We start from the raw sequence: 143,859 nt of genomic DNA, 5'->3' as shown, positions 1-143,859 counted from the left end.
GAGGTGGAGGCGTAGTCAAGGAAGTGGTCCAGCCCCAACCCGCTGGGAAAGTCTTCACCTGCGAGTTCTGCTCAAAAATGTTTGGCTTCCCCTCCAAGCTGCAGGAGCACATGCGGTCACACACCAAAGAGACTCCATTCCAGTGCCCCTTCTGCTCCAAGGGCTTCACACAGAAGGGAAACTACAAGAGACACGTGCAGTTACACAGTGAGCAGCAGAAAGATGGCTCGTAAAAGAAGATAACAAGATATATATACTGAATATATACTGAAGTACTTCTCAGGCAAGAAGTGTACATATACTAGAGTCACACTGAGGAATATATATATATATATATATATCAGGAAGAAGGCTTAGTTTGTCGAGGCACTGGCAACTGCCTACATCAGCATTCATGTCTTGTGAATCCAATTCTGTTTAGAAGACGTATACCCACCCCATTATGATTCTTTTCTCTTGTCTGATGAGGTTTAAATTTGTTACATTATGGAGAGATGCGGCTTTCAAAGGTGAATTTTTTTATATTTTGGAGTAGATAGATGAAATTTGGTATGCTTGTATAAATTTTCACTCGTATATCTTCAGTGGTTTGGACATCAAAAATTTTTGTGCTTCGCTGCTGTACCAACTAGCAGAGAGACTGGCGCCGCAACGAAGCGTGGTAGGAGCCTAGAGTAGCTTTTAAACTTTAGCCAAAGAAATGGTTCATGCTATGACGTTCTCCAAAAATTTTTATCGACGAGTTTTTTTCTACTCGGAACACTATATCCATGCTTGCATAATGCACTCATTAGTGTCACTTCAAATTAGTGACAGAGTCAAAAAAACAAAAAAGTAATTCAGAGATTTAGGAATGTAACTGCATAGAGAATTTATCAAGGAACAGAATGCAACAAATCACATGAAAATCCATGAAATCGGTCGGGTCAAAAACACTTCTTAGAAAATGGGAATTTTCTTGAATATCACAAGCTGCCTACGGTCTCAAAAAAAAAAAAAAATGTTTGCAGGTTCTCCTGGACTGTTTTCGGGAAAAATCTTTCTGTATATAAGTAGAAAGACCTCATAGATATGAAATCTGGTGTTCTCTAAAATTCGATTTCGTTTGAGATTTTCATGAGTTGAAAGCCGCGTCTCCCCTTAAGTACAGTAGTAATAATAATTAGCTGTTTCTCTGATTTTTTGCTGCTGAAACAAGTGGAAGCAGCTTACCATGTAGGCAGGAGTGCAAATAGCTGCATGATTCACTCACTGTAGCACTAACAGGCATAATATATATATATCAGGACATTCAGTTGTGAGTTGAGATAATGGAGAGAACCAAGCAGTCAGATATAGTGTGCCGGTGACTGCATTCATGTGACAGTTAAAAAAATTGGGAATCCAACTGCTTATTGGTAAGAAGTAAAGGACACAAGAAATTTATCAAGGCTGCAGCTGTACTTCTGGCACAGTCAACTGCCATCAAAGCAGTTGTGAATATACGGACATGTGGTCATTGAGGCACAAGCAGTAGCGGTTCAGTTAAACAGCCTGAGGCTCATACTTTTAAGTTCATTGCCTTCGTAGTACCTGTTGAAATTCTCTCCAAGTAACGCCATAGAGTGGCTTGCCCTTAAGCATTAAGTTGACAGCAACACTCTGCCACTAGTAAAGTTTTGTTGGGGAAATGGTCCACTAGGTGCAAGCTTGGCAAACTGGCTCTTTGTTGCCTCAAATCAAAGTTGACCTTTTTCTCCTTTTTTCTCATTGGGGTCAGTACAGAGAAACTGACATTTCCTCCTCAAGTGAAAGTTCAACACTGTTTGCCAAATGCATGTTTCAGCAACATGCCTTCCCTTTGCTTACATGTAGTTCTTCTGAACACTGAGAGGGAAGCTGTCCCAAGTTTTTTCACAAAAAGGCTCATAATCCTCGCATCAAGTTTTTTCCTGTGCATTCAGATGCAAAAAGGTGCATCATATTCATCATGTTATGCTACCTGTTAAGCACTACCACGGGCTTAAACTGTTTCTTCCTACCATTCCTTCGTGTCATCCTTTCATATGGCATTCAAAGTGTTCGTGGCCTGCGATGTTGATGAAACAGAGGTGGCAACAGGCTCTGTAGGTCCCATCTTGATGAGCATAGCAGCTTCCGGTACCCCCTTCAGGTGCACATGATGGCATACTTAAGTTGGTAAACATTCAGATGATGCGACAAAAGAACAGCAGTGGCAGACCAGTGTAATGTATCCTGGTGATTTTGAACTGTCTAGTGAGTATCCTTGTGTAGGCTAGAAGACAAGGTATTTCAGCATATGTGTAACATTGTAAATAACACTTCTGCTACACTTGCTTTGCTCCAAAGATTGGTTGGTGTGTTTGTTTGTTTGTCTGAATGAAAGATTGTGCGAGTGTGACATTTTTGGAGTAAAAGAAAGGTTGTGCAACCTTACTGGTTTGTCATGTTCATATTGTGGCAGTTGTTCGTATAAAAAAAAATGGTTTTCACTCTATCCCCCCAAGAGATTGCCATTCACTTTAGTTTTGACAGCCCCATCTTGAAATACAGCTTGTATGCTGCAGGTTTTGCTTGCATGCATGCTTTTTCAGAAGTTTCAAAGACCTCCATGCTCAAACTGACTTTTTTTTGTAGAGCACTGTATCATGCAATTAGTGGGTTCAGGGCAGATTTCTCATGCTCGGCTACAAGGTGTTGAGTTTTCATAGTATGTGTGTGCAAAGCATACTGTGAGCCAGCTTAGCAGACTAGATTTTGCAGGCACACGTGGAAAAATTGACAGTGGCTGTGTGCAAGTACAGGCCACAGCTACATGAAAGGGAAGGCTGTATTAGCCTGGACTTAATAACTTGAGCATCAGTGAGAGACATCTTTTTGCAAGTAGCTTTCCTGAGGAAGCATGATGCCTTAATGCTTTTATGCGATTTCAAGTTCATTGCAAAGGTAAGAATTACATTCATTAAGTGCACCCAAGGTGTTCCCTTTCACGGTGTTGTCATCTGTATGTGCCAAAATGGTATGCTTGTTCAGGTAATGCCCACAACACGTATACTTTGTTGGGCCGGAGCACCATGAATGTACTTCGAATAGCTTAGTGGTTAAAAGCAGGATGGTCTCAACTCAACACCGTGTTGTACTCTCTGAACAGCTCAGCTTAGAGTTGAGTTGAGAAGGGCACATTGCAACTACACATGTAAGGGCTAGAAATGCAGGTTGTGTCAGGTGCACATCACTTCATCCAGCCCATACACCAGTTGTTGCATTGAGCTCTTCATAGTAAAGCCAGAAATAATGAGGCTATGCGTCCAATGACTGATGAGCACACACCGGACACACCCCTTGTTGTGTTGTATGTACATGTGTACAGGCTGCTCACTGTATAGCTACTTGCACAACTGTGTGGCCGTCGTATTTCAGGAAAACTCTCTAAGTTGTTCTCCCCTAATCCACATAGCTCAAAAACAAAGCAGACCTGCATACAATTGAAAACTGTAGCTGCTTGTCCTTTTTAACTCCGCACTATGTTGCAAGGTTTCAAAAATAAAAATGACTATTGGCATTCACATGTGCTTTCTAAAATAACCATGAAAAAAAAAAATGCAGCTACGTTTACAGTGACTTGGCATGCTTTTTTTCATGTTCCATTTTTAGAACATAGGCGTTCGCCATACACAGAATACTAATATCATCTGAAGTAGCTCTTATGATCTGTGCAGCGCAAATTTGCTCTTTGTGGGCTGAAGACAACCTCGTAGCTGCCTTGAATGTCTTTGCAAATTATAGGGAAAATTACTATGCTAGTGTAATGTTTTCTTTCACCACGTGAGCTATATCGCATTCAGTGCTTCAGAAGCGGTGGCAGGACGGGAAAGCGTTTCCTAAGCAATGGCTTCATAGCATGGCTGTGATAAGCACCTTCCATGATGAACCATGACAGTTCTGTTCCGTGACAACCCTGTGCACGTGCGTCACACTGCCTTCGTCGTCCTCAGGTGCGGTTCGCGCTGGGCTGGGGTTGCGTGCCTCCACCCTGCATGCACCCCACCTCATTCCGTGCTGTTTTAGCTGTCATTGGGTGCGACGCATGGTCGCAAGCCGCAACTGCTTGAAAACACCTCACAGACGCTACACGTAGCCAGGAGACGAGAGCACAAAGACTTGCAGCAGTTCCAAGCACTGCTGGTCTGGAGTGCGCATCTAACATACATAGTAAGTGCTTGGGATGCTACCCCAGAATGCACTGTCTAGTAATATCTGCAAATTTGCATCCACACATGATTGACAGAATGGGACAGTGTTTATGCCCACTGTTGTAGTGCAGGCGACTCTTGAGGAGCATTGCCTCCTTGAATTTCGCTGCTGCTAAACACCAGTGTTCAAAAAAAAGAACATTTGCGTTAAACTCACTGCCACTGCAAGATGCACAAGCTGTAGTTCTTTATTTTCCTGTAATGAAATCGCCAGCTATTCATCGTTACATGTGTTCTGTTTTGTTCATTTCGACTTTTTTTTCCTTTCCTGTTCCTGCGAAAGGGTTCCCCAAACACTTGACTGTGGCAAGGCCCAAAATATGTTCCCTCTGAGGCAATAATCAATAATTCAGTGTTGAAATTTTTCTATCATAAATGTTACAGTTGCAATGTTTTCCACGACTATCATAAAGTGTGTGAAAACAAAAATTTTGAAGGGGGTATTTTCAAGAAAAATAAAAATTGACTTTCATATGTTCCAATTTTGGATTATTAGCAAGTAAAAGGTTAAAATCCCCCGAGTCCCATCCTGGTCAACAGTCGGTGGTAGTGAGGCATTGTCCAAAAAACATGCTTCCACAAAAATTGCTTGAATAGACTCATCAGAGGCAGTCGCAGTCGAGCAGTTTCTCGACAGTTGTCTTGGCCGTCAAGCGATGATTGAACTGGCCTCGACAAGCAAAATGCCTCTCCCCTCCTGTTTAAGAGAAATCATGAAACTGCTTCAGAAGTCTGTCTTGCATTCCATCTGTGCCATCGCCCGGATATGGCAGACCAGAATAGTATATACCACGTATTGCACAAGAACTGATTCCCATCCTTGCTCTTTAGCAGCAGAATGATTGCCATAATTCTGCTCCTGACACAATCATGCAGCTACGAAGATATTCAACTTTTTATCATTGTGGCAAAAAAAATATGCGAGTCGCTGTTTATATGTGGCCAACAGGTGCGCCCATAATGGCACAATGTAATCTGCCTTCTAGCAGTGGGTCACTGTGGTGGCTCAGTGGTTATGGCGCTCTGCTGCTGAGCCAAAAGATGTGGGTTCAACCACAGCCGCGGCGGTCGAATTTCGATGGAGGCGAAATTCGAGAGGCCCGTGTACTGTGCAATGTCGGTGCACGTTAATGAACCTCGGGTGGTCAAAATTTTCGAAGCCCTTCACTACGGTGTCCCTCATACCCTGAGTCGCTTTGGGACGTTAAACCAAACTTCTAGCTGTGCCACTGACACCGGCATAGGATATAAAGCTCTCTGCAAAGTATGGCTGACGCCAAAGTAACCAAACAACTATTTGAAAGAAGCATGCGTGAGAGCTGAAGGACTTCGCGTACCTGCCTGATACCTCGCAGCGTGAAGCACTCATGGTCACTGGGCTGAAAACTTTCCCAGTTTGCAACACCAAGTTGTTCTGAACTAATGATGGAGTACTGGGTACATTGTGTATCACTCCAACTTCAAGCAGGAACCAACTAGCCCAAGCAAGAGTTTTACTATCGCTCCGCAGTCTACTAGCCGCCGGTTGAGGCACCAAGGCCGCTTTTCGTGGGGTCAGTACGTTGGCAAAGGTGACAAGGCTGTGGTCACTCGGCAGTTATGTTCAGAATTGAAACGAATGACCACATGGACTGCAAAGCGTGCTCACCAAGTGGTACTCTGACCAAATGGTATGGCTTAACAAGGTCTAAATTGCTAACTCTGCCTGCGTTGCATCAGGCTTCCTGGTCCCTTACGACATCAGCAATGTTTAGAGTGCAGATAAATTCGCCTACAGAAATCTCATCATGGGCTACTGACCAGGGATCAAAGGCAGGATGGAATGAAAGCTTTATATGATGGTCATGCCGTGCTCACAGGCCCGATGCTAAGCAAGAGGACCTGTAAAAGGTTCTGTGAAAATTCCTGTTCTGCTCAAGGTGATGGACTGCTGCAAAACCAAAATATTGGACACTGACTTCCTCATATCGGATTCTGCTTGATTGGAGGAGGGAAAGCGAGATGGCTGGAAGAAACCATGCTTTGTAAAATGAAATGCCATTGTGAGGAAAGAGAAGACAGCTCCATGCAGCACATTCACGTGCAACAATTTTATTCACACGCAGTTCTTGTTCTTTCATGTTCAGTGCTATACTCTACAGCTATGGATGTGGTTTATGTGTCGAAAAAAGCGTGCCCCATCTGCCTCCTGACGTACGCATACAAAGTGTGTTTATCCTTCCTTTCTGATTTTTCACGTAGTTTCCATTTTTTTTGGAATGTATACTTGCCATTTTCCACACCATGTAATAAATGCTTTGTGCCTTCAGGCGCATACGACAGAGTAATGAGCTTTTTTGTTTGTCACCCGTAAGCATGTGTTTGAGTTCCCTTTGGGCACAAGATATATTTTAGTTGTCACAACGTCTGTTTAGAGGTGTCCTGACAATACAAACTACCCAATCCATGTATATTGCAAGAGGGAAAATGGGCCCTTTGGGGAATTGGTTTCTGAGCAAAGCAAAATGGTGCAGTATAATTGTCTTACATCTTAATGCACACCAATGGTGTACACCCAAGCCCCACCAAGGAAAGGGAGGAATTTGGGAGTGAAAGAAAAGAATATAGGTATTACGTGGTGGCGGGCTCCAGAATTGCGACAAGCTGGGTGTACATCGCAAAGCACACGGACGCCTTTTGCGTTTCGCCTCCATCGAAACGCGGCCGCCACAGCCGGGTTCGAACCCGGCTGACTCCTGCTCAGTGGCCGAGCGCTCTAACCACTGAGCCGCTGCGGCAGCTGGGGACCGAATGCGGTTTCTGCCAATGCATAAATTCGGTGGCCCTAAGGAGGGCCGTTTGGTCATTTATCCTAGCGGATACTGGCCCACCAAAACCATTCCAAATGGGACTGCAGCTGGACGCTGTTCCCACCGTTGCGCACCAGCCCTCGCTTGGCTTTTTGCTCGATGTGCTGGGTGCGCGCGCCGGTAGTAGGGTCAACAAAACTGTCTTGATGGCAGAACGTGCGGTACTCCAGGTTGCTGTATCCCAGCCACTCGTCCGTCGTCACTATCTTCGTTTCCGGCAGCACGTTTTGGGAAATAATCCCCGTTATCCCTTTCAAGGTAGAGCCGTCACGCTTGTAAACTCTGAAAGGCGGGTCTCCCCAGTGGACACCCAGTAGAGGCCGACGGCCCAGGGGCCCCGGTCTTCCACGTCATTAATGGTTTGGGCCCATGGTGGGCCATAGAACATAGGTCGGTTGGGTTTAGGCGCAGCGTGCAGCTCGCCAGCGCTACCTACGTTTCTCGCTTTTGCTCGGGGCAACTGCGTCAAATGACCGGCCTTGACCGCGTCGTTTCCCTGCTGTAGCTGTACAACCACGTATGCGCACCGCTGAAGACCACGGCGGTGCACAGTTACAGCGCCTTCTGCACAGTCAGCATTTTCTCACTGTTTTTACTGGTTCTTGCAGCTTTTGCCTTCCCGCCCTGGCTGCGGAGTTCATGCCGGTCGCGCCACTATAGCATCACTGGCGCTGCTAACGCCACCTATTCACTTCTTCAGTCAAGAACGTACCAGGCTTCAATATGTGTACACAGATGGCGCAGCATGTTCTCAACCTTTTCTATGGTTTGCACGCATGTAATCTAAGTCTTGAAACGTTAATTTGAAGTTTCTTCGCCTAAACTTTCCGCGTATAAACTAAAAGAGTCGCGCGTTATGACAATATTCATTGCTAAAAATTGTTACTGCGCATTACATTGAGTATGTAAAGAGAAATTTTAGCTTTTATTGGTTGAAGTAACGTGCGCATTTTTTGAGGTACAGTGGCACCGGGCCGCATCGCGATCCGTTTCCTCGTCAGCTTTGCGCAGAGGCGGTGTCGTACCCAATGAAGTGCAAACTGAGGGGCGACTATTGCTAGTTGAAAACTTTTCCCAATACCCCGCCGGGACGACGTGAAATACCGTCGGCCATGGCAATTTTTGGCAGGCCCTACGGGGCTTCTTTTCGAAATCAAAAGAAAGAATCTGGTACTTAGCTGTGATGCAGCGTAGTACCCATCTGGGTTATGGCGCTCGTCCATCGATCCGAAGAACCCGGGTTCATATCCGGCCGCATTCGGATTAACGCGGAACCCTAGAGGCGACTGTGTGGTATGTGATGCCAGAGCACGTTAATTGCCAGGTGGTCGATTGATTGGAAAACGTTTATTGTCAGCACTGAGCCCTAGTGGGCATTATACTAGGTGGCTTCGAGCCCATGGCTCTTGGCGACCTTGTGAGCCCACTCAGTGGCCCGGACTTGCGTCAACGGGTCTGAGCTGGCTCCCACCGCTCTAGAGAAGGGACTGGTAGTAGGTCCGCCGGTGGCGGCGCCTTTTTGCAGCTCCATAAAATGTGGTCGTATCCGGCTATCTCGCCGCATTGTTTGCAAGTAGCGTTGTATTGTGTTGGATACATGTGTGCTAGTCTCGACGGGCTAAAGAAGGCTCGCGTCTGGAGCCGACGCCACGTTACCTCCTGGCTTTTGTCGAGCTTTTTGTCTGGTGGCGGATCGAAATTATGCCGGAGACGATCCACTACGACACCTCTTTCTTCTTTCACTCCCACCTTCCTTCCCTTGCGGCGTGGGGTTCAGGTGTCCGCCGAGAAATGTGAGACAGATACTGCGCCATTTCCTTTCCTCAAAAACCAATTTATTTACGTTTATCATTGTTTTTCGGTACCGAAAAGTACCCACGTCGCGTAAAACTCATTAAACTGTTTCAATGATCTGATGTTTTCTGACGTCGCAACCGCTTCTCAACTGCTGAGTGTCCTTTATACATAGTTGTACAGTACGTCTTCGCGCTGAATCCAAGCTCTTGGAGACCGCCGAGTATCGCATCGGGCATGACGTTATCGAACGCGGTCAAGTGCGTCTTTGCCAGTCTTTAGTCATTGAGGCCCTGGCCCCCGTCCCCTGAGCCTCCGTCCGGGGGCGGGGAGTAGGAGGTTCCCTTCATTGGTAGTAAAATGGTTTTCGAGGAAAGGAAATAGCGCAGTATCTCTCACATATCTCGGTGGACACTACTGTGCGATGTCAGTGCACGTTAAAGAACCCCAGGTGGTCGAAATTTCCGGAGCCCTCCACTACGGCGTCGTTGGGACGTTAAACCCCATAAACCAACCAACCAACCACACCTGAACCGCGCCGTAGAGAAGTTTAGTTCCATGAACGTTGGTAGAGAAGGGAGGAAGGTGGGAGTGAAAGAGAAAGAGGTGTCGTACTGGTGAAACAATTAAGTTTTCACTCACTCACTAAATCAATCAATAAATCAATCAATCGACTGCTGAAACCGAAACGGCGCGGAAAAATAGATTACATTAAAATCGAGGTAGGGTAATTTAACGTGATGACTAATGTTTACAATTGGCCAAGTTTACCTCCATGGCCAAGTGAGGTATGGATATGGAGGAAAGGGAAGCTAATATATAGAGTACATAATAGAGTTTCGTTTTCACGGTAATGATGATAAGCGATCTCAGATCACGTGTCTTTTAACTTCTGCTAAATTATATGAAGCTGAATTTTTAATTGAAGTATCAAGGCGTTTTTCAGTCGCGTTGGTCATAAGAAGGCTTCACCTTTTTTTTTTCTCTCTGTTTAGTGATCAACTTAGTTCCGTACAGGGCATAGAGTTTCTTACTATTACCTAGAGGGAAAGCTGGCAAGCCGTCTATGGGAGTTTGCATGGAGACCCCACGTGACCACCTCAGCCACCATGGGCGCTCAAAGCATCATGGGGCGGTGAGCTACTTGTTGCGGAACTGCAACTTTTGGCCAAAAAATAATAAAAAAATAAAGCTGTTTGATAACTACAAACGTCCTAACATTGAAAATCTTGTCTAATGATTGCAACAAACGAGCAGAAAAGCATTTAAGTGCAAAGTTTGCCTAAAATAAGACATGACTAGCTTTCCTATTGGCCAAGTGATGAAAACTAAAAAAACTATTATTTCGTAATTAACAGGCGCACTTTTAAAAGGAAATATGTTTTCAAAAAAAATTTTGTTGCTTAAATACTTTAAGAGGTTTTTTAATGGCATTTCGGAAGAGTAAAACCTTTTATTGGCGTCGTGTGTCGTCGCGTCTTCACTACTATGGCTTTTGCACACTGCGTTCGCGCGAAAGTCGTCTGCGCACACACGAACTACGTTTTCGGAATGAAACGCCTTAGTACTGCCACTCTATGTTCCCGAAAAACTACGACTGTGCCGCAACAAGTAGCTCACCGCCCCATGATGCTTTGAGTGTCCATGTTGGCTGAAGTGCAGCGCCGCCAGCTTTCCCTCTAGGTAGTAGTAAGAAACTCTATGGTACAGGGTATGAAACAATGCGCGTATCAACAATGGCGACAGCGGGCAATAGCGAATATTTGCTAGCTGCAGCCTGCAAGTTCTGCGCCTGAAAGACCGGACTCTTGACAGGTTCGCGTTTATTGTTGTGTGTTGAAGGCTAAGCTTTGCAGAAACGAACGTGTGTGCTTACCGTGCAGGGGCGGCTTAGCGCTGCTGACTTGCAACGATTTGCTCCTCTTTAGTGCGCTCAGAAATGGCTCGCCAAGCCAAACGTCGGCTCGGTGACAGTGGTTTGAAGCTGCTTCCAGCGTTTGTGGCCTAATACAAGGCTCAGTGACGTGACGCGGCTGTTCGGTGAACCGCGGTTTAACAGTGACATGACGCGTGCACAAAATATTAACGGAACGCTTTGTGGCGTTTTTGCTTGGGCTGCGCGGTGCGGTCGTGAATGGGCCCCTTATGCCCCTAATCTATGCTCGGCCGCGCACGACTGGGGTCGCTGGATTGTTTACTTTCTACCTGAGGTGCTCGCGTTCGTTTGGTAGGTTACTATTTCCACGAGTAAGAGAGTTGTTGAGCTTGGCGCGCCGTTTGTCGGGCTTGGAGTACCGCGATGCGAGCGAGCTACTTACATCACCGACTCGTTAGGAGAAGTTCCACTTTGCAGTTTTAGGCGAAAAACGTGGTTCCCTGCTTTGCCTCGACCCTGTGCGTAAATTCGACCCATTACTGAGTTTTAAGCACCGCTGTTGAGCTGCCGAGAGATCGGACTCAGTCGCCGCACTTTACAAATCCGGTGGCCAAACGCACGAGGGGCTTTCAAAGTGTTGGTGTTTTAATACTCGTAATTCGTGCTGCCGTGCTCTCTTTTTCACTTTGCAGGATATTGGAGGGCATAGTAACCATTGGGAGGACAAAATTTGGCATTTGATGATGATTGCAGACCCAAACGCCTGAATTGCATGGACGGCAAAATGTGCGTTAATGTCTTTAGGCAGATTGATACCGATATCACGCCAAATATTTTGCTATGGTCGCCAAACTGTGCATGACAGGCTTCATGCCAGCTTTAGTGTGTAGCACTGTGCAGCACATGATATACCATGCTCGAACCAGTATTTATCTCTCACTTCATGTGTGTTACTATTTCTTGCCTTGAGCCGAATACTTTTGGTAGAAGCAGCATTTCTGAATAGCTGCTACTTGTGCTTCCTGTGCCTAAATATTTTGTGCCTGCATCATGAGCGCTGCCATTCATGCTGGCATCTTTCTCGTGCATTCAGTGTGTTTTCTGTGTTTTACCAAAATTCAACATTCTCTTAGTTTGCTTTCTGAAGCAAGCAGCATCATAGGAAATGTGGATACAATAAAGTGCCCTCGTGTTACAGGACAGTCGACACCTAGTTTTAGTTGCGTGTTCTCTTCTTTCAAATGATGCGTTAGACATGGATCACTTCATGGTATTCTCCTATGACTGCTAAATAATTTACAATAGAAGTTCTTCTGTAATGCTGTTTCGGTTTCATCAACCAGACGATGGCAGTGACGTGTAGTTGGCCTTTAACCACGTGAGGCACGAAAAAAACTGCAATGTAAATGCTGATGTAAATGATGAATGTAAATGCTAAAGGCAGAAAAAATTTGCAGTGTTAAAAAATAATTAGTCATCTTCCTGTGTATTTGTATGAAAATGGCATTGCACTTCTGTCTCTACTCTTCAAATTCTTGAATTTTCTGTGACTTTTGGATCACCCTGTGTTTAATAACAGGGGTCTCCCAAAGTGCTTGAGGTGGTTCTCTTTTTGTGTGTGTATGTCTTAATGTGATAAATAGCATAGTAAATATTCTAGGTGTAAAATACCCTGTATCTCTTGATGGATATATACAGCATTTGAATTGGTTTATTTTCTCAAAGCGATAACTCACGATATCTGTAGACATACGTTTTGCAGTTGTAATGTTAATTTATTGTGGTGACCATATTCTTCTGAACTGTGTGTGGTCTTGTAGTACAATGGCCTATGTCCATCAGCTGCGTTCTGAATGGAGCATTTGATATCTGGTAAAATGTTAGCTAATAAAAGAGACGTAGTTCATGCATCTTAATCGCTCTTTAATGCTCCATTCACCGTGTCTTCTCTAGCTTGTACTTGTGCACTGTTCTGTGTGCAGGATTCAGAAATGCATGCCTAATCACTAACAGTTGCTGTGCAAAGCCTGTGTTGTTAACTCTACTAATTGGCTTCTGCTTTGCAGGTCCCATCATGCACGAGCATGGCAGTCAGCGATACTCCGCAAGTTCATCTACTGGAAGGCAGCAGCGCCAACTAGGGTAGCAGTGCCCATGGTAGCAGGCTTGTCAACCATAGTAGCAATGCCTATGCTGCAATTGCGTGCACTGGCTTGGCCACTCTGATGGAAGTTTATTGTCCAAGGTTTTAATGTGATACCATTAAAAACCCCAAGAGTCCAGAATCCGTCAACTGTCATCTAGAGTGAAGTGGTGTTACTTCCAGTGGAGGCATCAACAGCTGGTAATGCTATCACATTGCCAACGCATAATGGAATTAGGGTTTCTAGTATGAATCGTACACTGCTGGAAATAATAGGAAAGTAGTGGACTCAATTAATTAAGGTGTTGCTTTGTTCTTGATGTTACATAGCGGCCTGCTTTCTCATTGGTGTGTGCGTCGTGCAGCTGCAGAACACTGCTGAAAACTTAAAAGAATGAACAAAAGCTGTGTGGGGCATAGGTTGTATATTACAGCCACAAGTTGGTGGCCATATTTTAAGGCGGACACAGCAATTAAAACTATTTTCGTTATTTATGCAGGAAATGTAACCAAATTTGGCACGAATATAACTCTTTGTGCTCATTTCAGAGCTGCATTTTTTAAAACTATCTGATATAGTTGAGCAATTGCAATTAACACCCTCGTAAAGTCATCTACAAAGGAAAAAAGCACACAAGTTTTGTAATGTCAGCATATTCGCGAAGTCCCTTTCTCTCTGGAAAACCTATTCGTTTTTTTTTGGATGCCCAGTACTCGTGGATATAAAAGTTTACCTCCAGCATGCATATTTACATGACAACTTATCTTAAAAGAAGTAACTCAAAATTTGTTGAACATGTGCATAGAAAAATCGAGAGCTGTATTGCACTCCTCAACATCTCAGGATTCACACGCAACAAATATAATCATTCTAATATTTGTTGCAAAATGTTTAAAGCGATAGCAATTGCGAAAAGCAAAAAAGGTTAGCGCTGAGAAAATAAACCTTAAAATTTATTTCCTTGTTTATCGCCTTGTATGTTTTTGTTCAGAGAAATGCAGCATTCAACTGGCGAAGGCTCTGATCTTCTAAGCCCCTCTTCATCGTGATACTAAGATGGTGATGCTCCTTTGTCGGAAATCCACGTAATTCACGATGCTTTAGGACCATCAGAAGCGCGATTCGCTGAGAATTTTCGATGACCACACATAAAAAAAAAAGCAAATTTTTACTGCATATTTTGCTACAATTTTTTTATCACAAGACAGATGAAGACCCCAGAGTTAGGGGAAAAATAAAATAAAATTGAGAAATAGAAAATTTTTATCGAATTGGGCCTCTTTGTTTGCTGCGTTGGTCAGACAAAATTGTTAAGAATAACCCTGTAGGAGAGCAGAAGGTTTGAGAACTGCAGAAACTTCATTGATTCTGCATGTATTAAAGTGCATTTTGTAACACTGGTAAGCTAATCTGTGCTGTTTGAACAGTTAAGGGCTGTCACAAGTGACGAACATTCTTTGTTCATCATGCTCATAAATGCCACTATTGTGTTATCAAGCTCTGGTGACAAGAGAGGAAGATTGCAGAATAACTTATCAGTTGGTTTGGTCAGTAAGGATGTGACCTGCTATACATTTAAAGGAAAGGCTAAGGGAAGAAATCGAAATAGGAGAGGTATTGATCATGAGGGTTGAAAGAAAGGTGGAGATGGAGTTAGACAAATGAGCATGTGGGCATTGGGGTAGTGAGTGTTATCCAGTGCCTTACCTAAGGATGTGGACTGTGATGTTTACAAACATAACAGGGCATTTATATCAAATGTTTTTGTGGTTATGGTAACTTTCTTTGGGTCATCTCTGCTTGGAAACGTGTGGCATACGCAAAAACATAATATGTTGGGCCATTTTAAAGACATGAGCACTGTTTGGTCACTGATAGCCAGAAACTCTATTCGTTTTCTCTTGCTTGGAAACTTAAAAGGGGAGCAGATATGATTTCATCCATCATTTCCTTAGTATTAATTACAGGGTGTCCACTTTTGAAATGTGTTCAACAGCAGGCTACTGTACCTGTTTATGAGATATGTGAAGAATGAGAGAGTTGACTTTACATTTGGTGTTGTGTGCCTGTGGTAAAATTAAAATTTTCAGAGTATGCTTATAAAAATGGATGTGTTGTGTGCGTCGTCTGTGTGCATATTTTTGTCACTGTCAACATAAAGTAAATCTACAGTCCACTAGGCTACATTTTGCCAATAGTATATTTCTTTCACTTCCATTTCTTGCTGCCTTTGTGTTATAGCATTACTGTTACTGTGGTTCTCCATCATCGGTGGTGATTTATGAAATGGATTTTACTTCTATCATGTCCGTTTCCTTCGCTTTTGCCTTTGTACTGCTGATGTCACCTTCCATTAGGTCTGCCTGTCTCGTTTGTTTTAGAGCACTTCGATTTTTTTTTTTTCTTGTGCACTTTTGTGCACTCTAATCTGCTTCCCCCTCATACTTTTTTCTTCCTTGCAGGTTTTTATTTCTTAGTTTTTTTCATGCGTTTTGCGGTATTTCTATTTTCAGTTTCATTTGTTACTTTTGTTTATTCAGCCAGCCTGTACTATTGTATGTTGTGTACTGTGCATTACTCGGTTTACCTCCATAATCCTGCGCTACATGCCTTATTTAATCGTGAAATTCCTGTGAGGTAAAATGTAACGAATTTATGTACATATGTAAATGGTTCCATAGGGAAAAAATTGCTTGGTAGATATAACTTGTTTTTCTGGTTGTGCTTACAGTTGTGCTTATTTCATATGGCTAAAAAAAAAATGACGAAACCTATATAAAGACTTGCATCACAAGTGCTGTTGCTGGCGTCACAATTTTTTTTTCCTTCATCCTTTCTTGTGCTATACATCCTTGTGCTGCGGTATTCTTGTTGTGTTTTTGCTAATATTGACCAATCGTTATGCCCTCATGAGGTAAAGTGAAGTTCATTTGGCACAACTTTCGACACGTGCGTGAACGTTAGTCTAACGGCGTCTCACAGTAACTATGACTTCGAACCTGATTACAAATTTCGCCAGCATTTTTCAATAACTAAGGACTCTAAGAACTTTTTTTTTCAGAACTCTGTTTCGACGCCACAGCAGATACCTTGCATTTCAAAAATTGTCTTGCTAAGCGCTTACTCAGTTTGACAATATGCAATCAACTTGCGGGTTTTATAACAGAGTCCTGAGCATTCACACAAGTTGTTTTTTAAGTGCTAAAGTTCAGTTAGATTTATGTGAGCAGATGTGTGCCATGAACCGCAGCGAAAATCTCCGTTCCGTGCTGCAGGTTTGCTGCCGCATGTCTCAAGCACCACATGGCAACCGGAGAAGACTCCCGTGACAAAGGGCGACTGCTTTGGTGCCCTCTGCGCAAATACAACACGGCACCCCACATGAACATGAAGGATCACCACAGGGCAGACACTGATGAGTGCCCACAGCATTGCATCATCCACTGTGGCATGAATGCCATGCGAAAGAAAGACTTGGTGGCCTACCTTCGCACCCACATGGCCACCTGAGCTCCGCTGCCTTCGCATTAAAGGCAACCCTTGATCAACATGTGCAAACCTGCACAGGTGGAAGACTGTTTCAGTATCGCTTTTGCTCAGCACCGTGTTCGCACACTTTCGACATGAAGTACCGCAAAGAAAGTGAACATACTAAACAGACTGTTGCTTTATAATGCTTTCACATCATTTGGCAGCGTTGAATAGGCTTTGTTTGGCCTGTGGTTCCCGTGCAAAGGGTGAATCAGCATGAGTTGAGTTTAGGATTTTGTTAGCTACTGGTGGGATTGGATTAGCCTTGTGATTCTGCCTGCAATTGTTCCACCGTAGTGACAGCCTGACCTCACTATTCCTATTTGAGGGGCTTGATGCCAAGGTGAACAAACAAGGAGCATTTTGATGAATGCCGTCCTTGTGTGTGGTCAGGCACTATTTAAGCCAAGGAGAAAGGCAAGATACATTAGGACTTCCCAAGTAGAGTTCAGTGCATACCTTTGTTGGGCAAAAAACGTGCCTGTTCAGTTACTGTCGTTTGCGTAAAATACATTAGTGCTGTTAATATCTGCTCTAGAAAACCCAACAAAAACCCCACACAGTCTGCTTCGAACGTTGTGTTTTTATTTCACCTTGTACTTGTGCATACTCGGACTGCAGCCCAGTGTTGTTGAAGTAATGACGCCATTGTTGCAGCCAGCATGTTTTTCTACAGCCATAGAACTTACTGTTGTGATGTGACCTCTTGATTGCCTTGGCACTAACAGATATGAGAAATCCAGTGCTTAATTGCTTGACAATGCTGTTTCACCTGCTGTTGCATGAACTTCATTGATTCCTATGTGAATATAATTGCATTTCACTTGATACAGGTCAAAATCTGTGTATTCTGACCATTTATCATGGGTCATGAATGGCACATGGCCACTTTATACGAGCATGTTTGCTTCTAGGTAATGCTGCCACAGTGGAAATGCAAACACTGGGATTTCCTTCAACAGAACTGGCTTCACTTCTGTGAAAATGTACAGAGTGTAATGGTGTTAGTGGCTTATCAGCAGTACATGTTGCTGTGTGATTAACGAGGCTAGTTGTCATCTCAAGCTCTGTCATTATTGTGGGAAATACACTGGGATGTCATGGATGGACTTTCTTTTTTTAGATATTTGCTTGTGTCACTGGCTTCATCATCTCATTAGTTGTATACTGTGTTTGCTCTAGAATATGCCATTAGAAAATCCATTCATTCTACATTGGGAGGAGTGTGTGCACAATGTGGTTACGAAAGTTTAAGCAGTTTTTTTTTTTTGGCATCCTCACAAGCCCTAAGTTATTTTTTATGCTCCTTGTGTATCTGGAATCGCCCTTGTGAGAGCTGCTGTTATGTGTGCGTGCTCACATTGATCTTCGTTTGTTGTCTGGGATGCCGACTGTTATTCGTGTTCTGCTTCACGGTACATTTTTATGCTTGTTTTTAGTGGAATTTGAGGTTTGTGCATGTGCAATTTTTTATTCAGCCAGGCTTCACATACTTGTGTGTGCTTAGTTTAATTTACCTGATAGGGCATTGAAAAAGAAATTGAAGAGGTCAGTCTTTCAGCAAGTTTCTGGCTATTGGGTATTTAACAGCTCTAAATGAGTAATAAGTGAATTGTCCTGTTTATATAATCTAAAGATAAGCATAACTCCCATCTTGGTTGCATGCTGTAGATTTAACTGCCTTTCAAAAAGACAGGGTTCAATATTGCCCATGATATGCTGCTTATTCTGGTGCAGACATTCTATGTGAAAAGTTTTGAGCTTGTTTGTGTGCTATCTCGTAATGTACCATGTCTGACGCTGTGTTGCTGCATGTACTTCTGAAGTGTCACCTGAACAACTAGCTTATTGGTAAGAATGATCCCGAAGTACTTCAGTGTTGTTTTACTATGCAGTAGATAGTAGGAAATGCTGGTTCTTTTATTTCTGGGTCATGCACATGAACTGGTTTTCTGTGTGTGTAGATTCATGTCTCAGCTCATAGGGCAGTTGTTAGCGGAAGCTACCTGTGACATCTCCATGTCAGCATCAAAGAAGCAAGAATTTAATTTCAAAGCTTAACTTTCTGGTTTACTTAACGAGCTTGGCAGTAATAATAAAAATAATACTGCTTATTCACTTAAGTGCACATATGTTGTCCATACACAAAAAAGCCACAGATGGGCTTGTAGGGCGATGACTGGCAGAAGGATTCATTTGTACAGGCGCGGACAAAAGTAAACGGAGCACGCAACTGTCTTTGAATGTTTTTCACGCGTCACCTAATCGAAATTTCCAGCAGTGGTACGTGCATGCTGGTAGCGGAGGCTGGTGGGCTTTCCTGTAGACAAACAACGCTTCTTCATTTCCATTGGAGAAGGCGTGATTGCACTTCGAACAGAATAGCGTGCTCCGTTTACTTATGGCCGCGCCTGTACATGACTTGGATATTGAGACGTGCCACAAATGCAGTAAAGCAGCCATACAATACAAACTAGGAGGCAAACTGAAATTAAATGCATATTCAGGACTTTTCTGTAGATATTGCAATTAGAACCACATCAGACTGGTGTCGGCAGGCCTCGAATTTCATTGAAGAATGGTCAATTTTCTCATGGTGCAGGCTTAGCTGCCAGACATCACAGACGAAGCCATGGAAAAGGACAGCGACTGTTACAGTGCGCTCTGTGCAACTACACCACGGTGCACTGCACCCACATGGAGGACCATCGGAGGGCACACACTGGTGAGCGGCCGCACCAGTGCAGCCACTGCAGCAAGCGCTTCGTGCAGAGGAGTCACCTGATGAAACACCTGAGCACCCACACGGGCGAGAAGCCGTTCCGCTGCCCTCTCTGCCCCTTGGCCTTCACCCAGAAGATGACCCTGGACGGACACATGCGAACCCATAAAGGTGAGGGGCTGCTTCATTGCCGCCTTCATTCAGTGAGAGTTGCATAAGGTACTTACCGAGATGATAATAGTGTAGCTGAGATGAAGAAGAGGAGCTGGACGTGGCCGGCACCTGTAATGTGGAGAAAAAAACAACTGAAGGTCTTTTGGGATAGCGAAGTGGATTTCAAGACAAGGAAAACATAGCAGGGTGCAGCAGAGTGTCGGGCAGAGAGATGAGAGTAGGAAAACTGCAGTGCCCCACAGTAGGCATAACGGCACTGAATACTGATGGTAATGTCTCATCGAGGTACCATTGAAAAAAAGTGCACCTTGAGGGCCACTGCTGAATCATCTGACGATGCCACTTTACGCAAGAAGGCCCACGATTTTTTGGACATGCTTGATTATTCGGATTTTTTCACAGCACTGCAACTTAGCCCCATAAGGCACCTGAAATTTCGGACACATCTCAACTGACTGCTTGATATTTTAGTCTTCATTCGCACTCGTCACCGATACCCAAGCTGCCATGTAATGCGTACTGTGGAACCTCATGAATTTAAACTTCAAGGGAGATCAAAAACATAACCAAACAAAACAAAATTCAAGCTAAAAGAGCGCCTCTTAAAAGACGGTGCTGATATTCTCTGCGAATCGGCACGTTATGCCTGCGTGGTTTCGAATTCGTACTGTTCTTGAACATCGTCCACCACACAAATTTGCAACAGTAGTCACAGCTCATGGAACTCATCCATGCCGACTCTTTTGTCCTGAATATGAGTAGCAGTGAAGTTCATAGGAGGCTTATGGCTTCACGGAGATGGCAAGCATGGAAGAAAATGGTGGTGCAAAATTTCAAAGTGAGGTCAGTGTACCCGCGGCAAAATGCATCGCAACCCCAAATTTTCTATCATAAAATCGTAAGCAGCTAGCATTTTAATGACAGGCAAGACACCTTTCACTGCACGCAAGCCACTGCAGAGTGCATATCACCGGTTACTACGCCAGTTTTGATCTAGCCTCTATTACGAAGGCCAACACCGACAGAGCGCTTTCTTTGGCCGTTTGTTGGCTCTTATTGCTTCGCATTTCCACCTTCTTGTTCCGGGCGTTCGTACTGCGGGCACGGCGCAGTTCTTACAGCAGCAGAAACTGCGCCATCTTCTCGTTCCCATCTAGACTTTGTCCCAACCCGTGTGTTCGTTAGTGGCACGTCAGAGGCACAGTGCAGCCATTGTACGCTGATCTCATGCAAGCAGTCGCCGCCCGTCGTCTGCGTACACAGCGTGCAGCGATATTCAGTGATGAGGAGCTTCAGAATGTGCACAAGACTACTGGCCACTTCCTCCAGCATATTGGCAATGAGTTAAAAATTGATTTTTTTTTTTTGAGAAATTCGAGTTTTCAGACATTTTCGTGGTCCCTTGATAGTCTGAAAAATAATTGCCTTGGAAGCTGTGCATTGCAGGTCATATTGAGCGCAAAAGTACATTGACAAAGCACGGAGAAAAGTTGGCGACTGTACTGGGAGATCAATAAATAAAATGTAGACATTAGTGAAGAACTGCATAGTGAGGAGGATGTTTCAGACATCATTCTTTGATCTTCTAGGTTTGTGGAGGATGGAGCAGGTGCATTGACTTTGTTTAGAGTCGAGATTTTCTTTTTCTTTAAAGGTGAGCGAGATCTCCAAGGTAGGTGTCAGTAGACTTAAATTTGGGGCGCCTGTAACGAAGCATGAACCAGCCTTTCAGCCTCCTGATTTGGTTCATTCCATCTGAACCTGTGTTGTTATAGAATCTGCAGTAAATTTAGTTAGCCAGTGGCAAAAGTAGGAAGATCAACCAAACAGGGCATGTTACATCTGAATATCCATTGAAACCGGATCTATCATAACAAGATTGTACTGCGATTGGGTGGAAGTTCTCTCCTTGCCCTCGTCGAAAGTGATAAGGGACACCAGCATTTGGAGTTGGTACATTGTGAGTTCATGTTGGGCTCGACACCTCTGCATGAACTCCGCGGCAGATAGTGGAATACTCCCTTTTCTGCTGCACTGTCCTGCATTTGCTCAGGGGAATGTAGACCCTGCACATTTTTCCCAGTATTGGAACTGTGAAAGTGTATAAAAAAAAAGGAAGGGTCACAAAGGGTAGACCTTTGAGCATTATCCTTTATGTGTGCATTCTCTTTTATTGTTATTCAGATCTAAAGACTTGGAATCATCTCATGCTTAGTAGTGAGACGTTATGGCAGTAGTGCCAGCATGTAGGTTACAAAACTGGAGTGAATGATTCTTCCATGATGCAAGGTTGAAACTGCATTGTGTCCATTTGGTGTATGTATCAGTACAGTCATCAAAGACCACAGGTCAACATTCCATAGTAGTAAGGTTTCAGGGGCCTCGAATGTTCATGAGAGCACTGTGGCAGTGTCGAAGCTCAAAATTCATCAGTCAGGACTAAACGTGATCAAAGGCTTCCTCGGCTAAGTCCTGGAAAGCTTTATTAGGGTATGAGAGCATCTTGAGCATTGGCATATGCCTCGCACGTCCGACACAGTAAACAACTCCATACAATTTTTGTTCTTAGTAAAAATTGATTCTCTTGCTCTTTGTAGCCTTGTTAATGTTTGTTTGGCAGCAAAGGAAGCATTTATTTCCGAGTTAAAATAGATTTAAAAGCAAAATTTTTTTTTTTGGCCGCTCGATTCAAACTTGTCATGCCAAGACTGAAAATGACGCTGTGATCACCATTTGAAAGTGAATCACATTGTAGTCTAGCCTCAGAGATCTGTATCAAAAAGAAATGCTGATGTCATCATCGCAGTTTGCTTGTGAAAACAATTGGTGGGGTCAGTACCAGTGTTTCTTTCTCAGGCGTTTTACAGGAGCAGCTGTTAAGTGCATGCTTCCTGGTTCTGCAGTGTCTTTGGTGTAACGCAAAGTACAGACTAGGTGCAAAGGGGTGTGGTGCCATCTGTGTGCAAAAGCGTGGACTAATGTTTAATTAGCACCTCTGCACGTGGGTACCACAGAGTGGCGGAGCAACTGCTGCACTCACCACAGCACACAGCTGTTTGCATTACACACGCATGGCCACTGGCGTTTAGGCTTTTTTTTTTTTTTAGCTTACAGAAGCTCCACATTCAATGAAAGTAGTGCCTTTATCATTTGAAAGCTGCAATGTATCAATGTTTGTTCTTGTCTTCAGCATCCCTTCAAAGTGTGCCCTCTACCATGGCGCAGGCTTTGCCTCTACACGTCGCAGAGGACAGGGTGCCCGTGGTAAAGGGAAGCATCTGTTTCGGTGCCCTCTCTGCGACTACACCACGGTGTACCACACCCACATGAGGGACCACCAGAGGGCGCACGCTGGTGAACGACCGCACCAGTGCAACATGTGTGGCAAGAGTTTCGTGCAGCGTAGCAACCTGGTGAAGCACCTCGGCACCCACGCGGGCAAGAAATTGTTTAACTGCCCCGTGTGTTCTATGGAGTTCACTAGTAAGGCAAGCCTCACCCGGCACATTCGGGCGCACGCCGAGTAGTAACCGTTCCCTGTGTGGGTTGTGTCCGGTGTCATTCGCACACAGGTTCCCATTGAAGAGAAAAAGACTGCACCGTCCAACATAGAGCCTCTGTACAACAAAGTCTTGGCACCCTCTTCTACCAGCATTTAGCAGGGTCTGCAAAGCCAGTGGCTCTGTCTATTCTCAGCATCCTTGTCTGAAAGGCTTCTTATTAAGGCGCTCAGGAGTGTGATGCTTGATAAAGGCACCTTTGTAACGTCTTGGTAGCATTTCACCGAAGAGCGAAAGTTATGGTGAGACTTTCCAAATGGTATGTATAAACGCATAAACTTGTAGTTCATGTACAACAGGCCATATATAGTAGAAGGGAAGGAACATTACTGGTGAATAGAAATGTTGAATGTTTACCGTATTTACTGTGCTATATTTGTACTCTATTTACTTTTACTTATATTTCATTGTTACCTACTGCCTCACTTTTGAGTGTATATAATGACATAGATGCGGCTAAAGGTGCATTGACGGACCGAGCACGAACCTAATGCTTTCTGCCTTGATTATTCTTGTGGTACTAGCTCATAGCATTTCTCTGTTGAAAGTACGAAGAAGCCTAACAATTCTTGCTCTCGGTGCTGGTCTTTTTTTTTTTTTGGCATCACTAAGCAAATTCTTATTTTGCTGCGCATATATGTTTCTTTGCAATTAGTCTGTATAACAGTATTGAAAGGAGGGGCATTATACTGGTGCAGTGAGGGCTTACTTGTAATGATGCTTTACGTTTGTTTGAGTTCGGAAAAATTTGGCTTCTGGAATTATATTTTAATTGTTTTTGAGGAGTGCACACCTAAACTTTTTAGTTAACCCTTTGAGGGTCGAATTATTTTGAAGAAAACTTTCCCAGGTGGTCAAATTACTTTATTGCGGATCTTGAATCTACAAAATGTATATAATCGAGAATAAATAGTAAAAAAAAAATTAGGAACAGTACTTTGGTGACAGCATCACTCACTACTGGAAAATGTTCAATAGAATTTCACGAGCGACGGTGATAAACAAGCTAAAAGCAGCACCAATAAAGACAGAAATCAACTTCCGCCGCCTCTGGAAGAGAGTGCCCAAAAAGAGAAAACACGTTTCGCACGACTCCGTTGTGATCCCGCGGCGGAATCAAAACCGCGTAGGCGCTTTGCCGCAGAGAGCGAGAATACCTCGCGAGCAACGGTGATAAGCAAGCTAAGAGCAGCGCCAATCAAGATAGAAATCAACTTCGGCAGCCCCTGCAAGATAGTGCTGACAAAAAGAAAACTCAAATTTCGCGCGACTCCGTTGCGATCGCGCGGCGAAACCAAAACTACAAAAGGGGTGTTGCCGCAGTCTGTGCCGCCGCGCTAAAGCTAGACATAAGTTCTGCTTATCTCCGTAAGAAGGCAGCACAAAATTCAAACACTTCTTGTAAGTCCTAAGAGGTGGCAGCACCCCCCAGTGAGCACGCATTGTTCTTTTGGCGCAAAATTTCAAACGGAAGATCGAAATCGTACCCGTACGGCAAAGACCTTGCGGGACAGAAAACCGCCGCCGTACATATACGGCAAAAACCTTCAAAGGGTTAAGCATGTGTATTTTTATGTTGGGGTTGAGGTTAGGGGTTGTCCTGCACCCATTGTATCTAACACACGTCTCTTCTTGATACTTCACTGGCACTTCATTGTCGTTCAAGTAAGAGTGCGCTTATTACAGTCCAAGTGTCTGCCTGCAGTCAAGCCACGTGTTATGGTGGCCAGAACTCGTGCGTCATGAGGTTCTTTTTTTTTTTTAGTTTATTCTTACTATAAATCCACCAAAGTGCTTGTGTCAGATGTGGATACATCTCAATACTAGAGGTTTAGTGATGTATTTTGATCAGCATTGTTTAACTGGTTCTTGCATAAGTTCTAGTGGTTGGTCAAAAGTTTTGCATGATTGTTATACATAAGTGCGCTTACTAATTTGCCATTACAGAAAAAGTCTTCGACTAATTGGGAAAGCGCATAGGATGTGATTGTTTGCCATTATAGAAGAAGATTCTTCCACTAAAGGGGAATGTGCACTTACTAATTTGACATTATAGAAAAGGTCTTCCACTAATTGGGAAAATGCATAGGATGTGATTGTTTGCCAGTATAGAAGAAGATTCTTCCACTAAATGGGAAGGTGCATAGGATGTGACTGTTAGTGATTTAAGAGTGAGACATGTTGCTGTGGAGTCGCAACTTTGTTACCTTGTCAGGTTATAGTGACCAGTATCACTGTTGTCTACAAGTAACTAAAAGGATGAATTAGGCTTTATTGTCACAGGCATCTTTGGGAAATTGTATCACAAATGGCTTTGGCCCCATCTCTTCGTGGGGTAGAGTATGCTGTGTTTGTGCACAGTTGCAATCGTAACACTGCACAAGCTGCACAGTAAGGATTAACATCTGGAACTGTTTCATAAATGCTAAAACTGTTTTCTTTCTAGTAGAAACGATTTTCTTCCATAGAGTTAGTTGCTGGGCTAGTTGGTGTTCTCGAATTAAGTTTCTAGTATTCAACGCAAAGGCCAAAGATAGAAAGCAGCGCTGACTGACAACTGTTTATCCATAGGCACCCAAATGCCCTCAGACCAGCGCAGGCACACGCCATACTGGGGGAAGCAAAGAAAAAGAAAGAAAGAACCCTGACATGTTTATCTCAGAAACCTAGAAAGAAACATCTTATCTGCATGATACAACACCTCTGAAGTGTCACACATTTCAAACCAGCTTTCGTGATATAATATGCCTCTATCGTTTCACATGTGGTTTGCAGTTTGCTCCTGCTAAGAATCTTCACGCTCGAAAACCTCGGAGTACAGTCCTTGCAAGTATTGTGTTCGTCTTCCTTCCCATCCTTCTTCCCCCTTTCTGTCTTCAGCCTGGTGCCTTTGCGCTGAATACTATGAACTTAATTCGATTTCCTTCCGTGCGCAGTAACCAACTGATTTTTTTTACCTCAATAATTCGTTCCTGCACACTATTTCGATTCGATATTTTGATTTTTTGGGATAGAATAGACACCAGTAATGCTGTAGAGATCATTTATTTTTACCCAATATAGATGTGAGCGGGCTTGGATTTAAACAGAGGCAGTCAGACGGGCTGGCTTGGATAGGCTTGGCTATTTGTTCCTCATTGTTGCTGCTCGAGTAGTGGCTTGAGTTGATGACATGCTCTTCATTGCCATTGGGGAGGCCTACAAGGAAAATTGTGCAGTCACGTTGAAAACAGGACAGCAGTAGTGTCTGCCACGGCTTAGACGACGACACCGCATTTGGTGTGGGGCATGTGGGGGACATAGGGGGGGGGGGGGGGTTGCAGCTGGAGACGCTCGCTTTGTTTCGCTTCTTCCAGTGGGTTTCCTCTCTCGGTCTTTGCAGTAGTCGTTGCCGGGTGGGTGTTGTATGTGGGATGGGGAATGTGGGGAATGTATCACGGTGTATTCATGGCATGCTCTGTGGCCACATCGTACGTAGAGTCTAGTATTGGTGACATCAAGCAATGCTGACGTGACGAAAGCTGGACTCTGGCTTGGTCTGGCTTGATTGCAGTCTAATATTATATCTTGCAAATGGAATGTGAAAAACAAATGAAGTTCACAGTTTCTGAAGCCGGTTTTCTCAGCAAAGAGTTTTTTTTAAGTTTGCGGGTTTTTCGGACCGTTTGATTATTCGGACCATTCTATGGGTCCCGCTGAATCCGAAAAATCAGTCGGTGACTGTATTCCTGCTGTATTCACCATTTGACAACAGTTCTCCTGGTGTGTGTGCTCTAAGTGAAGTACGGTATCATTGCATCTGTCATTTTTTTGTCGATGACCACATGTGGTGGCTTGGTGTGTTTTCTTCCTATTAAAGCTGTCTGTGATGGCAGGTTGTCACACATGCTGTGGTAAATAAAGAGTAAGGATTAACTCCACTTTAGTTTTCTTTTATGCTTGTGTTAGTGAAATTCCAAATTAGTTTTTACATGCGGACGTTTATCTTTTTGGTTTATGTATTCTTTTACAGTAGAATCTCGATGATACAAATCTCACGAGGTCATGAAAAATATTCTTTTCATGCAAAACGAACAAAACCTCTATTCAAAAGCACAGGAAATGCTTTCACGCAGACGTTTTTATTCGTTGATGAGAGTTATTTATGGCCGTGCCTCACTGCTTACCGTGCATGGTACATAGCACGCAACTTAGCAATTGTGTGTCGGCAATGTGCATGCAGTGCTCAATTCTTGAGAGTGTAGTCATGGCACATGTGTTCATATCATCCTAGTGGCCTGGGAGAGTGTTTGGAACGCCTGAAATTCTGTACATTGTACACAATGCACTCCGGCCAGAGAATTTCACGAATTCATATCAATCGTGATGGATGTATCATAGAGACTCTACTGTATCTGTTAATTTTACTGCATTCTGCCTATTCCTTGCATTATATCCTGTCTGAAACTTCGGGAGATAGGCATGCCTGCTCTTTGCCAATTATTTCTCAAATCCCGCAGGTTGTATCGTACAAGGCCCATTCCATTGCTTCGTAATCTCAGCAGTTATTTAAAAAGAAGACAAAAGCACTTGTCATGATGTCTTGTCTCCAGACAGATGATAGCAGTTACTGTTTACTGACCCGAAAGACGCGGATTCAATCCTGGCCGCGATGATTGAATTTCGATGGAGGTGAAATTCTAAAGGCCCGTGTACTTTGCGATGTCAGTGCGCGTTAAAGAACCCCAGGTGGTCGAAATTTCTGGAGCCCTTCAATCCTTTATAACCTGAATTGCTTTGGGACGTTAAACCCCCATATACCATACCGAAGCTAGGATAAAATTTATTTTTTCCAGTTTGTTCCATTTTCATTTTTTTTTTTTCATATTATTAGAGCACCTAGAATAGCTGCACACCTTTCTGTAGTTAGATTATTGGCACTCATAACTCGCAAACTATCATGAGACCACCGCTTCATCTTGTATGATACTTTGGCAGTTGTGAGCACTGAGACGTGCTTGCTGGCAAAATTTTTCTGCTGTTATAAGTACAAAGGGTGTAGGCTCCTTTGCCTCTTGCTTGCTAACTTGCTTAAAATTCAAGTTATTTATAATTACTGATGTAACTCGCTGATGTGTTTGAAGACTTGCGTCAGAGCAAGTAAATGGAGATTATTCATTGTTTTTCTTCCAGTGGCAACTTGTACTCCTGACTTCCTTCTCTGTTTCAACTTTCTAGTGTCACCATTTTAGCTCTCTGGAACTTTCCCTACTGTTCAAGAAGGAAGACCTATCTTTAACACGCTCTTAGCCTTAGCTCTGTGTTTGCTTTTGTGAGTCTTCGTTATTCCTTATGTGAGGAGACTGTCCTAAGGTATGACAATGTTCCTGTGATGTGGAGTCAAAAATTTCTTGTGCACACATTCTTATTTTTTACTGACATGTGCATTAGCAATACAGATCATAAACCAGGGTCCCTTGTAATAAGCTGTTCACTATTCCAGATGTTCGTGTGAACTCTATTCCAATTTCCTAGCTGAAAATATTTGATTTCACGGCTTAATTATTGTAAACCCTAAACTAGTTACGTCAGCACTGCGTGTACTGTACTCCGCGACAACTTTTTTTTTTTTTTTTTGGCAGTGGAGCGTAAGCTACGAAGTCTAAACATTCTCTCTTCCAATGCAACGAAACATAGTCCGTGGTTTCAGTTAATAGTTTTATGCGAAGCATATTAACGTAGGTTTCGGGTCTTCGCGCGACGCCCGGCGGTGGCCACCATTGACCTTGAAGTGAGGTCACGTGACGTGACGTCACGTGATGACGTCACACCGGCTGCAGATGGGGCCTCATATCGCGCCGTCGGTCGCCTCCCGGCGGTGGCCACCATTGACCTTGAAGTGAGATCACATGATGTGACGTCACGTGATGACGTCACACCGGCTGCAGATGGGGCCTCCACATATCGCGCCGTCGGACGTCGCCCGGCGGAGGCCTCCACGCTTTGGTTCGCGCCGTCGCGCGCGACGCGGCGGCGGCGCCATCATCGCTGCATCACGTGATATGTGACGTCACGCCAGGGATGAAGCGGCGCGCGCCCGCCGTCGCGTCAGTCTCTGTGCCCGCAACCGCGCCAGCGTCTTTGCGCCGGGCGTGTATGCGGTCAAGATGCCTCCAAACGCTAAGGACGTTAATAATAAGAATGCAAAACGAAGGTTGCTTCGCATCCACGGGGCTTAACCTTGATAAGCCTCCAACTTTTTTATCTGAAAAACATATAATATATTGGCAATATTCATTATCTAATGCATATTTCTAACATGACTGCCAACTGATTACATTTGAAATTCAAGGCAAGAACAGTTTTCTTGATTACAACCAGTTTGCTAGGCACGTCTTGTTACAAGAAGCTTACAGAGAAGTCGCCAGGCGCACTTGTCATGCGGCCGAACTATTTGATGGAATCACACAGCTACGAACACTCCACCCCTATAGCTCCCTTTATTGCCTAGAAAAGCTGTCGCCCAGTACAGCTAGCGTCATGACTGACTTGACTGAATATCAGAGCACCTTCAGCATTTTCTCTCCTATGTCGTTAGGGACGGGAGAGTTAAATCGTGCTGAGGGTGAGAGTTGTGCGCTTCATGTTCCTGCTAAAGTGTGCTATCTTTCACGATGCAGGCTTGGTTGTCACACAGTAGAGTTCGCATGGCGGAAGGCAGCTGCCATTATGCAGCCAAACCCTATGGAGTGTCACCAGTGGACACCCACTGCAAATGTCCCTGCCTGTACAACCATTGAGGGCAAGAGAGACCTGCTGAGTGGCAACCTGGTGGCACTACCCTGCACCTACATTGACAAGCTTTCGTTGTGCACAGTTCTTGACTAATGCTTGAGCACAATTTCAGTTCTACATTCCATGTGTGGTGCAGCAAACAAGATGCTCTGAAATTTCGCACGTGTGTTTAGAAACAAATCAGTGATTCCATTTTATTTGTACGGACATTTTGTCTTCTTTGTAATATTTCATAATCATACTGTCATGCTATGTGGATGATTTCATAATCATCCACGTTACCATAATGTGGAAGAGAGTGGGGGAGGAGGTATGGCATGCCCCACTGTTATCGACAGACAATTATGCCATCCGCTGGCACAGTCTGAACCTGTCGGCAGCATTGGCTTCTCCTTTTGGGGGACTACTAGTGCTAATGCATACTCTGCAGCATCAATTGCATTGATCATCTAAATTTTTTTTGCTTGATGGACCTTCACTTAAAGGTGCACTGAAGAGGAATCTGAACTTGTCTTTTTGCCGCGGGAACTCGATCTACACGTTCCTAGCATTCTTAGAAACTGCAACTTATTGCCCTGTGTGGCCGATTTCCCAAATTAAATCGAATTAACGGTCGGCTCCCGCCTTTTTTTTTAATTCTCCCTCGTACGGTGGGTGGAGTCGACCAACGTGTGGAGCGCCTTTCACCCAGTCCCGTGGCGGCTTGCCGCTCTGCCATCGGCGGAGTAATACGTAGTAGTCCATAGTAGCAAATAGTCCGCGCGTATTTTTATTTCTGCGGGCTTATTTTGTGGCTATATTACCTGCGAATGAAACTATTTATTCATGGAAACCTAAAAAACAAAATAAAGCGAAAGCAAAGCCTCCACGGGACTGGGTGAAAGGAACTTCACGCGTTGGTCGACTCCGCTCATCGTACGAGGCAGAATTAAAAAAAAAGGGCGGGAGCCGGACGTTAATTCGATTTAATTAGGGATATCGGCCATACAGGGCAATAAGTTGCAGTTTCTAGAATGCTAGGAACGTGTAGATCGAGTTCCCGCGGCAAAAAGACAAGTTCAGAATCCTCTTCAGTGCACCTTTAAATGGCAGTCTCGCAGTAAACAGTGGGTTGTTAGTCGACATTGTGGTCATCCAGTTTTTTTTCTTTGTCTGTGTTCATGTTTAGTGCTTTGCGCCTGTTGTTAAGTTAGCTGGAAGAGTGTCTCAGAACAGCTGCTTCAGTTTCACACCACAAAACACGTCTGGAGTGCATTGGTTCCCTTCACGCGTGTGCTTGCTGTGCCTGTAAACTCTGCAGACATGTGGGGCCGCCACTCATTCTTGCACCCTATATTTTGAATTAATTGGCCCACAATGAAGGTGCAAATACATTCACTTCTGGTGACGATTCAGTGCTGAGTGGACATATTTGTATGTTGACTTTGTGCATGCATATTTTGTGATTCTCTTTCTCAAGTAATCATTCTCACATGTCATTGTTTTTGAGGTGCAGTGACTTTTTGGAATGTTGGCCGGAAGTGTGGGATGTTGCATAGCTAGTATACTTTCAATTTCCTTTTATCTTTTTGAGTTGCGTGGCTTTTTGCGTTGCGTAGGTCCTCATGCATTGTTTTGACTGAGAGTACTTGGTTCTCTTATTTGTTCTAGATTTAGCTTTTTGTTTCAGGTTTCATTGCTCACCGCTTTTAATTTCACGTTGCCAAATATAACAATCATTGGAAAGATGAGACTCAAGGATGACAGTGTCTCTCTGAAATTACGTTATTGTGCACAATTTAGCCACGTACTATTGGGCACGAAATTCTCCAGAACATGTTGTGATCAGTGATCCTGGCACATAGATGCAACCTGTGCCTGCAAATGCCTGATTTAACTTGCAAGCATTAGAGAAGGCGAGTCTCGGACTTCCATCTCCACTAATGGGGTCACAAGCTAGCGGCAGATATAAAAAAAGCCCTGTACGGCCATTAGGTTTCTTGCGTCCTGGAGATTTTTATTCCCCGATGGTACAGTTGCAGCCGTAGTATTACAAAACAGGATTCGGTGATTAAACTCCTCTCATGCATCAACCTGCAAAATTAAAAGGAACTTTATATATTTGGCACTAAATGCCACTGGAGTGCTTGCATGTAAAACAGAAAATACTGTTTGTATTTTTTTTTTACACAGTGCGCGAGGAAAGTTCAAACACAGAGCTTGCTACATAATACTTTGTCCGTGCCTGTACATAGAACTACTTTTTTTGTAAGTAAACTCACAGAAGCTTGTTACAGGCTCCACCAACATTTCAGTGAAGGTTGAAATTCTTTTGCACAACTCTAGTAAACATCTAAGCAGAAAATGTTTCCTAAACATGCTGACAATGCATATGCTACCATCATGATGAGCCTATGTGTTGTATAAGAAAGCCTTCATCATTCACTAAATCATTTACATCACATTTTTTACTGAATTATCTTAAGAAATGCTTAGCTAATATACTGACAGTGCATATGCTTGCATCATGTGGAACCTACGTCTTTTATAACAAAGCCTTGAGCGCATATCGAACCATTTCCATGGCATAGTGTTAACCCTTGCTGACATCGGCAGGTGTATGCACCCACTTGCAGCAACGTCCTCATTTCCATGGTGCAGGGTTGGCGCAGGTTTGGCAGCACAGCCCACCAGCAGGAGAAGGCACCTGTGTCAGCGAGCTGCTGCTTCAAAGCAAGTCCAGCAGGGTACAGCACACCCACGTGAACGATCACCAGAAGGCTGACGATCGTCCATATCAGTGTATCCACTGTGGCAAGAAATGCACGCAGAAGGATCACTTTTTGGACCACCTGCGGACCCACACGGGCAAGAGGTCGTTTCAGTGCCACCTATGCCCCATGACGTTCACGTTGAAGCGAAACCTTGATCGGCACGTGCGAAACCACCTGGGAAAAAGGATGTTTAAGTGTCGCGTTTGTTCAGCACCGTTTTCACGAATGGATGACATGAAGCGCCACGAAATGAGGAAGCACACAAAATAAGGCGCCTCTGCTCGATATTAAGTGTTCCGGTTATGTAAAGTCATGTCCATAACCTTGTAGCACAGAAGACATCCCTTCTAACTATTACCGCATGCTCATAAAAAGGCGTTAATGCCGTGAAAAGCTGCATTAAAGGGCTCAACAGTAACTGCACGCTGTTTACATTGAAAATCATGTTGTGTGCTTTATAGGTGAAAGTTCTTCCCCCTTTTTTGTATCGAAAGTACTAGGGGAGCGTAACATCTTGAGCTAGTTCATTGTATAAGCACCTTGCATTCCAGGTGCCGTCACATGTGAATAATAGAATACTAGTACTGTTTTGAACATTAGAAGGGCTGCATTTTTTGTTGTTGTTGTTGCGGTGTCCTGTTGTTAGTTCATAAAACATGGTCTTGGCCCCATTCTTTTTAGCATTGGAACTGTAACAGTGTTAATAGTTGAAAAAGGGCTAATGAAAGTTATTTTGATGGTTATTTGTCATATTCACTTTACCCTCATCATTAAAAGCAAGCTCCATGCGCAATTTACTCTTTACTCTGCGATTTAAAAGAAAACTCCTTGTAACAAAACTCCTTGTTACTTTTGGCCGTGTCGTTAGTGCTTGCCAGCAGTGCTCGCACCTTTGTAGCGCACCAGAAACAGCTTTAACATTTAGGGTTTTGTTCCCTGTGTTTCCACTGTGATTGCAATGAAACCTCTATAATATTTTTGCATTTTTATGGTATGCCTGAGGTTGATAATTATTCTGTGCTGTTGGCTTGCATTTCACTTACATTGTAGTGCAGTCGAACCTCGATATAACAAAGTTATACTTGCATCCAAAACTTCGTTAAATCGCGAGGTTAGGGTTCCTGTGTTTTCAAGCAGCCCATATAAAGTTACAAGCTCTTGGAACAATCCCAGTAGATTGCACCTTGTAAATGCAGTAGAAGCTCGATGATACGATTACAGTTGATCTGAATTTCCCAATGATATGAATTTTAAAAGTGTTATGGCCAGAGTGCGTTATATAAAGTACATTGCGGTTTGAGATGATGGATTATACAAACATGTGAACCGCAGGAGCCCGTCAGCGCATGCACTGCTATTATGGTGCCATTGAAAAGGGTCTACTTGGCAACATATCAAGAAAAGAAAGCTCCTAATAAGCACTGCGGACTTTTCTGGCCAAAAAAAAAAAAAAACGGATATATTGAACCCCCTAGCACCTGCCATTGAACGCCAATGGCAGGTGGTAGGCTTCGCCGCTCTACACAAGTGGCTACTGGTGGAATTCATGTGTGCGTGACAGATGGCACAGTGTCACATTTTGCTGTACAGACTGAAGCCCATTGGCAACACTTATGCTTAAAAGGGTGCTTGCAAATCACAGTCTGTCTCGGCTAAAGTTTTCATTTTCATCTGCTTGTCTGGGAGGCTCCTGGTATGTGCTTGCGATACGTGAGGACTTTGTTGAATCGAAAATGAAGTATAAAATTACTTCATTAAATTGCAGAAAAAAAAATTCAGGACTTTCAATAGGGCAGAGATGAAACAAAAAAAAAAATGCATTACTTCGTGAATTTTGTTGAAAAGAGGTTCATTGTATTGAGGTTTGACTGTTTATGTATGCTGCAGCTTTATGTTTGGATGTATGACTTCTTTCTTTCAGTCAACGTTTTTCTGTGTTGGCCATGACTAAAGTTTGTTGCTTTGTTATAAATGCCTGGTTGGATTTATAAACTGCTGTGACTTCTATTATAAACCTAAAGACGTGCTTGTATTAAGCGTGTCTGAATTACGAGCATTAGCTCCTTCAGCTTCAATTCTTGTTGAATTAACTTCATTGGTTGCTATGTTAATACTTTTACATTTCATGAGATGCAGACATGTGGAGTGTCAGCAGTCACCATGAATGCTGCATGATCACTATCTATGGGCATGATACTTTTTCAAGGACAATGATCACAGATTTCCTATTACAGAACAGACCTCGCTGCTAACTGACTGTGCAAAGACCATAACTGTGTTCATTGATTAACAACAGACATGTTGCTGTGTAACTACGGTGCTACTCATCTCGAGCTGGGACAATGAAACTCATTCTGTCTTTCTCGGAAACAGCAAGAGGTAGGAAATACCTCCAGACATCAGAGATACTCTTGGGGTAGTAGTGTACAGTTAAATGGGGATATAACGAATTTCCGTGTAGCAAATTTCTCGACTTTGTGATGTTTGTCGATTCCGCAATGCCGCCACGATTGAAGCATGTATATTTGTGAACTCCTTGTAACGAAGGTATTGCGAAGGCTGACCTTGATGTAATGAACTGTCTATGCTCACTACTTGTTACGTAGTACTGCATTACTTGAAATTTGATCAAACCACGTGGAAGTTTCGTAGTGCTAACATTCGCTGTAATGCGCTTTGCTCTAATGTCATTCACAGCTCTCAATCGCAGAGGCAGCAGTTTACACAGCGTTTGCTTTTTTAGTATCACAAAGTGGCACTACAGCATTTCAAGGTCGAAACCAGCACAAAACTAGAGGACATAGCAAAGAAGACATGAGACAAGCAGTGCCCGCCTATCACTATTGTTCACTCATTCGCGAGGTTCCAGAGCTGATGGCTAACGCGTTATGGCAGCGAGGACAGTGAAAAGCACTGGCAGCGCGAGGTGAGGACTACGTCCATTTCCTGGGGCAACAATGGCAGGGCAGACCGAGAGAGGGGGCACATGGGAGTAGACAGGCGCCTGCTACTCCCTCAACTGCCCTGCTTTGCTCACTACCCCTGCCCCATGCATTGTGCGAGTCGGCAGAGGTAACGGTAGCTGCTACCACAGTCACGTTGTCTACACAATTGGGAATTGTTTCCTTGTTTTCACGACTTCAAATAAGGAGGTTTAATGTGTACGTTTGATAGATGATTTTATCGATATTTATTTCTCATTTATGGTTTCGTTCCTGCATTGTTTCTTCATAAGTCTTATCATGAAAGCCGCATGTAATGAAAAATGGCAGACTTTTTTTTCAATTTTGCTATATCGAGGCAATACAACTATATTGCCAACATCCTTGGGTTTGGCTCCTAATCGGATGTGTACATTCGTGAGCAGCATAAGAGAAAACAAACTTTTTGCACGAAATAGCGAATGTTCTGGTTATTTCTGAACTAAATGTAATAGTGAGCTGCAGAAATTATACGCCAAGAGGATAACTAGTCATAAAACTGAAAAACTATGCTTGTCACATGAAGTTATAGAGTAATTAATGAATGAATGCTCAAATTTTGTTCCCTCTCAATTAACTCAATACTGTACTGTAAGGTACCACTGTGGTTTTTGTTTCCTTTATAGTGTCTGCACAAACTGTTTCTTTCTGCTCCTAGTTCGTCCTGCATTCACCCATATGAAGACTGCTGTTCTGTGTATTTGATCATGTAGATATTGATTTGATTGTATCGTCGTTTTTTTTTTATGTTGGCCATATGTAGTGGCCTGGTTCATGCTGTTACAACTGCTAGTTTTCTGTAATGCCAGGATCTCATGTTTCGATTGAGTGAAGGGGAGGAACCTCACATTAGAATCTTTTCATGTTTGTTTATAGAACCCTAGGTTTATGAGCACATTAATTTTATGTGTACTGCTATACCATTTGTGAATATTCAGTTTCTTTTTTTTTTCCAACTTGTATTGTGCCTTATCGGAAGGTTTTGAGAGTGTACGTCTTGTATTATAATAAGCATTTTCCAACTCTCGCTGGTGACACTGTACATTCTGCACAGCTTTATGCATTGCCACATCACTTCACATTCCTAACATCCTCTGAGAATAAGTGTTAATGACAAGGTCGTCTTGTTAGGCAGGCAATTGGAATTGTATTTTGCTACCACAGCGGGTATTAGTGTATTAGAGAGAACATCATGTGGATTTTGCAGCTTTAGGCATTTTCGAAGGGATGTACTAGCTGTACCTGGAGTAGTTGCACCTTTCAGTGACTACGGTTCTCACATTTAGAGGGATGCTGACGACTCATTAATTTAGTATGTATCGATGGATTACCATATTCTAATGAAAAATGTGCTGCTGTACTTTCTCTGAAAGCGGAGCTTTTGTTATAAGCTGGAACAGGCAAAAAAATAATTGAGTAGAGATGTTGCTTTCACCGTCCAATTTTGCTGGCAAACTCTGATGTGTCTACAAAGTTTTGTCAAGGAGCTCAGAGTCTAGGGTACACCGCCTTTCACTTCAGAATGATGATTACAGGGTCCCTTTTGATGTAGGCATGAATTTTAATCGAGTGGAAGGGAGATCTTTTATTCCAGTGTTATCAGCAACAAATGCGTCTTTTGCTTGCTGTTGAAAGATCAGCACACTCAGAAAGATCCAGAGCATCGATCTTGACTGTGAACAAGTCCTGGATGGATTTGTCCTTAATGTCCCTTTAACATCGCAGTGTCATGCTTTAGCATCAGGCATCATCTGATTTTGAGCATGGCTGTTTTCATTTGTACAGTACACATACAGTGCACACAGTAGCTGACATGCTTTTTCATGTTTCTGTGCAAAGTATTTTTAAACCTATATTCTGTCTCTCCCATCACTGTGGTCATCGTTGGCAGTTAGTCACCACTCTGTTTTTCAGTTATTGCTATATGACATCTGTGAAATGGTACAGCATAGAGATGTGCATCAAGAATGAGTGGGCATTATTTCCGTGTTAATGCTGTCATTTTCTTTTTACTGCGCTTACTGATTTGATATTTGTATGTGGAGAGTTGTTTCTCTAATCAGTCCTTAGCTTGATTGCGATTGCTCTTCAGACTTCGTTATCCTTTGAGTGTACAGGCAAGACTTTAGTGTGATGATTCTGTGATATGAAGCCTAAAATGTATTGTGTCCTCTTTTTCATTTTGTTGTAATGACAGGATGTTTGGACCTCCGATGCTTATATAAACTCTATGTAGGTACTGAAGCAGAAAATCCTTAATTTTGTTGACTGAGAATTCTAAATAAAAGCTTTCACTTGTAAAGAGTGACATTATGTATCTTAGTGCCTTGCCAAACCTGAGTGTAGTATGTGTAGTATCAGCAATTACCCTGTCTCGTTTTGTTAACCCATTCGCTTCCATCTTTCCATCCGCAAGGGGCCCAGCATGACCTGGATTGCTTGAAAGAATTAGCAATAACTCGCACGAAAAACATTGCGTGCATTTATTCATCTTCCAAGACAAATTGCAAAACTAGAGTTAGTCAAAGTTTTCTTTTTTGTGAAAAATCTTGAAGCATTCAGGTGTGCAAAGCTGCAGAAGCATTCAGGTGTGCAGAGCGACACTTGTTGCGCTCCCTACAGCTTTCATTGTTTTTTCCTGGGCTTTGCACACTAAACATGTTCATGATGCTTTCTGCTATGCCATTATTTGGATGTATTTAGAGATCAAAATGGTTCCATTGACAAACCTCTAGGCACATTTGGGATGGAGCTACTGCTTGTTTCCGGTGCTGATGTAGTGAAGCAATGCAGCCATGTGAACAATCTTTTCAACAAGATAAACTTTCCTCTCGGTATAGCACATTCTTTTTCAGATGCTTTTTGGTAGAATCTGTAGCTGATGTAAACAGCCAAATACATCACATTGTCGAGTATTTCCTTGCAAGCTTTCGGATTTCCAAGCCAGGGCTCTAGCTACGCCTGAAGTGCCAGGATCAGAGTTCTTGTGCTAATCCTCACCTTGGATATTAAGTGACACTCACTGCTTTTAACATCTCATAAAAGTTTGACCGCAGTGGTGGCCTAGTTGTTTAAGGATTTGCCTTGTATGAGGGAGGTGCTGGGTTCTATCCCCAGTGCTGCAGGTACCCACCAGTGATGCAGTGGACACAATGCTTCTCTTAGGTAAATTCTTGGGAAATGGTTCTTTCAGCTCACCTTGTGAAAAGAAAATACTTTCCTTGGCACTCTTTAGCCAAAGTTGCCACTAAAATTCATCTTCATCATAGTTTAGAGTATTTGCAGTCTGCAACCCCGCTCACTGCCAAAAAGTAGGGCATGAATTATAGTGCCCCTAAAACTTCAGTTTTTCTACGATGCCTTGGTTGTGTTAAAAGTTAAAAGAATTGGAGAAAAAATTTTCTTCCTGCAATATATTTCCGCAACTACTGAACTACTTGCGCCATCTGGGAGAAAAACAGCTCTGCAAAACTGAGCAGTTGAGCATGTGGCGTCATCTGTTGATGCATATTTAAAGCGAAAATGGAGGATAGCCAACTTCAGAAGCGAATGGGTTAAGAGATGTATTCTGTTTCATCAACTTCGAATGGCATGTGGCTCGCGTTTCAATGTAAGTGTGCTGTCTCCCATTGTGCAGGCTTGGTTGCCACCCGTCACAGGCACGTCCAGCCACCCAGAGACGAATGTCGTGCTGCCAGACCGCGGCTATTGCAGTGCTCACTGTGCAGCTACACCACGGTGCATCATGGCAATTTGAAAAACCACCACCGGACCCACACTGGTGAGCGTCCGCATCGCTGCAGCTACTGCAGCCGGAGCTTCACACAGAGGAGTCACCTGGTGAAACACCTGCACATCCACATGGGCGAAAAACTCTTCCGCTGCCACCTCTGTGCCATGGCATTCACAGATAAGGCGGTCCTTGATGACCACATGCGAGTCCACACCTGAGGATAGCCGTTGCTGTGTCATTTGTGAGAAATTGCATTCTTAGGTTCCTAATTATGGACCGTGCAGTGAAGGAGAACATGAGGGTCACTGCCCCAGTGCACGTTTAAAGGCCCTCTACAAACATTTGACTGCAGCATTGACGGCTGCCTCTGTGGAATCAGTTGCTCTGCTTCAGTCTCATGGATGTTGCCTGAAATGGTTCCTGAAATGGTTCTTTCATTGTTATTTTTCATTTTAATACGCTTTATTCTATACATTTTATAATACAGTTGCTTTTCATAACTTTCGTGCCACTTGAGTGTTATCGCACGTATGTCCACTGGCAGTCATTATTGGCACCCTTTGAATTCACAAAGTTTAGAAGTAAACATGTATGCATGTTTAAACTATTTTACTATTTCACTTTCACAGATGCACATCAGATGTTACATTCATGGCTGTTTCAGCACACACTGTTGTAATCATGTAAAAGTTTGTCTATTGACACTTGCGAGGCAGACCATTTTGAGAGCCAGGTTCATTCTTATTTGGACCTCAGATTAACATGTTTTACATGCACTTGTACATAGGTAGAGCATATTGATTTCTGCATTCCCCCTATAGTAGGTGTAGAGGAGAGCTGTAGTGGCATTTTCTTTTTTTTGTTGCAATTTCAAACTTGCCTTTTATGATGTGTGGAAACTTGCAATCTAATAGTGTGTCGTGTATATTATGTGATTTTAGCTGCTACACTAGAAGGATATCCGACATATAACCAATATTTTTTCTTTTAAATACTAGTGAAATGCATTGTGTCCGTAATATGCTATAACAAGCCAAAATAATACTGTGTCCAAGCCGTATCTTGTGAGCAGTCCGCTGAGTAACCGCAAAGTAGTTATTCAAATTGAATGATGGGACTACTTTCTGGGGTTGAAGTGTAGTCGCTGCCTCTCTTAACTTCCCCTAGACATATTTAACTTTGTTATTGCAATCCACTGCTTCTTCATATGTCACGTCCAAATACTTGGTGCTGGTGCTATATTCTGTTGGCTGACGTGACCAAAAAAATAGTCTTGGATCTCTTACTGTACGGCTTGAGACCTAGGAAAATATCTCTGTATATTTCATCAAAGACTTGCTTTTCCTGGCTATTCGTAAGAAATTTGTGCATTGCTAGTAGAACAAATTAACTAGGATTTCCTTGAAAATAATTGCTTCTTCTTATGTGAAGTGTTTCGTTGTGAATGCTGTGATGTGGCTTTAACTCTAGATCACCAATACTATTGATCATTAAATAGAAATAGTTGTAGCACCAAGTCTATGGGATGCCATATTCTATTATTGCGAGATCACTATATTTTTGATAATTTTTTATTGATTTTCAGTTATAAACCATCTTTTAAGGCGTGCAGAAAAAGTTCATTGAAATCCCAGGTGTTGCTGTTGAACCAACTAACCATCTCTTCTAGCATGTCAAATGCAGGCACTTAAAAATGTAAGGAAGATCACTCTGGTTCCCTCTTAACTGATACCATACTGTCTGCTTAGCACTGACTGTTCTTTTTCTGAAATTGCTGCGATTATTAAGGGGGGACACTGGTCTTGAAAAGAAAATTTTATTAATTTAGTCATAGTTATGAAATTTTCAGGGCACATGTATTTTCGTGCGCTGATTCTAGATATGTCGTTTAATTTCATGTAAAACAATTCCTTGAGCACTTATGCAATTTTTATGCAAGTATTTTGCGGAGAGTTTTCAAGAAAATTTGCTGCAGGAAACTTGCTGAAATGTATGCCATTGGGTTCTCTTGACACCAAGGAATACAATAAGGGTAAAATTATCATCCTGGCTCTCATAGAACTTGAGTAATAGGGTACTGAAGCTGCCACTTCACAAACAGGAATACACACTTTTCTTCTCATTTCTGAAGCGACAACTTCAAAACTCTATAACCTAAGTTCTTTGATAGGCAGGAAGACAATTTCACCCTTATTGCATTCCTTGGTGTCAAGAGAGCCCAATGGCATACATTTCAGCGAGTTTCCCGCAGCAAATTTTCTTCAAAACTCTCCGCAAAATACTAGCATAAAAATTGCATAAGTGCTCAAGGAATTGCTTTACATGAAATTAAATGATATATTCGGAATCAGCACACAAAAATACATATGCCCTGAAGATTTCGTAACTGTGACTTCATTAATAAAATTTTTTTTTCAAGACCAGTGTCCCCCCTTAAGGTAAATATTTTTCTGTGATAAGTGAAATTAGAGTGCTGCTTAAATGTTTTCTGCTATATGCACTACATTCTTTCTATCTGCTGTTCAGCTCACACAGTGTCACTTTAAGGCATGGTTGTTAGTTATTCTGCTATTGTATATTCTGCCAATGTCTTGTTGACATGCAAACTATGTTAGTGTTGTTGCAGTAAGAATGCCCTGCCTGCATTGGTAGCCCTTGTTATGATGGCTAGGTCTCTCAGGCGCTTGTGACTGTCTTGGTAAGTAGGGCTAACTGACACAGTTACCCTTATTGGAAGCCTACGAGTATTTGCATTAAGTGTATTTTAGCACATTCATAAATTTGATTTTTATTTGAATTTAGTTATGCAGAAAATAATCTATATACTGCAGAATCTAAATGATACAACTCTTATGGGGTCATGGAGAATATTCGTGTTGTCTGAAACAAACAAAAACCATATGAAGGAGTATTGGAAATTCATTTACGCAGATCTGTTTGCAGCCTATTGGAATTATTTACAGCCATACGTTACCGCTCACTCACGGCGTCGGTGTTGTGTGGGCTGAGCGCTGCTGCTCACTGCTCGTGGTGCATACCATGCTACTGGCAGTTGCATGTTATCAATGTACAGGCCGTGCAGTACTGCTTGCTACACAAAAGTGCGATCGCGGCTCACGCATTTGTATAATCCGGCCGAGGTGGTTGAATTTCTAGGGAGGAGAAATTCTAGAGGCCCGTGTGCTGTGCGATGTCAGTGCACGGTAAAGAACCCCTGGTGGTCGAAATTTCCGGAGCCCTCCACTACGGCGCCTCTCATAGCCTGAGTCGCTTTGGGACGTTAAACCCCATAAACCAAACCAACCATTTGTATAATCCACAGTGGGGCGAGAGAGTGTTTAGGAGATCCAAATTTCTGCATGTTGGGACATTTTGGGATATGAACTTTTATGAATTAGTATGAATTTTATGAATTTTACATATTCATATCTCAAAATTCTTGTCAACCAGAATTGTATTGAGATTCTACTGTAATCTGAGCATTGGTCATTCGTTGTGAATGGCTCGTGATCATCATTCGCGAGTGATGGACTTGACAACTTTATTTGCTGTAACTGGATAGAATTCGCCTCTAACAATAGCAGTGCAGCGTGGGGTAGTTATTGCCCTAAGCTGTGGTGGTCAGTATCGTAAGGCTTTCCTTTTGTGTGGTTCAAAGAAAATGGTACATTCAGACATCACAGCCATGTTTGGGACTACTTCTTACTAATGTTTTCGGTTTAGTCTTCTTATTGGCTGTATACTGTTTGCTCTAGGGCACTGTTATTAGAAACTCTTCGGGCTATACTTTGAAAAATAACATGTAGTTTTAGACTTCAAGCGTTGATTTTTTTTCTTTATGTCGTCTGCCTGAAACTGAAGTTGTTCTTCTCTTACTATCCATGTGAGGACCGCTCGCTGTTCTGGATCTTTGGTGACGTTGACCTTCATGTGACTGCATCTGTCATTTTTGTGGTGTCTGTTTGTAGTGACTTGATGTGTTCTATAACAACCTTGAGTTGTCTCCGGTGGCAGACTTTCATGCATGTGCTGATTAATAAAGAGTACGGGTGTTAACCTCACATTAGACTCTTCAGATTTGTTCCTAAAGACTGTTCTTTAAGCTTCTGCATTCAGCCCCCAACTTGCATTGCTCCTAACCTAAAATCCCCATAGAAAGGATTTCATGTTATATTGCCAATGTTGCTCAGATCTCAGTGGGGACACCTTAGGTTATAGAGTTCCATTTAGTGATAGGATGCCAGGATTTTGTTGTCCCAGCATCTCGAGGGTGTGTGTGTGTGGGGGGGGGGGAGAAACAGCTGAAATCTTGCTTCCAGACAGGTCACTGGGTCTATTTTTCCCTTTAATGGCAGTCAGCATTTGTAACACGAAACATCCACTTAGCACAGTTGCCTACACTTGGGCTCTCTTAGATAAATGCGCTTGGAGCCCTCAAAAGTAGCTGCACCTTTCTGTAATGGGACAACTAATGCTGATAAAACCACGGATCTCCTGGGCCTACCATTTTTTGCTGATGGCACAGTACTGTCATGTGGAGATTGGAAACCGAAGGAGGTTGTATGGGTGCCATCTGTCTTTGTGTTATTTCTTTACCTTCTCCAAGGTACCACCTTGCCAGGCTGTTTCACTGGGCAACCAGTTTATTTTGCAAGATAAATTGTTTCCTGTGACCATTAAGTACTCAAGAGTTTAATTCTTTTTGTTTGCTAGCTTGTTTCAAATTCCTGTTCTGTATTTACTGTTGCATTTAATTGCTAAAGGGGGCTAGTATGCTATATATAAAACAGGAATGAGAACACGTTAGTATATTTTGTTTCTACAATCCTCTTGTTCTCTTCTTGTTCCATTCACAGTGCCAGCGGCCACTCAACAGTAACTGTTGGGGAAGTTGGTCATGCATTTTGAATCTTGCAGATCAAAGAAGGACACGGGACAAGCTTGGAAGAAAGATGACATTCACACAGTATTCGCTATCAACTATCAACACAAACTATCAAAAGAGATAAAAGTTAGCGCTGTATACTTGTCTTCTTCACGCTTGTCCTGTGTCCTTTTCTGAACTGCAAGATGGAAAATCAGTGGCTGTTGTGCTGCACAGTCCGTATCTTTTTATGGTTTTATTACATCTTGATTACTTCTCAAACTCCGAAGCTCTGAAGTTTATAGTGTCCGCTTTCTTTGCACTGTGTCAGTTAGCTGTGCAAATGGCAAGTCACCGTCATTCATCTGATGAGCCATTTCTATCCTCATAGTTCTACAAAACACTGTGACAGCATGAGGCCATAAAATTTCGTTTCAAGACTTGCATGTCTTAAATTTTGACTTAATGTGGCTTGATAACACGTCAGCATCTTAGCTGGCTGAGTGTAGCCCCAGAAGCAGGTTAGCTCTCACCAATGTTGTCAGGCATGTACCTCATTTCAGCAAAAGTGCACTGTCCTCCTCCATGATGCAGGCTTGGTCACCACAAATCGCAAGCAAGCCCTGCCCCGTGGACAAGGCCCTCGTGCCAGACAGCAGCTACGACAGTGCCCTGAGTGCGGCTACTCCACGACACACTTGGGAAACTTCAGAAGCCACCTCAGGACCCACACTGGCGAGCGGCCGCATCAGTGTAGTTACTGCAGCAGGAGCTACAAGCAAAGAAGCCATCTGCTGGAGCACCTTCGCACCCATACGGGCGAGAAGCCGTTCCGTTGCCACCTGTGCCCCATGGTGTTCACGCACAATAGGTGCCTAGTTCAGCACCGATCAGTGCACACGGGCGCAAAACCGTTCCAGTGTCCTTATTGCCCACTGGCATTTGCACGAAAAATCACGCTAAAATGCCACGAAAAGAGGAAACATGCAGTAACAGCCGCTGTGCCGTGAGCATCTGATGTCTTGTGCCAGCAATTGGCAAATAAGTGGTGAGCTACCATTCAATTGCCACAAGAAACCAAGAATGCACATGTGAAGTTTGCAAGGAGTGTGCGGTCAAGGGGATGAGGTTTTCATATTTCGGCAGGGTTGTGCTCAAGGTTCAGCATCACCCTGTATTTGGAGTTTACCGGGAAAGACCAGGAGCTAATACTGTAAACAGGCTTAGACATCACATTTGATTTAATCACAGCTGTCTTTGGTTCTGTGTGCTTATTGACATTTATAGTGCTTTTGCTCTTCAAGAAAGTCACTTGATACTTTATTCAACCTACAGTGGAAGCAATGACACACCCGGTTTTTTTTAATAATGCAAGCACTGTCTGCTTCCTGGTGGCATTTGACATGTTGTGGAAGCTTGTCATTTTTTGCCCCTTGTTCCTCATTTAGTGTTCTGGTGTGTATATTTGCTGAACTGGAGCTTGATAATGTTGAATTTGTCATCTTTTTCATGTTGTCTGCACCGAGTGATCTGGCATATTCTGTTCTACTTTTGAGTCGTCTTATGTGGGAGTCTGTCACATTTGTCACGATAAATAAAAGAGCTAACCCCATGTTAGGTTCTTTCTCATACTTGTTTTTGATATAGAATTTCAGATTTTTGTGTAATGAAGTTGAGCCTTGCCTGTATGTTACTGTTTCATTCACAGATTAAAGAATGGCATAGAAAACAAATCCATTTTCATATGCGTTGCAGAAGTAACTCTTTCATGTCAGTTATCTTCTCATAACTTGTTATACTCCTTACTTGAAATCTTTTCCGAGAGGTGCAAGTGCGGCTTTCCGATTACAGGAGAAGTCTGCTAGTAGCTGTGAGCATTCTGCTGAGCGCCATTTATTGCTGTGTCATTTTATGGTGTTAGCATTTACTGAGAAGAAATGCACCAGGAGTGGAGCCTTGTTGCTGGGCAGATAACCGCATACATTTACTGATAAATTTGCATTCATAGTGCCATGTGTGCAACACTGTCAGTGTAGGTGCTTACATATTGGGCACTCTCAAACAAATGTACTCGGACGCCTGGAGTGGTGTTGGTAACCTCTGTAGGTGTTTTTAGAGTATATGAAAACCACTTGGTGTTTGTTCCAAGTGTGTGTGATAGTTAAAAGTTATCAGCCTTTTTTGAGGGGAGCATAAGAGATGCCGGCAGTTTCTGCGTATTAAATATGTGTTGAGTACATGGCACTGGTGCACAAATTTCTTACCAGATGGTCTTGGTGTCTCTTCATTGTAAAGTGCTGTCTGGAGTAGATTAGCGAAGCATGGCCGTTCCACATTACTTGCTCTCTACTGGTATCAGAGCAATGCTAATCTAGCATACAATTTTTGGTGGAGGGTAATCCCGTTTTGACGTAATTCATTGTTTTGTCTGAAACTAAAATGAAAACAACTGAATTTAATTTCATCTGTATTCAGGGTGGAGGCCATATTTCTTACTACTGAGGAAGAAGGTCCATGTTACTTTTGGCAAAGTCATTCCTATCAATCAGCCTACTCTCTGCTAGTTCTGCAGCACGTTTCAATGCTTATCATCATCATTTATTTTTCCTTAAAGGCCCCAATGGTGCATTACATAATGCTTAGTTTTCTTATCCTTGCATTTTCACTGTTTGTAGGAGGGATGCAGTTTTAGATTAGCTTTTTTTGCATCGTGCTGCTGTTGCCAGTTTTACTTCTGCAATTCCATTTAGCATAAATTTAATTTTGTAATTCAACTACACCTTAGTGCCATTTTATTAGAACTGGATTTATTAGAGGCCTTCAAAAATGTTTCTGGTGCACAAATATAGATGACTAAGGCATCATATTTTCACTTACTCACATATTGGAGAAACCTATAGAAGTGTTTATGTTATGTCTGTCACTGGGAGAAATTCGGCCTCTGTAAAATGTACTGTTTTGCCTTTTCATGCATTGACTTTTCTGGAGCTAAATTTTGGAAAGATCAATATCTCATAATTGTCACGAATTAGTCACAAGCCTCGTTTCTATTGGCCAGCATGGACTAGCAGACATATAAACTAATCGGAGCGGTGCTATTGGGTCTGCTTGTGACAGATTTGTGATCTGATTGTTCCGTAATTTAGTCCCAGATCTCATGTAGCATTTCTGAACATGTAGAAAATTATCTGCGCAGTCATTTGTCATGAACAGCGCATGATCATAATTCATGGATGGTAATTCCAACATTGTAATTTGCCAAATGTGTCAGGTTCTTCCTCTAACCAAACTGATGCACACATTATAATGCAGTAAGAGTTTAACAGCACACATTACTGCATAACTAAAACTGCTATGATGGTCGATATCATTCTCTTCTTGACGCAGGCAGTAGAAATTGTTGAAATGATTAATGTCACATAAGTATGGAACATTGTGGCATTTTGCATCTTTGATATTGTCTTATTGGCTCAAACCTGTGACACTACTTGTCGATGTAATAAAGTCTTTTCAACTTATGCTGGGAATATAGCTCTGAGTGTTGTTTTTGAAACTTCAAGCGTTGCTGTCCTCTTAATGGCAGCTGCTTAAAATGGGAGCAGTTTTCTGTGGCTTATCCTGTAGTCACAAGAGGACCACTGTTCTGTGTATTAGCACTTGTTGATCTTTAGGTTATTGCTTACACCATTTTCTTGATGATGCCTATTGTGGTGACCTGGTGTGTTTGGTTTAATTTATTAGTTGTCTGTGTTGCCGGGCTATCGTAGAGGGATAACTCTAGGTTAGGCTTATTTAATGACTGTTCTCGATGAAATCTTGTGTTTGTGTTTAGTGGCAATTACCTCTTGTGTGTGTTATGATTTAATTTGTGAATTTTCACTGTTTTTCTTGAAAAAATTGTGCCTTTCCTGAAATCTTCTCGGGAAGTTTTTCCTTGCTGTGTTCTGTTGATCACTGAAGTCTAGTTGTGAATTATCAACTAGTTTTCATCCGTTGCAACATCACTTTATAGTTTTAGCATTTACTGAAACCAAGACTAGTGATGAGGTATTACTGCCAAGAGAATCAGTATAGTTGTCTCTTGAGACTTTAACGGGCAGACTTAATTAGACGTCACATTTTGCCCTTTAGACAGTAATGTTGGTGCACTTGGAAAAACCTAGAGTAGTTACACATTTCAGATATTCATTGTTGAGTGGCTGTATGTGGTATGAATGCTTTGCTCTCGGCTCCAGCTCTTTTTTGCGAGCTTGCTTAAAATCTCTCGTGTAATTGATACTGTACTTCACAACTAGTGTCACACAATGTGGTATTGCAGAATGTTGCCGTTTCATTTTTTTTTCCTGCTTCATTTTTGTCTTTATTAAACTTTTATTCTGACTGTAACCCTTTTGTAAAGTATGAATATGCAACGCTGGTTCTGTGTCCTGTCTGGACCTTTTGCATGATTTCAGTAGTATATTTTTTTTGCAATCACTTATCAAATTTCATTGTCGTTTGAATATGCAAATTACAGCAATTTCTTAGCATAACCTGGTCAGAAGTGTGTTGTGTTTTTTTCTTTTTTTCCTTGATTGTTTTCTAGAGCTATACAGCATGTCTCATTAGTGATGAGTTTATAGTCGGATGTTTTTGTGAAGCCTTCGTCAACACCTGACCGGAAAATCTGATTTGATAATTGAGTTGTCTTAACACGTGACTTGCTTAGTTTAACAACATGCATGCTAGTGGGCATGAATATGAAATAAAAGCATGGTCAGAATTCTCATACTCATCTCGGAAAGGAATGAAGTCACTCTCGTTCACTAACTTGTTTGAACAGAGCAATGAGTTTGATGCACTCACACAGGGAAATGAATGTCGGCGGGTGTCTTATGCCCGACCTTTCAGCAAAGGCCTGCTCCCTTTCATGATGCAGGCTTGGTTACCATACGTCACAAGCATGGCCTGCCTTTTGGAGGAAACTCCCACAGCAAAAAGCGGCTCCTGCGGTGCTCTTTCTGCAACTACACCACGCCACACCTGGGCCACTTGAAGCAGCACCATCTGGTGCACACCGGTGAGCGCCCATATCGGTGCAACGACTGTGGCAAGGACTTCACAAGTAATGGCAACCTGATGAGGCACTGCCGCATCCACGCGGGCGAAAAGCCGTTCCAGTAACACCAGTGCCTCATGGTGCACCCTATCAACCATATACAAGATCATGCACGTGAAAAACAAAGGTTTCATCAATGCTGTCCCATAAGGCCTTGGTGCTATAAGTCTGCCAACATCCAACCCTGTCCTGATAAGTGTTGCTGGCAGCCCCCTTGGAACCAATGGCTATCTCAGCTGGGTGACTCAGCTCTTGTCTGAAAGCGTTTTTGTTCAGAATGTTAAAAGAGTACTGTTTGACTAAGACTACGCCCTGTCATTGTGCCATTTTGTTCTACTACAAATGACAAAGTGGTTTCTAAGTTGAGTTCTTTCCTTAGTCTTGGTAGTTTGGTTCATGTACAGTCACCATTAGAAAAGACGAACTAGGTTTGTTCTTTTTTTTTTTTTTTCATATATGTGTGCTAAATGAGTTTGCCAGTTGCTGCTATACCTTTGAAAAAGGAAAGCAAAAATGTTTGCTTTGAATATGAGTTGTCGTTGCAGATTATTAGACTTTTCCTCTTGAGAGCATGGGAGATCTCCACTTTTCTTGGTGCTTAGCCAGTATGTTCTTGGTACCGATGCTCAAATTCTCGAGGAGACATCAGAATGATGTTCTCTTATTTACTGTGGTGTTTGTGGTCACTCAATACAGCGTGGTTGTGGCACATTTTTTCCAGTATTAAGACTGAAACAGTAGTAAAAATTGCATGAAAGATGACAAGGAAAAGTCGTGCTTCAGTGCAGTGCACTTTTTTCTCTTGTTTTAAGCTCAGGGGTTATCCTTCGTCACTGCAAATGAAGCTGCACGTTCCTTTTGGCCAGGAGGTCATTCTTGGTAGCCCTCTGTGCTTGCTGTGTACAGCGCATAGTAAATGTTTCCGCTTTCGCTTTCAGGCTTTCTTCGCTTCCACTGTTAGTTGGTGGGAACTGCATTTTATTTCACCTCTTTACATCAGAATACAAAAGCCCGCTTTTTTTTTTCTGCCTTTTCGTCTTCAGTTTGTTTTAATTCAAACAGTAGTTCAATGTTGTTTTTGTAAAACTGCTATCATTTCGCACATCTAGACTCGTGGCTTAATGTGCCATCTCTGAAACTTAATATGAATGGCTATAACCTTTCATAATTGATGTATTTGCCTCATTTTTGTAATGAAGCTACAAAAATGTTTGCAATGCTTGTGTGCGTCATGATGTAAAATTCAGTCGTAAATTGTATAACTTTGCTGTTTCATCAGCTCTTGAGGAAACACTATTGATTCATCTGTGAACTTGGTAGCATTTGGTAATTTACAGATAACGCACTGTGCAGTTGTAATGCTGATGATTTGTCAGTTCTGCACATTCATAACTCGTCAGTTACTTAACAAGGCGTGTTTAATTTCTGTGAAAGTGCGGAGAGTGCAGCAGCTTTTTGGTTTAATAGCAGATCATGTTGCAATGTTACAACTTTTTTCTCAGTTTGCGGCATTGTGTGCAATTGACTGGTTCACGTGGGCTCTGGAAAAGAGGAAATAGAGACAGACATCAGATGTAATTAGAAAATTGTATCATTGTAATGCTGCTGGGTGTTTGTGGTCATTTGCTGTGGTGTTTCTGTTCGGGCATGATATCATTCATAAGTTCTTGCAGTGTACAGAGGAACATGTTTCCTTCTCTATTGTGTTCTACCTTTAAGAACAGGCTGCTTGCTGTATATGGTCTGACTAATAAAGAATAAGCGACCAAGGTTCACATTAGATGTGTGCTTTTTCTGTTGCTTTTTAATGATTTTTCAACATTTCTCACGTACATGTTAAAGTTAGCCTTATGCATGTCTCTTCAGTACCATATTTTCAGTGTTTCACTTGCAACTTGTATTGTGCTTGTGTCCTAAAGCATGAGGGGGTGTGTTTTGTTTCACTTATAGTTTCATTATTCGTACTGCACATGCCACAGAGTCCTCATTCTTATCGCTAGCAAGCACTCTGGATGATGTCACAATATCAGCATCTGTTAAAAACTTGAACAGAAGCATTGTTCTAGGCTGTAGTGGTCTTCACTTGTACTGCTACCGTAGCCATGGTTTGCTAGATGGAAGAGCATGTTGTTGCAGCTGTGTATATCTTAGATGCTTCAAAATGGATTGGCTTTGAGCAGCTGCATTCGTTAGGATGGGCTGTATAAATAATTGACAAAAATAGTGCCTTGCCTGGACGATTTGACCAGCACTAGTGGCTTCAAATTTTGAAGTTAGGGCAGTTTGTACATATTACCTGTAGGAAGTTGTGAAGTCACCGATCCATCTTCTACAATGCGCCGCTTGTAATCATTGGCACAGATTGCAAGCGCAGGTTTTGCTGGAAATAGTTCAGTAGTATCTGCTTGGGGGGGCAGTTTGGGGGTCTTTTGTGTTGTTGTTTTTTTTGTTTACTTCTTGGTGTGACATTCCTGTTGATTAATTGCAGCTGCAAAACATAGCTCAAGTTGCGATGTTGTTGAGACATGGAATGCTATCAACTCACTGCCATTAGTAGCCATATTATTGCACTCTTTCATCTTTACTGTGTTCTTTATTTCATTTGATAACCTCCCCTGTGTCGGTCACTTGCATGTTTGGCTGTGTAATTTGAGACCTCTTGTTGATGCCAGTACTTGCTTACCTGTGGAATTGCTCATCAGCTTGTGATCACAAGAATGCTGAAACAACAAAACTCTGAAACATCACATGATAACCATGTGGTGCATGAAAAGTGTGACATGCTCGCACTTTTTCTTCGTGCATGCATGTGCGTGTGCACTTTTAGTTTACTCATCACTCTTGTTTCTAATTTTCACCTATGATTTTAGGCTGTTATCATTTATAACATGATGACCTCATGCAAAGTTCTGGAGTAGCATGCTAGGCTAACAACCAGGCAGATCTCTCCTTCTCTCTCTCTCTCTCCCTCATGCAAAGTTCATGATGTTTTGTGCCAGGGGCAAAAACTTTTTTGAAACTGAGTTCTCGTGGATGTTATCTTGGACACCCTGCATGCTAGTGATGTATGGGCCGGCATTTAGTGTTGGGGTGGCATTCTTCATTCTTTGGCTGTTGACCTCGCAGGCAAATGATCGCTTGTTGCTACAGGCAGTTGCATGTTTTTCTCATTACTGTGCGAGTTAAACCTATTCATTTCGTGCTGTATTTTATGGATGGTATGCTGTCATGCATGATGCAAACTTGGTTGCCACAAATCTCAACCTCATGGCTTTCCACCCAGATAAAACTTCACGTTTCAGGGCCTCTGATATTATGCAGCTGAACCGCTGTTTTTCCAAGCCAGGTGTTAAAACATCATATGACTAATCAGCAAGAAGCCGTTCATTGCTACCGTTGTACCTAGGCCTCTTTAAAGTACACAGTCCTCAGCAGCCATTTCTATGCCCACATAGGTGATAAGCTGCTCCGTGAAATAAAAAACCTGTGAATTTGGTGAATTTGCATGCTGGCATAGTCTGAAGTCGCACGTTAATGAGGTGCAGACAAGACCAGTGCACCACGAAACTTCACACCTTCAGCCAACTCTCGGAAGTGATGATTATGGCAGCAGTTTGTGCATAGGTTGTGTCTTCCAGTTTGCTGTTTGACAAGCTTCTGGTTGAAGGGGCTTTTTGTTCAAGACATCAAAAGGACTGCATGGCAAGGGTGCGCTCTTTATCATTTGGTGACGCCATTTTGCCTTGGAAATTATGAAGAAGGTATGAGATTTCCGTAAGTGCTGTGAGCGTCCTCATTGTTTATCTTATGAACACAAGATCAAATAGTTATATAGATGAAGGTAGTGTTCTGCCTACAGAAGCAGCGATAGCTTTTTTTTTTTCATAGTTTTCTTCTTTCTACACTGTCTGATTGGTGCGTGTATTAAAAGGAAAAACTGTTTCAAAAGCTATTCTGGAAGACAAAACAAAAGCTGTGTTGCATGCAATCAGTGCTTTTCTTAGCACATCTTGAGTGTGCTTGAGCAAAAGCATGATAACAGTTGCTGTGTGCTCTAACATTACTTCTCTTACCTCATCTTTAATATGTGTTGTATTTTTATAATTGTACGTTTTTTGTTGTTTCTTATGCTGGTGATTGGTGTCCTTGACGTCTGTGTGTGTGTTTTTTCCTTGGTGTTATTTGCTGTTCACTTGTTCCTGCTTCTTGTTGAAGGGTTTGACTTAGTAAAACTGGCTGTCTTTGACTGCAGTTTCTTTACTGTCTCAAACGTGTATTGTGTAAAAAGCAAGGACTTTGGCTAGTTGGTGTTTGTACCTCATATTTGATTTGACTGCATGCTTGTGAAACGTACAACATGAGCAACACGAAATGCGCAGGATAGAACTATTTCATACTGTGTATATTGCACAAGCGCTCAGTCAAACCAGTTGTGGAACTTGAAGCTATTCTCATTAAATGGAGTTGATATATGCAACTTAAAAATGTCGTACTGTACCTCCATTCCACGTCGAATATTGAATTGTGTATGCACAAAAAGGCACAAATGTGTGGGGAAGTGCTGTTTTTGTGCCAAAGCAGTATTGACCAGAAATGACGCAGTGGCTCGTAGTACACATAGCTTGAACTCTCTCAGCATAGCAGTGAACAGTTCTCACCACCACTAGTCCTCATCTTTGTGCAGCTAGCCCCGGATGATGTGAACTTTATATCAACCACCAAACAAAAAAATTTTTCACTTCAAAATTAAGCCGTCGCACAATGTTTCATGCATGTGCGCTAGTAACATGACGAGCCCAAGTGTAGCAAGAAAGTGCCTTTCCCATTAGCCAACTTGCATATGCCTCACAGGCAAGTGAACTCTTGGGTACGGATTTGCACATGCCACGGATTACACAAACTGTATATATATTTGTATATATTTACAAATATATATACAATTTGTGTAATCTGTCGCACGTGAAAATATACAAATATATAAGCAATATATACATAAACTGTATTTGAATATATGCTCTCTTCCATGATGCAGGCTTTTTCGGCACAGCTCGCAGACGCGGCCGACCACTCGCGACACACAACGCACGGCTGCATGACGGAACCCGACTGCTGCGGTGCTCTGTGTGCGACTACACCACGAATTACACGACCAGCATGAACATTCACCAGAGGATACACACGGGCGAGCGCCCATTCCAGTGCCTCTACTGCGGCAAACGCTTCGGGCAGAAGAGCAACCTGGTCACACACATCCGCATCCACACCGGCGAGAAGCCGTTCCGGTGCAACTTGTGCCCAGTTGCCTTTACGCAAAAGATACACCTCATTGAGCATGTGCGAGCCCATGCACGTAAAAAATAGGCCCCTGGGAACAAACTGCTTTATCAGCTTGGTCACATAGCCCTCGTTCAGTGGTATCCATGTCTGAAGTAGTTACTATTCATCTGAGGCTGTGCTCGGTGAATGTGTTGTTTGATTTTATTTTGTGCAGTGACAAACGCAAAGTGTGATGATGTTTGTGAAGCAATGTTTTCTTATTATATAGTCTTGTAGCTTGGTTCATGCACTGCCAGCATAAGCTAGCTGTTTATTTTGTTGTTGTTTTGTTTGTATGTGCTGAATTATTTTGCCAGTTTGTGTCAGGCCGTTATGAAAAATCAAACGTAGCACCATACTGTATTGCAAGAGCAAACAGAACCCACGTGATGTTTTCCTTGAATGAGCACTATCACAAATGATTGGAATTTGCCTATTGTGAGCATGGGAGACCACTGCTGTTCTTAGTGCACTGTGACTGTGCTTTTTGGTGCTGGCATGCAGATTCTTGAGCAGACATCAGAATCCATTTTCATTTATTGAGATTGTCCCGCAGTTACTCGGGACACATTTTGTTTTGGTGTTGGAACCATTGTGATGGTAATGAAATGCACAAAGCATGACAAACAAAAGTCATGCATTGAGGTGATACATGCTATTGCTTCTGTTATTAGGCTCTGCGATTATCTCTGTTCATGTGTACAAAAGGAGCTCCGTACTACTTTAAGCTGTGTCATCCTTGTGTACCCTATTTCTGGGTGCTTTGTAGCACAGACACGTTTCGGTGCTAGCATCCATGTTTATTGCTCTTTCACTGTCTAGTGCAGGGAAGTTACATTTTAGCTCACTTTATTGTATCGCTGTGCAATCACCAACTTTTTTCATGCTGCTTCTTTGTATTTGAATTTATTGGTGTTACTCCAATTCAGCGTTTCATTAAAATCACCTCGATAGTGCACATTTATAATTATAGCTACATGTGTACTAATATATCCAGGGCAGCTGGGTTTCTGTGATCTTAATATGAATAACTTTCATTGATTATGGCTAATGCAGTTGCTGTTGTTTGCAATGCATGTCAGTATCATGGCATGTAATTCAGTGGAAATTACAGAACTTCACCGTTTCAGTAGCTCTTGCAGGAACTTTACGAATTGATCTGTGAACTTGGTTGCATTTTGTAGTGTACATAAAACGCTCTGAAAGTCGAATCGGTCATGCTTTTTCGCATATTCTGTTTTTTTCACCATCCATCATTTGACAGGTTTCGTTGCTGTGACGGCACAGTGGATGTAACTGTCTCAGTGGTTTAACAATAAAGCATGTTGCAATGTAACTGCAACTGTTTTTCTCATTACGTATGGCAGTGAATATGATTCAGCACTTTACCCGGGTGATGGAAAGGGGAAATGTATTCAGGCATCATGTAAGGATGTAGAATTATTTGTGCCTTAGGATGTGTGGCCATTTTCTGTATGCCATTTATGCTTAGACATGCCATTGTTTGTACATTTTTGCAGCCTGCATACGAAAAAAAAAAAGGGCTTTTTGAGGTGTTAGCACTATCTACTCTTTGATGTTTTTTTTTTCTTATTGTATTTCAGCAGTCTTTGTGTACATGTCTAGGTCAGCTTTGAGCATGCTTTTTAGTTGTAACTTCTATTGTGCTGTGTCTAAAAGGTGTACATGTGTGGCCAAAGTATTATGGAACACTCTTAAGCATTTCAAAATTTCTCGTGGATTCCGTAGAGAAGACATGGTTTCTTGGGTTCATATGGGAGCGCTTCAGCGGCATGTGCATAAGGTAGTATTTTGCTAGGTAAGGCGTGACGAGAGTTTGGTCATTGAAGCATACTTTGTAATAGCATGTCTGGGACTGTACATCATAAGTTGCATATTTAGTTGCAGTTATGCAAGTCTTTGTGATCACTGCTTCCTAATCATTGTGCAGCCTCACATGCTGATGAGCGTATGTCAGCCATACAGCAAGAAAAAAAAACTTTAAAATTGATTTATCTCTAAGAGGATTCTGGTGTGGGCTTGTTGGTTCATGCTTAATAAACAGAATCACACAGCGCTCATTTCATCATGACCTTCATGAAAGCAGATGTGCTAGCAACACGATGGGCCCAAGTGTAGTGAGAGAGTGCCTTTCCCATTGGTCAACTTGTACATGGGTTGGATGTGAGCAACTTCTTGAATGTGTGAATCCACAAGTTCTGCAAATCTTTGGTGAAAACGTTTCCTCCTCTACGGTGCAGGCTCTGACATGCCACGCCGCAGACAGGGCCGACCACCGGGACAGAAAACGTACGAAGGACGACGACTGCTGCGCTGCTCTGCTTGCGGCTACACCACGAGCTTCATGAGCAGCATGAAGGCCCACCGGAGGACGCACACGGGCGAGTGCCCATTCCAGTGCAGCTACTGCGAAAAGCGTTTCAGGCAGAAAAGCAACTTGGTCACGCACCTCCGCATCCACACTGGCGAGAAGCCATTCCAGTGTGAGCACTGCACCATGGCCTTCACCCAAAAGATTGGTCTCGTGAGCCACATGCGAATCCACACGGGCGAGAGACCGTTGCAGTGCCGCTTCTGTCCAATGGCGTACGCACACAGGCTGCAGCTGAAGAGGCACGAGGAGATGCACGTGAAGCACGGCACCGCTGTTGTGCAAAATGCGCCAGCTTTGGCACAGTCCTCGAGCAACCAGTAATGAAAATTTGGTGTTGCACTGTGTTGCACCTCTATATTGCTTCAGTCGGCCACGAGCAGGAGTGGCTTTTCACAGTTGCATTAGCCAAGGTGTGAACAAAGACGGCTTCCAGCAGCTACACATCCTCTGGAAATGAGCGATGATCATTTGACTTTGTAGAAGACATTTGTGCATTTGAAAAGATGGACAGGCAGTTTTCTCACCAAGGGAAAAAAAAGAAGCCTACTTACAGTGCACAAACACACAAGCAAGAGTGCTGCATTTAGTGTTTTCCAGTATTCACTTCACAGACTATGCATAATTTATGTTAAAGATTTCATACTGTGCAGACTGTACAGCTGTCTCTGGTACCTTCGGAGAAATCCTAGCGGCGGTGTCGTCCATGGCCTGCCCCTCTCCTGCAGAATGTAAGAATGTAAGGGACATTTCTTTCATGCAGTTTCTTTCTAAAAGAAAGCGCAGTTTATCTTTGCTATTATCAGTGTGACTGATGGTAATAAGCATTGCATCAATATTAATGGTAGTTTTGTTGGATCCGTGTTACTAGATTTCACTAAAGCCTTTGATACAATTAGTCATTCTATTTTACTTAAACTCTCCTTTACGTCGGAACAGGCCCAATGTCAAGCCTTCTCAATAACTACTTACCTGGTGGGAAGCAAAATGTCGCTGGAACTTTCTTGCGACCTCGAACTATTGTTCAAGGTATGCCTCGGAGCTTGATACTGGGACTTTTGCTGTTTATATTATAAACTGCACTGCAATGGCCCATCTTTAGATAGTAATTAAAAAATAATGTTTAAAACGAGTCACAAGACCCATCCTTGCATACCTGTTTTACACCTCTCTAATAATATTATTTCATAATTCAATTAAGCCTACTTCCTTGGTATTATTTTGGATTTCAATCTCAGGTTCTACATCCACGTTGCTTATCTGAAGAAAAAAATTGCATTCAATATTTGAGCACACTGTTCGCTCCATCACATACTCATCATTTTAATATTACGCATCTGTATACAGTCACATCACTTGCTTATTGCATGGAAAATACTTGCAATTGCCTCATTTCATCTGTGAAACGTTTACAAAACCAGGCTATCTGCGTTATCACACACAGCTCTACCTCTCCTAGAGCTAATTCCTTGTTACATGAGAACGTCTTATCGGTTCATTACCTTTTTCATTATCCCCTTGGTATTATGCTATTTAAGCTAATTAAATGTACCCTTCCCTTCCATTTTATTAATCCAGATATGTTGACTAAAACAGTTCTATTAGGCTTGCAGCTGGAAAGTTTTCTACTTCCAAAAGTGCATACTACTAGTGATGGAAAAATTACCATTTTGCAGCCATCCAATTTTAGTACACATTGCCATATTCATTAAGAACACCATCGTTGCATCTTTTCAAGAATAAACTAAAGGCCTTCCTGCTGCAAGTAGCATCTTTTTCTTCACATTTTTATGTAATTTGGCCTTTTGTCATTGTTAACTACATTTTTGCTTTGTTTTGCTGATGTCTTTTCATTTTCATTTGTTATAACCAGTCTACTTAATCTGCTGTTATTTCTTCACCTATTTATCTACTAAAGGTCCTTGTGCAGTCTTCCAATTCTGGGACCCTTGCCTGTTTTGTTCACATTTTGTAATAATTTTTTTGCAACTAATAAACCTTGGTTTAACTTGCTTTGATTTGAAAGGCAATAAGCGTGTGTAGATAACTTATTATTTAGCACTTACTGTACATCCAGCACTTCTGGTCTGTGGACCCAGAGTGGACAATCAAAATTTTTTTCTTTTCAACCAGAATTTAAAGCCATGGACAATGCAGAAGGTGTGCACTATAGTCCAGATATTATAGTAGTTTGTGATCAATTTAGGGAGGTGGTACAGGGCAGATCATAAAATGCCACCACGAGTGCTACAACAAATTCAAGTGTCCTTTCCACTGCAGTGTTTACGACAAAAAAGCACTAGGCAGAGATTCTTTAGGCCAGTTGGCGTGTCTCCTGTTACTTTCGGTCTTTCTTTGATTTGATGACTGATGTGCCTCCTGTACGAGACAGGGCATGCCTTTGGGGGTATTCGCTGACATCACAGCGGCCACCATTTTGTTGTCTGTGGACCACTGCGAAAGGCTGTGGGCATGTCTAATGGGATTATGGCCACCTGCTCAGACCTGCGCTCCTGAAGCTCTGTGCCAGACAACAAAATGCCGCCCATGACATCACGTGAATACCTCCTACCATAGTGGCGGCCTAGTTGTTTGAGCATCCGCCTGGCATGCCGGAGGTGCGGGGTTCAATCCCCAGTGCCGCCGGGTACCCACCGGTAATACAATGGGTACAAGCTTCCCCTGGCCTAGTGCTCGCCTTACCTGAGGGTGAAGTGTTTGTGAAAATGGGCCTCAAACACCACTTCTGTTTGGGCTAGATGGTGCATAGCTTATTTTGAAACGAATTCAAGCGCACAACAACACGCACACAAGAGAGGAAAGACACAGGACAGGATAGCGCCTGTCCTGTGTCTTTCCTCTCTTGTGTGCGTGTTGTGCGCTTGAATTCGTTTCAAAATAAGTCAAACACCACCTTGCGTAAAAGAAAGATGCCTTGTGCCGAGACGCTCTTTGGCCACAGATGCCCTTGCACCATAAGAATTCATCATCATCGCATGAACACCTCCTATTCACAGGTGCTCTTCAAGGGTTGCAGTGATAGTGGAATGAGCATGTGTGTTATGAATGTTATGAATGGTGCAGTGTGTTATGAATGGTGCAGGGGGAAACGGCATCATGCACAGCTGCGTCATACACACAACATGTTCACCCAAGTATTCAAGCCATGCTGGCTAAGCAGATTTAAATGGCAACTTGTAGAAAGTGCCAAACTGCGAACAAGACAAAACAGTTAGCTTTCACAAACTTAATTTTACTCAAACCATGACAACATTTCATTCATACAATGGGATGTACCTGTCCATTTGTGGAGTGAATCGGGTGAAGTAGCAACTTGGCTAACAGTGCTTAGTTGCATGCAAAAAAACAATGCCACTTTTGTACATGAGATGAGCACGCTTTGCAGAAAGCTAAAGTGAAGCTTGCAACAATTTGGTATGGTGCTCTCCCTCGGGTGCAAGTCTTGCTTCTGAGCTCTATTTGGCAGCATAGTCTGTCACGACCATGACATTTCCTTTGCCCTCAATGGCACAATGAGTACAGAATCCATCTGTTCATAAACACAACTGCAAAAACCATCTGCAAATTCAGTTTCACAATTTCTCTAAATTTGCATCCTTATTTTGATTTATAAACAGTAAACTGTGTAAAATACGTATGAATTATTTTTTTTATTGAAAACTCTTAAAAACTAAATAATGTGCGACTTTCATTGGTTTTACAAAAATTCTTGCTGGTACAGTTTACAAACATGCAGTTTCCGTGTTGGTTTATAGATGGGACATATTATACCAATTTCAGTTGCTGAAATTCAAATTATCAACTTTTCATTCATACAACAAGATGTACCTCTCCATTTGTGGAGTGAAATGGGTGAAGTAGCAACTACATGTTACAAACAAGCACTTATTAAGAGCTTATTCTCCGGCAGCTTTCCTTGTTCATACAATCAGGTTTTGTGAAGTTGAGCTCCAATGGAGTGTGCTGTAAGCCTGGTTAGCATTGTCTTCAATGCCAACAGGACCATTCTGTTAAACGCAAATTGCGATTAATCTGTCCACATCTTTGCCCAAGAGATCGAGTGGATGAACGACTGGATATCTTGCTCTGCACGTCCAAGTGTGTGGCTGTCAGCACTGGCACCATAAACAGGACAGAATAGTTCTCTAACTGTACTTTCTGCACTGCCACAAATGCCTGTACCTCACCTTGCCATTCAAATTATATAAGAGATCAAATTCACATGCTTCCATAGGAATGCCAGAGCATCGCTCTTGGGACTTTTAAACACAAGAAAAGAATTAACTGTTGTCAAATTAGTAGGAATCAGATTTGCCATTTCCACGTGTACTGTGCGATGTCAGTGCACGTTAAAGAACCCCAGGTGGTCGAAATTTCCGGAGCCCTCCACTACGGCGTCTCTCATAGCCTTAGTCGCTTTGGGACGTTAAACCCCATAAACCAACCATTTGCCATTTCTGCTTGTATAGCATCAGCGTCATGATTAACTGTTTATATATTTGCCAAGCGTTGGCCTTACCAGTACAGTGAAAATGGCTTTCAAATGTATACTAAACGGGGATAATTTACAAATTACAAGGGCTTGCACAATAGCTACAGCACACGCTTTACCAACTGAGTTAACTAGACTGGCTAACAGATGTCGGGAAAGTGGAGTAGACATCCACTTAGAACAACCGGGTTGATCCTCTGCACTGGTCTAGTATTGGTTCTGGGTACAAGCACCAGACAGGAACAAAAGCAATTATACAGCTTTCTCAAATTTTCGAAGGCCAAGAAAAACTTTCCTTCTTGTGGACTGCGACAATTTTTTCACAGATGCAGCAAATGCCATCGTAATGCAGCAAGGGGTCACTAAGGGTAGCATGGAGTTGATGGAAAATGGGAAAGGGCTGACAAGGCAAGGAGCTCGGGGCCTCTCTTCAGAATGCAGAGACATTCTGTATGCCTCTCATGGTCGCCATAGCTGCACTGTCTCTTCTTACTGTATCGTAAACAGTGCGGGCAGGGCACTTTTTTCTTATTTCTTTTTTTAAGCCCAAACTAATATCTGTATCGTAAACAATGCATCTTGCTAGCAGTCATCTCGGGGGCCAGAACCTGGAGGCTAACACAGGCTAAGAACAGTGTAGTAAATTGTGAAAATAAAAGCGATAGGTGCAGCATTAACACATTCGCTGTGGCCGCCGTTTCTGGAGCCCTAATCGCTGTGCAACATAACCCACTGATGGACCACCTTTATATTTCCTTGAGTGCTGCATGAGCCACTGGCAGAACTAGTTTATTTTGAGCTGCCAAATAGATGGCAATAGTTACCCTGCATGTGTGCTTTTTGCGGCCTTTTTAACACTTGCTGAGCTATTACATGCCTTCATCGTGTGACTCAGTATCTGTGGCCACACAGCTTGTATAATCACGTGACATGACCCACCAGTGACAAGACACAGTGAATATGTTAAGAGACCAAATAACCACCATGCATCTAGGAACAAGTGCATGCCAAGGATACTTTAGCTGAAATTGCAAAGAAGAAACAGGCATAGGCAAAATATGTAATGTCCACAACTCGCAACTGGTTTTCAAGTGGGGTGTCAGGGTGGACACCAAGAGAAAGGAAGAGCATAACCAAAGGCAGCTGCGAGCCAGATGGAATGATGAACTTTGGAAGCTTGCTGGAAATAACATGGGTGCGAATGGCACAGGCAAGGGGTTAAACGGAGATCACGGCGAGGCGCCTTTTCCCTACAGTGGAATTTAGCTAGTCTGATGATGATGACGATGAAACAAAAACAAATTTATGTCCTCAATATGAAGTGATCAACTTATTTATTTGACATATGGCCATGTACAGGCGCGGCCATAAGTAAACGGAGCACGCTATTGCGTTCAAAGTGCAATCACGCTTTCTCCATTGGTAATGAAGAAGCGTTGTTTGTCTAAAAGAAAGCCCAACAACTTCCTCTGCCAGCATGCGTGCACCACTGCTGGAAATTTCAATTAGGTGACGCGTGAAAAATATTCGAAGGCGATTCCGTGCTTCATTTACTTTTGTCCGCGCCTGTACATTTATGTACCCATTGTTTTTTTCACATGTCATTTTTTTCCTCCTTCTCAGCTGACATATACAGTAGAATCTTGATGTTACAATCACAGCTGATATGAATTCTAGCACTATATGGATTCATGAAATTTCCCAGCTGAAGTGCATTGAGCACAATGTAAAGAATTACAGGTGATTCGAACCGAACACTCACTCTCTCTCACCACTACGGATGACACGAACGTAGACGCCATAATGCTCCCGCAAGCACTTAGTGCTGCTCTCACATAGCCGACACCGCGATTGCTAGTAATGCAGCACGCATCATGAGCACTGAACAGTGTCACATGGCCCCCACATTACCGACATTTCGACTGCCATTTGCTACACAATAGGCACCACGAGCATTAAGCGGTGCCGAAGTAAATAAACCCAATAGGCTGCAAATAGTTTTATGTGAATGCATTTCCCATTCTTCAGCATATGGATCTTGTTCAGTTTTTGATGACATGAGTTTCGGGTGATACAAATATTTTTTGCTGACCCGTGAGATTCGTGTCATCAAGACTCTACCGTAAATGTAACAAGCCACTCATCAAATAAACATGCTGGCAGCTTTTGCGAGCTTCATGTGCCGCACAGTCTTCTATTTTTTCTTCCCTTTGTACTCTGTGACGTGTGCTGCGTAGCCCCTTTCACACCCTCTCTCACTGTTTCGCTTCATTCAGTGTGTTCTCGTGGATGCGCATGTGTCGGTTGTAGTTGCCCTTCTGCGAGAATCCCTTGAAGCAGTGGGGGCAACGGAATGGTGTCTCTTTGGTGTGCGACCGCAAGTGCACCTGCAGCTGAGAGTGGAAGCCAAAGCTCATGGGGCACACGTGGCACGAAAAAGGCTTCGGATTCGGAGCCCTTGAAGAAAGTAGCGCGAGCGTATCCTGGACGCCACCCAGCGTCCGCACACTCGGCTCGACGGCAATGTCCATGGGCCTGCCATGCACTGCACTGCTCGCGGCTGAGTCGCATTGGCTGTCACTCAGCACACAGGGCCCTCTGGCAGCAGCGTCCCCATGAAAAGCAGCCGGGTTGAACGGAACTGGCAGTGCTGCAAAACACGAAAGTGCGGATGCGTCAGAGCTTCTGGTTAGATGCACCGTAGCAAAGCGCATGTGAACCCTTTGTCAAAAAGATCCAGAAGGTTTGCTTCTAAGCAGTGTAGTCAGGGTCTTGTAGAACCTGTGGAAGCCCTAACTTCCGGAGGTGTAAGGCCAACAGTTCCTCATACCTTCAAAAGACTAGGAATGCTGGCACTGCATAATGCACCACATATCAAGGCCCTGCAGCAAAGCTGAAGTGATGGTCTTGTGGCAGAGCACCCACCTCACATTTGGGAGGTGCTGGGTTCGATCCCCAGTGCCGCCAGGTTACCATCAGTTTTCTAATGGGTACAAGATTTCCCCCGACCTGGTGCTTGGCTTTTCTGGGGTGAAGCATTGCGTTGACAGGTCAGTGGTTTGTTCCACCGTTAAGCAACCCTAAATCCTCCTCATGCGGTAAAAGCCTACCTGTGGCCCTTTATTTTACTTTATTAAAAGGCTGTACTTTACTCTCATCATTCAGTGCTGCAGTACTGTATTGCACTTTCAAGCTAATTTATGCTGTAAACTTACAGACATCCAGTTTCTTTTGCTTCACAAAAAGGCTTGCTTTTCAAATTAACGCTCGAACAGATTGCATGTGCAGTAGTCGCCAACCAAAAGCCTGTCACGGCACTGAATATGACTAGCAGCAGTGTCTTCAGCCATTATTATGCTACAAGGGCTGGGCAAATTCGCCTTTTATATCTTGAAATTTCGTCACACGCTAACATAATGGATCAGGAATTTACAATGCACATGATGCATGCACACATGATTGAACACGATGACATTTATTCTCAAAATAACATAAGTGCCCAACTGTTACCGACTTGTATTCAAATTGTATTCAAATTATAAAATCCTAGTTGGCTTTACAATCGCAGTGGAATCATACATGCTGACATTGCTCAAAGAAAGATTAGTGTGCATTCTGTGTACAAACAGAAAAACAAAATCGGTACAAGTGAATGTGTATTCTTTTCAGCAAACTGCACATCATCTTGTACGTGTTTTTCACTTAGAGCGATACCGAGGACATCATCCAATCACTATTCTCAGTAGCAATTGATTCCTTGCCTCTTTCTGGCTATGTTGACATTTGTCGAGCAGAAAAAGATGCATTTATTGGCAAGAACATTGAATTTAAAAACCTTCCTGCCAGCCGATTCAAACTGGTGACGCCCTTATGGAAAAGGATGAATTGCCGCTGTTTTGAAGTGAACGGTGGCTTAGCATAGTCTCCGAGATCCGCCCCCAAAAATCAGTGTCAACATGCGCATTTTATTTGTGAAATCGGCCGCTCATGGTGGCACCTATATTTCCTTTTTAGGCCTTTTGTAGCATATAAAAGCTCAGCCTATCCATAAGCCTATCAGTCTATCAGTTATCTTTAGGTCTACCTTCTCCACGTTTGTCACTTTTCGGTTGAGTAGTATGTGAGTGGCAAGACATGTGTCGTGCAGCAAAACCTGCATTTTGTCTTGGCATCTAACGTCATGCTGGGACTGAAACATTTCAGATGAATAAAGCAGTAAATTTTACGCTATACTTTATGTAGTAATTTTCCGCTCAAAAATACAGCAGCGAGATAATTAGCAAGAATGAACTAGCACAAACCTGGGCACAACATTCAGATGTTCTGTACAGACAACCATGGCACTGGTGATCAAGCATGACACATAAAGCAAAAACCAAGAAGGCCTTAAAGGAACACTAAAGACACATTGGAGTTGGCTAGGAAAGACCAAGAAATGAAACGTCACCACCCCCGGCCAATTTCGTAAGTAAACTGTGATGGCCACATTCTTATAAATACACGGATCCCAGAGGCTTGACTACATAGTCATTCACTAAAAACAGTGATCACGGAGTCATTTTCGGTGCAGATTTCACAAGTCTGAATCGAGCGGCGTGAAATTTTTTTAACGCAACTTTCTCAGTAGTAATTGCATTTTATGCTGCCAGAGAAACATAACACGCCCAAAAAGAGCTATAGGACCGATTTTTAATAAGGACATAAAGTGGGAGGAGTTCTCCTCGGCGTCCCTTTAAGCTTAGGCAAACTGCGCTATTGCCATGATGAGAACAGCATAAGAAGAGCAGTTTGCCAGTATCCCTCAAGAGAAAAGTCTACAACAGCTGTATCTACCGGTACTCACCTATGGATCAGAAATGTGGAGGCTAACAAAGAGGGTTCAGCTTAAGTTAAGGACAACGCAGCGAGCTATGGAAAGAAAAATGATAGGTGTAACGTTAAGACATTGGAAGCGGGCAGAGTGGGTGAGGGAACAAACGTGGGTTAATGACATCCTAGTCGAAATCAAGAGGAAGAAATGAGCTTGGGCAGGGCATGTATTGCGAAGGCAAGATAACCGCTGGTCCTTAAGGGTAACGGAGTGAATTCCAAGAGAAGGCAAGCGTAGTAGGGGCGGCAGAAAGTTAGGTGCGCGGATGAGATTAAGAAGTTTGCGGCGATATGGTGGCCGCAACTGGCAAAGGACAGTGTTCATTGGAGAGACATGGGAGAGGCCTTTGCCCTGCAATGGGCATAGTAAGGCTGATGATGATGATGATGAAGAAGAAGAGCAGGGCCACCACTGACCTGCTCCATGCTGAGTCACACTAGTCATGCTCATCAGTGGGGGAGGCACAGGCAAGAGGGTTCGCTGCTCGGCCGCACACTCTGGCACAGGCGTTATGGCAAGGGACGATGGCCATGCTGCAAGAAAGGCAAGACCTCTTCCTTAACTGCATTGTCATGCGATGAGTCTGTGCTGGGTCAGAGACGCAGCATGTGCGGCGAGTCTGCACAACGAAAGAAAATAAGAACAGTACAAAGGTACAAAGATGCCAGAACTGGCTTTTCTTTCCCTGAACCTGCTTCGCCAACAATGAATTAGACAATTAAAAAGTTGCAAAGAAAGCCCAAATGGTGGCTTACCCTCTGCAATACTGTACAACACACAGAATAGAAAATTGTTTCAATAAATGCATTTTCAGAAAAGCAAAGCCAGCCAGCTAATTTTGTCACAACACAATTTTCACTAAACTGCACTTCAGAGCAACCAATTACTCTAGGCCAAAGGTATAAAACAGCTTCGAAACCCACAAAAGACAAAACAGACCATCATGCGAAAAACACATTGCATAAAGCAGCATGGATTCTGTTACTCAAGGACAATGTTCACATTTCCAAGCAACTCATTGGCATAAGCTTTGGCTCACAGTTAAGACAAAGTAATGGAGTAAAGAAAAGAAATAACCAATAACAAGAGCATGTACGTGTCACTTTTACATTGATCGCCTGTCCATGGTGTCTTTGAATTTGATTTCGTGGAGGGTGGATGGGTGCTCAGACGTACACTCACAGGAGGGTGCTTTACAGCATCATAGCCGCTGCTTTGTTATATATTTCCCACAGTTCCTTTTGTGCAGCCATTTTTCTTATTCATCGGGGATTAGAATAACAATGGAAATGTTTCATGAGAATTAAATATTTGAGCAGCAAGGACAAAACAGTCAAACCCAGCAAAGTCCAGGGTAGATTTATCTGCATGTGACAGCATAGAACACACTCCCACTACCACCAAACAGCCGCCGCGGTGGCTCAGCGGTTATGGTGCTCGGCTGCTGACCCGAAAGACGCGGGTTCGATCCCGGCCGCGGCGGCTGGAATTTCTTTGGAGGAGAAATTCTAGAGGCCCGTGTACTGTGCGATGTCAGTGCACGTTAAAGAACCCCAGGTGGTCGAAATTTCCGGAGCCCTCCACTACGGCGTCTCTCATAGCCTTAGTAGCTTTGGGACGTTAAACCCCATTAACCAAACCAAACCAAACTACCACCAAACATTCCTTTCTGCCCAGCCGCATTTCCCTCTAGTCCTTGCTTCATTGATGGCATATAAAAGTAAGAACAACCAACATAGGAACATACTTTGCCTGGGAGCTTCACCATGACTTGCTGTAAACAGTACAGTTCTTTTCAGCAGCACATTAAGGACATTAAAGTCAAATAAAAAGAACAAACTCAAAGCACAAGATACAGCACTGAGTGCGTTCAGTTAACGTCTTGAAATAGAAGCCATGCTGCATCCAAAAGCAGAGATTCAAGAGCAAATGTACCGAGCTTCTACGTTACTTCCCTAATAAAGCACTAGTCAACAAGCCATAATTAAAGATGAGGTTAAACTACTTATACAATACAAAGCAACACTGAGGGCTGTATACAGCATGCCAGAGAAAAGCTCTGGAACAGTTTCACTAATGAGTCATGTTGAAGTATTATATTAAGTACTCTCTGCAGCAGACACAAGCTTAATTAAAATACACAACAAGCATTTCTTATGACCATTACACACTGCAAACAACAAGGATATTACAGCCATCCACAGGCAGCGATATGTGAATACAAGACGTCTTCTGCACAAGAAAAGCACAACATACATTCAATATCCTTACTGTATGTTTTTCTTGACAACTTGTAATACTGCAAAGCAGCACCTAATATCAAGTGAACGTTGTTACCTCTTAGAACAGAAGCTCTAAAGATGAAATACTCATTGGTTTGAACTGTTGCCGTGCTAAGTCATTTTCTGATACTGCATTCTGATGGTGGCAAGAGCCACGCTGACCTTTGTTGTGTAGATGCACAATTTCAATTCTGACTCATCATTCAGAGATGCCATACTATTCACACCACAGGCATCTCATTCGGGCGTGGTAGTGCCTGCAAGCACAAGGCTTCTTCTTGCTTCCATGGGCAAATTGAGCCAAACGGCAAAGTCTTCACCTCTCAGTCACAGAATAGAATACCTAGTCACGTGCGCAGTTCTGTTCGACAAGTCTGGATAACGAAAGGCTTGCCCGATGATGCAAGACTACACCTCCTCATGCTTTATTAGCAGAGCTTCATGCAATTCAGAAATAATTCCTTCCCATGAAAGCAAGTGTTGAAAGTAAATGCTTTCATGAGTTTAATGTTCATTTAGACACCAGAGATTTCTGATCCAGTTCCAGTACCATGAGATAACAATGGGCAATCGACACTTGTGCATCTCGCCAGTACTTGGCCTTGGGGATCAGTGTGGCTCGAATGGCAAATGCAGCTTTCGACATGACACCATCTTGGTGAATGAGTGGTTTGCAGTTGCATAGAGTGTCGGTTCAGCACTGGTACCTCTGTTACACACCAGCTCATGTGCACCTCTTGAGGACTGCAGCACAACAACTTGACATTTACTCTGTGAACCAAAAGCAAAGAGTTAGTCACTTATGTGGGCACACTCACTGAAATGCGTGTTCTGCATCACCTTTGAAGTAAGGATAAATGGCCTTTTAAGTGTTGAAGCGCTGCTGGGCTAGCACCTTTGTTTATTGGTTTTTTAGGTTATTGGGTTATTAATTTTAGGTGTTTTTAGGTTATTGGACACCTAACAAAAGAGGTCACGAAGCCACTGCGACACTTTTGACACTGTTTTAATCAGAAAAGCTCGTTCATTCCTATTTTACTTTAAAACACTGTAATGGCTACTACCAAAGTTCACCAAACAGGACACATTGCAGTCCTATAATGAAATGAATGCACACTATTACTATTCAGGCACTTGAGGGTTAAAAAGAGACAATAATCCATTTTTGCAAGCTTCACTACAAGTCACCATTTACCAATATAGAATGGCCATGATAATAAGTTACTTGATCAAAACATGCTTCTGTGCATTATGCTGTGCAAATTTATTATGCGAAGTATCAGAGAAAACTTACTTTTGTCAAACGTGAAATGTAAAATTGATTTCTGGTTAAAACACCTGTCTTACAAATTTGCATTTTGGTAGAGATTGAAGAGCTATCTCAGTGTTGTCAAGGAAATGTCAAGTGTTACTTAGCTTAAAAACCATTAGTCATGCTGTAAAACAAGGTTAAGTGGGATACCAGTATGAGCTAATTTCTATATGTTAAATGTCTATGTAATGTCAAGATGTAAGCCTACAATCTAGACAGGTTATAGACACTGGAAAGGTTGTTACAACTAGGGTGCTACTTCCCGACATTCTAATTGTCATTATGATTGAAGCCAGAATCTTTTCTTTCAAATAAGAGCGGATAAGTGCAATATGTCAAAAACCTCACGGCAAGCAAGCGACAAGTCATATCCATAGTGAAATCTAGTGCTTTTCAGGCCTGAAGCATCACATCAGAGTTTGCAGAAACTGAGCTGACTGAACTCAGGCTAAGCTTGACTACAGTGGGCGATTTTTACAGAAACACTCTCAAAGTGCAGCGTTGCTTCCTTTGATTTCCCGTTTACCTCCATTGACACTGAACATCCACAGCTGGACGTTTATTCCACCTGAAGTACTATAGGTCAGCTTGTCACATTGAACAAGTAAAAAAAAAAAATCAGAAGAAATGACCAACCGGACCCATGATTTTTGGAGCAATGAAGACACTATATGCAAAGCAGTATAGCGGGGCACTGTCTTCGCAACACAAAGTGTGCAAAAAGCTTTGTGCTTTCTACATCCTACACCCTTTTCACAAAGTGAAAATATGAATACTTCTTGGATCCTTTTACAGTTTTTCGATGCATTTGACATGTCATTAGCATACACCTGCCTGGTGCTGGTGGCACAGCAATAGGATCGTGGTTGAATATGGTTGAGTTTTTCAACATCGTGGTGTCCATGGACCATATATAAAAGGCCTACTCTGTGTCACACAGCAAGTATGCACTTTTAAGCCTCCCCATCTCTTTGGAAACTAAGGCTTCACAAGACTGAGGTGACAGCCTTTATAAATGCTAGTATAATTGAAAAAGGCTAGCCACCAACACACAGTACCACCATATATCAAGCAAATAGACTTGCATTCTCTATATCCATACATTAAAACTACCACACTTCAAGTCTACTGGGCTTCACAACCTATCTCCTGCACAAAAGTGGGTGAACTCAGTTTTAGCCAACAGGCATGACAGCAGTTGCATCACAAGATCTGCACTGATGGCAGGATTCAGCACCGCAGAATTCTGGCACAAGTTCTTTTTTGTCACGAACTTCAAGCAAGCAACCTGAAAAACAACCACCAATGACAAGTCAGAATCAACGCATTTAGCATGCAGAGACTTGGACACTGGGGCAAAAAATGCCACTGGGAATTTCTAACAACGCCATAAATTGGCTTCCATTGGTGACAACTCCGTGCTTTGAACTTCGCTGTTTCATTTTCTGCACACCATAATTTGGAACATTACGATCTGTAGTTTGTAACTTTTTTTCATCCCTGTTAAAGATGTGTAGACCGTGGCAACACAAAATTTCTGCATAAAGGCCAGGACTATTGACCTTTGCAAGAAGCATTCCTTTCACAGTTCCACAATACTTGCTGGACTGTTGCGTGCACATGGCAGCCAGTACAAATCTAGGGGTAGCACAAATGCTGTGCATGTGTTCGCAACAGCTCAAAGAGCTCATGTTCAGACTTCTCTGTATAAACACTGAAAAAATCTTAGTGTCCAGGAAACGCACCCAATATGGTAATAAGGGAGTAGTTATTCATTAGGGTGGATGCTAATCAGTGATTACTCCCATGTTAAGAATCTACCCCACTTTGAGGGGGTTTCCCTACAACACACCAGACTAACTCGATACATTGTGCACTAAAAGTTGTTGCCAGAAGGCACTGCGAAATTCCACGAGCACCATAACAAAACCATGTCATTTTCTCTGCAAGCCACATTGCCAAAATACAGCTTTAAAAGCATGTCATGTGCCGTGAGTGGGTACGGCTTGTGGTATACAGCACCACATTCTGTCTCTCTCATCTGTTGCCCTGTGTTTGTAAAAATCACGCAGAAATGTGAAAGACAACGTAAACAGGAATGTGAAAAATTTTCTGCACAAACAGCAGGTACAACCACTAACAAGTAAAACTTCATGTGCATTAATTCACACAAAACATAGGACGCTTCATTTTCTGAGACTCATTTCGTTGTATTTAGGCTGAATGCAAGCCAGGGAAAATAATGTGACTTGGTTTGATAGAGTACTGCAAGTCGTAGAGTACTGCAACTCTACTTAACCTCAGGTGTGCCCGCAAGTTGTGAACACCATTCATTTACATGAGGAACATGCGACAACACATACAGGTGCCCACAAAAGTTTTCGGAACGCCGAAATCACGCGAAACATCAATTTCCTCGCTGACCATAATCGCAAACTGGTAACTGGGGGGTGCATCGTTCAGGTCGCGCTAGGAGCTACAAAGCACGCACTTCACTTTATGGCTGCATGCTTAGGCTGCCCAGTATTAGGCTTTGTTGCAATTGTTTTCTTCCGAAAACTTTTGTGGGCACCTGTACACGTGAATGGCACCATACAATGAGACCTCTGCATCTGAAAACACCTGCTTAAAAGACAGTTTCATGCATTCTGCGCCGAAGCAATGACAATGAATGTGAATCTTGTTTCTGTAGGGGTAGAGTACGGTCTACTCAGGCAGGTGCCCCTTGGAGTGAACCTGCACACATTGGGTCCAGTGACGCACAGCACTCCAAAGCAGCAGATATCCGATGGAGCACACATAGGAGGTATTGCTAGTTGGAATCTCCTTATTCGCAACAAGGTAAAACACTTGTCCAAGTGTCGTCACACCGTGTACCGTGAAAGCAAGTCTTGGTTCATGCACCGTGATGTCAGTTTTGTAAAGCGCGCGCATTTCGATCAGCCGTCCTAATCGAGGTGCGCACACGAGCTGAATAACCCGCATCCCATAGACTCTAGAGCTCTGCAATTCGTAACGCTTTGCACGTTACTGGGCCGCATATGCTTTATCCACTTGGCGCCCGGCTTTCCACTGCAACGATGTGAAAAAGCAAACTGAAAGCACCACGCACCCTCGACGCCTGCATTACATTTACGCAAGTACAGGAGGCAATGAGCAGTAAAGAAAAGCCTCCATAACTAACTTGCCACGGTAAACAAGCCACTGTCAACATGTCATCCTCATCACGACTGTTGCCACAGGATCACGATAAATAGATAGGCAATCGTCGGGGAACGGCACACGGCCAGCGCGGTCGCCGTATCACTTGCAATACAGAACTAGTGGGTACTGCGCTGTTTTAAAATTTTCGAAAGAAACGTTCCAGACGACCGCTACGCTTCTGAAGCGCTTGCATCGGGAACGCGAATGCTGCTTCCATAGAGCTAATGGTTTCGTTTTTACTGGCGTACATCATGAGTTTTAAAGTGAATGCGCACGTGCAAAGGGCGCGCGTCGAACTGATCTTTGTTTGGCGATGTGTTCTGGAGTTTCACGTCCCAAAGCGACTCGCTCCGGATAATTTCGACCACTTGATCGAGATTCTTTTCCGTACACTGACATCGCATAGTACACGGGCCTCTAAAATTTCACCTCCATCGAAATTCCACCGCCGCGTCCGGGATCGAACCCGCGTCTTCGATGCGATCGTGTTCAAGCCTTGTAGTGCTTGCTGAGCTTCGACTTGAACATAATCGGTTTCGTGGTTTAAAGCACTGTATTTAGAGAGTGTGTGGTTTAAAAAGACATTAAAGTGAACTTAGATTTATTCGGAGGTCGTGGGTTCGGATCCCACCGGCGGCAGGTGGTTGTTTTTTCTTCTGCTTTTCTAATCAGTTATTTTTAAACGATAACATATTCAGTAATATTCTAAATTGATCAACACCACAAAATAAATAACTTTTAAAAAAAATCCCCTGTGCCCCTTGGTTTCTGTGGCTGCTGGCTTCTGTCATATTTAGATTTATGATGTGGAGTCTGATTGCCCTCCACTCTGCAGGAAGGAATTTTTCAGTAACTGTCTCCGTCTTCTTGGTGGACACCTTGACCATGCCGTAAGGGAAGAGAGGAAAGTGGGAGTGAAAGAAGAAAGGGAGAAAGAACATTGGAAAGAAGTGCCACAGAGGAGAGCTCCGGGAAAAAGTTCCTGCATAGCACACGGGCGTCTTTTGCGTTTCGCTGGTTCCGCCTCCACAGAAACGCCGCCGCGGCCGAGTTCGAATCTGAGTAACTACGATCAGTAGCCGAACCGCACGGCGGGTTCCTTCGTGTCCGACTTCGCACGCGGCTCGTCACAACGCGAGTTGGTTTTAGGAAAAAAGAAAAGCACTGTAGGCGTGGACACATGCACTGCGCCGCAAGGCTTGGGATGAATGAAAAGCGACGGAATTGTGAAGGTCCATATGCCACTAGTCTACTCGGCCACTCAAAAAAAAAATATTTGAAATTTAGTAGGAACCAATCGGACATTCCAGAGCCACCCGACCAACTGAGGCCATAGGCAGTTAATGCATCCAGAAAATACTATCTCACAATTAAGTTGCGCAAAATACACAATGTGAGAAATATTTCTACAACTGAACATATTAATGTACAAAAGGAAAACTGATTTGTGAGGAGTGCAGGGAGCCGTCGGCATTTTTACTGCGGAATTGAAAATCACAACCTTTTATGGAAATCAAGGCCAACAGACACACACACAAGAAACATTACACATTCAGACACTAATAGCATATGTAAGGGTGGTTTATTTGGTGACACTGGACGACGGAGGTCGTCCACTGCTTGCTTGCTACTTGCTTGCTTGCTTGCACCACTGCTTGCTACGTAGCAAGCAGTGGTGGTCCGCCGTCGGTCAAGCTGAGCAGGGTCTCGCTCAGAGTGATGGCAGTGGAGCTGGGATAATACCCATCTTCTGGTGGGCATCATTTTTCACAAGCAACGGAAAAGGTTATGGCCATCGCAGAAACTGCAGCACCGGTATCGACGAGCACCAGAACAGAAACACTGTCTACAAAAACTTTGATAAGGTTGTCGACGAGGAATGAGGCCGCTGAGATTTTGCTGGCAGTGCAGTTCTTGCCTCAGGAACTGCGGCATCTAGTTTTCCTCTTGCGGAAGAGTGGGGCGCCAGTGCGAGGGAGCGGTGACGCGGAGATGGTGAACGCTGGTTGGAGAAAGTGGAGCGGTCAGATGAAAGAGGACGACTCTGGCGCGGCTCGGCTGTAGCTGAGTATTGAGTTTGAGTAGGCCAGCAGCCGGCAACTCGGGAAGGTAGCGAGGAGACTGGCACACGACGACGACGGCAAAGCCGGGCCACATGACCAGGCAATCCGCAAGAATAACAGATGGTACGATTTTCTCTTGTATGCCAGGCATTTCCAAATGGTGGTAGTGGTCGGAAAAAAGGCCTCGTTGCTTGAGGGACATAAGGCACAGGCGCTTGAGGCATAGCATAGCGCGAGCAGTAGTCAGGTGGCCTCGGCCACACAATGGCTTCAGCGTAGGTCAATGGGGCAGTGACAGGAGCGGGCTGAGGTGCTGATGCAGCCGGCTGGACCAGCGGAAGGGCTTCAGCTACACGTTCGATGATGACATGGCAAAGGTCAGACGCCATAAATGGAGATGGCTCGGAGTGGGATGGCAGAAGGGAGAGTTGACGAGCAATTAACCTCCTCACGTATGAAGTCGTTGAGCTGTTGCTATAGCGCCGTGCGTTCAGGTGTGGCTGACAGGCTGACAAGCGACTCGACAGGCACAGAGGGCTGGTGAGTGAGGAGCCTCTGCTTGCGCAGCTCGTCGTAACTCTGGCAGAGACTTTCTGAAACGGTGCGGAGATCTTGGGAGAACAGCATTTGAAATGTGTCCTCCTCAATACCCTTCAGAATATGCTTTACTTTGTCAGCATCGGACATAGGGGCGTTGATTCACGAGCACAGGCTGACCACATCTTCGATGTAGCTGGTAAAGGTCTCACCTGAATACTGCGAACGTTTGCGCAAGCGTTGTTCGGCACGCAGCTTTCGGACAGCTGGACGACCAAACACTTTGGAGAGATTTTTTTTTAAGGTGGCCCACATGGTTGCGATACTACAGGTATGCAACACCGGTCAAATAGAAGATAATGCTCACTTTTGTAGCGTCGTCCACTTGTTATACGTGCTCACTCGCTCGTAGGATGTAATCCAGTCTTCTGCATCGTGGTCGTCAGTCCCGCTGAAGAGGGCGGGTTCCCCATGCTGGAGGGAACCAGAACATAGGACTGCCGGGCCAACCTGCACGGCTTGATGGATGGTGTCGGCGGGCATACCTGGAATCGGTAGCGTGCGGCTGCGGAGTTCCAGGGCATATGGGGATGGCAAACCAAACCTCCACCAATTGTAAGGGTGGTTTATTTGGTGACGCTGAGGACGACGGAAGCAGCGGTGAAGCAGTGGTGGTCCGCTGTCGGTCAGGCTGAGGAGGGTATCGCTTAGAGCAATGGTAGTGCGGCTGGGCTAATGCCCATCTTCTCCTTCACACGTGCATCAGCTCAATGTGTACCCGCGGAGAACACACTTCAGCTCCAATTTATATACCCCATTTATGAGACTCTCATGCTGGGGCTAGTTGTGCTTGCCCACTGAGCGCAGTCATTTAATTTAATTTTGACCGCTCTGGTGGTGCAGATGATGAATACAAATTAGTAGTTTAAGCTGCTGATAGCTCTATTATAAGAACCATATATTAGTTCTGCTTTGTTTGTCAAATATGCAAATATTGATGTGGATACATTGGGTGCAGTTGGACAGACCAATTGGTCTACCGCTTGGAAACTCAATTGGTCCGACTGGAACCAGTTGGAAATCCAATTAGTTCCAACTGTTTTTTCGACTGGGCGGGGACAGGGCAGCTTTCTGTGTCCATGTAGTGGAAGCTTCAAGCACGCACCGCCAGCTCACATATGCCTGTCCATCTCTCTGGCTCCTGAGCACATATGCGGACTGCGTGCTTGTTGAAGCCACAACATCTCACGCTCGTAGCTTCCACTGCATAGCAACACAAAGCTGTCCCCCAGTATAGTACGTGCAACGATAATAACTGGTGAGCGTGGGTGATACATCGTACCCATATGAACTGAATATATGTCATAGGAGTATTAAGTTTGAGCCACTAGTATATGAAAAAATGTTGGGCATTGTTGGGGAGTGAAGCTGAAGCAGCAATTCTTTGGAGCTTAGCAGTCACCTAGAGCAAAATAGTATCTTTCGCTCAAAACTTAAACAATCAAAATTATCTCTTAAATTTCTGAAGGTCCATAAAACGTGCCAGGTGCAAAGTGCCAAAGCACGTAACACTTTGAGCACTTCAAAGCTATGATATAATGAATTGGAAAGTCATTTTGAGCACAGGATATGCATAAAACCTGCTTAGTTGTGCCTTGAAGCAAATTTGCCGATTAGCTGGGATAAAACTACTCTTATGAACAGCTATATATATGAAGTTACACAAGCCTTTTGCTTGCAAACCATGTGTAAAAAGCAAGCAAAAAAACAAAGCTGACTATAAACAATATGAAAGTACAGAGCTTTGCACTCATCATGCATAGCTCATGCACTTCTTTTCTGCGCACTGCTGTCTGTTGTTCTTGAGGTACAGGAAGCAGGTGTGCACCCAGAGGAAGCGATCGTCAGATATTGCATTAGTTTATTGGGCAAAATGGCTCCACATAACACACAAAGTCAAAAGCATGCACAGGTTGTTAGCAACACTTGTCACTGCTGAATGCTGACCAGAAATGCCAAAGGTTTACGGGGTGGTGGCCCTATCTGTGTGCTTCACCCTGTTGTGGTGCGTCAGTAAGAACCTGCATGTGAATGCGATGTTGCAAATCTCACACCGGAACCGCCTTTTCCCTGTCCCTGTATGGATGTATTGGTGCTTCACCAGGTGGCTCTTTTGCACGAACCCTTTACCGCAGTAGCTGCACTCGTGCGGACGTTCGCCAGTGTGTGTCCGCTGGTGGTCCTTTAAGTGGGTGTTGTACTGCGTGGTGTAAGGGCACAAGGTGCACTGTAACAGGCGGTATTTTCCGAGAGAGTTTTCTCCACCTGGGTGGCTGCCCTTGAACCGCGAGGAAGGCAAGCCTGCATCGTTGAAAGCAGATCTTTTTCATCAAAACGCAGGCAGCACTGCATAAGCGAGTGTTCATGAAAATCCGAGGCCATCGGCTATAGTGCAAGGGCAAGCAGTGAACAAGCAGTGATCAAACCATTAAATGGTTCTTAAAGAACTTGGATACCAGTAAATAAAACACAACTACTAAAATGAACTGGTAAGATCAGTGGTGCCCTTTATAATCCAGTAATGGCTTTGTTAGTGCAAGGCCACCAACCTGTACCAGTAATATATACAACCAAACAACACATGACAACGTAGCTTTCAGGAGCAATTCTGCATATCCATGCAAACAATAACAAGACAGCATGCAGCAAAGTAATATTATCCTAAGGTAGGTGCAGTTTGTCATCAGCGTATACTAGGTACGATCCACAGAAACAGTGCATCAAAAGTTCACTATAAGAAAGCCCAGCTAAACCTTAAACTTGCTCACAGATAAACCAAGGATATGTGCCGGGTTCTTGTCAAATGTTGGTCCCAAACTGAAGGCAAAGAACATGATATTGTGTAACAATATCATGAAAAACAGTACAAAATGGCAAAAACTGCCACACAGACATCACTGCACAATTAACGTCACCAAATGTTGGCAAGTGACACCCAAGCTTTTTAGGACAACGGTACTGCTTGCGTGTAAACCATGGTGTACAACAGGCAACGCATGCACTGCAGTTTTCCTGTAGATAAACTGTGTGTATGATCCTGACTACAGTGCTCATGTCCGATGGGACTTGCGGGAGAGAAATCCAAGATCTAGTGTGTATAGTAGTCACTGTTATGATCTAGCTGGTACGTGGTTCAAAAGCTAATGCATGGGTGATCAGGGAGCGACTGCATGAGGAGAGGCCATTTAGAGTGACACAGTGCTCACATATATTTTCTCCAAACTAGCGTCTTCATTGCTGTTTTTTTTTTCTTTGAGCTTGACAGAATCATGCTGTATTCTGCACATAGAGCCAAGGGAATGAGCAAGTGCATTTGAGAACTTTGCCATTTGCAACATTGCATTTACTCTGCAGCTAAAACTGGTTCATCTTATTACAGTGGACACATTCATAAGTCCTGTTTCGTTTGAGTGTGTGCATATTTGCGTGCCCGGATTACAAAGAAAGAGTTTAGCGGACAAACTTGCGTGTAAACATGGATGATGAGATGGAAACTATATAGCCAATACATGCGTATCTGTTCTAGAGCATTTTATCATGATAAAACACAGACCATAATCTAAAATGCTCCGAGAGTAAATGGATCATTAAAGAGACTACCGTTTCTGCATCACTCTTGCGTCTGTCCGTGGGCATAAGCAACAGCTTTTATTTTGCTCAAAGGGCATTTCCCCAAAAGTGGACAATTCTCTCCATTTGAGCAGCAACTATACTATCAACCACTGGTGCAGAAAGTGAAATGACATGGCCCTTACATTTCGAATTCTTCCAAGCTTATGCGCACTTGACGATGAGTACCCAGTCCACCCCTAACTCTCCGTGCCTTCAATCTATGGGCCAAGCAGCACCCAAGGGCACCACCATACTGAACACTTCACTATGAGCACGTGCGGGCAAACAAATGAGGCAAGTGGAAGCAAAAGTGTTTTGAGCAACTGTAACAATCCAACAAGCAAGTTATATTTGTAGCGCATGAGCTCAATGCTTTTTTGAGAGGATAGTAACATCTGACACTTTTCTGTAAAAGATTTATATTTCCATATACTCCTGAGGCTGTCCTAACCAGCTATCAGAAAATATATCTGAGTTAAGCTTGTATAGCTTTAGTGGAACTTTAGCAGAACTTCACAACTTTGGTTGGTTGGTTGGGTTATGGGATTTAACGTCCCGAAGCAACTAAGGCTATGAGAGACGCCGTAGTGGAGGGCTCCGGAAATTTCGACCACCTGGGGTTAAACACGCATAAAAGCACGCAAGCGTACACCTTTAACACAATCTTGAAGTTCACAGATGTAAAAGTATAAGAAAGGAAGTTCAATTTCACATAATTTTTTTATTACACAGAGCCTGAGAGGAACACGCAGTTTTTTTTTCTACTGCTTATCATGCATTACAAGTATCTGAACACTTAAAGCGGTAATGATCACAATCATGAGAGAGAAAGAGAGCACAAGAACTCTGTGGAAGTGATCAAAGGCTCATCACTATTTTTTATCACAAAGATAAACCGTTGTGTGTAGAAGTGATTTTCATGTGACACATTGGAACCGACACCCAAAGCAGCAGTCTTAACATTACAAAAAGGGAAGTAGTTCTGACACTAAGACATAAAAGCAAGCCATATCACCTCATGAAACAAGCATCTTGTGTACTGAAATAGTGTCAGGCTTGTGAACCAGCTGCTATACTGATGAAAAACAAAAACAAAACAAAACAAGAAAATGGCAGCGATGCAAAGTTTTGCTTGCGTGTAATGCATTCTTGAAGTCTGTGCAACAACGCCATAAGAATCAAGTACAAACCATGTGCCATGTCATTTTGGCTTTGTTGCATGATGTATCTTCAAGCAACAATTTTCCTTTGTATATATACAAGGTCAAAAAAGCAACAAAGCATCATTTGCAGACTAGAACAAATCAACAGGGACTGGCTCTTTCATGCAACAGCAGTCACCTACATTTTTGCTTTCTCATGCATCAGACGCACACAAAAAATATACACAAGACTTGAGGTGAGAGCTCTCACTCTTACATTTTCCTTTGAGCAAAACAGTGCTATCTAATCAACAAGACCCCGGCACTTGTTCAGTGGAGTAATCAGTTAATTACGTCAAGCAAACAGCCCTTCAAACAAGGACGATGAGGCCAGCCATGCAGCCAAATTAATTGCATGAAACACTCTTGTAGTGGCAGCACTCATCACTATTGAATGTAATCAGAAGGCATGAAAGCCACAGGCGAATGAACAGACGTAAAGGAATTATAGGTACGATTCTTTGCAAAAATGTCTGTGATGTCCGAGTATGTTTTCTGCTTTCCATCACCTTTCCACCAATCAAATGTATTCGTGTTGACATGAGACTGTAGTTACCCACCGAGATATTTCTTGTTTTTAAAAAGTTTGAATGCACACACAAACTTAGTCTGGGGCATGACAAGTACAAGGACTACAGATTTTGGCACTGCCACAGGTAGAGACAGCTTGGAGGATCACATGGTCGCTGTGCTAAGAACAGGCACAGTTGAGATCAGGAGGCTGAACCCTTTGAAGGTTTAAATTTTTTTCGAAAAATGTTCCCCTGTGGTCAGATTATTTTTATGGGCACTTCAAATGAACAAAATGACTAAATTCAGTGCAAGAAGGAAAAAAAAAGTCAGTTGATTTGGGTAATTAGGCCAAATGCAGATGTGTGCATTAGCCTGATGTCATCGGTTGGATTGTTAATTAAAAGACTAGCGCATAAAACTAGGACAAAGACAGAGAAGGAGACAGGACGAGCACTAACCCAAGCGCTCGTCCTGTCTCCTTCTCTGTCTTTGTCCTAGTTTTATGCGCTAGTCTTTTAATTAACTATGTCAAACCAACTAGCCCAGCTTTCCGCCTTGATTGCATCGGTTGGAGTTACGACCTACTGGGTAGTACCAGGCTAACTACCCAATTACCATCCAAACTTCTTACGTTTCACTACTGTGCAAGCATCCATAAAATCACGTTCTCCTCCGAACCATTGCTGCTCATTCCGCTTAGCTCGGTGCACTTACGGGGCAGTGCCGCCTAATTAGCATCCCAGGTTTTCGCCACCCATTAGGCAGGTGAGCAGAGGTGCAGTGGCACAAGGCAGGTGCTATGGCAGGTGTTGCCATGCGACTTAGGTTGCTTGGGTTGGGTTGTGACCCAGGTTGTTCTTCGCGACCGGCCTCTCATTATTAAATGGGTTGCCGCCTGACATGGCAGGCAGGCAGGCACACAATGCCCAAATGCGGGGAATGGCCACTATAAGTGCTAGCCCCATAAATTCGGAGAGACAGGGTCTTACTCTCAGGATAATTTTTACTCGAACATCTGCACCACACTTGCACTTTTCAAAACAGCAAAAAATATTCAGTATATCTTCATAGTATGGTAATCCTTAAAACAGCGCTCTGGGCACAGTGCCTTGTTGCACTCAACACACATGTATCGAGTGTCTTTCCTCTGCTTCGGGCGGCGAAATGTGTTTGCGCACACATGGCACCTTCGCTGTGTGCGGCTGCCTTGTGCGGAGGTCTGAGGCACCCTCGATATGAAGTGGCGTGCTGTCAGTCGGATCGGGTCGTCCCCGCTTGTCTCTCCAGGCTTTGTTTCTTTCGTGACAGGATCTGCAACAGAGGAAATCAGGATCTACAGTAACCACTGGTGTGATATGGTACGTGGTTCGAAAGTCAGTGCATGGGAGTGCTACTGCAAGGGGAGAGAATATACAACCAGTGGGTCATATAGAGAGACACAATGCTCAGGACTTCATTCTGCGTGCCATGCAATTTCGTTCTCTCAACAGTACAGTACCTCAACTTCCCCTTGCACTGCCTGCCTCATCTTGGAGGTGTTTAAATGGTGATTCTGGCTTAAAAGCATCTCAGAAAGCAACCTAAAAGGTAACAAACACCCAGAGAAGATGGTAAGCGATTTGCACACTGTTAATTTTTGGTTAAAAAATAAAAATATGAGAAAAAAGTTTTTCAAATGAGGGGATTCAAACGGCTCTTTCGCATTTAAAAATGCAATATTAATCTACTGCTCAACAAAACCTAGGGAAAGAAGCACTTTTAAGCTCTTATCCATTTCCACAAAATTTCTCCTACTTGCCACAAGATGTGCAAAATCCAGAAAGAGCAAAATACAGAAGGAAATACTGTATGACAATTGCAAGACACAATGCCCTTCTATTTGAGGCTATAAGGTTGCCTTACAAGCAGGCAATATAGAGGTACAGACAGGAAGATATTTATGTAGCATGTGGGAGCAGTGTAGAAAACATTAAACATATTCTGGTAGTGTGAAAGCTATACATCCAGATACCATGCCTTCCAGTAGCTTTAGGTTTTAGGGGCACTGAAAGCAGAAATTAACACATCAGCCATGAGACAAGTAAAAGAAAATGAGAAGATAAGAGTACTGGTGACGTAAAAGCAGAATGGGAAAATTGCAAATGAAAGTAATATAGCCTAGAACTTGTTTAAAAGCTTAGTATGAAAAAAATAATAATAAGATTTAAAGTAAAAAAAAAGGTGGCGAGGAGTACACAAAATAAACAAAACAGCCACTTTAATTTACCAGGCAAGCAGCACTTCCCACCACCCCGATTCGAAGGGGACGCAATAATATCTATATCTCTCTATCTATCTGTGGGACTGTAGCATTGAGAGAACGGAATCATGTCTGTATGCCAGTTTTGCATGCATTTCCTCTAAGCACGAGTTTATCACTGCTTTTTTTTTTTTTTTCGCTTGACAGATTCAAGCTCAAACACTGAATTATGAACATACAGCTGATGGCCTGAGCAAAGAACATTGCAGAACTGTTCATATTGCACCACTGCATATTCTACAACAAGAACTGGCTTGTTTTACTGCAGTTGACGCACCTGTGAGTCAAGTTAGCTTTTGCGTGTGTGTGTCCAGATACTAATTTAGCAGGTGAACTCATGGAATATCTGCTCTAGAGCACCTTATAATACTAAACCACAAAACACCACCTTAAATTCTGCGAGAGGCAGCTGCAAGGAAATGGATCCTTAAAAAGACAGAATGGTTTCTTCATTAATGTGTCTGTTTATGAACATAACATCCATTTTTGATTTTGTTCAAAAGACACTACTCTGAAAGTGGACAGGTAATTAATTCTCCCAACTTATGCAGCTACTAATGCCATGAATCACTGGATCAAAAAGTGAAACGATGAGGGTGTCGCACATCATACCCATCATCAACAGCATCATCAACAGACAGCCATATCTTGGTACTGAGCCTATGCTTTCAGTACAGCAAATACAGACAAAAATAAGAAGCGCATGTCAAAGAGTAGAACATGTAATCACACAAGACTATTGTCTCTGAAGCTGTTCTCAATCTGAATTTTTGCATGTGTTAGTTTTTTGAACTAATGCGAACTTAATGACTGGCACCTAGCCCACCCTTGCTTTTAGCACCTTCAGTCTATATATCGAACAATTTGGGCATTATCGTACTGAACACTCGACTTTTGAGAACATATTCTAGCAAGCACAAGTGGCGGCACAAGCATTTTGCACCGTGCCCACATAAGCATTAGAAAGTTGAATTTGCTCCATGAGCACAATGCCTTTCTGACATGATGGCAGGGTTTGCCATTTTTCTGTATGTGTTTTAGATTTACGTCTACTCCCGAGGCTGTCCTGTTCAGCCGTCAGTACACATATCCACTTAAAGCCTGCACAAATTTTGCAAAATAATTTTGTATGTCAGCATGTATAGAAAGCACATAAGGAGACACCTTCAGCACAGAATTAAGATATTAAAGTACGCATCCCACAAAACAGAAAGAAAATTCAATTTCAAGCAACATTTTCATAATGCAAAGTAAGCGGTGGACATGAAATGGTTTTTTTTTCATTGTGGTTATCACACATAACAGGCATCTGAACACTTGAAACAGGCAGAAAACACAATCGTGAAAGAGAAAGGGCATGCATGAACTAAAGAAAAGAGAAGAAAAGTTTGTCACTATTTCTTGCCGCAGAGATAAACTTATGCATGAAAGTGACTCTCCTGTAGCATGGTTCACAAAGTTGGAACCTGCTTTGGCAGCCTTGACATTATAAAAAGGGAAGTAGCTCTGGTAATGTCAGGATGCTTGTCATTTTCACTTGATCTATTGAAACAGCATCCAATTCAACTGTGCTTGCAAAGCACTTGCTTGCTGATGACATCCAGCATATTATCCCAGCTAAATGTGTGGCCCCAAGAACAAAAAATAAGGTGCCAGTGCAAATTGTGTAGCCTTTTGAGGTGCTGCACATGTAACCATTTGACAGTATCTAAACTTAAGGGGGGACGTGGCAAATAAAATGGCTAATTTGGTGAAAGTTCTAGATTTTTTCATTTTTTTCTGTAACCCTCAGGTCTTCATCTGTTTCGTGATGACAAATTATAGCGAAAAATGTGCAAATTTAGAAAATTAAGCTTTTTCTGTGTGTGGTCATCGGAAAATTGAGTGAATCATGCTTCTGATAGGCCCAGTGCATCGCGAATTCCACAGGCTTTCGACATGCAGAGGAGAGATCAGATGAGACCTTACGTTGGTTCCAATGCCACATATCTCTGACCAAAAACAAAGGACTATGAGATGATAAAAGAGGCAGTGAGAGAGTAATCTTTATAAGGTTGGTTTTCTCAGCTTTTACTTTTCCTATGGTTGCCCCCTTATCCCTCTGGAATTTCATAACAAATGATAGTAGGATGATTGTTCTTTTTGTGCCAATGAATCCCGTCACATTGAGGAGTGCAAAAAAGGTCTAAATTTTTCTATGCACAAGTGCAGTAGCTTTTGAAAGTTATTTTTGTGTGAAACATTTGTGTAAATGGTTAACTTCTATTCCAATGAGTACTGGGCATCTAAAAAACTAGTAGTTTCATTGCAAAAAACATGGTTTTGTGAACATGCCGACATAAAAACTTGCGCGCTTTCTCCTTAATTATTCAATGCCCCACAGATCACTTTATGAGGGTGTTAATTGTCATTACTCAACAACTATACCATTTAACTTAAAATAAAATTGTTACATTTAATGCATAAATAATGAAAATATCTCTAATTGTCACATTCCCTTTAAGATACCAGTAGACAAATATGCAAGTATTCTAATAAACTGATAATGCCTCCACTGAACTGCAGGTTTGTGCAATAACACAGCTACAGTGGCCTGACCAGCAGTGCCGTAAGTACAGTTTCCTTCTTGTAGATGCTAAGTTGATGTCATTATGCAGGAATGGTTGGGGTTCCATAACATGCATGTATGTACAATGACTAGCAGCTAACTGAAATAAAGCAAACACTTTGTTCTGCCAAGGCCCATTACAAGTTGCATGCACAGCACAGTGAAGATCTGCAAACAAAGGAATGACACACACAGCAGACCCATTTGCACACATGCATGCAATCTGTGAAAATTACGTCAAGAGGAGCCAGCAAAATCATTTGAAGTAAACACACTCTCTCCATGTCAAAAAATCATCAGTGGCCTGGTGTTGCACACAAACTCAAGATGGGAACAGAACACTTGAGAGCTCAGAAAAAAAAAAAAAAAGACCAACAAAATCACTCAGTTTCAGATGCTACAGGAAGCAAAGTTACTGAGGTTCAAAACAGTCACGCTCGTTCTTCCTTCCAGCGTGGGCCATGTAAAGTTACAAATACTAGACACCAAGCTCAAATAAACACTAAAGGGTGAACGACCATACGAAGTAAACAACACAAGTGAGATAAGTTGCCAAACACATCTGTGGCATCTCCAAATCATTATCAAATTTCTGCCACTAGTCAGCAACCACAACTGGAGAAGACATGTACAAGATGCAAGTTCACAGTCGTTAACGAGAGACATGTCTCATTGGAACACTAGCTAGACTCATTACATCATGACAGTTAGTGCCAAAGCAGGCAAAGTACGCTGCAGTTCCTGGGCTTTTGCACCCTGCAGGTCAGTCAAGACAAGCAGTGCAGAACAAACACGCAATGAGTAATGCAAGATGAAAAAAAAGTTGTCCCACCATGAAAAAAAACTTCAAAGAATGCACAAGTACTGCACATAATAGCAAAAACCTTTATTGAGGATTTCAGAAAGTGTGTTCCATTGCACAAAGCTACAAATGCGCAAAGGGGGTTAGAGAATGGGCCATAGAGGAAGACAGACAGGGAATGAAAAGGGCAAAATGTTTTAGAAAATATAGACTCTTACGGTCAGGGCAAACTTTTCAGACTCGGATAGAAAGTTATAGTTGTGCAAGCACAACATGCTGAGGATGACGAAACAAAAAGTACAAAGCTTTGCACAACTCAGATTGGTATGGCAAGGGAGCCGACATGTTTTAGTGTCAGTAGCGTTTCAGTAACTATCTCAAACCATCTCAAGTAACCTTGTCCACAGAGGCTGACCATTGCACCACTGTTTCAACAGAGCTACAGTTATCATAGTACAGGATAGTGGTCTATGTAAATGCGGGAGTGGAGTGCTTCTATATGTGATCAGAACATAAAAGCCAATGCTTTAGTTTTGCACAAAAGTAGATCGAATGTAGAGAGTATGCTACTGCCAACTAAATAGCTATATTCTTTTTTTCAAAGGTTTACTCACACCAGAAAACTGCAGATGAAATGTTCTATGCCCGATTCTATTCTGTTGTTCCCAAGATGCATACAGTTTTGACAACAGATGAACGCAGTTCTGACAACATGCTAAATATGCAGTGTTCACACTATGGCCAGATATAAACAATGTAATAGACTCTGGACAATATGCCAGCATTATAAAAATATAAATGCGGTAGAGGCAAAATATTAAGGAGGGTAAAAAAGAATAGAACAAGGAGAAAATAGACTCTGGATAATATGCCAGCATTATAAAAATATAGATGCGGTAGAAGCAAAATATTAAGGAGGGTAAAAAAGAATAGAACAAGGAGAAAATAGACTCTGGATAATATGCCAGCATTATAAAAATAGAGATGCGGTAGAGGCAAAATATTAAGGAGGGTAAAAAAATAATAGAACAAAGAGAAAATAGACTCTGGATAATATGCCAGCATTATAAAAATATAGATGCGGTAGAGGCAAAATATTAAGGAGGGTAAGAAAGAATAAAACAAGGAGAAAATTACTGCAATGCAAAAGTTGTCTTGCATGCGACTCATTCTTGAAATCCGCACAATATTGCAGCACCAATCAAGTATAAGCCACTCAAAGAGGGCTAAATGTTTGTCTAGAACACACGAACTGTGCGCTCTGGGTCACTCTGTGCTACTCGGTCAACATCTAGCAATAACGCCTGTGTGAGCGCATGCGGACAAACTGACAGCACTGCCTTCCTTTCAGTCTTTTGCTGGCCATCTCCTTTTGCCGTTAGAAGCACTGTTCACAGTGCCAGCTGTGAAACGAAAACTATGCGGCTAGGACACGATTCTTGGCTTCTTTTGTTTTTACTTTCTGTAGTGAATTCTGGCACGTAACATTTCACTGAGTCATTGTCATGACAGCAATTCTGATGACAGAAGCACCTGGCAAAGTCAGGAGGGACAATGCCATCAGTGTGGCCGCTCAAGCCCACACCCGACCGCTCTCAAACCAGGTGTTATCACTAGGTGTTGAGCGTGCTGCCCGGAGCGACTCAGAGCACGCAGTTTCCGGTGTTCTAGACAAGAATTGTGCCCTCTGTAACATGTACCTTTGGCTCTCTTTCCATAACGTATACTCCAGCAACTAGTTGCCTTTACAAGCATACTAGGTTAAGACAGCAACAAAGCATCATTTTAAAACTAGAACAAAATACAACAGGGACATTTCTATAGAAAGAAACTTTCATGTAACAGGAGTTACCTGTAGTTTCACTATTGCCAATGCATCAGCTACGCACAAAAAGTAAGCACAATACATGAAGTGAGCGCTCTCTCTCTTTTACATTCGCTTTTGAGCATAAGAGCACCACATACAACAATTGAAAAGAGCCTGGTCCTTGTCCATTGAAATAAGCCACTTCATCGCCTCACATAAGGAGCCCTTCAAACAAGGATGGTGCAGCCAGAGATGCAGCCAAATCCATGCAAAGAAAACTCTTTCTACAGGCAATGCTAACCACTACTAAGTGTCAGCAGAAGGCAAGCAAGCCTCGGCAACAATGTCTTCCAGTGCATGCTTCTTCCTTTCATGGTACTTTGTTAGGTACCCATGTGGAAATGTCATCGGGCAAAAGCGGCACTGGAGTGAGTTCCCACTTATGTGCTGTTTTCGCATGTGCGAAACGAGGCTTGATTTGCGAGTGAACACTATGGGGCACAGAGGGCAGCCGAACGGCTTCTCGCCCGTGTGGGTGTAAAGGTGGTCCACCAGATGTCTCTTCTGCACAAAGCCCTTGCCACAGTGGGTGCACCGGTGTGGCCGCTCGCCACTGTGCACCCTCTGGTGGTCCTTCATGTGGGTGCAGTGCACCGTGGTGTAAGGGCACAAGTGGCAATGTAGCAGCAGCCGTTTTGTGCCATGGGTATCACCTCCACGTGGCTGGTCCTGCTTCCAATGATGTGTGCCAGCAAAGCCTGCAATGTGAAAGAAAGCAAACACTTTGTCAAAATCACAGCATTGGCGAGGGTTAAAACTCTGGCCTGTGAGATTAATTTGTCAAGAGTAATCCCAAAACACTTTTCACAAAAGGTGTGGTATGCATTCGATCTTGAACGAAACTTCTTTGTGACTCCCCCAGGAATTAAATTTTTTCATGCATTTTGTAGAAGCAGAGTTAATAGGAATCAAGAGTAACACCTTTTCCTCTTTGCAACTTTCTTTCTGCAGTCATGACTCGTAGGACGCTTAGAGCTAGGTGCCTCTGCACTGTTCCCACCCAGTGAAATGTCAGTTTATGAAAGCAGAGTTTTGCTTCAACTGCTCATTATTTTAGGCTCTGTTTTAGCTGCGTGACATTCATGCTGTGCCAGAAGGTATCTGACAAAAAGCATGACAAAGATATTTTCAAAACACATACACACAGATGTGTTACACAAAGAGGGCATGGGTTTGGGAAAGTCAAAGAAAAGAGTAAGCCTACTTATGAACATGATTTTGTGTTCTCTGTTGCATATGGAGGTGAAACATTTAGCTGAGATGTTAATGACAACACAATTTTATGACTGTGCAAGTTTATTTGCATAGTTCAAAAAGTTTTCCAGGGCTCTTTTAACACTAAAACTGCCCTTGTTGCATTGTTACCACACACAAGTGTCAAAGCTTAGCATGTTTAAGTTCGAAGCAACTCAGACATGAAACGAAAGATGTTTTCAGGAAAATCAGATAGACACTGCACTTTGCAAAGAGCTCATCATTAGTGAGATCATGGATGTTGGTGCTTAGGATAACGTGGTAGAAGATTATAAGAAACGTGAGCCGCTTTGCAACCTGTGCACATACTACATTCCACATAATCAGAACATTATCTAAAATTCTGAAAGCACATCTGCGATCATACAGTATATAACTTCGCAATCAGCGGTCGAGGAGGTAAGCTAAAGCTAAAAAACAAAGCCATCAAGAACAAGTGAAAGCATCAGCTGTATTTAGTAAAATCGTTCATGGAAGTGAAGAGACATACATCTAGAGGAAAGAAAAGAAAAAGAAAACTAGGAGGTGTGTCTACATACTCTGATGTCGACGAAAATGAAATGCAACAGCTCCGACTCATCGCAGTGCATATGATGAAGGCTTATGATACAGAAAAACCGGGTTAAGAATGGTGTACTGCCCACTGCCGCTTTTTGTTCAACAGGTTGATTAATGACTTCACAAAAAGAGCAGTTTTCACATGTATATACACAACTGCAAGGATTTCAGCATGGATCGATAAAGGAATAGCTTAATGGGAAATAGATTTTACTTTTACATGCCACAACATGTTAACCAACATACCATTCTGTACAGTTCAAAAATGAACACACCACATCAAGGCACAATGTGTAGACCGCAAGGAAATGACCACATCAACATTCTCTTTTGTCAACACATGCATCAGAACTGCTGTCAACACATACGAAACTAATGCCAGGTGGCGACTGTGCTTGATCTTGAGGTGAACACGCAACTCATAAGCATAATACAACTTATCAGGAATAAATGACAGCCCTGATATATCAGCATCCACATGAGGAAATAGATCCAGCAAAGCAGCAGTCGCCATGCGAAAACAGCCGGAACCAGTGCCAGAAAAGGAACTTTGCTATACCTTTAGTTTATGCCTTTAGGAACAGACACAGCACTCACAACAAAGACAACCCTACACACTCTTCTTTACATGCACATGCAGCACAAAGCAGTGAATCATCATATGAGAACAAAAGCAGAGACATTCGTGATGAGATTCTTTGCAGATATGTCTTTCAGTCTCTTTCCTGCTTTCTATCACCTGTTTGCCATGCAAACATGTTCACTTTCACAACAGGCAGAAGAACCAGTTACCCAGTGATATGTTCATTTTCAGAACAGGCAGAAGTACCAGTTACCCAGTGATATGCTTCTCGCTAAAACGGCAAGGACCACTGCTGCTGGCGGTGAGACCTCGCCCATTCTAGTACATCACACAGCTTGGATAGTTGAGCAGGCGAGGTAATGAATTATAAATGTGCATCAGCTGTAAGAAACAACAAATAGGCAGGCTGTGCAACGTTATTTGCAATAACAAATGCAACAAAATGCACATACTTTGCCCTTGAAGGAGCAGCCAACACATTTAGGCACACAATGCCTGAACCTCCAAGTTCCACAACCAGCTATTAAATGCAGCTGCATGAGATGTGCTCAATTACAGTAATTCATGTTGCACCACAAGTAATAGCTGGAATTACAGCATGGGAGCACCTGGTCTCCCTGTAATGCAGACATGTAAGCACCTAGTGGAAGCTTATGTGTAATCAAAAGTGACAGTGCAGTGAAAACAATGAGTGTTGAAAAATAGATTACCATGCTAACAGAACAGTGACTTAGAGCAGTAAGGACTCCTCCAAAGCAGAGAAAGGTACGAATAACACAAACTGGAAGAGGCAATGTACTGCCTTTGTCAAAAGTTTGGAGCCCACGGGGTTTTCTTTTGAGCCACACTGTGTCGTTCTTAATGAATCTCCAGCGCTCCAAATTTCCTCAACGTGAGAAGATTTCTGGTACTGTCTCTGGCATTAGGTAGGACTTCCACGAATGCTCCTGGAGTCCCAATATAAAGCTTAGAAGTGAACCCCCTGGGCTCTAAACTTTTGCCAAAGACTGTGCACTTCCATTCCAGTGTTCTCCAAAGTGCACGAGGTCAGAACAAGATTCTGCGCAAGGCTTCACTCAAAAAGTCCCATCAGACAAAGTCGCATCTTGGGCAAAACAGCTATGCACATTACGAGGACAAAGGCCCAGTGTGGCGGCTGGCAATCTCTACCACTGCTGGACGCTGACAAACGGAGTCAAAGTGCCAAAGCTTCAAGGGACGAATGCCCCATCCCTGTGCTCCTTTCTCTCGTGGTACTTCAGCTGGGAGCTGCGAGGAAACGCCATGAGGCAAAGGCGGCACTGGAACGGTTTCTCGCCGGTGTGGATGCGCAGGTGCTCCACCAGGTGGCTCTTCTGCATGAAGCTGTTGCCACAGTAGCTGCACTGGTGCGGTCGCTCGCTTCTGTGTATCCTCAGAGGGTTCTTCGTGTGGGCGGGGTGTACCGTGATGTGGGAGCATGCGGGGAGGTGCAACGGCAGTTCAGCAGCCAAGCCTGCGCAGATTGTTTGCAAAATAAAGGTGGGTTATTTCAACTAAAATGAAGCTGCCCCTTCACCCTTAAAGGGAAACTGCATAGGTTTTAAAAATAAACGAGCTTAAGAGGGTCGAATGTGTGGAACGTCCAGATAAAGCATGTGAAGTCTTTTTGGGCTAGCACTTGAAATAGTGAAGTAATCCCTGATTAAAGTCTGGACGCCCTTCAAGCTTCTCCGCAACGCACAACGCCAAGTGGGGGGCGCATGATGATGTCATCGAAGGTATCGGTACATTTCCAACGCATAAACGCCTGCTTTGAAGGAAAAAATCCAACACCACCGAAGGCAAACCCTGCCGATAGTTGTTTGGCAGCGCCTAACGAGTCAGGGTAGGGTGTGGCTAACGAGAGCGGTAATTTAAAATCATACCTTCCGTGACATCACGCTGAATTTCCCTGCACTCCTCCGGTGCATTGAGGAGAAGTGCAAAATTCAATCGTCGATTACGTCACTATTTTAAATGCTAGTGCAAAAACACTTGGCATGCTTTAGCTAGAGCCTATATAGATTTGAATCCTTGAATATCGCAAAATTCTCAAAAAAGTGCTGCGGTTGCCCTTTAAGGCACCACCTCCTGTAGCTTTGACACTACGAGCTACCTCAGGAAGCAACAGCAACAATAAAATGGGTGCGCTGGGTTTTATAAAGAAAAAAATAAAAGGAAACTCAGATACAGAGGCCAAACAACAGCAAGAACTGCAATCGAACTAGCAGACACACCAATGCAACTTCATTCACTAAAGGTCTGGTAGGGGCAAAGCTGCGCAACACACATGTACAGCCCCCGTCAAAAGTATACAGCCCAAGGGGGTTTGCTTCTAAGCTGTTTAGCGGGGCACCCTAACACATCTAGCAGTCCAAAGCTTGGGAGGATTGAGGACGTGAAGCCGCTCCTCTTTCAATAAATTACGGTCGTTTATGACGCATAACGACGCATACAGCAGGCCTCAGAAGCAAACCCCTTGGGCCGTATACTTTTGACGGGGGGTGTACTTGTAATGCACATTTCATGCACATCTAGTTTTTGTTTGTTCTTCCAATGCAAATATTAGCCCCTTCAAGTTTGGATGCACAGCACTTGTAAGCGAAGATGAGCACAATGCAAAGAAATTAAGCAGGAAAGCAACATAGGGAATGAGAACAAAGCACAACCTCAGCTAGCACTTAAACACACAGAGTGCAGACCCTTGTTATTAAAAGAACGCCAAGGACAAGCTGAAGTTGGGCTCTATCGATAGAGTACCACGTTCCGAAGACAGAGAGTCTACTTTCAATGAAAACAGATCTTTTATAGGCCAGAAAAGGCAAAAAAAATTTAACGCTCTAAATGTGCTCACAGACAAACTGCGGTGATGCAAAGGCAGTTTTTTGGCACAGACCACTGAGGCTAGGCTGCACAGTCGTTCACTTCCAAATGGTGATCATGGAGTTCTTTTTGGTCCTTACATCACAAACTTGTACCTAAAGGTGGTAAAAATGTTCCATTTTTATATCCAATTTGGTCAGCGATAAACGCATTGTTTGCTGCCAAACAAACATCACTCTAGTCATAAAAGAACCAGAAAATCGAATTTTACGAAAAAAAAAAAAAATGGGTGGAGTTGTCCTCAGCACCCTTTTAAAACTATCTTCCATGCATGGTTCAAATAATATTGAGAACAAGACTTGACCTGGCATGCCTTTCTGTATGGGCAAAAGGCACAATGCAAAATCTACTGAAGACATAGCATTTACCAAGCACTGTCCCTTGGGGTACCGAAGGCAAAGAATTAAGTCAACAGGGAACTCGTCAATATGTGACCAAGCTGAAAGCTATAAATTGCATGAATATCCAAATGTTTAACATAACGTGGCAAAACTTTTGCATGTGTAATGCAGCTTGGGTAATGCAAGTACACTGCAGGCAATACAAGTACTGTAGGTGCTGCAGGTCTTCAACAGATGGACAGTCTGTGCACCACTGGCTGCAGTGCTCATGACCAACGGGACCTGCAAACCAAGAAGCAAATTTCTGAAATGTAGGAACCATAGTTAGTGCGGTAACTGTTGGTGATTTGGCATTTGCAAGTGAACACACTGGAAAACAAGACGAAACCACCAGGAAGAAAAAAAAAAATGCAGCAAATGGGTCACTGCTTCAATGCAGAGCTCAGCGCATAGTTTGCACACCTGTAGTTTATGCTTAATCATCATACATCCACAGGATGTCTTCCTGTGAACATGACACATTTTTCTGCTCTTCTGCACGTTTTAAACGTCTGTATATTGCTGCAACACGTTAAAACACACCAGCTGTCAAGAAAACTGTTTGTCCAACTTAGTAAAACCTTTCCGATTTGAAAATGTCTACATAGCTTGCGGTGTCATAGCACCCGCCATCTTTGGAACAAGAAAGCAGAGCGAAAGCCTCGGCGTTTTGCTAATTCGCTTATCTCCAAGTGGCATCCGGGTGAACTGCGGAAGCTAGCCACAGTGTCAAAAAAATTGCACTCTCGACATCACATGAAAACAATCCATAAGAAGCATACAAGTGAAACATCTCAACACATTCTTGAGGTATTAGGAAATAAACACACAGAAAAAAAAAAGGGCATCCATCTTACTGTTCCCTACTAGCAACTGACTCTAAATGTCCAAATGGTATTTGCAAGATGTGTCTCCCTTAGTGGCCTGACAGCCATGCAAAACATTGGAGACTCTGCCTACTTCTCGTTATGCCCCCCTACAGCCATGTTCCTTCCTTACCTAATAAAGGACTTTCAACTCAACTCTTGTGCACCATTGCCGGGACTTAATGCGAGTAATAGGTGTACAAAGTTTGAATCTTGTTCTTTTGATTTTTGTGCATGGCAAAATGTTCGTGAATGGCTAATCAAGGTTCAGCAGAGCTAAGAAACAAGCATAATAGTGGTGGAAGATAGCACGAGAAAACAGGAAATAAAAAAAAGCATTCACGCAGCACCTAATTATACATAAAACTGACCTTTGTACTACACAGTTCCAGACACTGAAACTTGCACGAGAAGCAGAACACCGCCTTTATACGAAATTTATAAGTGGATCTGGTAAGATCAGGATGTCTGACTCCCTGAAAATGTTCATGCATCATGTTAGGTTTGCAGAGAGACTGAGTCAGTGTCCCTTCTGTTGTGCTGAGCAAGAATTACAGCTTGTAACGCAAGACTGGAAGTGCTGCAGATAAACTTTGAAGGCGCATAGAGATGCATGCGAAGAACAAGCTGTGCGTGCTCCAAGATACAGAGCACCCAAAAGTGTTGCGGCTTAGGGGATCAACATGAATAACACAAAAAACTGAGCTATCTCAAAGTGCGCTGTGTGTGGCTGCCAGTCGCCACGCAGACATGAGGCAAATCTCATCTAGTTTTGTGTTCAGTCATCACTTTAATCAAAATCAATGTGCTTCTACTATATATGCTTACGTATTCACTCTTCCTTTTCCTTCAAGTGAAGAATAAACCTTCATTTGGTAATGCGTGTGCAACAATGTGGACGTATTGCACATCCTTTTTTTCTTTTCGTAATTTGCGTCTAGTTGTCATTATGCAGAGCCTGCAAATGCTTCTGATGTGACAAAGTGGCAACATTTGGCTCTGTTATCTCGACGAGCGCCCAACACCACTGCATGCTTCCACTGCAGACAGGTTCACAGACAATGCACTGCACCAACTTCAGCAGAAGCTCGCTGCATCAAAAATGCCCTCAAAGCATGCACGCACATGCACACAAAACAATGACAACAGGGATTGGTCAAATGTGAAGCTGTTCAGCCTGATGATCGTCATTTGTAGCATTTGCAGATGCTGATACGCCATTCCCCTTTGTAGTGGAGGATCACAGAGTTCCAGATCAGGCCAAGAAAAAGATAAAAGAGAAAAGGCTCTCTACCAAAACCTGGGCATTGGTCTACTAGTCAAGGAAAAAAAAGGGGGGTCTTCCTACATGCTTCTTGATTTCGCCACCAATCCTCAAGGCGCCACTTGTCGCCTCCACCGTTTTTGGGTGAAGTCACCGTCCGCAGACCGCGTGTTGTCAAAAGAGCCTACATCAATGCCACTGTCACTGTTGCAGAAGGTGCAGACCACAGTTGCACTCGATTACAATGTGCTGTATAGTTTCACCGGCCATGCCGCTTCTGAGGCACCCGGTATAAACGCAGTCGATGCAGTCGGCCAGAATTGTCTTTGCGCATTGAACACTCTTTAGCTACGGCATGCTTTGCACTGGAGTTCACCGCCAGGGATGGTTTTTGCCCACGTTTCACTGCACCATCTCTTCATTTATGCTTCCGGGACCTGGTCGTGGATCTTTCTCCACACGGGTTTTGAGTACCTCTGACAGGTCGGCTCGTTTTAGTTCATACCTCTCTGCCAGCCTCCGCGTTCAAAGCATCCATTTGGTGCTGGTACACCGAAAGAAGAAGAGAGTATTTGTACACCTCTCTAGACCATCTGCTCTTGGGCAAGCTTTACAGTGGCCTCACATGCCTCAAAGGACGATCATCCGAGGTCGCCCAGAACAGCCTTGTTAGAGACGTGTCCGTGGATCACCAGCGCAGGACAGCCGGCCTTGCGTTGCCGGGACTTGCAATTTCGGACCCTCCATGTCGCTGAATAAGTGACCCACAGCGCCCTAAAGACGAGAAGCGCTCACCTCGCCAGTGCGCCTTAGCGCGGAGCTTTGCGTCATAACCCCTCAGACTGGCTCTATCAGTAGCAAGTTCGACACCGATGCACAGGTTGTTTTAAAGGGGACATGCGAGTACGTGACCTGCTCTTCGAAGCGCCAATCCGCTGCTCATCGCAAAGTGGTGCAGGAAAAGAGGGACCTGGAGGTGGTGCTTCGCGTCTTCTTCCACTTGGCTCTGACTCCTGGAGCTCCGCGGAGCGGGGCCACAGGCTCCTGTGTTCCCCCAGTATAAGCAACCTGCACAGGTTTCAATACAGAGAACCACATGTACAGAGAACCTGCGTCCCCTCATTGTGAAACAACCTGGGGACCAAGCTTGAACCCTCCTCTGAGCATACATCGAGTAGGGTCTGGAGGCCCGGAACTGTGACGGCCATCAAGACGATGTCGTCAGCGCACAGTCGGCACAGTAGTGCTGAAGTGCGTAGAGGCTGAGCTGTGCCATCTTCCATGTAAGTCAGATTGAAACCCACATCACTGTCTGCGAGAAGTTTCGCCATGCGGGACATAAAGAGAATGAACAGTACGGGCGACATGGGGCATCCCCCGTCTCCATGAGACACCGACACAGGCTCCCATAATATGTTGTCCCGCAAAAGTCAGCCATTCTTCGGACTTCTCGATGCTCCTCAGCAATGACCACAGGGTCCGATGGTCAATGGAATCATAATCTTGGGAGATGTCAAGAGTTCCTAACAGTTGTCTGTTCTCTTTCGCGGCAATCTCGATAGCGTGACTGAGGATAAAAATGTTGTCCTCGAAGCAGCGCCTTTGTCTGAAGCCATTCTGCAGTTCTCCAAGCACATCCACCTCTTCTGCCCATCTGTGGAGACACAAGCTGACACGTAGAAGCCGTAAATTGCCGTCGTTGGCGAGTATAGTGATAATGCCGCGTTCTACGCTGATTTTTTATCACCCCTAGCCGCCATCGTTTTCCTCCATGGTTGACGCGCACTATGATGCAGCTTTCGTGACCGCATAAACGTATACAAAAATAAAAGCTGTAAGGCACAAACTAAGCAGAAATTCTCGCGAAAACTAACGAACGTATTTTTCTCAAACGTTTAAAGCTATAAAATATTTGTAAATTAAAAATTTACTGTTGTTGCTAGTAACCGAAACCGAAACTCAGTTTTCATCAGCTGCTGTCTGCTGCTGCAAGTTTCTGGTGACATAGGCTTGAGCAAGGGTTCGTGATGTTCCAGCGTCCCATTTGATCTTTCAACGTCGTTATTAAATCTTTTCGTGTGATTTTGGCAAATTCTTTAAGGAGACTGCCGATGCAATTGATGTGCCCGTCATGCATTTATGCGTGGGATCACAAAACTCGACCTTTTCGTGGGGAATACCGCACAATAAACTTTTTTTTCTGTTTTTCTGTTATTTCCTAACGAATCCTTCTTGAGAAAAAAATGACCATGGGATTGTAGCATACAGATATGAGCAAAAGCAGAAACTGAATATCTAACTAAATAGACGTATGCAGGAAATGGCTTATTCCTTCATATAGGTATAATACCTTCACATAGTATTCCTTCAAAGTCCCTCATTTTCCTACGCTTGTCCGTTAAATAACTAAATATGTGCTATATACGTATAATGACAAATAGCTGTGTACAAAGTTGTATGGACAAATCGTTACAGAGTTGATGAGTATACGTTTTGTGAGAGAATACAAAATGGCATATGTATGTGTGTGACTTATCTGAAGTGGATGACAAATTGTGAACATACACATGCAGGCAGGGCAATGGAGGGTGAGCTGTAAAGCTTCTGAAAAAACAAAAAGGCAAGAAGATTGGTTCCAAGGCAGTTCTTTTATCTCAGTGAAATAGTTTAGTTTATGGGGTTTAGTTAGCACCATAACCACTGAGCCACCGCGGCGGCGGTCTCAGTGAAATAACCTTGTTGTGGAGAGAAGTATATATTCCACTTTAGCTCTCAAACAATTCTATAAAACTTCGCATCCTGGCTGCAGAGTGTTGGTGCATGAGACGCACTTTGACAAAACTTCGCTCACATTTGGCCAGTTAAATATATATAAGCAGCTAGCAATCAGTGTGAATATAAAAACTGCAGCAAAGTCATATAAAACTATTAAGCATTATTTAGAGGCACTTAAATTTCAGAAAACATGCACCTTTGCAGCATCATGCACTTACCTGGTAGCACACACAAATCCTGAAATCTTACATTTCACACAGGTCCTTCCACCTTGTCACAGCCTTCTCTTCGGAAAGTCACACAGAAATGTATGCCGCATGCTTTCACAACTCATGTAATTTTTATATGGAGAACTGCTCAAATTCCTCATTCACAGATGACAGATGTCAAGCTACATCAGTTGTTCAGTATTCCCAAGGAAGAGGGCATGATTTCTGACATGGTGAACGTAAGCTTGCACATCAGGCATCTATGAAATGTGTTTACATTTCACTTACATTAGTAATGCTTTTTATGCCTTTAGCTCTTCCATACGCAGTTACTGCCAGTTACATTTTTCTAGCCCACACAGTTCTGAGGTCCTGTACCATGGTCTTGTACACAACATAAAGATATCTGGCTGATACAGTAGAACCAGCAGTCATGAAGTGTTATGAAGTTGTAGCACTAACTGCAAGAGATTCTGAAAGCCTCTAACATACTGTAGCAGTTTTTTAACTCTCCACTTTCCCTCCTAAAACTCTTGCAACTATGCCACCCTTGAGGCCAACAACTACTCTTTTGGAAATAATAATAATAATAATAATAACTTTATTTTAGGTTATCTGTACATATTTTTTTCCTGACGGCACCTAAGCACCTTAGTATCTGTGGGTGGGCCGGCAGAAAAGTGCGGACCATGTATCGGACTACGCAACATTCACAAATGTAACAATCTTGGTTTATAAATTAACACTATTGAGCAGAAACAAAACAAATAAAATAAAAATGAAAAACGAACATGAGCATCCCAAAAATGTGAAAACACTGTCACATGCTCAGGCTCCTGAGTAAAAAACTAGTGATATAAATAAGTACTGAAATGAAACATAATGACAGTAGTAACACTTTTCACATAAGCAAGCAGTTTGTTAGTACTGCAGCCACTACTCTTGTGACACTGCAACTTTGCATCCTGAATGTCTGTAGGTCTTGCAGGGAACACTGAAAAACTTAAGGGTACAGCACAATATATCATTAATGGTTCCCTTCAGAAGCCTGGGGTTCTCTTTGTGTATCACTTCACCTAGGTTCTGCCTACATGCTCATATATGCGAAACTGGTCATTCTGTACTTTATATTCCTAATCGGGAGTCCTCATACCACTCCTGGTGTAGTTTCAAACACGGCCACCGTTGGGGTTTGTGAGACTCACGTTGGTTGCCAACCTCTCATGACAAATCATTAATTTAACTGCCACCTGCCATGGTGGGCAGTTTGCTCCCTACCAGGTGGTTGTGATGACATCACAAGGTCACATGACCTAGGTGGCAAAAGGGCCACCCGGTTTTTTGCTCACAACGCCGACAACGCCGATGCCGCAATTTCTGCAGATTGAGAGCCTCAGTGCTATCGTGCTAAAAGCTGTGGTATATGAAAGGGATAAAATATCTAGCAATTATCTGGCACTCCAAATAAAGCTGCAATTATTACATTAAAACATTAAAAATGACTGGCAGTTTAGCAGTGCTACGCCCAAAATATTGTGCAAAAGCACGGAGTTTTTCAGGTGGACACCACTACCACGTACCTCAAAGTGCGGCTGAGGTGTCCATTGATCCAGGGAGCCAATTATGCAACTTTCCTGGTTTTTTGAAAAGGAAAGGTGCATAACTGCCTCAATTTGTAGGTGGATGCCGCCCCCTACTCACAGTGCCATTGAGGTGTCCACTGACCCAGTGACCCAGTTATATACTTGCCACTCAGAGGCTTCACACAGACACCGCCCAAACCCAGACAGTGCGACTAGAAGTGCTTTCACACTAAAAAGTATGATGACATCAGCCCTGTTGCTAGTACTGTGCCCAGCTAAGGCTATAGTAGCACTGTTTCACATGGTTCATGTCGGTTGTGAAAAAACTGAATATAGTGCAGCAGTGTAACAGAAAGACAGAGAAGGGGCGAAAAGATGGCGACAATCCTGCACCAATAACTATAGATTTGACATTTTTCGAAGCGCTAAAACAACAAGGACGCAGAGGGAACAGACAGGGACGAGCGCTCATCCCTGTCTGTTCCCTCTGCGTCCTTGTTGTTTTAGCGCTTCGAAAAATGTCAAATCTGCACCAACTAGCCCGATCCGCTACCCTTCTGAACTATAGATTAATTTGAATATCCTGCGCTTTTATAGCAAAGGATCAAAGATGACCTGCTCAGCAATGTTCCATGCCGTCACGAAAAATTCTCTTCACTAGACCAAAAAATCTCTATTTCAGACCCTTCTTCCTTGAAACAGCTTGAAAACTCTTCCAATTTAAGGAAAGTGAGACAGTTGTAGTCCTCACAGTACTCTCAAACTCCGTAAAAATTCCCTTTCTGCCAAATTTTCCTTCTTAAATTCCCTGAAAAAGGAAAAATTTCTCGAATGGAACACCACGCTGCATCTAGTCTCATTTTGTCTGCCAGGAGCATCGCGGAAAAAGGCCAGTTGCTTTTTGTAGTGTGACCAATAGCACCGTGTGTTTTCTTTTTAAGCTACACACATTTTAGATGTGTCCAGCAGCACATCAGGACGATGTGTCTTTTGGAGAGTGGAGCAGTGTTATGTGTGCCAACCCAACTGGCTGCTGCTTAAAGTGGGAGTGAAGAGGAGGAGGACTTGGTGGCTGATGAGAATTCTTGCTGAGCCTCTGCTGCTGCTCCCAGTCCTTCCACAAGTGCCTCAATATTCTCTGACAGTACTCTGTCTGTTGTGGTACTGAAAAGTGTGTACAACATGCACTAAAAGGAGCACAGGACTGGACCATCAGCCCAGCTCCGCTCCATTGTTTGCATTACCGTAATAGCGTCAGTGTTGTGTTGCCACTTTCTTTTGAAAATAAATAATAATTTGTAAATTTAGGGCTTTAACATCCCGAAGCGACATGTGCGCTATGAAGGACGTTGTGGTTGAGAGCTCCAGATTAATTTAGACCCCCTGGAGTTCTTAACGTGCAACGACACTGTACAGCACACGGGTGTTTTTTGTGTTCCCTCCATTGAAATGCAGCCGTGACGACTGACCCAGAACAAACCAGTCTTTTAGTCGCTGCTTGTGAGTGTGTCATTTGGAGGGCAAGTTCACAGCTCATGAACCCTATCAATCACAAGGCATGACCTTCACCTCAATCCACTGATAATAATTCACCTAGTAGGGTTTTGTTGAGAAATAAACAAGACACAGTTCTTTGTGTTCATACCTCCACTTTAATCTCTCACCAGAACACGTCAAGGTAATGAACTTACAATGCTGCATAGCATAGCGGGATTGTACTTGGTACTGACAATGAGAGGCAAGCATTGTACAGTGTGCAAGAGACAAGTCGCTGAGACACAGTTGTTTGAATAGTAAGTGTAATAAACAGCCTCTTGTGCTATAGTTAGGCAGTTAGTGCCACTTATATATGTGAAACACAAGAGATATGAAACAGAGCTCATATGCAATAACACTTGCACCTGGTTAGGCTTATAGTAATGGCTGCTGAGTTTACGTTGGGTACTGAACGCTGGGTGCTCTTTGCTTTATGTTGGGTGCTCTTTGGCAGCAATTGCTGATGCACTTACACATATTCTGTACCAGTATCTTAGAGAGTGTTTACTTTAACTATCTGTGTTGGAGTAGAAATTTCATACCATAAGCAATTTTGTTTTAGTTAGCCTTAGAAAGTGAGCGTTTTGTTACTGGATAAAATGATGCATATGGATTTGGCAGGAAAGATTAGCAAACCGTATTTTTCAGCGTATAAGTCACAGCTCTTTCATGAATTTTTTGCCAGTACATCTTTCAAGACCATGCGACTTGCGTACGGCAAAATGGCACATTGCCGTGCATCATCTTTTGCTGTGCCCAGCAACTATGTTTGAAAAGAAATTGATCCGCAAAAGAGGAAAAAAATCGAGTTTTTAAAATATTATCTAATGGGTAGAATTACATAATCTCCCGGACTGATTGCGGTGCCAAATCAGTCCAGCCATATTCTTGGAAGTGTCATATTTGGTGCCAAATCTGTTTGGCTTTGCACATGTTGTATGTTACTCTTCATCAACATGATGCCGCCTGTGAGGTGAAGGAGCTACAATGCAAAATTCTAGTTACGTGAAGTTAGATGTGCGTTGGAGAATGGGAACCGGGCAGCAGAGAGACAGTTCAACGTGAGCCAAAAATTATTTGTTTATTTATTTATTTATTTCTGATACCCTCATGGCCCCCAGGGCATTACTGAGGGGAGCGGTACATAGATATAAAATGAAACTATTACAAAAAAGGGGGGTAACGCATACATAGACATGCCTACAAAAAATTATACGTATGATTGCAAAAAGAAAACTAGCTGCAAGAAAATACAGGATTCAAAAAAGCGAAACAATACAATAATTAGGAATACCAACACCGAAAAAAATAAATTCACAAAAACAGTCGAAAAACGTTGCAAGTAAACACAAAGATATGAACTAGAACATCACCATTCGTAGAAACATTGAACGGTACGATGGCAGAAGGCTATTAATAAAACAAAGTGCACACGAAAAAAAAGGAACAGAGCTAAATACACAATATTCAAAACGAAGTGAACCAATTGAGGCTATGGTAAGCCATATTGTAGTGACAACAGTGTCCTAAACTCATCAACGTCCTTTGCAGCTACAATATGTGGTGGTAGGTGGTTCCACTCCGACGATGTTTTTGGAATAAAGGAATTTATGCAGGATGTTGTCCGGCAGCGAGGAACGCCAACTTTCCGTGAGTGATCGATGCGGGATGAAACATATGTTGGTGTTGTGATCAATGCATCTTTAAGAGTAGAGTTCATGCTGTAAATTTTAAAAAACAGACACAGACGGGACACTTTTCTGTGCAGAGCAAGAGGGGTTAACGAGACTAGTGCAAAGCCGCAAGAGTGTTCCGGACAATAAGCCAACAAAAAAGTAGACCGCGAAAAGAAGGCACCCTGGCCACAATTAGAGAATGATCTGTGCACTGTAGCTGCTGCAAGCGTGCATTTTCGTCACGCTCTCTGATGAAGTGATCCTAAAATGCCTCATATACTGATGTGACTTAATTATGTGTGATTTCTTTCGGAAAAACTGCATTTGCAAGGGGGTGCAATTTATACACAGGTGCGACTTATAGACCAGAAAATATGGTACAAGGCTTCGCACTGATCATGATACGTCGATATGATAACACTGGAAGCATAAATACAAAATTGCATAAATGTAGTTAGAGTTAAAGGTGCACTATGTAGGAATCTGAACTCGTCTTTTCACCGTGGAAACTCAATCTACACGTTCCGAGCATTCTTAAAAACTTGGAATTATTGTCCTGAGCTGTTGATTTCCCTTATTTAAATTGGATTAAACATCCCGACTCCCGCCTTTTTTTTTTTAACTCACCATTGATGGTAGGAGCAGTCAATCAACCTTTAAGCCAGTCCCATGGCGGCTTGCCAGTCTGCCATCAGCGGAGCGATATGTAGCGATAAGCGAAAGCAAAGAGTACACATGAATTTTTACTTCCATGGGCCTAATTTGTAGCTATGTAGTCTTTGACTGTATCTATTTATTCATGAAAATCTAAAAACAAAATAAAAGCAAAAGCGAAGCTGCCACGTGACTGCCAGCAAGGCACTCCATGCATTAGTTGACTCCTACTACCTTCAGCGGTGGGTTCAAAAGAAGGCGGGAGCCGGGACACACTTAATTGGATTTAAATTAGGGAAATTGGCTGCACAGGACAATAATTCCAAGTTTCTAAGAATGCTCGGAATGTGCAGATTGAGTTCCCATCGTTAAAAGACAAGTTCAGATTCCTCTTTAGCGCACCTTTAAGTGAGTCGTGGCAATGTTGGATATGGATGTAGCATTTTTGAGGATCAAGCTTTATTACCTGATAGATAAAACTTGTTAACATAATCCAGAAGAGATATTTTATCAGGTATATTGGTACAAGGGCACAAACAATATAGGGGCATGAAACCAAACAGGCTATGTCAATGAGGAAATAACCTAGCCTTACAGATGCGACCACTAAAGCGAGGCTGTAGATGATGCCTAAGTGTTATTCATGATCTCGCTTAAATGCTTTTCCTTTTCATGATACGTTACTCTCGACCTGCGTAAATATGCCTTCGGACAAAAGCGGCATTGGAAGAACAGCCTTTCACCAGTGTGAACTTTCAGATGGCTAGTCAGGTTAAATTTAAATGCAAAAGTCATTGGACACAGGTGGCAATGGAATGGCTTCTCGCCTGTGTGGAGCCGAGCATGCCTGACCATGACGTTCTTTTTTTCAAAGCGCCGGCCGCAAATGCCGCAAGGGTGCAAGAAATCAGCACCCGTCTGCGTCCCCTGGTCACTTGTCGTGTGGCTGTCGGGACTCGTGGGAAAGCTGTCGAAGGAGGACAAAAGCAGTGGTCCTTCAAAGTCGGACTCTTCGCCTGGTGGTAAGTAGTGCCTCCAAGGTGTGCCGAAGTAGTCTGCACCAAGAAAGATGGTGAATTTCCACTGAAATATGCGCCACATGCCCGTCTTTTCTAGCAAGAACTCAAATGACTTTCAGGTTGTGAGCTAGCAAGCAGGGAAAGCGCTCAATTACAAAGGCTTGGTTACGAGCCATTTGCTATAGTATTACGACAGTAGTGCATGCAAAAGGGCCGAAGCTTCACAGTTCATGTCTGTCTTTTTTTTTTTTTCACAAACTAACGGCATCCCTGCCTTCCAAGCATTACCTCATTGTACTGCGCTCACAACTCTAATGACATGCTTGGACTAGCATATTGCCAGCACACATGTATATACCAAAGGTGTTTGATGAATATAGACAAGAGTTTGGAACTGCAAAATAATTCACTTTAAAGGTGGGGCACAGCACACATGAACATCGTGGGCCACATGCAGCTTGTTTTCACTGAAAACATTGGCTGCAACATCGTGACTGAGTTGACGTCTGCACATAATGAGAGTCACTGCATGATTTTTCAATCGGTGTTATTCAAGAGGAAAAAGTGCACAAAATACACTCCTCAGATTTGATCAGCATGGAAGCATTGGTCATTGCTAACTTTTTCTGCACATTCATGCAACAGAAATTTTTAGCACAGAAACACCACGGAAAACAAGAGCTATGGCTGCGTGCAACACCAGTGCCACCTATCCAGGCTGCATCAAACCCAGTGTGGCATGCATATGGACTTATAATTTCTAGTAGCGATCCAAGCGCTACACACACCTTTATTTCATCAATGTGGGTAATCTTGCCTTTTTTCAAATGGTAACACTGCCAATATTGTATAACACCTTTTTGTGCGAGCTGTACTATCGCGATGGAAAGAAACGCAAACAATGCGGCGCCTATGCGCTCTGCTGTTCAAATTTCTTTTGATCGCGCTTTTACCTGGGTGGTAAGAAAAAGACTCTACAGTCGTCTTAGAATGCACCACAGATGACTCTAGCATTTTGCTGTTACCACCGAAATAAAAACATGATGAAAAGAAATGAGAACAGCAGAGCGCCTAGGCTCCGCTCTGTTCGCGTTTCTTTGTTGCACTTATAAATCAATAAGTAATTTAAACCAGCAAATTAGCAAACAATCCTCTTGTGTAATGAAACACCATCAGAAACAACTGTGCTAGTGCTTCAGTTGTTTGTTGGTGACTACCAGTATGTGTTCAATAGCCAGTGAGGCTCCACTAGAACATCCATTTAACAATGTATGAATTGCACAAAACCATTACAAGGGCACACCACTGGATCAAATAAATTATGCCTCCAATCACAGCAAAATGCAGGCCCAGTGACCTGACTAACAGCAAGATAAGAAACACTGCTCTTCTTAAAATTTATAGGACCATAAAGCTATGTTGTAACAGGCAGCCCTCTGACAAATGTAAAACATAAATAATGGCACTAAAACACAACGTTCTTACTGTGAAGCTGTGAAACAGCACTCAGGACAAGCTAAAAACAAAACGAGGCAAAAATGCATGCACAAGTGGATGATGTACGCACACAATTTGTGAAAATTTTATCAAGGACAGGCAGGACATGTAACTCAACTCTCTCTCGACACCCTGAAACTAAAGGACACCACTCGCTGCACACAACTAAAGATGGTGGCAAAACAGATCAGGGCACAGGTGAAATCAAAATTGTCTGGAAAGGCAAGCCAAGAAGGAACCCTCTTCATGTATTCTCACGTGCCGCTTGACGAGGACATAACTTGCATAGTCAACACAGCCGTCTTTTCCCTTCCCTCCTGCGTAGGTGGTGCAAAGTCACATAAGACATCAAGCATAAGCAAAAAACACTGAAAAGTGAACAGGGCAAAAACATCACTAATGTGACTTCTTAAATAAGTCAGCGGAACTTCCATTTTTACCAGATTTCAGCCACAGTTATAACTGTTATCACAAGTGCAGAAGATATGTTTATAATGTAAATTAACAACTATTATCTAAAAATAATGCCTTGATACGGCACTAATACATTTGCACTCATCACATCATAACAAAAAATTCAGGGGGGCACTTTGCTGACCTAAAGTGCGGTGAGGCGAAAGCCTTAAGCGCAGTGTTGCTGCTTGTGTCACTGATGTGTGGTTAAGATGTTAAGCTTCGCCTCTAAGAGTGGAACGAAACAGCGTCTTGCAACACTGCCAGGGAGTCCACAGAACGCCATCGCCCGTTCGGCTCTATGCCTTGCTTGACGGTAAATTGGTTTTTGAGGAAAGGAAATGTATTTGTCTCCACTACCTCGGTGGACACCTGAACCTCCCCATAACGGGAAGGGAGGAAGATGGGAGTGAACAAAGACACTGTATTCCCTAGACGCACCTTTGTTCATTCCAAACCATTGAGCTGGCATGGTGGAGTGGTTAGCGTGCTCGTCTCCCCTGGTTTGATACCCCAACTCGACCAATTTCCTACTCAGTTTTATTTATTTATCTGGTCTGACTAGAAAGGTTAATTAGACTAATTGCTTAACAATCACTACTCAATTAGACATTAATTATCATGCAATTATCATAGAATGCCTTAAAACGCATTCTGATATCATTCGAATGCCATCAATTAAGTATTGATTAAGTAATGATTGGCATATGCCCATATAAGGCACATAACCAAAACGCGGACACATCTGCCGACATGGCTGCTAACGACAGTATGAGGCATTAAAGGCTTTCGCCTTAATACTGGAACATCAGAGGTCAAAGGTCGCATATATCATAACCATTTAAGAGGCACATAAGAGTAGCAAGAAGGTAAGTTTTCATGGATCGTTATGCAAATAGTTGATTCAAAAAACAAGTATCTTAAGACAATTTATAAACTGCCAGATTGCACATAATGATATATGCAAGAAAAATAAAGCACAGAAAATAAGTTTTCAGTATCAAGGCATCAATATAAGAAGTCAATGTGGGCTGCGATCAAATAAAATATTTCCCATAAACCTAAACAAAGCTGCATGCTGTTTTATTTTGCTTTAATTAATTCGAAAAACAGATAGCCAAAACTGATGCAAAAAATTTTCATGACGTGGTAGTTTAGCAGAATGACATTGTATTTAGAAGCAAAATACACAATGTTTGCAATAAGGAGCATGGGCTACAGAAAAATTTCAGGGCCAAGAATGTGATCATAGACCTTAAATACATTCTTATAGTGTTAAAACAACACCAGAAGCAAAATATCAGAAGAAAGATAGGTAAAAAAGGCAGGACCATAGTGTGAAGGTTGGTTTCAGCTTGAAGCTACTGTAACAGGAGGAACTGAACGGAGTATAAATTTTTCTGACACATGTAACATTAATGTAACAGACCTATAACAGGAACTCACTGAAGAAAACCAATATGGCTGGACTGGCGTACCTCCTGCATAAATGCTGCTGACAATGCTTATCTTGCTGGAGGTCAGTAGAAGATGCGAAAACTTTATGCAGCAGTGGAAAATGTTGCATGCTTCTTTTTTATCTTTTTTTTCCTGGTGGTTCACCAGAGTCCTGCACTTAAATGAAATGGGGCAAAAGCAACACCTGAAAGACTTTTCAGCTGTGCTTATGTGCAAAGGTATAATGCGTCCTACTTTATCTGCGAATGCCATGGGGGACAAATGACCACTGTGGAATGGCTTCTTGCCCATGTGCCTGCAAAGGTGCATCACCAGATGCCTGCTCTGTACGAAGTCGTCACATTAGTGCATCTCCTCACCAGTTAGTACTCTCTTGGGATGAAGTGCAGCGTGGTGCAGCAGTACAGAGGGCACCGTAGTAGCTGCCCTTTCCTCAAGAATGTTTACCAAGAGCCAGGTCAGGGCTATAACATGCGGCAACAAAGCCTGCATCGCAGAAGAGGGCGCACTGTAGCAAAAACACGAAGCATATGCTAACATGAGTCAAGGGTGGCAGGTGGGGGGGGGGGGGGGGGGGTGAGGTGCTCTGTGGAGGGTGTAGCTTGTGAAGAGTAGAATTGGGTGGGTGGGTAGTCAGTGGAGCTTCTAAAAGGTGGAGGTAGAGGCTCCCCACTTGGATTGGAGACTTTACTTCAACAGACAGCAGATCTCAGGGCAGAGGTACAGCAGCACTACTTTCGCAGTAAAAGGGTGCATAAAGCATGACACCCTATTAGTCATGTCTTCGCCCTGTCACCAGCTTCACCCAGCAATCTGTGAATAATGAAAAACATTCAACACGATCAGGTTCAAAGGGGTCTTGTAATACTTTTAGAGCTTGGTGTATAACAGCTCAGTTGCTTGTTTGTGTTGTCAATCTGAGCCAAATATTACACATCCACATGCAGCAGGGAATCCACAATTGCACTAGAAAGTTGGTGAGTTCTTTCCGGTGACTTATTCAAACTCGCACCCTCCTTCCTGCAGCATGTGTGTGTATGTGTAAAAGATTATAAATGGCTATTGGTCAGATTCTTTCAGGCATCCACAGCTACCGCGGCCACAGCCAGTCAGCTATGTCGTGTCAGTGGGTCAGGAAGCTCCATCCCTGGGAAGATTTCTGTGCATGCCAGCAGCCTGGCACTGGGACCGGGTGGGAGGGACTGGCCAAGGAGTGCCAGACTTTGAGCGTGCAAAAAAAAGACAAGACGTGGAAAGGCATCAAAACTGTGAAATTAAAATTTTTAGTGCAGACAACTCTCTTCTACAAAATGCGTGAAAAAAAATTTTTGCAAAAGGCGAAACCAAGCGAAACCATTAACTACTACGGCCTGTATTGTACTCTGCCATCTGTACTCTGACAAAACAAACGTAAGAAAGAGTACTCAGAACACATGCCACTTGGTAGACGGTTCTAGTCGTGGCAATGGTTCGCCCGCGGTCAAACGCTTGGAAACACTTTTCTGTGCGCGAAACGCCCACTGGCGCAACAAAGTGTGCAGTATGCAAGTAGTGCAGTATTCAGCATGGATTTCCAAAGGCCAAATGTTTGACGAGACATCTGCTGGTGTCTACTAGACTAGAGTCAGGCAACGCTCTGCTGTCCAACAATCCAGAAGCCTTCCATTCCATTAGAACAGAACTCACAGCAAACTTGGCGACCTCCGCGCAAGTGCAGAACAGATTTGAGCGAAAGAAATCATCAGCAGGCGCGAAAAGCTTTGTTCGCAACCAGTCCACATCGCTGCTAATTTGCTGGATGCAAGGTTCAGAGGAAAGCATCTGGACGATGCGCAGAATGCTGACAGCTTTGAGTGGATATCTCTGCAAGCAGGACAGCTTTCACTGGACATAGGTAAACTGATTTCCAACACAGCAGAGTACAGGACGTCCACAGGAATTTGGTCCAGGACAGGGGTATGGGACTCCGCAAAGCATGTGGCACCATTTACCTGGTGGAAGGCCTTTGCACCAACCAGCCGCTAACTCCTGCGGCTTGCCGACTGCTGCAGATACCACCATCACCCGCCAACTGTGAACGAAACTGGTCACATTTTGGAAAAGTCCATACAAGGCTTCGCAACAGGCTTTCAGGAGCATGCGTTCGAAAGCTTGTGTGTGTACAGTCAAACCTAGCTGTGAACACAACTTCAATCCATGCTGCTGTGTGTAGTGCCGCATCTAGCGACGGTGATTCAGAGTCCGATATGCAGTGACTTTAGGGCAGCTTTCATGTTCCCTTTCTCGGTGCAATAGAGCAAAAAGTTCGTTTCACAAATATGACATTTATATCTGCACACTTGCCTTAACTTCGGCACATTATCGATCCTTATTCTACAGCAAATAAATCTGTTTTTGCCACGTTTTGCAAAATTTCCAATTTTTTATGAAATAAAAAACCCTGAAAAGAAACGATTTTTTTCCAGCCATTTGAAATTTCCTGAATTTTAGATCTCTAATCCAGACAGCAGGGGAGACCAGTGTGGCTGTAGAGCTAGGTTAAGTGAGCTTAGGGAATTCAGGCTAGTCTGATGCGAGCAGATTTCATTCGCGGCGAGTGAGGTAACGGAAAGGAGGAGGGAGGCAAAGAAATTGCCGCAGATTTTTTTTCTGCCTTCTTTCTGTATTTGCGGTGCATGGCTCATCTCATGATGAAGTTAGCGCCAAAAACGAGGACCAAAGTAGGAGTAAAGACACAACAAAGCGCTCGTGTTGTGTCTTTTCTCCTACTTTGGTCCTCGTTTTTGGAGCTAACTTCATGAATAAGATTCAACTCGCCCAACTTTCCACCTTACTAATGGCTCATCTGTCCGTCTCGGTGCTCTACTTCGAGCTGTCTTCCTCACTTAAGAAATGGGTCCGTTCGTTCGCAGTTCTTTCCCCTGGCGACCGGGATACCACACAAGAAGGACGTGTGTTTAGTGGCACAGGTAGGTGTTTGGTGGCGCAGGTAGCTTTAGCTGTGCGTGGCTTCGAGGTAACAGTCACGAGCGTATCACATGGCCAGTTGAATAGATGTCAACAAGCTAGTTCAGCTGATCAGAGCTACACTCCAGGCTACCTGTTTCGAGTGGAGAGCCCGTAATATCTGTCACTAAACGCGAGCACTGGGCAAGCTGCTGTTGTGGCGCAAGCTTCCGCGTATGTGCTTTTTTTTTTTTCATTCAACCTGCAACTACACAAGGAGCAAGGGCCAGAACCATGGCCAAAACCTAAACTCGGCAGAAAGCATGGCACAAAGCATGGCACCTTTGCACCTTTCCTCCGAGCTTGAACCATCGCCGAAACTCGCAGTTGTCACGGCTGTGGCTGTCGTGGCTGTATTTTCCATGCCGATTATTCGGGTTTCGATGCAAGGCTAGATCCCCGATGAAAAACAGTACCGAAATTTGTCGCTCTAATTAGCCTGTATTTTGATACCAACCGACTGTCGCGCCATCTATGAGAAAAAAAAATATCTTTTTTTTAAATTGAAACGTTAAGTTTTTTTTTTTTCAAAGTCTGAGGAGTGGCATAGGTGGCGCAAAAATGGAAAAGGTAGGACAATTAGCTATGTGTTGTGTCGTTGCGTTGCTGCGTGTGTCCTGCCTAGACAGTTTTGAAGAAAGAGCGTTGCCGGCGTTCCTGCGACAAGCTTTTCAGGCGCCAGCTACAATTTCAGGCACCGACGACTGACATCTGTTGCTGCGTGTTTAAGGAACTAGAAAGTGCTGTGCGCGTCGAGCCAAACGTCGGCGCGCATTGACAAACGTTGCAGCTAATTTTTACGGCACGACACAAAGACCGTGCAAAAAGAGCGAACGTCACTGAGTGCTCTGTTTACATTCGGGTGCAGCTGTGCGGCCATCTCTCGACACCACGCGATTCGCTGGGCTCCGAACTGTATTCGCAACTTCAGTAGTATTCGCAACTGCTTCAGTGCTCTCGTGCTCCCAGCCACTCGTGGCCATTTCAGATACTCTGCGGGCTGTACGATAACTAGTATTAATTTAGTAAGGATCACTCCCGCAGAAATCGTGACACACGCAGGTAGTTGCGGCAGCATATGTGCCATGCACTTGTACGAATGCACTGATGAATTCAGTGACGCCGATGTTGCCAAAGGGGAAGAAGTTCTAGCTTTGACTTTTTATCAGATCATATTGCTGAAAAAGGCACTCCTGAAAGGTGCATATATATAGTGACTGAGCGTGCCATTTAGTTTAAATAGAACTATCTCACTTGGAAACCTCAGAAGCCGAGATCTGTCATTCTTCTTCACAAATTGGCCTTCCAGAACGATGACAAACATTGAGATTTTGTCTGTGAAATGTTTGGAGCAGTTAAGCATAGCAGGTTGAAACATCATGCACACTCCATCCCTCCATGTTTGCAGGCATTGTATCTGACATCGAGAAGACAAAGCTAAAGTTTGCCGGCGAACACTGCTTGAAAACAACTGCTGCCATGTCTTCATAGGCCGAGTAAAGTTTGGAAGTCATAGTGTTCAAAGTAACGTCTTGTGCACGGACACACTGGGGCACCTCAGTTGTCATCTGTTTGTACATTATTATTGGCACGACAGTTCATGTACACTGTCGCTGACATCTAGATATTGCGCAAATATTTTTGCATTGCCATGTGTATGAGTGCGCCTACAGTATTGGGCGTGAACCTCGCTAGCAAGCCATGAAGTATGGAGCAGTCTCCTTTTCTTGTTTTTAATTGTGTTTGATGTTTCGTTTCTGAAGTATTACAAGACAGTGTTCCTTGGAATAAGGTTGTCTTCATTGTGCTTTTTGTGCCTAAACCTTTTGCCTTGTTTGTGCTGTGTCTGCGGCCATGTTCATGAACAGCTTCTTTGGCAGACTGATTATGATTCTCCTATCGTGTAACAGAGTCCTTTGCATGTGCATTTAACTTGTGCTCTTAACTTTAATACAAATGAATATGTGAATTTCAGTATATGCGAACAGTCTCAGGCGAGAAATGGCACAGGCTCGTAGAAGGCCGCAATATCTTCATTTTTGTTTTGGTGCAGTTCGCAGTGTTGGGAAGAATGAACTACGAAACGGCTTTTCTGTTTACAGCTGTTCCTAATCATTGCATTAAGTTTTTTGTTTTGGCATTTCCTGAGCACTGTTGCTGCCTTCTGGTGCTATGTGTGTGTTTGTTGGCTGTGCATCATGTTCAAAACAGTTTCTCAGTAGTATTCCACGAAGACATAGTAAATGTTTTGCAACTGCTGTAACACTATGCATATGGCAGTGAAAAATTAGGTTTTAGTTTCTTCTTTGTATGCTTTTGATCTCAAAAGAGTGTTGAATTTGCACTGTATTTGTGCATCTTTCATGCTGTGAAGAGAAAAATAATTGTTTTGTAAGGATATGTGGTATTCAAGTAACGTAGTCCTTAGAACCTAGTGGGCAATGCATGCATATATAAATCTTTCAGCAGGCTCTGAAATCCAATTTTCTTTTTATGCCCAAATGTATCATTGCATTCAGATCCTTCGAAGGACAGTGCAGTTATCAACTTCTTTTTTCTATTGTATTCCACAATTGCACCAAACAGCCACGGCTTGTCAGTTTGTCTCTTCTGTGTTTGTGCAGGAAAAGTCAGGAAAAAAAATTACAGGATCAGTGGAAAGTCAGCAAAGCTAAAACCGGGGCCAGTTGGTTGATCATTATGCAAACATATGCGCTATAAACGACACAAAAGACATACACATACACGAAACATGTGTGTTTGTCTTTTGTGTCTCTTATAGCGCATACGTTTGCACAGTGGAAAGTGCTGGCTAGAAAAAATGAATTCTATCTTTTGTTTGTTTTTCAGGTTGGAAGCCTGTCTTCACACATTTTCGACAAAGTGCAAGCATTTGCCACATCAACCTGTATATTTCTCATTTCCAAGCGAATGTTGCTTGCCTGCTGTCCTTGCTACAGTGTAGCTTGTGAAAAGAGTGCCTCAGCATTCACTCTAATGTGCGCTGCATGTACACAGACTACTGCGGCAAGACTGCTGCAAGACTACTGCGGTATTTGCTTTTTTTGCATGTGTCATGATGCTTTACCTGCTTGCCTACATATACAGGCTTTCCGTAATGTATTTTCACTTTATTCACAGGAGCAGTTACTTGGTGGCCATTTCAGTCTGTGTCCTCCTTATGGCATACTTCAAACCATTCCAAAGGTGCAATGCTACAAATCGCCACGAAAACAGCTGCACATGCTAAAAAAATAACCTGTGACGACCAGACCGGTCAGACGTGACGTGACGTGAGAAATGACGCTTGTGTTTGAGTTGAGGTGCCTCGTTATGCGTGCCTGTCTTTAGATAAAGTTTCAGTAAAAGATTTGGAATTGAAGATGGTAATGAGATGGCAGAATGAGTACTCTTGTTTGTGTGAAAGTGAAGCAATGCATGTTATGCAATTTTTGTCCCCACTAGTATCTAGAAATAACTTGAACTGACTGTAGGTTATTCATTAATGGTTATCAAGTGCTTCTATGTGTGCTCTTAGCAACTTCTTCTGGAGTGCTTTAGTAGTTGGTAGGTTAGTAGGTGAGGCCACCGTGTTGGTGGTTATGGTGCTCGGTTGCTGACCCGAGTGACATGTTTTATATCCTGGCTGTGGCGGTGGCATTTCAATGGAGGTCAAATGTTAGAGACTTGTGTAATGTGCGATGTCAGTGCACGCTAAAGAACCCCAGATGGTTGAAATTATCCGGAGCCCTCCATTGCAGAGTCTCTCATAGCCTTAGTTGCTTTAGGACGTTAAGCCCTATAAACCAAAGCGAACCAATTGATGAGTCTGCTAGTGGATTTGTAAACCTGTGTGGCTTGTAATGTTTATTTTGAATGGTCATTCTCTTGACAGTTCTTCCCATGTTTGATGTCATTTGTCATTGTACACTGTGCACAAAAGGAAGAATAACAATAACAAGCATGTTTGAACGGAACTCATGAGCAGAACACATCATTGCACTTTGCACAGTAGAAAATGGAATTTTGTGCCTTCCCTGTTTCAAGTTCTTCTATATCGCCTGTGTGGTTTCATGTGCTCTGTTCTGCTTTTGAGTTGTGTACCACGGCGGTTTTGCACACATGATCTGTTGCGTAAACATTAATTGTTAGTGTCGCATTCGTATATATGGTGACGTTTTTCCCTTTATGTGTGATTTCGAAAATAATCCTTTTTTGTGTGTGTCCTTCATTTCTCTCCCAGTTGTTACTGTGTTTTGCTGCCAGCTTCTATTGGGTCTCGGCTCAGAGTCCTTTGCATGCAGTGTGTATAACTATTGCTTAAGCATGATTGGCAAGAGTGTGTCCCACTAAGCCCTATTCATAGTCAGATCATGCTCACTGCAGCACCTGTGGTAAGAAGAAAATAGATTTTGACAGCCGACACTGTTTTCGTGCGTTTGATGCCACTGTATTCATTCGTAGAACATCTTTACATGTACCTATGTATGGCAGTGAATAGAATCGATTGACACAGTTTTCATTATCTTGAAAGAAGCCTTCAAGGTATTGAAAACTATGTCAGAATCGATTTTATAGCAGCAAGGTGCCTACTGAAATTCTTTTCATTCATTGCATGCGCTACGAAGACACATATTTGATGGTGCATTGCCATACATCATCATCATCATCTACCATACATCATCATCATCATGTATGGCAGTGCAGTGACGCAGTGAATGAAAAGAATTTCAGTTGGCACCTTGCTGCTATAGAATCGATTCTGACACAGTTTTCATTATCTTAAAGGTTTCTTTCATCAGATGGTAATATGGCATGCTGTTGCATCTTGCTTTCTCTTTCTGAACAACAGTGGTCAATAGCCATGGGACAGCTGAGAATTTCTGTAGCATTTTGCTCACAATTTCCTACCTTATTTTTTAACACAACAGCATTAAGGGTCTCGTTGAGCTCAAAAAGGGGTGGCATCCTGGTGGCTGCAGCATGCAACCAAGCTCTGGAGTGAAGTCACATGTTGAGGTGTAAAACAAAAACTAGTAAAACATGAGTTAAATTGTGGTTACGAGCTTGTAGCATTACTCAAATGTCCTTATGACAAGCAAGGATGTAAAGTAAATTAATTCTGCTGAAAAAAGAAAAAAATTGGGGAAATTAGGAGGCAATCGAACCCATTACCTTTGGATTGCAAGTCAGACAAGCAGCTCCTAGGCCATTTAGGCATATTCATTCGACGTGGTTAGAGAAAAGACCTTGTGTGTTTTGTATAGTAAAGAAAGAAAAAATAATTTTTAAAAAGTCACTAAAGGGAATAAAAAGTAAAAAATAGAAGTAAAGAACATTGCTCGTGTCTGCGAAGTGATATGCAAGGAGGACCCCAGGCTGTTGAAGGGACGTGGCTTCGTCGCACCCTTAAGGTGGAGCTCGGCCGTTGACCCGAAAGGCGTGGGTTCGATCCCGGCTGCGGCGATCGAATTTCGATGGAGGCTCGTGTACTGTGCGATGTCAGTGCACATTAAAGAACCGCAAGTGATCGGAATTTCCAGAGCCCTCCTCTATGGTGTCCCTCATAGCCCGAGTCGCTTTGGGATGTTTCCTCATAAACCAAACCAAACATCATACCGTTAAGTTGAGGCATAAGTGTCTTCAGAATTTTAAATGATTGATCTGAAGTGCAGGTCTGCTTCAATGGAAAAAATTTTTTAACTTCAAAACTGCATTGCCTGTACTGAATTTTGAATTGCTCAATTTTGTCTTTGACTATCTGAATTTTGATGCCACACATTCCAGCACATTCCAGCAGTGTAAACAGGCTTGAGTAATGGCATCTTCACCATGCATTAACCCTTCTTTAGTATCCTTCACATTTTAGGAAACACGTATGCTTTCTTTCACTGCGCAGGCTTCATCAGCGCTGCTGGGAATGAGTATGACGGCTCAGCAGGTGTACTGCTGAGATCACGAGTAGAAAGGCAGTGGTTTCAGTGCTCCAAGTGTGGCTACTGCACGGCCGTTCGCTCTCATTTCAAGAGCCACGAGAGGACACACACCGGAGAGCGCCCCTTTCGATGCAACCACTGTGGTCAGGACTTTGTAAGGAGCGACCACCTGACAAGGCACCTTCGCATTCACACGGGCGAGAAGCCATACCGGTGCACGCATTGTGGCAAGGGCTTCACACAGAGCACCTCCCTGATTGATCACCTTCGCATCCACGTGGGTGAGAAGCCGTACCGGTGTGATCACTGCAACAAGCGCTTCAGAAAGAGGACTGCCCTCACAAGACACTTTCGCGTACACATGAACAAGAATCCACAGTGATGCCATCAGTGTCCCGTGGCCTTTGCACATACTGCTAATGTAAATAGCCACTTGCGGAGGTTCAAGGCATGAAAGGCATTCAGTGAGACTTTTGCTTAAAAAAATTTTTTTTTTTGAGGGTTGCAAATGAACTGCCACAAAGAGAATAATCACCCATAGACATCTACTTTTTCATTGCATGTGACGTGTTTGAACCACATTAATTGATGCACTAAGGGAAGCTGTTGTGTATGGTATGAATCTAGGAGGATACTTTTTGAACGAGGACCGCGTTGCTGCAAAGCAACAGTCTGCGTCTTGTTTGTATTGATGTAAGAATGCCTGTTTCCGGTGAAATCAAGTCCCATTAATTCGAGTGATGGCCAGGTCTGTGATCAATGATTTTGTATTGGTAGAGTTACTTTAAAATGCAATTAGAGTTTGAAGTAGCTTTTTTTCTTTTATTGCATTCAAAGATGAAGTCACAGTTATGAACCTTTTTGTAGTGCAAGCCATGCTCTTTTTCATATACATTACATTGGATTGTTGCTAAAAACAAAGCACTGACGCACTCTATGACATGTCTTGAATGACAAATTTTCTTGAAGGACCGGCAGTGTAGCAAAACTGTAAGCACGCCACCATATTACGCCTTCACAGGTAATGTTTTAACAGTAGTTGTCATAGTGCGCTGAGTGCGATTGCACTAAATATTCAGAGAGCCGGCATGTTACTGAGTAAGAAGTAATAGTTAAAGAGTGGCTACAAAAATTGTGAATTGCTATTTCAAATGGGTAACAAGTATAACTAAACAGGTGTCGACGTAATTGAGAATATGAATCGGAGTTGATGCGGGTGATGGGGGCGTTGTCAACGCTGTCGGTGTTTAACATGTTTTGTAATTTTTCATGGCACACAGACAAAACAGCTACATCGCATATTCGGAGTGGAGTGAAATCTATGAGTCCGGGATGACAATTTCCAGACTTGCGTGATTCGATAAAGATTGTGTAAGAATGATAGCGTGATTCGATAAAGATTGTGTAAGAATGATACATTTGTTCAAGCCACCCCCTCAGAGGGTAGTTTGCGTGTGACATTGGGGACACCATGACAACGAACCGCCCATCTGCAGTGGAGGCGTGAGTAGGTGACCATGAGTGCATTATAGAAGCTTCGAGTGTTTCGCCGTGCTCCTAGTTCACCAGCATTTCAGCTGCTGAGACCTCATTGTGAGTCACCTTTCAGTGTTCTTGTTTGCCAGCATTTATTTGCAACAGAAGCAAAAAAAATTAGGTGCAGTCCATTCTGCTTCACCTTCCGCATCATTTTTCAGATCCCCTAGAAAAAAAAAACAGAAAACATCGGTTACATTTAGAGGTTTGAGTTAGCATGAGTTGGTTTATATGCTTTCAGTGTTTGAACGGGCTTCTTTTGAAAATTTGAATTTCAGTTTATTTCAAGAATTCTGACTAGACTCTCAGTTGGGCTTTTTTGGGTGTTAAATCTCTTGAGTAACTATCTGTGTTGCAATAACATCCAAATGATGCTCAACGGTACACTAAGGACCACTCCATTCAATTTTTGTTCTTGGTAAATATCGATCTTGTGGCTTTCGCTGGCTAGACTGATGTTTGCCCAGAAGCAATAGGCACATTTATTGCTGAGAAACTCCTCTTCATTAAGCGTTCACTCACTCACTCACTCACTCACTCACTCACTCACTCACTCACTCACTCACTCACTCACTCACTCTCACTCACTCACTCACTCACGCACTCACTCACTCACTCACTCCACTCACTCTCACTCACTCACTCAGTCATTTTTTAAATTTATCGCTTCACTCGATTCAAACTCATGACGTCTGCACCGATAAGGACTTCGTGGTCACCTGTTTGAAGTCGGCGGTGGTGTAGCAGGGGTGGTGTAGGTGAGATCTGGTGGCTTCTTCTAGTGGCTTGGTGTTCGGCTGCTGACCCAAAGGTTGTGGGTTTGACTCTGGCTGCGGTGGCCATATTTCAGTGGTGGTGGAATACAAGAAGGGCCGTGTGCTGTGTGGCATTGGCACACATTAAAGAACCTCAGGTATTCTAAATCATTCCAGTGCCCCTCGCTACGGCATCTCACATAGACTGTGTTGTATCCGGACGTCAAACCCGACAATTTACAGTTACAGCGTCCTCTCAGATTGGCATCGCTTATCTTTTGTGCACATAATAACCATATTGTTTTTGTTAATGAGTCATCAAAAGTGTTCTACGAAAATAATACTAGACTTACTGAGCAACTTAACCTACTACCAAAAGCCAGCACTAATTACAGAAAGAAATTGCATACTTTTCAGTCATTTCTGCGTGGGATTCATTGCTACCTGAAATCTAATTGCACCATAATTTTAACTTATTTGTAGAAAACTTTTCTATCCTGTCTTGCTTCTCCGACTAGTGCATTTTTTCTCCTACCTTCCCTGCTAGCCTTACAGTGTCGATTCTTCAACAAATTGTACTCATACTATGCGTGTACTGCATTGTTTTTCTATTTCAAGCTTTCTGCACACTTCTTTTACAGTTGCACAGTTCATTAGCATTGTGCCTTGAAGTTTCTTATTTCACATTCCTCTATTTTCCTCTTTAATCTAACCGCTTTGTAGCTGAAGCAACAAATTTGTCCATTTTCTAATAGGAGGTCCGTTATACTTCAGGACCTTCTTCTGTAAAACTGATAATTGTATGTAACAAATGTACCGCAAGTTGAAATAAATATGAGGATGATGATGCGCATAACATAAGTTGCTTCTGTGAAATCAGAACTGTATAAAGCAAGAAATTATAATGTATTTATGTATCGTAGGTGTGCAGTAAGTAGAGTCCAAGCTAGAGTTTACTGCTAGAGTTGAAGCACAAAATTTTAAAAGCTGATGCTTTGCTTTGAGGTAATGACCTGCCTCCATGCCCTCTTCTGCGTGGAGCGCAAAATTCGAAGGCTAACAATGTGTTTTCAGAATGTCACCTGCTGCACCATCCATTTAATGCAGGAATGCATTATATATCGGTACCTTGATTTTTTCATGTCCATTGGTTTGTTGGTCCGCCGAAGCCTTGAGAATGATACAAAACAATAAAAGGTCTGCAAATTGTTAGGAGCTCACTAGGAGAAAAAGGCGCAGTGCTGCTACAAAGTTGTGAGGAAAGACTCGTAGATTCTTGTAGCAGTTGCATCCAGCATTTGTTGATGACTGCCAAGTTTCTAAAAATATTGCGATGGTCTAGAAGACGATGAAGCGGGCAGTGGCACGGGCAGGAGCGTTCGTACTAGGCCTACAGCCATTGAATCATTGCATCACCATCTGCCATAACGTCTAGTTCTTCGGCTTGCCGTCACGTAACAATATTCTATGCCCATATATTTGCGGAACTTCAGTTTGACTGGTTTTATTACAGCAGAATGGCTGGAAACAAAGGATGTCGGATAAGAAGCGAACTAACCAGAGGCTCTGCATTTTACTTGGCCTCCCACATCGCTTGTCAAAGATCAGTCTGCATATGACCTTGGACGCTTCAAAAAGTACACTTTTATACCTTTAGTTAACCGGGCTTGCAAACTCAATTTGTGTCGATATCCTGCTACCAGATGGACGCAGCTTGTCACCTAACTACTTCAATGATTACCAGTGCATTACAAATAACGCAGCCAGGCATTTGTGGCATCGTATGTGAAATCATTCAGGATGCACCAGTGACTCAAGGTAAGTGGTAGAAAGTGCAGTACTGATGGTAAGTCATACCGCTAAGCGTAAGCCAGCTGTTATTACTGGCAGCTTGTTTTTCTGTTAGAGAATTATAAATAAAGGCAGTCCTCAGTGGTGCCATGCTCTTTTGCAAGAATTGAACCCACCACCTTGTTTAATAGTCGCAATAGCCAGATTTTGCAACCTGGGTACAACAGCTTTTTTATCGTTTCAAAAATTTCCTCTTCCAAATGTGACAAGATAATGCTTATGATATGCAAGGAGCAATTAAATGCATAGCTGGGTTCTCATTATGTGTGCTATTTGTCTGTTCATCGCCGCGGTGGCTCAGTGGTTATGGTGCTCGGCTGCTGACCCAAAAGACGCGGGTTTGATCCCAGCCTTGGTGGTCCGATTTCGATGGGGGCCAAATTCTGGAGGCTTGTGTACCATGCGATGTCAGTGCACGTTAAAGAACCCCAGGTGGTCGATTTTTCCGGAGCCCTTCACTACGGCGTCTCTCATATCCCGAGTCACTTTGGGATGTTAAACCCCTAAAAACCAAACCAAACCTCTTTGTTCATTTTTTTCAGGTGTTGGAGCTGGCATCAAGAAACGACCGAAAAAGGCTGCATGGCTAACAATGCTTCAGGACAATGCCTGTCCATCTGCGTGTGGCAATGACAGCTTTGAAATATTGCCTTTAAAAAAAATTTGTTGCACACTTAAGTTCCATCTATGGCAGGATAGCATTAATGGATCCGTTCATTGGCCTAGTGTCCTCTTTGCATATCACTTCGTTGACACGGACAGTTTTTTATTATTATTTAATTTTTCTGTTTTATTATTGTTTTTGTTTTCTCTATCTTTTTAATTATTATTATTTATTTACCACAAGACACGCAAGGTCTTCCTTTAACCAAGTCTAATGACTGTTTCTTAATAGTTAAGGGGTAGCGGCTTGAGTCCCAGCTCCACCGTTTTTCTTTTCAACACCTCTGTTTTCTTTCTCTGGAGGGACTACGTAACGATGCTGGGATGACGTAACGATGCTGGGATGAGTAATTGTGTAGTACCATCAACACTGCTCTACTGTGTGACTTTTGTGGGGTGTTTGAATTATCTGTGTGAGGTCATGTGGTTGTGACGTCACGACCCTCGAAACCAATCCCAATTTTGTCGACATGACGGCGCAAGCACTTATACCCACAACTCTGGCGGTTTCTCTGCTGAACGGGACCCTTAATGCTGTTGCATAATAACATGTTTGGCGGCTTTATTGTGTGTGAACACAGTACGGCATTTCAGCTGTCATCAATTTCGTCTAACGGTATACCATACCTTTGCATGTGGACTCTAACCGAGAGCTTGGCAGTGTGCAAACTTTTCTTTATGGCCGTGTGTATGAGTGCAACTAGAGCAATGGTTTCAAGAGTGTGTCGCATTACTGTAATATGAAATATGATTCCTCTTTTTTTTCATTGTTTTGTTTTTAGTATTTATTTCTTACAGCACTATAAGACAAGATTCCTTGGAATGAATCTCTTGGTGTTCTATGCGTACACTTTGTCATGCTCGTGTTGTTTCTGCCATTTTCGTGGATACTACCATACAGATTTGTTGTGTTTTGCGATTTTCCTGCCCTTTAACCAAATTCTTTTCACAAAGGATTGATTGCCTTGTATTTTTCTCAAGCAACAACCATACTTTGATCCAAATGAATCCATGGACATCAGCCTTCATAACCCAACTGAAGAAAGCCAGGGCCCTGGTTTGTAGAGGGCCTATTAGTGCACCAGCATAGAATTTGCATTTCAGTTTTGGTGCACTGTTTAGTGTTGTGAAGAATGCACTAGAAATATACTTGTCTGTTTTTTGTGTTTCTGCCTTTGTTTTGTTGTTTCCTCCTTTTTTTTACATTTTTTTGACAACCGGTATTTGTATCATATAACTTTATATCTACCATGCAATTCGTATTTTTATTTTTAGTCTGCTAAGCTGATATTGCAATTTTGTATTTATTATTAACCAGTAACCACCTTACTCAATACCGCTGCAAGCTTGTAAGATATAAATAAATAGAAGACAACTGAATAAATAAATAGTAAACATATTTCACTTTATAGAGGAATATCTTAATGCTAAACTACTGTGGTAAGCTTTTTTTTTTCGGCTCCCCCAGCCAAATCGACCGTCATCTCAAGGACCGTTCCAGCTAGCGGGCCTGCACCGAGGCATTCATTGCAACAGTCACCACACCATCCTGCAGCAGCTGACTGCGGTAAAGAAAATACACCTGCAGTCCCCCGAGTGAACCAGAGTGAACCGGCACGATTTGAAACTGTTGGCAAAATAGTACGTGCATTTTGTTCCTGTGCTGCCTATACCAGTGCTGTGGCACCTTGCTTGTTGACATCCTTCCAGTGACATGTTTTCTAGCTCTGTAGATTGAAAATAGGCCAAGCTTACTCCTCTGAGCTGTGCAACACTGTTATGATGATACTCATACTTGTCCTACATTAGTGTTGGTGCACTGTAGAAATATGCGTATTTGTATAGTTCCGCATGCAACGGCTGTTGGAGGCCCAGTGTTGCCTATTCCGTGCCTACTATGCTGCTATGTGCGTATTAGCCATAGGCTGGCAGCAGAGCTGCATTATGGGCAAGTTGGTATTTCATTGCAAAAACCGCAACAAACATGCATGCAGAATGTGAAATAGGTTTAGGTTTATGGTGGTCTAACGTCCATAAGTGACTCAGGGTATGAGGGATGCCGTAGTGAAGGGCTTCGGAAATTTCGACCACCTGAGGCACTGACATTGCACGGTACACGGGTCTCTACAGAATTAGAAATAAAAACAACTACTGAGCTCTTGAATTAAATTGTGTTATAGGTGATTGCCAGTTCAGGATCTGGATGAAGACAAATCTAAAAGCTGAGGCACTTAGCCAGAAATTTCTTTGCAACATCTACCAAATTGTAGTATGGTTCTCTGTGATCTTTTCCTTTTTGCTCTACATCCACTGTGCCAGCGGGTACGCAGGTGGCGACTACCTATGACAGTGTAGGTTTGTCTACTGCAGCAGACTTTAGGTATGCAAAAGGTGTCTTTGGGAGGTTCCTAGACACTGCGAGATTTGACAAGATTGTAGAAGTTCGAAATTGGTCAGTTAGTGTGCAGTGGAAGGCATAGCCATTCACCGTTGTTGCTGTCTCTTTACAGGTTTACTTGGGCAACGGGACTTGGATACCAAAAGCGGCCTTTGATAGATTGATGAAGCAGCAAAAGGACAGTGTATTCGTCCGCAAAGCCTGCGTGGAATTATTTTCTATCGAAGGCCTTGTGGGCAGAAGTGTCACAGGTGCCATATCAAATCGGACGAAGGCTGAACCCAAGCCTGCCTTGGACGCAGAAAAGTTTGCGGCCCTGGATGGTACGCATGCACTCATTTTACACAGATATTTAACCCTTTCCAGCCCAAATTGAAGCTGTTCAATATAAAAGATTAAAGTCCAGAGGCCAGCACGTGTAGGAGTTTTGTCGATCCTTTATCAGTTTTGTTGTATGATTCCAAATGGAATCAGGAATTGGCGGGTGCAAAATGCTTAGTTCGGTGATTTCTTCAAAAATTTCATTGTCATCTGCTTTGAAACAGAACTTGTCTTTACTGAAGTATAGGTGTGTGCCACAGCTATTACCAACAATATGCGAGAATGACAGGACATACAGCTTGTACCTCTGTTGTTATTTTTTTATTGTGTGAGGGCCAATGTGCAGTCCTATGCAAGTGGAATTTGTGAGTTGGTTGAAGACAAGCACTGGTTCTTTTGAGAGGTGTCATGTAAGAAGCAGGGTGAATACGTTTCCAGTATCCAGATTTACAGCCTCAAGCTCACAGCATGTTTCTGCATTGACTGAAAATTTGTAATGTGAAACCCTCAAAAATTGAGTCAGTACAGAGAGTTTCGAAATATTCATACTGTGAAGGTGCTACTTGCAGGGGGGGTTCGTATCTTTGAATTCTGCCTTGCTCATCTGTTTCATGCTGCATCTGTGAACAGATTTTCCCGTGATTACTTTTTTGGCCTCACAGCATGAACTGTTGGGTGGGTTGGTTGACTTTTCAAAGGTAGAAAACTAGATAACTTTCAGTCTTCAGCGTAGTTGCGCTACCACTCGGTTCTGCATCGTCCTGCCATTTTCAATTTGCTGCCATGGGTGATATTCCATAGAGACTCAATGCTTTTGTGTTATACTTAGTGCTAGAGTTTGTGTCATGAACGCTATTTCTTCTTCATCGAACGAATCGACACCTCTACACGTGTGGTGGGCCACTCTTGAAACTTCTTCCTTTCCGCATGAAAAGTATTTGCACTAAATGTAGACATCTTCTTTGGAGGAAAGAATGTTTATCGTTACATAGAGACTGTGCAAGAAGCTATATGTAATGAGTAATTACTCCCTTATTAAAGCTATATGTACACGACAGAAGCAGTTGCAGGTAACTCAATACGACTGCGCTGCTTGTTATTCTTCAATAGGGCCTCCAGGTCCCGGTGATTCCTTTTGGAATCGTTATTATTTGCAGAAATATTGTAGTGCTTGTAAATGTGTTTTGCCAAAAGAGTTTATTTCGAAGGAGTAAAGTGAGGCTTACTTGTACCCTTCCATGTGATTAGAGAAAAGCAAAAATGGTCTTCTTTCTTCTACACTGTACAAGGGAGGAAGTGTCGCCAGCTGATGGCGACAGCAAAGTGTACGCCGTTTCTATATCCCTTTTCTACCTACTAGCATATGTCAGTGAGGTGAAAAGCCACTGACATATGTTAATGAATTGCTAAATGACGGAACTACTGCAAAAACAATAGGACTTTCGTGCTCATTTGAAGACTGGTGGCCTCTAAATTTGATGATTTCAATTGGAATTATGAGGCCTGAAAGGCTTAAAGAATGCTTGGCCACATGTCCCTCCAACAGGCGCGTATTGCAGCTTTTTATATTGTTGCCTTTTGTAGGTTGCCTTTTGTAGCTTCCTGTTTTAATTATGCGGCGTATGTTTTCTTATTTATACCTGTTAAGTGATTTCGAGAGGTGTACTGAAAATATTCAACTTGGGATTCGCCGCCGCGGTGGCTCAGTGGCTATGGTGCTCGGCTGCTGGCCCGAAAGACGCGGGTTCGATCCCGGCCGCGGCGGCTGAATTTCTTTGGAGGAGAAATTCGAGGCCCGTGTACTGTGCGATGTCAGTGCACGTTAAAGAACCCCAGGTGGTCGAAATTTCCGGAGCCCTCCACTACGGCGTCTCTCATAGCCTTAGTCGCTTTGGGACGCTAAACCCCATAAACCAACCAACCAACCATCAACTTGGGATTCCTTTCATTTGATTAGAGAAGATAACCACAGCCAGAGTTGTTTTTTATGTGGCTACTTGCAGCTTTCTTCAAGCACTACCTCCAGGGGCGGTTCAGTCCTGGTGAAGTGGCAAAACGTCACCGTGGGCTGCGCAAAATCGTTGCTATGAAGATTGCCGATGTAATGAAAATGCAAAAGAAATAAGAGTTTATTCCCCCATTTGTGGCACTGTTCTTTGAAATCTGGTAGCCCTGATGTTTCAGCTCCATGTTACCACCACTGTAGTTACTGCCACTGTAGTTACTGATGTAGTTAGTGCCGGTGATGTCATGAGGTCATGGGGGGGGTTTCGGTCAGTTTTTCATGAGTGATTAATCCCCTAATACCCCACTCTTAACCATCCCAACCTTCTGCGGCCTCGAACCTAGTCAAACACAGGCCGCCTATGCTCGCAAGTCCAGACATTCTTGCACGCACGGCTTTTCCTCAGCCGATCATTGTTTTACTATCTTGAACGAATATTCTGTGCTGGCACCAGTGTTTGCCACCAAGTTCAGTCTCTCAAAGTTATATCGGTGGTTACAACCCCTTTTCTTTTTTTTTTCAGATAGAAAGTAACTGATTACTAGTAATCGATTACTGAAAAAATAACTGGATTACCGAGAATGTCACCTCTTGCAAAAAGTAATGCATTACAAAATTTGAAAAAGTTATTTCTAGTAATCAATTACTAGTAACGTGGTATGTAAAACTCTGCTGCACTGTTGTTCATTATGTGCCAACTATGGTAAATGTTCTGTGCAAATGTAATTAATGAGGCTGGAATAAACTAGCGCTGTGGTGTGTGCAGTGACTTCTGAATACTTTTCTTGGTTGCTGTTTTGTTGTTCTGTCATCTTGCTAGCTTGGTGGTATGCCAACCAAGTTTCATAGCTTATGAGTTTCTTCCCTTATCGACCCACTGCAGTTGTGTGTTGTGGTCATTGTACAGCGTTAGTAATACAGCTCCAAATTTCCAGCTTGCAAGTGTTGATTAGCTGAACATAAGCCACAAATGAGGCACGCGACAAACAAATGTACTTCTCACTCACAAATATTGTGCATTTCGCAGCATGAAAGGTAGGTCAGTGGTGTGAGACATAGTTGTGCATTGTGAAATAGAAACTGCAAAAAGCAGGAAATGACAATCTTTCCGTGTCATTGGTGCGAGCAACACATGTCGAGGTGATAAAGCTGCGCTGCTTGAAGATAGCATTCCAGCAAACCAAAAACCTCTCAGAGACGTCTAGCTAGACGTCTCTGAGAGGTTTTTGGTTTGCTGGGATGGAGTGCAAAACAATGGTCTACCTCCACAACCATTTTGTGTGGAATGCAATTTCAACAGAGAGAAAAATTGGTAGGGGTTTTACGTAGTTAAACCTAGTAGATGTGTGAAAGCAGGTGGCCATTCTTCTATAACTATAACTTCGAGAGACTGAACTTGGTGGCAAACACTAGTGAAGTGCCACCAAGTTAATGTCCATATACGCAGAATTGGTAATTCTCTGCTTCAGGATTTCAGAATTTATTTTCAGGATTTATTTTCTTTACCATCGAGGTACGAGGAGAGGCTGGGACTAAAGGCATTTGAGTGCCTGACGGAGGTCCCAGCCCCCTCGTGTACAGCATCGACAGCAAACACAGAAAAATACAAAATGATTACAAGCAAAGTTAAACAACCAATTGTACGAAAAGTGCACTGAGGTGGCACTCTCACATATTGAGTAATCATTTATACAAAGAAGAATTCTTATACAGAATAAGCGGATACCGCTAAAATTGAAAATGTGCGCTCTTAGTATATAAAATTAGTGCTAAAAGAAAACAAAGAGAATAATTGTCAGTCAGGAAAGCGGAATGAAACAAAGGAGATCAAGCACTAAGAAACAAACTTCACAAGAAGGTGGAAGGTCTAGTACTACGAGAGCGATTGCACCAACTAAATAACATAATTACATCGAGATTAAAAAATATATAAAATATTCAAAAAACGTGTTTCTAATGGAAGCATATGTATTTCCATTCAACAATGTTTCTTTAACCTTTTTTTCGAACACCTGCTTTGAACAGGCATAGTTAACAATTTCTGCAAATTTATTAAGTATATCTACTGATTGGAAAGCAGAGAGCTGTTTTCCATAATTCGTTCTTATTTTAGGCGTGAGTCGTTTGGCATGTCTGAAATTATATCCACAATCATTTCTACAATCCTGCTGTGCGTATGTTTTTTCTTTGTGTATGACGAAGAAATTTCATGTAGTAAATCTGGTCGGCGCATAACATGGAATATTGTTGAAAAAGTGGACCTGTTCTCAGATTTGCGTAAGGGCCTTGATAATTTGAGAACATGTGCAGAACGCGTTTTTACAAGATTAATAACTTACTGTAATTGGATTTATTTGTTGTGCCCCATACCAATGACCCGTAACAAAGTTTTGAGAGAACAAGGGTGTTGTACAGCTGTTTTTTTATCCGCAGTGCATTGAGTTGTGTTATTCCTTAACATTCATAGATGACGGTGAGTCCTCATACGACATTCAGCACAGTGGCGCAGCAGTTAAGAGATGCGCAAACGCACTGGCAGGTGGCTGTTTCTACCACAGCCACTGGTAGGGATTATGCGACCCATGTCGCTCTTCCCGAGGAAACTCTCGTGCAACTGGCACATGGCGCTCCTCCGAACTTACCCGAGTTTACTTGAGTAACTCTGGTAAGCTGGGGTAGTAAATCCGGTTGCTAGGCAATGGCACAAGATCGTATGTACGTACGATTTTGTTGGTGTTGGTGAGCATATGCGAGCTTTCACACTAAAAAACTGTGAAAGGGCCTATTGAGACCTTATTAAGACCTAAGGTGAAATTAAGACTGCTAAGCGGACGAGTGCCAACTGGTCGATGTGAGAAAGGGGGTTGGGATAGTGTGGGGAGTGGATAGCTGCGGGACAAGCAAAAAGATGTTCCGCATTGATGTAGGGGCAGGGGAAATATGGGCAGGAGGTTGCCGAAGCGAAAATGGGACCGGGGCAGGTGGAAGTTTCGAGAGAGCGCAGGTGAGGTCGCCGCGTGCAAGTCGCTCAAGTCCTCGGGAAGGCGACACGCGCGGATCCCGAATGGCTTCCATCGAATCCGCGCAAATCCGGTAACTGGAGACGGGGGAAGAGAAGCGAGTTCCCGAGCGCATACAGAAGCGGAAGGAAATGAAAGTTGTCGGGAATAGGCTTTTGCTGCTTATGAAGCGTGAGTAAAGAAAAGTCAAAGGGTCGAATGCCATCGTTGCAGAGTCGCTGTGCCTCCAGAATGTCGGCGGCCGCTGCGTACGCTGGTGACTCGATCCCCCCACCTCCGTTTCTCTATCAGCATGTTACCGTTTTGTTGCGGAAGCACGCCGAGCCATTTCGCGGAGCTGACGAAAGGCTATACTGCGCATGCGCGAGGAGCAGTGACGTCACACGGCGCACAGCTGGCGCGCCGCCACCATCGCTGCGCGGGGGACTCAGAGGTGCCGCCGCCGCGCTTGCCAGTTGCGCATGCGCAGTAGCGACGCATAGCTAGCGTGCCGGGGCCGCCGCCGCTGCTGCGCGCTCTCCATCGCCTCTCTGTCTCTCCTCGTTGCTTTCGCAATCCTCCAGTTTAATCAGAGCTAAACCACTACCAATTTTTAATCCTCTACGCTAGCTACTAGAATCGAGCACTAGAATTCTATGAAAACGAAGTTTCATTTTCGCGTTTTAGCGTTGTCAACAGCTGACAACTAATGTTAAATTGTGTTTGAAACGCACAAGATTTTCTTTTTTAATGCTACTTTTCTTAATTTTTTGAGAATGTTTTTTTTTTTTTCAGCGCTGCTCTGAGGTGTTGACTGATTCTGAGGGATCCATCTTGGGAAAGCGGCATCTGAGTACGCATCAATCAGGCCGGCAACAAAAATGAGTTGGTTGGAAGTTTGAGTAGAGTTGTGGCGTTGGCGAATGCAGTGTAAATGTATATATGCTGTGCGTTTGCGTCAAAATTTATGGTGCGGACTTTTACTGGACCACGAATAAGCGTATCCGAAGTTGTCTTCGGGCTCTTCTGAACTTTCATCGTCACTTTCTTTCAGGTGAGTACAACTGCTGATCTAAAGTGTGTCTAATCGGTCGGCCGTAAGGTTTTGGTCTTTATGTGGGATTGACACAGCGTGAAGGCGACGACGGGCTGAGGAAGAGAACACTCTAAACAGGCATAGCGCAGAACTTGGAGCATCTTTCATTGAATCTCAAGCTCTGAGTGCGCATGCAATCTGGTTCCGTTTTATTCGTCTGTCCGTTGTCGCTTGTCGCGAATTGGTGACGCGTCCCCGACTGCCGAAGGGGAACGCTATTGCGTGCAGGTTCGATGGAGGAGTAATTCTAGAGGCCCGTGTACTGTGCGATGTCAGTGCACGTTAAAGAACCCCAGGCGGTCGAAATTTCCGGAGCCCTCCACTACGGCGTCTCTCATAGCCTTGGGACGTTAAACCCCATAAACCAACCAACCAACCGAACAAGCAAACTAACAGATCAAAACTTAACAAAACGAAGCCGTATTTATAATTTAAGCGAAAAAAACCAAGAAAAGCACACACTCAACACGTGTACAACACTATAGATTAAAGGAAAGAGAGCAGTTGGGCTTCTGCTTGGGTCTTGGCGTCCGCGCGTTCGGCTGCTGTTTGGGCCTTGGCGTGCTCGCGTTCGGCTGCGCGTGCAGCGCGTTCCTGCTGCTCAGTGGCAACCCACGAACGCAGTTGGGCTATAGTTCGCCATCTCTCAACTCAACTCTTTGCCTAATTCAGCCAAATCCTTTAGCGTTGCATCGTTTCTCTTTACAGACCCACGAAAGGGGGAAAAAAAAACGGCTTCATCCTGTCGCGCGGACGCCAGATTGTCGCGAATTGGTAACGCGTCCCCGACTGCCGAAGGGGAACGCTATCGAACAAGTAAATAAACAGATCAAACAAAACGAAGCCCGATTTATAAATTAAAGGAAAGGATCCAATAAGAAACGAAAACACCAAGAAAAACACCCTCTCAACATGCGTTCAACACTAAAGATTAAAGGAAAGAGTTCACCAGATATGGAGTTTCCCAAGTGAAGTGTCTGCCTTAGTGGCTCAGTGGTTATGGTGCTTGGCTGCTGATCCGAAAGACGCGGGTTCGATCCCGGCCGCGGCGGTCGGATTTCTATGGAGGCGAAATTCTAGAGGCCCGTATATTGTGCAATGTCAGTGCACATAAAAGAACCCCAGGTGGTCGAAATTTCCAGAGCCCTTCACTACGGCGTCTCTCATAGCCTGAGTTGCTTTTGGACATTAAACCCCATAAACCAAACCAAACCAGGTGAAGTGGGAATGCCTTGTTGGCGTCAAGGACGTGGGTTGATGAACTGCGATGTGTCGCTGGCATTGCGTTGAAGGAAGCGGTGGTAGAGAGCCAGGTGGTAAGGAGTGGAGAGAGTTGCTGATGAACTCCAGTCAGCCACCCCGAGAACTTGGCTGCAGCAGCAGGAAAATCTTAATCTTAGCCAAGTCCCATCAAAGACGTCCCGAAACGCCATAAGCTTGTGCAGGCTATCCAAGGAAGCCTCTCTGCAGCACAGACAATCCGTCGACTGCCACCTCCAAACTTGAAAGGGACGCAGTAGGCTTGTGTCGGAGATCCAAGAGAGGGCCCCGGCAGCACGGATCCAATGTCCAATGGCTACCACCACCACGCTTTAATGACCCGACCTTTGCTGGGCGTCTTGCTTCGCACCTCCATTTCCTGACACGTCAGCTCTCCACTTCTCGTACCCACCGCGCTCTTTGTTGACGTCGCCTCGTGCACACCATTTGCACGTGCACACGCGCAACACTGGGCTGGCACGTGCAGTGGTCCACTTTCTGACGCACCACTGTTGGCGCACCGTGTTCCAAAAATCCCCCGACGACTCCGTGTGCACATCACATCGCTACTGTGCTGTGTCATTTTCTATTGTCTTCAGGACATGCTGAAAATGTGTTGTCCAATGTGATTCTCAATATCATGAGATCTTTTTTTACGGTTACTCTTGCGCTGTGTTTACATTTCCTGCCGTCGTGCAGTTTAGGGGTTGTATGCGTGATTATTATAGTCAGATAAAACTTAAGTCTGGAGTGAAGCTCTGCCCACATTTTCAGTCTGTGTGTACTTGTGAACGTAAGCCTGTATTATGTGCCCTGTACTTTTGTCCCACAATGTTTTGCATTGCGGCACCAGATTCTGTTGGGCCTCACCTTAGGGGTTTTTGGCTGTTGTTGATTGTCGAAAGCCTGATTGGCAGGACTGCATATTCCATGAATCCTCATTCATACTCAGGACACCTCCTTGTTGAACAATATGTGGCAAAAAAAAAAAGAAAAAATTAGGCCTCATATACCTGCGCAGTGATCCCACTTTTTTTTCAGAAAAGTTGACATCAGTTTGGAGGGACGGTTCATTACGCGGGTTAAAAAGTTTCTAAGGTATTTTTGGGAGATTCGAAATTTTATGTCATATGTCCGCTCATCTGTCATTCCATCCATCGTCAACAAAAGCACGTGGTCAGACGCGTTCATGTTGCCAATGTTTAGCATCATACACTTTGAAAGGTGTTTGCTGTATCACGGTGCGTTCTGACGATTTTGTAATAGCCAGCGGCACTGGTGAATTGCGGCGAGATAAAGCAAACTTGCTGAACACCACCTCTGAAGGTCAAGTGTGCGCTTTTTACTTAGGGTTAAAAAAACTCTTAGGGAAGTTATGAATGTGTAATGTGAATGTTTAAGCCTTAGCTGTGCTGAGGGGTAAGGCCTTTTCACTTCTGATCTCGAGCTCTCCAAATAACTTGGAGGTCTGAAGGCTCTGCATCCTTCTTAGCATTTCAGTGTCGAGGATGTTTCATAGCATTCTGGTTTAAACTGCTCTGGGCATAGTCAGTGACATGTTTCTTCAATCCACACGTATAACTCGCGTACTGACACAAAGCTGTCCAAAGAGAGCGCAGCTAGAGTTTGCTTTAGCACAACTCAGAATTCAGCGTGAAGCCTAAACGCAACAAGTTGCTACAGTCCTCAATATAGCTGACCAAACATAACCATTTTGTGAGCAGTTCTGGTTTCTACCGGTTTTACGGTTCCTCGAGGTACGTTCTTTTTGGCTGTACATCCTGTAGGGTAACATAGTCTGAACATTCTAAAGATGGCACTTTGTAGTGTTTGTAGCAGTTTCAGAGTTCCATAACGGCACCTCCTAGCATTTGCTGCTATCAGCCGCCGCAGTGGCTTAGTGGTTATGGTGCTCGGCTGCTGACCCGAAAGACGCGGGTTCGATCCCTACCATGGCAGTCATATTTTGATAGAGGTGAAATGCTAGAGGCTCATGTACTGTGCGATGTCAGTGCACGTCAAAGAACCCCAGGCGGTTGAAATTTCTGGACCCCTCCACTACGGCGTTCCTCATAGCCTGAGCCGCTTTGGGATGTTAAACCCCATGAAACCAAAGCAACCATTTGCTGCCATCAGCAGACTGCGTGCCAGAAAAAAAAAAAAAATGATGGCGCTTTATAGTGTTCGTAGCGGTTTCAGAGTTCCATAAGGGCACCTCCTAGCATTTGCTGCCATGAGCAGACTGCATGCCAAAAGAAAAGAAAGTGGGGTGGTCTGCCTATTACACAAGGGAGGAGAAATTGTGCTTGAGAGCCAAAGTGGTGGTACATTCATTTTGCGAGCATGCTCATTACACGAGAAAATATGACGTGCATATTATTTCAGAAAGCATCGTTTTTCTCTTTTGCAGGTGCTGAGATGGCTAGGAACAGGCGTGGCAACTCACTTAGTGGACTGGATTCACAGCCTGGGAGTCGTCAACGGTTCCAGTGCTGTAACTGCAGTTATGCCACTGATCGGCACTGTGACTTCAAGAAACACGAGAGGATACACACAGGAGAGCGCCCCTATCAGTGTGGTCACTGCAGTCGGAGTTTTGCAAGGAGCCACGATCTGACAGTACATCTGCGCACCCACACAGGCGAGAAGCCGTACAAGTGCATTCACTGCAGCAGAAGCTTCGGACTCATTAGCAACTTCAACACACACCTTCGCATCCATGCAGGCGAAAAGCCACACCAGTGTCACCTTTGCCAGAAGACCTTCTCACGGAAGTCAAACCGAGACCGTCATATGCAAATTCATATTCTCGAAAAATTATCCAAGTGATGCTCGTGATTGGGAGAATTTATGCTGCAGCCGAATCGCAGTGAGCAGAATAGTCGCGCGAAGTTTCCACTGTTCCATAAGGGTGTGTGTACTAGCTTTCTGCAGGCAGTCTCTATGCATTGCATGGGTGCAGGAAAATTTCTTAGATGCATAAGAATTTTTTTTCCTGTGTGTATTTGAACCGTTATGAACCGTGTTCTTTGCTTGATTGCAGTAAACTGTAGCATGAAGGAAGTGCATTAGCAATAGAAAGATGTGTTTGCTATGTATTAAGGCTAGGTTGAAGTTTAACATTCTTTTGCTGCCTGTTGCATTGTGTGCCTGGACAGGGAAAAGGTCACGAAACCTGAATTAGAAGACCAAGCAGAGTGTATGAACGTGGCTTGAATGTTATTTTGTGGTGGAGGTTTCTTTTTTTTTTTCATTGAGAGATTGCAAGCCTTTCTTTTTTCTTGCACCCGACAATCTGTGTTAAATTTTTTTTTTTTTCACATCTTTGTGTGATTGAGATTGAGAAATTACAGGCTTTTCTTTTTTACTTGCACCCAACGGTCTGTGTTAAAAAATTTGGTTTTTGCACAATTTTTGTGTGTTGGTGAGGTATAAATGGAAACTCTAGTCCCTGTCATGATGTGGTGCGTCATCTTTGTTTTTGGGCACTGCAAAGGATATGGAGCGTTAATATTTGCAGTAGCAATTATAGGTCTGTTATTTTTTGTCTTGCAGCGTTTCTTCAGGATGTGATAATGATGAAAATAGATTATGTAGAATGAACTTCCTTTACTTCGGAATACAGGACAAACAGGATGAAATCTGGGTAGACTTTAAGGAGAAACAATTGCTTTTTGTTAGGAGCATTTGGGCATAACTATGACTGCTTCCTAATTTGAAAGAGTTCACAGACGAGGCAGATTCACATCAGCGCTGACCAGTTGTAGCCAAGATATCTGATGACCTTGGAATTGCAGCCAAGATGAGCCAAGAAGATACCCGTGGTGGTTCTTGTATGCTGCATTTGGCTTTAACCACTACTGCTGAGGCTATAGGGCCTGTCATGTATCATCACATATTTAGTACCATAACTTGCTTTATTGAAGTTGAAGTTTCGTTTATTGCGTGTTGCATGTTACAGGTTATAAAAACGGGCATACAGAAGGAGGTCTCAAAGTCGGAGTTCGTTGACGAGACCTCCTGTAAAGACAATTGTAGAAAAATATTCAAACAGCAGTTCCAAAAATTGTACTTATTAGCACCAGTAGGGAGCGGTGAATAAAACTCGAGAAAATATTACAAGCAGTTTTGTTTGAATGAAAACGATTACACACCTAATTGCATAATAAACAGTATGATAAATAAGTCGTAAAGTGATGTATGTGATATTATTGCAACAATTTACCTTAAAGAAGACAATTAGGGTGATTGTAACTACTGATGAAGAGTGAATTTAAAGCATAATTATTTAATGAATGTTTAACAGTGATTGGTAACGAATTTTGCAATTGCGGTGGCAGAGAATCAACCTGTTTGTTTTCCATAATTAGTGTTAGTTTAAGCAGTAAGAAGTTATTGTTATATAGAATATTAATTCGATACTGAGGTCTCCTCTTTGTATGTAGGCCGCCGCAGTGGCTCAGTGGCTATGACGCTCGGCTGCTGACCTGAAAGACGCGGGTTCGATCTCGGCCACCGCTGTCGAATTTTGATGGAGGCGAAATTCTAGAGGCCCATGTACTGTGGGATTTCGGTGCATGCTAAAGAACCCCAGGTGGTCGAAAATTCCGGAGCCCTTCACTACGACATCCCTCATAGCCTGAGTCACTTTGTGACATTAAACCCCCATAAACCGTAAACCATCTTTGTAGGTACTCCAACTAAAAGGATTCAAGATTGTGATAAAGCAAACTATGGTATAATTAATGATGGGCTAACCACATTCTTTAATGAAGTATTCTTGTTGCTAACAAATCGCCAATCTATCAAAGAAAGCTGACTGCAGAATGGTCACTGCTTTCTTCATTTTGATTCACACCTGCTCTTGCGCAAGCTTGGCCAAGAGTTTGAATGACAAAAAAATGAAGCCGTGATTATATAGCAGTTTTTGTATGCCTCACGTGACTTCAAACTGTTTTACACAACACTCATCATTCGGCTTTGAAACTGAAATCAAAACTATACGAGAAAAAATTTATTCAGTTACGAATTATTTAGCTAGCATAGGCAAATTTCACGTCATGACTCATGTATACTATTGTCTTGCGTGCCAGTCAAAAGAAAAAAAAAAAAACGCTCATCTGAAAATTTGATGTCTCTAGGCCTTTAATCCCAGTGTTTGGTTTTGTGGCTGCCTTGCTGCGTGAGCAGTTATTAGTCATAGCTTCCGCAGGTGCAGGTAGGGGTAGTCCGCAGAGATTTCAAGTTTTGTGTTGCATTCCTAGATATCACCATTAACCTTTTCCAGCATGGTTTTGAGATGTTTAAAACAACATAAGAGCCTTTGTTTCTGTGACCAAGGACAGCGACAAGTCTCATTGTTCATGTAATGAAGGAACTTTTTTGCATTTTTTATTGTTATTGACCTGTGTCTGTATCAGAATTCTCCGTTTTTACTGTCTATATTGGGACACATAGCATTTCAGCCTTTAAACTCTGTGAAGTCTTTCTTCTGACTGTTTGCAAATGAACTTAATGGCCACTTGGTTTTCCGGAAGATTACGTTCACCATGTGACAAGTACCTGTGCACTTTTTCTTACTTTATGCCCTCTGAGTATCGACGACATGAAAACTTTCTAGGAGCCTGTTTATGCATGTTCTTTTGATCCACACAGTGCCTGCGGTAGCTGGAGTGACCATAATTTGTGCGTTTGCTGTTTTAAATTTTTATGTGTTTTGACAGCTGTTTGTGCAGTGCTTTAATGGATGTTTGTGCAGTGCTTTAATGGATTTATAGATTGGTCCTAACTACGGTTATGTGGCCACTTAACCCGAGTGAACAAAGTGCAGTAAGAGCCTTTTACAGTAGAGCCCTGTGTGATGAACAGAATGGTGACAGCTTTGATGCACAAAACTAAGCCAATGTAATAGATTATGGCTATTAACAGCACAGACGGGTAACATTGAATAGTTTGGGGCAACCAAAAAGACTAAATAATAACGAGAATTCAGTATTTAAGATAAAAGCTCAAGTTGGAGAATGGGATAGGGATTCTGAAGGAGTATTTGAACACAGATGTCATGGATGTCGTCGGTTTTAATTGTCCATTCTCTTGCTGATGTTTCTGTCCATGTTTGCCACCTTTTGTGACTGCACAAAGGGCATACGAGTATGAGTAACGAGCAAGATTGAATGGAGCATGTGAGCAACGTCTGTTTTTACTGGCATCTAGAACTGTGAGGCGTAAAACATCTTTCCTTATGTTCCTTCTTGTAGTTTCTTTGCATCGCCTGTGTGCTATCTTGTGTTTCAGTTGTGCTTTTGAATTGTGTGGAAGGGCAGTCTGTTTCACATGCTTTGACTTGTAGACTGTAACCACTAGCATCACATTAGGCTTCCTGATGTGAATTCCCATTATGATGAACTTGTGAAAATTAGCCTGTTTTGTGTGCCTTTCATTTCTTCCCCATATTTGCCTGTTTTGCCACCAGCGTCTCTTGGCCCTCAACTAAGGGTATTTTGGCAAGTGTCGAGTGCATATTGCTGGCAAGACTGTGTCTTCTACAATGACCCTGTTCATAGTAAAATCACCCTGTTCCAGCATCTTAGTAAAAAAAAAAAAATGCAGTTATAATCAGGCTTTATTACCAGGCTGACTGCTTTAGCTATGTTTGCTTGAAGATCTGCTCCATTTATTTTGTGGAGCAGTTGCTTTACATATCACCACCTGGAATACTGGCACTATCGCAAATATCTTTATTGTAGATATAGTGGATAAAAATTTTGTACTCAGCTCTTCGCAACTGTATAAGTAGTTCTGCTGAATAGCATTTATTCTTTTTTTTTTTGTGAGATTAAGCTGGTGACAGATTGAAGATGTGGCATGTCTTGTAGGGTGCTCTGCTATATGCAGATTTATATTTACAGCACTAATCAGAAATTGTGATGGCTGAGAATACTTTTGGAATTTCTCAGTTACAGTTGTTGCCATCTGTGTTTGATTTCAAACAATTTATGACCTTTCATGCTGATGCAAAGTGCGACCGGCCAAATCTTTAGCCGTGGTCCTGCAGCTTATGACAGCGCAAACTTGCGAAAATATCAAATCTAAGCACAGGCTCACTGAGCCCGTGCTTAATATTGAGTTTTCCACAAGTTTGCTTTCGTCACAAAGCACAGGAGTGCCGAAAAAGCGGCTGTCGTGCACGATAGCTGAAGATTTGGCCAGCTGTACAGTCTTTGTCAAAAGTAACCAGGCTGCATGGTTTGCTTCTAGCTCGTACAGTGGAGCCCTTACAGCTTCCCTGAAGCTGAAATGGTCGTTAAAGGTAAGGACTGGGGGTCTTCTTACCTTCCAACACCTTGCGATCTTTAGGAAAGCCACAAGGGCTCCACTATACAAGCTAGAAGCAAACCATGCAGCCTGGTTACTTTTGACAAAGACTGTACATGTTAACTTTTACACAAAAGTTTTTGTTTGTTTTGAATTACAAGTTTTAAATATCACATTACTCAATTTTGAAATTTCTCTTGTCAGCAATGTTAAAAGGCCTACATAAGCACATTATCACCACGCATTAATTCGTCTTGAAACACCGTGGTCTGTGTGTTTAGGTCTGCTTTTAATATTTATAGGAAGTGCATGCTTTCTCTCATTGTGCAGGCTCAAGCGCCACTGGGAGTGGGTACAACTCGCAGTCTCTACCAAAACTGCGAGCGGGACAGCAGCAGTACCTGTGCCAGCAGTGCAACTACTCCACGGATCGTTACAATTCCTTCAAGAAGCACAAGAGGACACATGCAAGAGAGTTACGTTATAGGTGCAGTCACTGCAGCCAGAGTTTTGCGAGGAGCGACTACCTTAAAGTGCACCTTCGCAGACACACAGGCGAGAAACCGTACCAGTGCACGCTTTGCGGCAAGAGCTTCACAGACAAGAGCAATCTCAACACACACCTTCGCACCCACACAGGCGAGAAGCCGTACAGTTGTCGCATTTGCTCCACCACCTTCACTTGGAAGTCAAGCCTAAATCGTCATGTGGAGAACCACAGATGCAGGAAACCGCCCAACTGACACTTGTGCCGAAGGGAATTTGTGCGGAAGCTGCAGCTGAATTACGACGAACGGAATACTTGCTCAGAGTCATCCAGTGTTCCAGTGTCATTCCAGCATTTTGCGGTGCGCTTGCAGGCAGGCTTTGTGCATTGCATGGATTCAGCAGTATTCCTTTTAGATAGGAACTGACGTGTTGTAATGTGTTAGTGTGACCGTTTTGCAAAAAGGGTGAGGTACATAGATGTTTGTTTGTGCGTATGTGCGTGGACCGTTCTCTGCTCAACGACAGTGGACAGTAGCACGAAGGAAGTGCGTTGGAAATAGAAAGATATATTGTCTTACTGCTGCCTTGCTTGTGTGCTTTGAAAGGCAAAAGTGGTTACAAAACCTGCATTAGAAGACCAAGAGTGCATGTATGTGGTTTGAATGTTTATTTCTGATTTTCAGTGGTTGAGCTTAGTTCTTTTTCAGTGCGGCATTACAAGCTTTGCTTATTTGTTTTACTTTTTGATCCAGTAGTTTGTTTTAAAAAATTTGGCCTTCGCACATTTTTTGTGCTCTATCGATGCACAAATGGGAAAACTATATAATCCCTGTCTTGAGGTGGTGCCTCATCTTTAAGCATTGCCAAGAATGCGTAATGTTAATCTTTGCAGTAGCAAGTACATGGCCATTAATTTTTGTCTTTAAGCATTTTTAAAGTGCGCTTCATTGTTATTGTATTCACTACTCCATTTTGCCGTGTTAGAAGGAAGGAATGAATTCTAACCTTCCGATTAATTACGTTTGTTTTGTAGTTGCTTTGTATGGAACTAAGAGTGCCCAGTTTTCATCTGAAATCTCTTTATCTAAGCATTTAGCTTTGTGCTGCCTTACTGTACAAACAATTTTTATTAACAGTATGTGGAGGTGCAGGTTTAAGACGGTATAAAAGGATTGAGGTTTTTTTGTGGGCTTAGAGACGTCAGCTAAAAGCCCTTTTCCAGCATGTTTCAAGAGAGACCTTTAATGCAGTGTGAAAGTGTTTGTTTGTTCAAGGATAGCTACTAGTCTCACTGATAATTTGTCTTTCTCACTGTATATATCAGTACAAATAGTACTTGTGTCATCACTCTCTTTATAATGTTGCTTTTAACTGTTTGCAAATAAACTTTGTGACATCCTCATTTTTCAACAAAATACCTTCTCAATCTTTTGTGCTCTTTGGACTGTATTCAGTGGCTTGCGACAATTCCAGAACTATTTGGGAGCTGTATTTCCATTTTTTGTTGTCTTTTGTCCCACGCAGTACCTTTGAACCTACCTAAGCCTGAGTCGTTCGCTACTCATTTTTGTTCCAAAGTTTTACTCTGCTTTGGTGCCAGCTTCTGTTAAGCCCCATCTTAGGGGTTTTTGGCAAGTGTGGATTGTGTATTGTGGTTACTGTGCAAGTCTAATTGGCAAGATTGTGTATTCCATGAAGCCTTTATCGTGCATATCGCATCTTGTTCCATAACAAATTGCAAAAAAGTATACAGGTATACAGGGTCATGTTGCTAGCAGGTAACTTATGTTTGGTTCCAATTGCAGCCATCATTTATAGGGAAGAATGTGCTTACTTATGGATGTATGGAATACTGCTGCCATGGAATAAAAGTTTTTGGGCCACTTAAATGGCTGATCAAACATAATATGCTCCTTAGACCTGCAGAATGGTGAAGTTATGACCTTTTTATGCTTATGCAAAGTAGATGTTAACTTTGAGAGGGAAAAATTTCCATTTTAAGACTGAATTGTAAATTTTTTGGTGACAGAGTTTTGGCGTCTGAAATGCAAGCAACATAGAGAGACCTGACCTGGGTATCCTCACTCTGTAGACACAACACATATTAACTCTTCTTGTGTAGTGAGCGAGCTGTGGTCTTCTTATTGATGCACACCCTTCGCGTATTTTTAAATGCGCTCTTTTGATCACGCAGGCTCGGTCACGCTCACCGGAGAGCGCCCCTTTCAGTGCAGCCATTGCAGCCAAGGCTTTGTAAGAAGGGATTACCTGGAAAAGCACCTTCGCACCCATACGGGTGAGAGGCCGTACCAGTGCCCTCACTGCAGCAAGTGCTTCACACAGGACAACATCTTGACGAGGCACCTTCGCGTCCACACAGGAGAGAGACCGTACCACTGTCACTTTTGCCGCATGACCTTCAATCGAAAGTGGAGCCTGGATCGTCACGTGAAAATCTACAATCACAAGAAGCCTGTCAAGTGACACTTGTGCTTGGAGGAGAATTCGTAGTGAAGAGGTTGAGTGAAGAAGTTGAGCCGAAAGGCTAAGCATAGACGAAGACGAGAGGTGTGACTGCTTGGCAGACTACGAGCTGCCAAACCAGTAAAACACTACTCCATTTCTGACGGCTGCTAGTGCATTGAATCCCAGCTCAACTTCTTGAGTACATTAATAATAATCTTGATAATAACAACGAACATTCAGTATTTTGTGATAAAATCCCAAGTCGGAGAATGGGAAAGAGTCTCATGGAGCATTTGAACACCTGTATAATTCTTGATGCTCGTTTTTGAGTGCCATTCTTTTGGTGATGTTTCTGCCCATACTTGCAATCTTTAGTTGCTGAACACTGTGCATGTAGGCATCACTGTTCTGTAAATATGTGGTGTGTTCTTCCACCATTCTGTAGTGCACTTGTAAGAAGGTGTGCTTTACATGGATCCTGGGGTATTCTTTTTTAGATACGGCGTCTCTGTAATGTTTTACAGCATGACCGTTTTG

At 43.1% G+C, this 143,859-nt stretch overlaps 6 protein-coding genes, 2 long non-coding RNA genes, 1 other non-coding gene and 1 pseudogene across 17 annotated transcripts in view; 7 read left to right on the top strand and 3 right to left on the bottom strand.

The window, feature by feature from the left end:
• LOC149335318 (uncharacterized) overlaps positions 1 to 2,436 on the top strand; it is a 10,536-nt gene extending 8,100 nt beyond the window's left edge. For both annotated transcript variants that reach the window (XM_089551996.1, XM_089551997.1), the window contains one exon: positions 1 to 2,436. This exon is cut by the window's left edge and continues 111 nt beyond it. In XM_089551996.1, coding sequence (XP_089408122.1) covers positions 1 to 233 — 233 coding nt within the window. In that variant the 3' untranslated portion in view covers positions 234 to 2,436.
• A 5,665-nt stretch (positions 2,437 to 8,101) lies between these two features.
• LOC149335317 (U4 spliceosomal RNA) lies at positions 8,102 to 8,243 on the top strand. Its single transcript, XR_016284696.1, has one exon. It is a non-coding gene; the product is annotated as a U4 spliceosomal RNA (small nuclear RNA).
• A 2,360-nt stretch (positions 8,244 to 10,603) lies between these two features.
• LOC149335316 (uncharacterized) lies at positions 10,604 to 33,851 on the top strand. 4 transcript variants are annotated; one of them, XM_089551989.1, is made up of 5 exons: positions 10,615 to 10,711; positions 11,465 to 11,558; positions 12,839 to 13,116; positions 19,050 to 19,340; positions 32,318 to 33,851. In XM_089551989.1, exons 4-5 carry the CDS (start codon positions 19,145 to 19,147, stop codon positions 32,698 to 32,700), a joined length of 579 nt encoding a protein of 192 aa, XP_089408115.1. In that variant the 5' UTR covers positions 10,615 to 10,711; positions 11,465 to 11,558; positions 12,839 to 13,116; positions 19,050 to 19,144; the 3' UTR covers positions 32,701 to 33,851. The 4 variants fall into 4 exon arrangements, with proteins under 4 accessions (XP_089408116.1, XP_089408115.1, XP_089408118.1 ...); XM_089551992.1 differs by lacking the exon at positions 32,318 to 33,851 and adding an exon at positions 22,569 to 26,181; XM_089551990.1 differs by lacking the exon at positions 11,465 to 11,558 and having other exon boundaries at positions 10,604 to 10,711.
• A 12,555-nt stretch (positions 33,852 to 46,406) lies between these two features.
• Positions 46,407 to 58,832, top strand: LOC149335314 (uncharacterized). The gene is made up of 2 exons (XM_089551995.1): positions 46,407 to 49,067; positions 54,139 to 58,832. The coding sequence occupies exons 1-2, from the start codon at positions 48,866 to 48,868 to the stop codon at positions 54,465 to 54,467; spliced, it is 531 nt and encodes a 176-aa protein (XP_089408121.1). The 5' UTR covers positions 46,407 to 48,865; the 3' UTR covers positions 54,468 to 58,832.
• Positions 56,692 to 58,832, top strand: LOC149335315 (uncharacterized). The gene has a single exon (XM_089551998.1). It carries the CDS (start codon positions 56,692 to 56,694, stop codon positions 57,136 to 57,138), a length of 447 nt encoding a protein of 148 aa, XP_089408124.1. The 3' UTR covers positions 57,139 to 58,832.
• A 1,233-nt stretch (positions 58,833 to 60,065) lies between these two features.
• LOC149335313 (uncharacterized) lies at positions 60,066 to 75,745 on the bottom strand. The gene is made up of 4 exons (XM_089553903.1): positions 75,572 to 75,745; positions 69,187 to 69,268; positions 66,614 to 66,730; positions 60,066 to 63,977 (listed from the first exon to the last, which is right to left on the bottom strand). Exons 1-4 carry the CDS (start codon positions 75,743 to 75,745, stop codon positions 63,583 to 63,585), a joined length of 768 nt encoding a protein of 255 aa, XP_089410029.1. The 3' UTR covers positions 60,066 to 63,582.
• Positions 75,746 to 81,544: 5,799 nt separating this feature from the next.
• Positions 81,545 to 98,129, bottom strand: LOC149335312 (uncharacterized; annotated as a pseudogene).
• Positions 98,130 to 103,525: 5,396 nt separating this feature from the next.
• On the bottom strand, positions 103,526 to 112,611 carry LOC149335311 (uncharacterized). 2 transcript variants are annotated; one of them, XR_016284049.1, is made up of 3 exons: positions 112,516 to 112,611; positions 111,219 to 111,298; positions 103,526 to 110,448 (listed from the first exon to the last, which is right to left on the bottom strand). It is a non-coding gene; the product is annotated as an uncharacterized LOC149335311 (long non-coding RNA). The 2 variants fall into 2 exon arrangements; XR_016284050.1 differs by lacking the exon at positions 111,219 to 111,298.
• Positions 111,972 to 121,293, top strand: LOC149335310 (uncharacterized). 4 transcript variants are annotated; one of them, XM_089551994.1, is made up of 3 exons: positions 111,972 to 112,196; positions 115,084 to 115,285; positions 118,133 to 121,293. In XM_089551994.1, exons 2-3 carry the CDS (start codon positions 115,165 to 115,167, stop codon positions 118,549 to 118,551), a joined length of 540 nt encoding a protein of 179 aa, XP_089408120.1. In that variant the 5' UTR covers positions 111,972 to 112,196; positions 115,084 to 115,164; the 3' UTR covers positions 118,552 to 121,293. The 4 variants fall into 4 exon arrangements, 2 of the variants coding, with proteins under 2 accessions (XP_089408120.1, XP_089408119.1); XR_016284047.1 differs by lacking the exon at positions 111,972 to 112,196 and having other exon boundaries at positions 113,023 to 115,526; positions 118,133 to 118,273; XR_016284046.1 differs by lacking the exons at positions 111,972 to 112,196; positions 118,133 to 121,293 and adding an exon at positions 115,375 to 115,623 and having other exon boundaries at positions 113,023 to 115,285.
• A 9,902-nt stretch (positions 121,294 to 131,195) lies between these two features.
• Positions 131,196 to 136,504, top strand: LOC149335309 (uncharacterized). The gene is made up of 2 exons (XR_016284051.1): positions 131,196 to 131,751; positions 135,464 to 136,504. It is a non-coding gene; the product is annotated as an uncharacterized LOC149335309 (long non-coding RNA).
• Positions 136,505 to 143,859: the final 7,355 nt, after the last annotated feature.

The sequence above is a fragment of the Amblyomma mixtum genome, chromosome 7 (assembly GCF_055824585.1).
Source record: "Amblyomma mixtum isolate Tamu chromosome 7, ASM5582458v1, whole genome shotgun sequence".
Taxonomy (NCBI): domain Eukaryota; kingdom Metazoa; phylum Arthropoda; class Arachnida; order Ixodida; family Ixodidae; genus Amblyomma; species Amblyomma mixtum.
Note: the sequence above shows the minus strand (reverse complement) of the source record. Positions and strands in the feature narration are given on the sequence as shown.

Bases quoted from the DNA above. Each gene is read 5' to 3' on its own strand.
- LOC149335313 (XM_089553903.1), bottom strand. From the start codon at position 75,745: ATGTCCGATGCTGACAAAGTAAAGCATATTCTGAAGGGTATTGAGGAG. The intron at 69,269-75,571 runs GTCAGCCTGTCA...AGTGACTAACTC, and splicing joins CTGTGCCTGTCGAGTCGCTT to TTTGCTTTTGGTTCACAGAG. The intron at 63,978-66,613 runs GTCAGTGGTGGC...CGTGTTTTGCAG, and splicing joins TGTGACTCAGCATGGAGCAG to CACTGCCAGTTCCGTTCAAC.
- LOC149335316 (XM_089551990.1), top strand. From the start codon at position 19,145: ATGGAGGACCATCGGAGGGCACACACTGGTGAGCGGCCGCACCAGTGC. The intron at 19,341-32,317 runs GTGAGGGGCTGC...TCCATGGTGCAG, and splicing joins ACACATGCGAACCCATAAAG to GGTTGGCGCAGGTTTGGCAG.
- LOC149335310 (XM_089551994.1), top strand. From the start codon at position 115,165: ATGTTGCTTGCCTGCTGTCCTTGCTACAGTGTAGCTTGTGAAAAGAGT. The intron at 115,286-118,132 runs GTATTTGCTTTT...TTCACTGCGCAG, and splicing joins ACTGCTGCAAGACTACTGCG to GCTTCATCAGCGCTGCTGGG.
- LOC149335315 (XM_089551998.1), top strand. From the start codon at position 56,692: ATGCCACGCCGCAGACAGGGCCGACCACCGGGACAGAAAACGTACGAA.
- LOC149335314 (XM_089551995.1), top strand. From the start codon at position 48,866: ATGTCGGCGGGTGTCTTATGCCCGACCTTTCAGCAAAGGCCTGCTCCC. The intron at 49,068-54,138 runs GTGAGCGCCCAT...TCCATGATGCAG, and splicing joins GCACCATCTGGTGCACACCG to GCTTTTTCGGCACAGCTCGC.